The 127653-nt window shown below is 51.2% G+C and overlaps 4 protein-coding genes, 1 long non-coding RNA gene and 1 pseudogene across 29 annotated transcripts; 4 read left to right on the top strand and 2 right to left on the bottom strand.

Annotated features, from left to right (window-relative positions):
- Positions 1–17301: 17301 nt before the first annotated feature.
- On the bottom strand, positions 17302–32001 carry Syt3 (synaptotagmin 3). 9 transcript variants are annotated; one of them, XM_087639247.1, is made up of 12 exons: positions 31935–32001; positions 31502–31615; positions 31159–31302; positions 29909–30079; positions 25800–26328; positions 23948–24323; positions 23121–23339; positions 21067–21187; positions 20784–20955; positions 20560–20692; positions 17970–18037; positions 17302–17798 (listed from the first exon to the last, which is right to left on the bottom strand). In XM_087639247.1, the coding sequence occupies exons 4-11, from the start codon at positions 30057–30059 to the stop codon at positions 17972–17974; spliced, it is 1767 nt and encodes a 588-aa protein (XP_087495373.1). In that variant the 5' UTR covers positions 30060–30079; positions 31159–31302; positions 31502–31615; positions 31935–32001; the 3' UTR covers positions 17302–17798; positions 17970–17971.
- Positions 32002–40997: 8996 nt separating this feature from the next.
- C1h19orf81 (similar to human chromosome 19 open reading frame 81) lies at positions 40998–55532 on the top strand. 8 transcript variants are annotated; one of them, XM_087654539.1, is made up of 6 exons: positions 40998–41044; positions 41511–41712; positions 53057–53123; positions 53277–53397; positions 54408–54541; positions 55190–55528. In XM_087654539.1, exons 2-6 carry the CDS (start codon positions 41646–41648, stop codon positions 55383–55385), a joined length of 585 nt encoding a protein of 194 aa, XP_087510665.1. In that variant the 5' UTR covers positions 40998–41044; positions 41511–41645; the 3' UTR covers positions 55386–55528. The 8 variants fall into 8 exon arrangements, with proteins under 8 accessions (XP_087510665.1, XP_087510684.1, XP_087510687.1 ...); XM_087654558.1 differs by having other exon boundaries at positions 41016–41044; positions 41511–41720; XM_087654579.1 differs by lacking the exon at positions 40998–41044 and having other exon boundaries at positions 41279–41712; positions 53296–53397.
- On the bottom strand, positions 55477–105028 carry Shank1 (SH3 and multiple ankyrin repeat domains 1). Of its 10 annotated transcripts, XM_087593572.1 has the most exons (26): positions 104511–105028; positions 101815–102112; positions 101450–101653; positions 100967–101038; positions 98488–98596; positions 98120–98271; positions 95286–95453; positions 94790–94906; positions 89145–89222; positions 88837–88903; positions 88247–88577; positions 87304–87497; positions 82128–82241; positions 81909–81984; positions 81468–81494; positions 73298–73380; positions 72930–73054; positions 72285–72420; positions 71709–71789; positions 71131–71154; positions 70879–70947; positions 70410–70528; positions 64465–64561; positions 60854–63941; positions 59097–59177; positions 55477–58717 (listed from the first exon to the last, which is right to left on the bottom strand). In XM_087593572.1, exons 2-25 carry the CDS (start codon positions 102067–102069, stop codon positions 59132–59134), a joined length of 5832 nt encoding a protein of 1943 aa, XP_087449698.1. In that variant the 5' UTR covers positions 102070–102112; positions 104511–105028; the 3' UTR covers positions 55477–58717; positions 59097–59131. The 10 variants fall into 10 exon arrangements, with proteins under 10 accessions (XP_087449698.1, XP_087449709.1, XP_087449674.1 ...); XM_087593583.1 differs by lacking the exon at positions 71131–71154; NM_031751.4 differs by lacking the exon at positions 59097–59177 and having other exon boundaries at positions 57008–58717; positions 104511–104548.
- Positions 103243–106807, top strand: LOC147996796 (uncharacterized). The gene is made up of 3 exons (XR_015651381.1): positions 103243–103388; positions 105455–105684; positions 106629–106807. It is a non-coding gene; the product is annotated as an uncharacterized LOC147996796 (long non-coding RNA).
- A 1391-nt stretch (positions 106808–108198) lies between these two features.
- Positions 108199–111340, top strand: Clec11a (C-type lectin domain containing 11A). Its single transcript, NM_001012459.1, is given in 4 exon segments — positions 108199–108463; positions 108608–108809; positions 109045–109236; positions 110073–111340. Coding segments are annotated over 4 exon segments (987 nt in total). The 5' UTR covers positions 108199–108316; the 3' UTR covers positions 110519–111340.
- A 2442-nt stretch (positions 111341–113782) lies between these two features.
- Positions 113783–114632, top strand: Rpf1-ps1 (ribosome production factor 1, pseudogene 1; annotated as a pseudogene).
- The last annotated feature ends 13021 nt before the right edge of the window (positions 114633–127653 follow it).

Genomic DNA, 127653 nt, shown 5'->3' with positions numbered 1-127653 from the left:
ATAACCACCAAGCCTGACAGTACCCACAATGTCTTCTAGGAGCAGCCTCTAGAACACCCTCAACCCTCTGAGAGGAAGACAGTGTGAGGCAGGTTTCATACCACGGGCATCCACAATGCCTGACGGTCGGGCCATCAGTGGAGACAGACCCAGGGTGACTGGATGGGACGGAGAGATGAAATCAAGGTTTTATGGCTCTAGTGAGTGTGTTTAAAGGGCTCCAGGGTGGGGCAGAACTGGGTACAGGGGGGAGCCTCAGCTCATAGCGAGCTACAACAGTCAGAGGAAAGCCCTGGTCTCACACACATGCTTTTGGAAAATAGCAAAGAAAGAAACCATTTCAAAGCCATTTCACAGGGCAACAGATCCCAACTCCAGAACCTGACATCATTGAGAAAGGAAATTATAGACCGATATCCCTTGTGGGCACAGATGGAAACAATCCTTAATAAAATACTGGAGATCAGAACAGTAATACATGAAAAGGTTAAGAAATTGTGAGTGAGGGATTAGGCCAGGAGCGGTGTGTGTTTAACATTCAAAGAGCGATGGGAGCGAGTCAGCATGGAGCGCAGTGAAGGGGAGGCCCCGCAGGCGGCGTCTCAAGAACAGAGAAACCCACAAGCCTTCTTATCCAAGGGACATGCACAGGAAGTCCGAAGCCATCTGCAAAGCCAGATTCTAGAACAAACATGTAGATGAAAGGTCAATGGGGCATTTTAAACTGTAGTCAATGGAATTAATTATACTAGATGAAGATGAAGAAATTGAGTGCTGATGAAATAGTACCAAACAGAAAGAATGCACAGAAACAGCTTTAGTGGAGGGTACCGTGCTCACCGAGTGCCGCGTTGCCTAGGAGTAAGAAGAGACAGGATGCTTGCCGGTCAGAAGGTTCGGTGCCACCACCTGTGGGCTTGGCACAGCACCCACCAGAGCCTAGCTTGCTTCGTACAGAAGACACAGGTTCGGCCCAGCAGGTCTATGCAAGCCCAAAGGTTTTTAAAGAGCAAGGACATCCCGCAAAACAAAACTGGACAAGCTATTTGATTTCAAACTTAGCCGAAAGCTCTCAGAGCTTGGAGAGGGTGGCTTTGGTGTGAGGACAGATATTTCAGAGCAGAATAGAGGGCCTGTGTGTAGATCCGTATTTAAAATCAGTAATTTGTTCCAGAAAGGAGTCAAAGGATGGCTTGGTGAGTGTGGGTGTTGGCCGCCGGGCCTGATGACCTCTTAGATTCCAGGACCCCAAGTGGAAGGCAATAATAGCTGATGCCTATAGTTGTTCTCTGATCTCAAATACACACACACACACACACACACACACCATACACGCACACACACAGAACATACACACACACACCATACACACACATCATACACACACACATCATACACACATACAAACACATGCACACACCATACACACACACAGCATACACACACACACCATACACATACACACACCATACACACACACGCCATACACACATGCACACACACACACACAAACACACACACACATACAAACACACACACATACACCATACACACACATAGGCATACACATGTGTGCACACACACATACAAACACATACATGTGCATGCACACACATTTGTGCATACATACACACATGCACCACACACACATGCATACTCACACACACGCATACTCGCATACACATGCACGAACAAACATGCAAACTCATACACACACACACACATACACACACACAAACACACATATGATCCATGGGAGGGCAGCCTAGGGCAGGAGACACACGTATAGCTCACAGTTAACTCTAAGCCCTAGGTGAGAGTTTGCTCAAGGGGTCAGGTGTGAAACTCAAGCTATCAAGCTCAGAAAATAAGCATGGGAGATTCCACAGTGTAAGCAAAAAGGACAGAGTGTGGGGGCAATTCCTATACAAAAACCATGGTAAATGAAAATCCCAGACCCAGGCCTGAGGTCACCACATCTTCAACCCAAACGTGAGACACTAAGCATGCAGATCATGAAACAAACCTTGCATAGGGATCGCATGTGACTACCAAGAAACTACAAACAAGGTGCAGGACTCTAAGGAGGCATTTTCCAGAGAAGCTATAAATTGGTAACAGACACAGCAGTGAGAGAAGGGATGTGTTCAGTGCAGAGCCACTATGAGGGGGGTCAGGGGTGGGGGGAGAGGTGGGGTGAGGCAGGGGGTGGAGTGGGTGGGCAAGGCAGGGTTTGGGGGTGGGGCAGAGGTGGGGTTGGGGTGTAATGAGGTGTGATGGGGTGAGGTGGGATTGGAGAAGAGGTGGGGTTGGGTGGGGTGTGGTTGGGGTGAGGAACAGGTGGGGTTGGGGTAGGGTGGGGGAGAGGTAGTAGGGTGGATAGGGCAGGGGTGGGGCAGGACTAGGTATGTAGGAAAGCATATGCAACACCCCAGGAGCCATCAGTGCTGGTCTATGTGTGGTTTGACTCTGACACAGCTACAGCCTTCCACAAGAGGATGGCCAGCAAACTGTGGCACGTGGGTACAGGAGGACACAAGCCATAGATCATAACGGAGAGGTCAAAAGGACAAGCTGAATGAATGAATGAGAGGAATGAAGTCAACACTCTGAAGAGCTCCTGCAGACCAGCGACTAAAGACACGTGATCTGTCTGAAAACAGGCAAAACACCTATAAACTTTTCACAGAGAACACATGAGCAATTGATAAACACACAGAAGGGTGTGTCTGCTGAGGGCTGAGGACTACAGCACTCACCTCCTGTGCCTAAGCCCTTAGTTTGTTCCTGGCACCAAGAAAAAACAATCAATACATTAAAATGAAATTTTAAAAGGTTGTCTTAGGGTTTCCATTTTGTTTTGTTTTCTGGTTGGTATGATTTAATAACCTGACAAAAGCAACTTAATGGAGAAAAGGTTTCCTCAGCTCTCAATTTCAGGTTACAGTCCATAATTTCAGAGCAGTCAAGGTAGGAACTAGTGCTCAGTTCGCTGTCTCCACTCTTTTTTTTTTTTGGAGCTGGGGACCGAACCCAGGGCCTTGTGCTTGCTAGGCAAGTGCTCTACCACTGAGCTAAATCCCCAACCCTGCTGTCTCCACTCTTGTACATACAATCAAAGATGCTCCTGTGCAGGGAATGGTGCCGCCCACAGTGGGTGTGTTTTCTACTTCAATGAACATACCTAAGACAGTCTCCACAGTTGGTACACACATCAACTTGATCTACCAAGACAATCTCCACAGGCATACACACATCAGCTTGATCTAAACAGTCCCATGTTGTTGTTCCTGTCTCAGGTGGCTCTAGGTTGTGTCAAGGTGACAGAGGTCACCATTGCAAAGGTGTTCAGCATCACACATCCCAAGAAAACATAGACTGAACCACAATGAGAAAGCTACTCTCCAAGTCAGATGGACCAATGAAGAAGACAACAGCAGATGCTGTTGTGGATGTGGGAGGGTGGGAGTGCTTACGCAGGGGCTGTGGGAGTGTATGGAGGGGTGGGGCGAAGGGTTCCTGGAAGAGCTAAACATGGTCTACGTGTACACTTGGACCTGGATATTTCCCAGGACAGATGACAATACACATCTACACAGTCCACGTGAGGACTTGGGCAAAGGACAATAGGAACACACTTTTTAATGGTGCCATAGAACTGGGAACAGCCCAGGACTCCTCTAGAGCAGGCAACCCATGAGGTCTATTCATAGCATAGAACACTATTCATCAACAAAAAGAACTGTTGGTCTTAATATCTGTGTATACTGGTGTATGACAGACACCATGTGAAAGCATTTCAAATGTATACCAGTGTAACTTTAATTTTTTTCAAAGCCTGTTTTTAATGATGGTTCTTAAATGCTTTAACCTCCCTTCTAGCCCACCACCCACCACAGGTAGTGGAAAAGAAAGACCATGGGGGAAGTGGACCTGTTTAGAAATGGTTCTTTGGAGCAACTCCCATCTGCCTCGGCAGGAAATCAGCCGTTCAGTTCACAGGTCAGTAGCAGCGGCTGGACCCACCCACAAACACTGCACACACCAGCAGTCCAGTTCGGTAGAGTTGGGATAGCAGCAGGAACAGCGAGGCCGGAGGGACTCAGACCAGCAGGGCCTTTAGGAGCTGTGCCTGGAAGACGCTTCATGTGCTCGTTTTAGCAGACCATCCTCTCACCCGTGCCTGCTTCAGTGAAACGCTCCTTCGCGCGTTTGCCCCAGCAAAACAGCATCCGGTACAACTGACTGTCCAAAGAAACCTTAAGTTCCACTGCCCAGCAGAGACGAGATGGATGAGGAAACCTAGGGGCTCCATGAGTTCTCACTTCTGCGACCAAATACCTGATAAAGCAACTCAGGGACGGGTTTGTTTGGGCTCACAGGTCGGTGGGGGAGTCAGTTTTGCGGCAGGAGCATGGGGAAGCTGCTCCCACGGTGGAGAAGCAGAGAGGGGAGGAGGCTGGTGCTCAGCTGCCTTTCTGATTGTTATTTGGTCAGCCCGTGGGGTGCTGCGACTCCTGATAGGGTGGTTCTTCCCACTTCTACTAACCCCTAGAAACTCCCTCACAGATGTGGCCAGAGGTTTCTCCTAGGTGATTCCAACTCGTAGCTGATTGATAACGATAAGCCACAGTGTGTGCTGTGCTCAGGAGCGGCGGCTGAAGCCGTAAGAATGTCAGACAGCCACCGGCCATGGCACAGCAGATCTCAGACAGAGTCAGCGCAGAAGAGGCCGAATTGAGACTCAGGCTGCACTGAGGCCAGGATGGGTCTGGATGCACATGGGAGGGTTTCTGCTTCTTCATTTGCGCGCACACACAGACACACAGACACACAGACACACAGACACACAGACACACAGACACACAGACAGACACACACACACACACACTTCACTGAGAGCCGAGGAGACAGCTCCATTGTTAAAGTGCTAAACAAGCGAGCTGTCTTATGGGTGCTGGGACTTGAACCCTAGTCCTTTGGAAGAGCAGTCAGTGCTTTTAACCACTGAGCCATTACTCTAGCCCTGTTTGTTTTTCTCTGTGCAAATTATAACATTTTTTAAAGATTTATTTATTTATCATATGTATGAGTACATTGTAGCTGTCTTCAGACACACCAGAAGAGGGCATCAGATCCCATTACAGATGGTTGTGAGCCACCATGTGGTTGCTGGGAGTTGAACTCAGGACCTCTGGAAGAGCAGTCAGTGCTCTTAACCACTGAGCCATCTCTCCAGCCCAACATTTTTTAAAGGTGCATGAAATTTGTAGGAAAAATGAATGGACCTAGAAAGTAAAGAATTAAGTAAAGTGACCAGAAAGAGTGAATAGAAGGAAGGAAGGAAGGAAGAAGAAAAGAAAGAAAGAAGAAAAGAAAGAAGGAAGGAAATAAAGAAAGAAAGAAGGAAGGAAAGAAATAGGGGCTGGGGATTTAGCTCAGTGGTAGAGCGCTTACCTAGGAAGTGCAAGGCCCTGGGTTCGGTCCCCAGCTCCGAAAAAAAGAACCAAAAAAAAAAAAAAAAAAAAGGAAAGAAATAAAGAAGGAAAGAAAGAAAGAAAGTCAGCCAGCCTACACTGTCCCTCATTTGGGGTTTCTAGCCGTAGTGTAAGCAGGTGTAAGTGGGGGGAAAGCCTAACACAGAGAGTGACGCCAGGTGTCAGAGGAGGAGAGTGCAGGCGCTCCCTCCATGGCTGGCCACTCCCTCCATGGCTGGCCACTCCCTCCACAGCTGTTCATGCAACAAGGTAAGCCGTGTGTGACCAGTTCCTAAGCACATCTGCTGCATTAACACACTGAGAAAGGACGATGTGTTTCTGTTATATTTGATTTGAGGAATGGGGTTTTGTAATATAATTTTTTTCCTTTTTTGTTCCATTTAAAACAACATCAAATCCCTCTGTTATGGTTATTCCATATGTAAACTATATTGCCATATATAAAAGAAAGTACTTTAAAAAATTCTCTCATAATACAGCCTGACTTCAACCTCCAGTTAAAGTACTGTTTTTAAAATATATTCTTTACATAAAAATAGTTTACTTTTTCTGTTGTTATGGGTGGGGATAAACACCTGTTTATCAGAGGTGATAGGATCAGAAATGTGAGACCAGCCTGGGCTACCCGAGAGAGACCTGTCTAAAAAACAACAACAAAAAAAAAGTTTCCTTTTTAAGAGTGTGACCCATAGAGATGACAAAGCTACTAAAAGCACTTTGTTATTATTGTTGAGGACCTGGTTCAGTTCCCAGCATCCACATCCGACAGCTCACAATCGCCATAAACTCCAGTTCTGGGGAATCCCACGCCCTCTTCTGGCCTTCTTGAGAACTGCACCCATGTGTGCTCTCACATAGGTTTTTGAAAGAAGAGTGCAGAGTGTGTTGGTGGAAGTCTTTAATTCCAGCACTTTTCCTCAGCTGCTTGTCACCTTGATTGTGAGACAGGGTCTCTAACTGAACCTGGAGCTCACTGGCTAGGCTGGCCCACCCCAGGGGATTGGCCTGTCTGTGCTTCCTAGTGCTAAGCAGATGCACGCTGCCACAGCCAGTGTCTGCACCGGTGTCAGGGATCTGAATGCTGGTGAGGTGAGGCAAGCAAACTGCCGGCTGAACCATGTCTCCACTGAGCCTTAAGCACCGTTGTTGTGCTTACACTTATTATAAAGCCTTTCTACCTTTGTCCTGGGCCACCCAATGCATATACCTATGCTGGCACCTCCTTCAAAATGCCACTTTAACGCCATGCAATATACTCTGTCATGTGGCTAGCATGGACCAGATAATTAATTTGTCCCCTCTAGTTGGTAGTGCCAGTCATTTTGTTTTTGGCACACACACACACACATACACACACACACACACCAGTAGTGCTGGAATGATAATCTTCTGCACCACATTGAGTGCGTGTGTGTGTGTGTGTGTGTGTGTGTGTGTGTGTGTGTGTATGCATCTCCCAGATGTTGGGATTACAATCTCATACACTGCTTCTGGTGTTTGTGGTGTGTGTGTGTGTGTGTGTGTGTGTGTGTGTGTCTACATCTTTAAAAGTGCTACCATGCCTGGCTTGTCTCTTGGGTTCTGGGATTTGAACTTATGTCTCACTCTTGCAAGGTGAACCATCTCTTCCGCCCCCACTTTAGCTTCCTCGGGGAATTTCTGTTGCTGACCTGGTAACGCAATTAATGGGAAACTGCATGAAAGAAATAGCCAGAAAGACAGACAAAATTTTTCACAGAGCAGAGCCAGGAAGATCATTGTGGGTTTGAGGCCAATTTGGTCTACATAGTGATTTCTGGGCCAGCTAGGGCTATATAGTGAGACCCTGTCTCAGAAACAATGAAATCAGATCTGGGAGTCTGAAGCTGGTCCTCCCTTCCCTTCCAAGATCAGCTGTTGGGCTTCTAGGCAGGTCACCAACCTCTGGACAGGCATCTCTGGGACAGTGATGGCTACACCCACCTTCTTGTCTGCACACACCTGCCTCTGACCTTGCACAAGGCCTCTCCTCTTGTGTTTTCCCACCTCTGTTATTCTTCCCCTCTCTGGCTGGGTTATAGCTGAGAAGGATCGTGTATAGGGCTCTGACCTAGAACTCATTCTCTGAGCCCTTCCTGGTAACCAGGGAGGTGGTGTTGCTTTGGTCCTGGGTTGCTATGCGGGAAGAAGGTCATCTCCCTGTGTTCGGGGAGTCTGCACATACTCCATCAAATTGTGGGGAAATTCAGCCCATATTCCTCTTGTCAGACCTCAGTCCTGGGAGCAGGGCTGACTCATAGGATGAGAGGATGCTGTCTTGGAATTTATCCCATTTGAGTGCAAGGCTTTTGTGCACTGTAAACCCAGGGTACACACATCTCTGTTTATTGTAATTTGTCTGTAAGTCAACTGACGTTCTGGCCTGAGTAGAGGAACACAATGTGTGTGTGTGTGTGTGTGTGTGTGTGTGTGTGTGTGTGTGTGTGTGTGTGTGTGTGTGATACTAGGGACGGAACCCAGAGCCTCTCCCAGTTTAGGTGGGATTTCTTCTACTAGGCCACCTCCCTACTTTCAGTGGGAAATTCTAGGCAGAGACTGTACCACCGAGGGGAACACAAGCTCCTCACTGGGGGAACAGGCTCTCTTAACTGATGAGCCATCTCTCTTGCCCCAGACCCTGAACTCCCAGTCCTTTAAGTCTCCCTGAGCTTTAGTCTCTGGATGGCAGACCTGCACCACCTGGTGTGGGACATACTCAGCTGCCTGCCTGATGCAGCCATTCCTGAAGCTGGCCATTGCCTGGAGAGTTTTCAGTTACTTGAGCCGAAAAATATGCAATGCACTCTGCCTGACCTACAACAGTGAGCACTGGGGTCCTGCTGCTCACGGTGTGAGAGAAGGGGCCGCTGTTATGGAGCACACACACACACACACACACACACACACACTTGCACATGCACTCACACTTGTGTGCCCATGCTGTGCACTGCCTTCTTGGTTCCCAGCCCCGGGTGTCGTTTATGCATGTCCATGGAGACTGCACATGCACGATTTTAGAGGAAGGAAGAAAGTATTTATTTATGGTCAGTTACTTAGTGACAGGTATCAATATGTAGTCTAGACCGGCCTCTAACTTAGGATCTTCCTGCATCTGCCTCCTGAGTGCTGGGATGGCAGGTATGTGTCATGCCCCCAGTTCAACCAAGTGTTTCTACCTCTTTTCCTGACCCCAAGTTGACATACATGTCCCCGGGCAAACCTGAGCAGTCATGCTAACATCAGCATTGCTCAAATCGTTGGCAGGAAACCCCCAAGTGCCCAGATGTCCAGCAAAAGAAAGTGAAAAAACAAAACCAGACACAAGGGCTTTCTGGGATACCACTGCCACTTTTACAAGACATGGAACTGAGATCTTTAAATTCATCTGGGTGCATTTCTAAGACAAAGTGTAAAGCTAAAAACACAAGTTGCAGAACAGTGTGTAGGGTATGGGTGTGTTCACATTAAACATTCATAAACTGGCCCAAACAATAGTAGTCATTTACACTATAACATGAGGCGTTAGATAAATAGATATGGATATATATCCCATAACACACACAAGGACAATCCACTAATACTTGAACACATTCTACACACACACACACACCACACACACACACACACACACACATGCACATACACACATATATACACACACATACATACACACATATGCACACACATATGTATATATATATATCCTTCATGGTTCTCCCTCCCCACACATACGTCCAGCACACATACATAATTTAGAGACTAATGATTAGGAAAATACGCTTGCAGTCACTTGACAAAGCCTAAATGCAGGTAGCATCTCTACAAGTCATTTGAAGAATGGATGGTTTTTTCAAGTAGGGTCTTTCACGGAACCCAGAGATCAGCTCCTTTTGATAGCTAACTTGACCTCCCTCTCTGTGTCTCTGGAGTCTGGGATCACGGGCAGCTATCCAGCCTTCTTACCTCCCTGGTGGATTCTGGAGATCTAAAGTCTGATCCTCACACTTGTCCTGAGGGTACAGCCATTGCTTCCTCAGTTGAAGGTGAACTCTGCCTTGGGTAGGTACAGGGCCCTGGGCTTCATCTCCCATTCTCTAAGATGCTGTTGAAAATAAAAAGTCCAAATTGTCAAGTGTCGTATAGTGCCTTCAGGGTTTCTTCTTAGTTACACCAATGCATCTTGTGAGGCCTTCAGCACTCTTAAGGTAAAGGAAAACCTAGCCTGGCATTGTTCATTACTGAGCGTAGCCCTGGTCTGAATCACCAGCCAGCCATTATCAGCAACTTCAATTACTTCCTCCTCTCGACTTGGCTTAATTTTTCTCAAGCCACCCTAGTTGACATTCTCTGCTCATTTGTCCCCAGCAAGGTTGAAAGTGTCATGGCCACACCTGTTTTATTTCCTGCTCTCTCCAAAGTTCCCAGACTGTCTGACATGTCATTGCACAGAGAACATGTTTGTTGAATAAACCAATAAGAAAACACCCCCCTCCCGTGTTTCTGCACACCGCTGTGCGGAACTGAGGAGAAGACCAAGGGATCAGAAATACTGTCACAAATCTAGAAGCTGTGTGGAGAGTTTTCACATCACAACTGCAAATTAAGGTGACAACGTACCAAAGTGACTCAGAGAAGTGTCAGTTTTCCCTGGTCCTTAGTTCATCCAGGGATCAGCCATCAGGCTGAGGTGGGTCTTGTTGGGACCCCCACTTTGTTCTCCTGGGGTCTCTGTTCACTGCCCTGCTCTCTTTGCTTTTGTCTCTCACCCTTGCTTCATTTTGTTTCTGATTGTCCTCCTCTCTGTGACTCGACTCTTTGTGTCCATATCTTTTCTGGTGTGCCTGGGTCATGTTCTTTCCAATGATGTCTGCCCACACCCTTTCTCTCTTCTTTCTTCCTTCCTCTCCCCTCTTTGTCTCAACAACTCCTCTTCTTTTCCTTCTCCAAGCTCACGGCCCTCCCGGAAGGTCTTGCCCCACTCCTCAGCTAAGGTTTCCACTCTCCATCATCCCGTCTTTTCCCTGCTCACTCTCTTTGCCTCTGCCACTGCGGCACCATTTTTATCACGGCCACAGTCTCTATTTCTGTCCTCCACACCATTATCACCTCTGGCCTGTCTCCCCTGTCTCTGTGACTGCCACCTTCTCCTCTCTATCTGGTCCCCTTTATCTCCACCCCCTTTATCACTGTCTCCTTGGTCCGTCTGTCCTGTCAGTCTCTCTCTGTGACACTGCTGTTTATGGTGCTTGCGCTCTCTCAGACGCTATTCTTAGAGCTCTTACTCTCTATCTTGGCCTGGGAACCTTTGTCTCAGCCACCCCAGGTCTGGCGCTAACAGATCCTTTATGTTTCTTTCCTCTAACTCCTGTCTCAGCGCGGCCACCATCTGCTGGCCTCTGGAGTTTCCCAGATGCTATCATTGTCTCCCTGTCACCTCCTGCTTCTCCTTGGCTGTGGTTTCAGCTTTGGGTTCTTGTGAGCTCTGCATGTGGTAGGTCTGTGACCCTGAATAGCTGTTTCTTTCAGCCTGTGTCTTGCGGTCTCTCTGTACTTCTGTCCCCCAATGGGACCTTTGAAAGACCATCTGCTTTCCTGAGCCTTTTCTTTGGTGGTCTGCACATTCGGTGCCAAAACCAAAGCTGACAATAGTTAATTTGCTCTCATCTTTCTTTTGGCTTCTTTATGTTTCTTCTGACAATCCAAAAGGAGACTACTTGTTCAGGCTTCCCAAGAACTTCTGCTCCTGAGCTTTTTCTTAGAGTGCTACCAATCACCCGGGCAGTTGATCTAGCTGTCCCTATCTGGCCTCTCACCTCACTCCTCGTCTCACACACTTTCCCGCCTTTTGTCTCCAAGCACATGAGAGCATGGGCGCATGCGCAACAACCCTGTGTTTTCTGAGGGGAGGGGGAGGCTTGTTTCTACAAGCTGGCTTGGCAACTACTGACGTCACGGATAAGGACTCCTCTTATTGGCTACCTTTCACTAGGGAGGTGGCCATGCGTTGCCAAGTGCCAGGCACCAGCAGAGAACCCTAGAAACTCGTGTCGTCATGGCAACTATGGTTTCTCGCGACTCCTTCGCTATTTCCGCTAATCTGATTGGGCAACTCTTGCTTTCATGCCTGTTTCTGATTGGATGTCAAAGAATTTGGCTGCTTCCTTTCAGTACTTTTCCTCTCTCTAGGGAGCAGGGCAGTGTGGAGACCGAAAGTGACTTAGAGTCTCCTAGGGAGTGTGAGGAGTGTCGGCCATGACACCGGAATTCGGCCGGAGTCAGCTGACCGGGCTGGCTTTCTCACACGCAAGTTCCCACGCCTCTCCTCGGGTCAGAGGACACCACAGAACTCCTGACTCTTAAAACCTGGGTGACTGATGGCATCATCAGAGATCCGCTGGCGATTGGCACTCTTTCCTGGCTAGCACCCCAGAGGCTTTGCGGACTATCACCGGAAACAAGAAACCGTGTCTCCAGGAAGTCAGGAACCTGTTCTCAAGTCCTTAAACATGCAAAAGATGCCATTATTATTATCCTCTCTAATCATGTGACCAAATGTGCCCACTCAGAGTAGACACGTCAGCTAGGTCTAGACACCTGTCTTTGTTTTGCCTAACAGTTGTTATCTATGATTTTCTTTTCTATTAATAGATTTTTAAAAAATTACCAATTGTAAGGTTTTAGGGGAAAAAATCTAGTGAAAGTACAGAGAGTTTTATTCGCCTCTCAACACCCCCCCTGACTTCCGCTATTATTAATATCTTCACAGCAATATGAGACATTTGTTTCAACTGGTGAGACCACATTAACACAGTGTTGTGTTGGGTGATCTCAGCCAAAACTTGACAGGATCTAGAATCACCATGGAAATAAGACTCTAGCTATTCCTGTGAGGGATCATCTAGGTTAAGTGAGCCCCTGGATTTGCCCTGGAGGAATTATCCAGATTAGGTTCTGTGAGGTGAGAAGACCCACCCTAACTGTGGGCAGTACTCTCCCTTGAGCTGGAGTCCTCCGCTGAAGGAAAAGCAAGAATGGAGCTGAACAGTGGTCATTCTTCTTTCTGCTTCCTGGCTGTGAAGCAAAAACTGTGACTCACTGTTTCAACCAGCCACCACTATGGCTTCCCTGCCAGGATTTGTTGTATCCCAAATTGAGACAATGGACCCTTCCTTCCTTAAACTGCTTTGTCCCAGCAGTTTAAGGAGTAGCTAGTACATTTTTTTGTTGTTGTTGCCTCTGTGCCCTGGTCATCATGAACAGAGCTGTTACATTCTAATGGTTTTTTTTTTTTTTAAACTCTTCTTGGGTTAATGCCAAGAAGAAGGACTGAGGCTACGGATGCTAGGAATGCACTTAGTTCTTGTGAGAAAAAGGTCAAAGTAGCTTCAAAAACAGCTCTGTGGCTTGGCATTCCCACCCACAACAAAGGAACATTTGTGGCACTTGGTATCCTCACAAGCATTTGGTGATATTGATGTCTTAGATTTGGGACTATGGTGGTTTGAATGACAGTGGCCCGCCCCATAGGTCCATATATTTGCATGCTTTGTCCCCACTGTATTGCATAATACACTATGTGGGGGAGATTAGGAGGAGTGGCCTTGATGGAGGAGGTGTGTCACTGGGTTTGGCCTTTGAAGCCTCCCCCATACCTCCTGCCTGCTCCAGCAAATGCTCCATCGTCCTGTCTATCTGCCACCATGATAACAATAAACTAGCCCTCAAAAATGCTTTTGCTTTTTTTTTTTTTGCAAGCCCCCAATTAAATGCTTTCTTTTATAAGAGTTGCCTTGGGCATGTCATTCTCCTGGGTTTTATTGTTTTCATTTGCAATTTGCTGATGACATATAATATTGAACCTATTTCTATGTACTTAATATGTTTAACGTGTGTGTGTGTTGTGTGTGTGTCACAGCACACATGTGGAGGGCAGAGCTTGACATTGTGTGTCCTCCTCAATTGCCCTCTACCCTATTTTGTTTTGTTTTGTTTTTGAGACAGGGTCTCTCTAAATAGCCCTGGTTGGCCTCGAACTCCCAGATATCTGTCTGTCTCTGCCTCTGGAGTGCTGGAATTATAGGTATGTACCACTGCCCTGGCTTTACACCTTGGTTTTTTGTTTGTTTGTTTGTTTGTTTGTTTAGACAGGGTTTCTTACTGGAGCCTGACATTTCAGCTACACGGGCTGGCCAGTGAGCCTGTGGGATCTTCTTGCTTTCTCCCTCCCCAGCACTGTGAGGTTGCAGGTGCACTCGACTGGTGGCCTCTGAACTCGGGTTCTTATGGTTGAGCAGGTTGATTTAGTGCGCTGAGCTGTTTCCCCAGCCACAGTGATTTGTGATCTTGTTTGTCTACGTGATTGGACCCAGACACACCCAGGGAATTCCTAAAACACATCTTTGGGTGACTGAGGATGTCTACAGAAAAGATTAACTAAGGAGTGAAGATCTGCCCACAGTGTGTGTGGTTCTGTCGCTGTGAGCTGTGGGTCTGGATGGGGCATCGTAGGTACACAGGCACTCACTCTGCACTCCTGGCTTCCGGATATGAGCCACTTCGCCCTACCAAGATTGACTGAAACCTTTGTAACCGTGGAACCCACACAAACCCCCCTCCCCTTGATTGATCATGAATTTTGTCAATGGCAGCAAAAGTACCTGCGTGTCATCTTTAGTAGAAGTCGAGACCGTTCCTTCACTTGTACATTGAGTTATATAAGATTTTATTGTTCTGTTGTCTTTTGAGTCTGGTATCACTTAGCCCAGGCTGGCTTTAGAGATTCTATGTAGCTGAGGTTGGCCTTGCCCTCCTGTTCCCCTGGCCTCTGACGCCTGATTGCTGGAGCAACAGGTATGGGCTGGGTTGTCTGTGTTCCCTCTTACTGCCGAGGTTTCAGAGTTTTGTGCATATTTGGGGCAGTAATCCTTTAACTGCTTGCTGTGTTTTGCCAAGATTTCTTCACAATCTGCAACTCTTCAATTTTCTTTTTAAAATCACACTTATGTATGTGCCCACTGCTTGGTGTGCACGTGCCAGCACATGTGTGGAGGTCAGAGGGCAAGTTGTGAAAAAGTTGGTTCTCTTTTTCCACTAGGTGGGTCCTAGGGATCAAACTCACGTTACTGAGCTTGGCAGCGAGCGTCTTTACTGAGCCCTCTCTTAATCCTCCTGATTTCTAATTTTCTATTACTCACTTATTTAATGTATGCAAGTACTCCGTAGCCGTCTTCAGACACACCAGAAGAGGGCACAGGATTCCATTACAGATGGTCATGAGCCAACATGTGGTTGCTGGGAATTGAACTCAGGACCTCTGGAAGAGCAGTCAGTGCTCTTAACTGCTGAGCCATCCCTCCAGCCCCCATTAATTCCTGATGTTCCCACCGTCCTTCTTCATCCAAAATCCACACACTTTTGTGTGTGCACTCATGTGCATGCATGTGCACAAGCACATGCATATGGATGCAGTGCTCACAGAAGCCAGAAGAGGGCATAAGATCCCTTGGAGCTGGTGTTACAGGTAGTTGTGAGAAGTCTGACATAGATGTCGGAAACCAAATTCAAATCTCTGGGAGAGTAGCAAGCACTTTTAAACCCTGAGCCATTTCTCTAGTCCTGTAAGTTTGTTTGTTTTCAGACGATTTTAATGAGGTTTGGTGTGTGTGTGTGTGTGTGTGTGTGTGTGTGTGTGTGTGTGTGCTGGTTGTTTTGAGTCATGATCTCATGTACTCCAGGCTGGCTTCAACTTTTTATGTAGCCCAGACTGGCCTTAAATTCCTGTTCTTCTTGTCTCAGCCTCTCCCTGAGTGCTAGGATGCAGTGTGCACCACCACGTCCAACTCTGATTTTACAGTGATCCTTGTGCATGTGGGTTCCCAGCAACGTTATTCACAGAAGCCTAAGGGTGGGAGGAGATGCCTCTGTCAACAGATGACTGAGCGTCTCTGAGGATGTGGTGCAATATGGAGAGGTTGGCTAGCGTGCACGAAGCTCACAGAGCCCTGAGTCAAGTTTCCGGCAGCAGAAGTACAACACAGCAAAGTACTAGATGCCCAGGTGAGCAATGTCGTGTGTCTGCAGAAAAGGGGATACTGGCTCATCTCTCAGAATGAAGCTGGCCCAAGGATGCTAGCTCATGGCTATGATCTTAGCACTTGGGAGGCTGAGGCAGGAGAATTGAGTTCAAACTCAGCCTGTGAGAGAGAGGAGGGAAAGGGGAAGGGAGGAAGAGGAGGGGAGAGGAGAGGAAAGTATAGAGGAGGGGAAGGGAAAGGAAGAGAAGAGGGGAAGGGAGAAGAGAGGAGAGTTAGGGATCTCCAAATAAGATCATCTTGGTTTTAGACTGGTCCCCACATCCAGTAGCAGGTGATCTTGTAGCAGACAAGCCGAGAGGTTAGGGGTAGAGCTCAATAGGAGGGCTTGCCCAGCACGTAAGAAGCCCTGGGCTCCATTCCAACTTCACAAAACCCAGGGGTGGTGGTGCTCAATTGTCGCCCCAGCATTTAGAAGGTGGAAGCAGAAGGATCAGAAGTTCAAGGTCATCCTCAGCTACGTGATGTGTTCAAGCCAGCACGAGCTACGTGAAATCCTGTCTCAAACAAAACAAACTGAGGTGGGAGACAAGGGACTGTCCTGTGAGGACGCAGCTGGACTGGAGTGATGGGTGTTAGCTATGCAAAACCAGGCGTGCCCACCTCCATCAGCTACCAAACACATCTTGACTTCTGACTTCGGGTCCTGAAAGACAATTGCCTGTGTGCTCGGTCCACCATTTTGAAGTCCTAGCCATCAGACCAAAGGAGCAGCGGCTCTGTGGGTTTCTCTTTTGCACACTGGAAGACTTTGTGGAAATGCCGTCTATGTAAAGGAGTTGTGAATGAATTCCAAGGAGCCAACGGTGAGACCCACCCCTTCCCCTGCTGAGCACTTCTTGCGGAGACAATCCATCAAAGGCCCCTGTGTTCCTGACTGAAGAATTATAAATTCTAGATGCATTTGCCATAAGAACAAAAAGGGGATGAGGTCCCCAGAGTGTCTGGACTAATGATGAGGGGATGGGGAGAGTCCTACAGCAAGCTCGTCAGACTTGTCAAGTGATTGACTTAAGGTGGCCATTCAAAGCTGAAGCAGGATCAATCAGAGCCTTTGCCCAAATACGAGGGAACCCGAGAAAGCGTGGGCTCACTTCATTTTCTCAGAAATTGTCTTCTTTCAGGCCAGTTTTAGCAGGTCCTGGGTGAATCCCATTAATGTCCCCTCCCTTCTCCTCATTCTTCCTCTTGCTCATGCTTCCTTGCTGCTGAAAAGCCCCTCATGGAGGAGAACCCAAATTACAAGAGGTCACTTTCCCAGAATGCTTTGCAACCTGGAGTTAGTTACAGCTAGGTTTGTTTGGGCAGCTGCAGAACTTGTAGAATTCTTGAGAAGGACAAGATGGTTGCATAAGGGAGGCCTCTGTCCGAGGCGGCTGCTAGGATGACATTGCATAAGAACAGGCCACCCGGTGCTGTGGTAGAAGACAGCCTGTACCCAGGAGAGGAAGGCCAAGCCAGCCTCCAAGCTGCCCCATTACCTAGGATGATCTGTCTTTGGAAGGTTTTTTAGAAGCACATAAGAAATTTCTGTCACTTCGTCTAAGAGATGAAACAGTCGGGAAATCTGTTTTGATTTCCATCTGTAAATATCATTCAGAGGCTAAGGTTTGGAGAAATCACTTAGTGGCCTAGTCACACACCCTCTCATGCTCTAGCACACCTCCTGGTCCCAGGGAGACAGGAGCCCCGGGTGGAATGAGACTCACAGAGTGTGTTTATTTCTGGTGACGATAGCAGCGGCAGAGGGGGGGTCGGCCAGACGCAGATGGAGGGACAGAAAGGGTGGACGCTGGAGGGTGTGTCTGTTCAGGGGACATCAAGGATTGGTCTGTCGACATTCACAGTGAGGACACAGGCCAGAACAGCAAGACTTAGACGACAGCAAAGGGACAGACAGAGAGACAGACAGAGGGGTGGGGGCAGGGGTCCCCAGACATGCATGGCCCCCTGCCTCTAGGGGGAACTCTGGGGATAAGAAGACAGACAATGGAGGCCGAGAACCTCCCACCCTGAAACAGGGAGCTGGGCCTGCTGCCTCCTAGCCTCACGCCTCCAGGATAAGGAGGAACAGGTCCAGGCCGCCCCGCACCAGCAGCTCGGACATTATGGCTTCGAGATGAGTTCACAGTCCGGGCAGGAAGGGATGGGTCCTGAGGGCGCCTGGTCCAATCCCAGGCCTAGACCAGACCTAAAAGTTGAAGAGGAGAGACCTGAGAGGGTAGGATGTAACCACGTAGCTATATCAGCACCGTGGAGGGGGCCTAGTCCCCTCCCTCCGGCCCATTTCCCCCTCCCTCAGGCCCATTTCTCCCTCCCTCAGTCAGAGCTCAGAGGTGCACCTGCCTCCTCCAGGACTTACCCTCACTCTGAATTCTCTTTCTCTGACAATCCTTTGCCGCCCTTGGTAAAGCTGCTTAGAGTCTTCTCCTGGAGTTGGGGGTGAAAGAAAACAACCTCCTTACCGTGAGGGACGATTCTGTCCCATTCCTCTACATGCTGTCTTAGTTCCCGGGCGGGGGGCGGGGCGGGGGCGGGGGCGGGGCGGGGGCGGGGTTTGGGAAATGGTATCACCATCCATTCTACCAGCGGGGAAACAAAAGATAAATATCTAAAAACGCAAGTAGATAGGGTCACAGAAAGGGGCCATAAGGTGTGTCGGAGGCTCAGGAGGTCCTGGGGAGCCACAGAGCAGTCCGCAGGTTTTGGGCAGGGTCGGCTAGCTAGAGGCTGCCAAGCTGCCTTGGGCTGAAACCCCGCCCTCCAGCGAAGGTCTCCATCCTGCAGTGTCACCTAGTGGTGGCAGTGTGGCTCACTGGAAGTTTCCAGAGTAGAGTGAGTGAGCTCATTGAAACAGTGAATGAATGCCCAAGGGAACACAGCTTCTGTCCTCACAAAAGGGTCCCATCTCTCAGGATCTCAATTCTGAGCTCTGGGCCTAGCTGTTCAACCTGCTGGAAAAGGGGCTTGTGGATGTGTGTGGGGGGGTGCAAGTCTCAATGGAGAGTAGAATCGACTTGGGATTAGCCTCAGCCTCAGGGATAGGGTTAGCCTCAGACTCAGACTCCCTCATTCCATAGCCCAGTCTGACCTGGAACTCACTCTGTAATCCAGGCTGGCTTGAAACTCAAGGCAGCCTCCCTGTTTTGACCTCCTGAGAGGTCTTACAGGTGTGAGACACGAACCCAGCATATACACTGTTTAGGGTGACTTTTCCTTAGAACACCAAAGCAACAGAAAACTACCAAGAAACAAAGATCAAGGCACTGAAATCTACATCACTCTGAACAGAATTTACAGCAACTTTACTTTTCTCCACTTCTGTGAAAGCAAATTTGTCAATATTTTCAAAGTGGATGTCTTTGCAGAGAGAAAGCAGTCACCTCGACGTTTTCTGTGAACCCATGGATGAGTGTGTGTGTGTGTGCATGTGTGTGCTTGTGGTATATTCATGAGTGTTCTGTAGAGACATGGTGTGTACATGTGTAGCTTGTGCTTGGTGTATACACGTGTGGCTGTGCATGCGTGGACTGTATGTGTGATGTGTGTTTGTGTGTGCAGGTGTCCATACCTATGTGTATACATGCCTGTGCACAGACGGAGCCCAGAGCAGGATGTGGGTCCTCTGTTGCTACTCTCCCCCGACTGCCTTGAGACAGGGTCTCTGCCTGAATGGGAACCTTACCACTCCAGCTAGGCTGGCTGCAGGGGAGCTCCCTTCCCCTCAAGACTGTGGTCGGGGACGTGGCAGTCATGGGTGCTGGGGATTCAGACTCAGGTCCTCTTGCTTGCAGAGCAAAGGCTCCTACTCACTGTGCCATCTCCCCAGCCCCACTTTGTGTTTTGAGACCAAGTCTTTCAACAGGATCTGGGGCTCATCAATTAGGCTACGCTGTCTGGCCAGTGAGCCTCAGACTTTTTTCTGTCTCTTCTTCCTCGCTGCTGGGTTTTTAGGGTGTGACTCCAGACCTGATTTTTACCTTCATTCTAGGGCTTTAAACACAGTCCCCATGCGTGCACTGAAGGTACTTACTGACTAAGCTGTCTCTCCAGCCCCAAAAGGCAACCTTAAACAACTTTTGCATGGCTGAGAAGTGGAGGCACAGCTTCTAATACAAAAATGGCCACTTGTTCGGGCTGGAGAGGTTAAGGGTTAAGAGCACTGGCTGCTCTTCCAGAGAACCTAGATTCTGTCCCCAGCACCCACAGGGCAGCTCAGATCCATCTGTAAGTCTGATTCCAGGGGATCTGACACCCTGTTCTGGCTTCGGCAGGCATTGCACGCAAATGGTTTGCAGACACACAAGCAGGCAAAACACCCATACACATAAACTACATTCTTTTATAAAAGTGGCCACAGCTACCCGGTCTCCCCAACCTGTGCCCCACCTTGCCCACCTGAGCCTCCTTCTAAGCCCCTCACAATGCTCTGTCTTCCAGAATGTTCTCCCAGGGCCTGTATGGAAAGCCCTCTACCTCAAAAGCCTCAGACCACAGCCCCTAGGCAAGAAACCGACACACAGTGTTCTTTGCAAGGGATGCTACCCGGCGACATTTTGTTACGTCGTCTTTGGAGTCTGTTATTGTTGTGAGTGTTGTGGTGTTGCTGAGCTATGCCCAACTGCCTGCTATTTTCTTATTCATTCAAAAAAGAATACTTCTCTTCTTTACACCGCCATCTACTAATATTCACACCTTGCTCTGAGGGAGAGGGGGAAAACGGTTTATCACCCAGCTTGTTCCTATATTTTGTGTTTAGCGTCTGTGGGAAAGAGTAGCAGCTGGCCACTCCTAAACACTCGACAAACTAAACCCTCACAGTGGCCCTCGACTTAGCTGCCAGTCACAGGCTGGAGAATCGGTAAAGGAAACCGAATCGCTCTTAGCTCACGCGGCAGCCAGACAGCTTGGGCCCTCGGTGCCCGTGCAGGGCCGAGGTGGCCTCCACTCACCTCCACTAGCTGGTGCCAGTGCTCCACAGGCTTGCGAGGGTTAGCCAGCATCTCTGCCCAGTGTTCTCTGCCATGTGGGTCAGCGGCCTCTGGGCCCACGCGGCACACCCCGATCACTTCATTGTGGCCGATGCTGGGGATTGGGAAAGCGATTACCGGAAAGGTCGGGGGAGGTAGCCAGCCACCTCCAACCGCGCCTTGTCCCACCTCATGGGTGCTCTCACCAGTCATAGTCTACCACTGCGATACTGAGACCCACGTTCTCCACGCTCTCCGGAGCCACGTCGAACACCAGGGCCTCGTTGTATGTGGGGTTCAGCGTGTTCTTCTTAATGGAGGTCTTCCGTTTCTTCAGACGCCGCCCCTCGCTGATCAGAGAGGCCTTCACGTAGGGGTCTGTACAGAGAAGCCAGGGAACTGAGCAGATCCCTTCTTCCTCAGGCCCAGGGATCCAGGCCTCAGCCCTCCTCTCCCAGACCCTAATCTTCTTCAGCAACCCAGACACACCTGAGAAACCAGTGAGGTCCATTGCTTTGAGGTTAGAGGCTTTGATGATGGTCACGGTGAGGCGCCCGGCCGTGGGGAGGTAGCAGAGTGAGAAGTTGAGCTCCCCAAGATCTGCCTTTTCCTGCAGTGGGAACAGAGGACAGGCAGCGTGACCATCTTTCCCTGCAGCCCTCGCCATTCTACCTTCCCTGCGCCCCACTGCTAGGCTCCCGTGTACTGAACAGTCTGACTCTTGGCTAAGGCCCCATAGCTTCTCTACTACAGCTGTTCACCATCATCAGACTGTTTGTTCTGTAGAGAAGATGGTGGGGCCCAGAGACCAGGGAGAGGGAGAGAGAGAATTGGCAAGAGAGAGACAGAAACTGAGAGGAGAGGACAGAGATCAGAGAAAGAAAGAAATGGACAGAGATCAGAAAGAGACAGAAACCCAGAGAAACAGGTAGATGGGGTTAGGTGGGGGGATAGACAGGTAGAGTGGGGCACTGACCTGGTAGGCAGGAGAGACAAAGGCCAAAATAGAGAAATAGTCAGAGACTGAGGGAGAGACCTAGCGAGAAGGGGGAACAATCATGCCCGGTGTAAGTCATCAGAGTGCCAGGGCCCAGAGTTAGGGGCACACACGGGGCTTGAGGGCACACAGGAGCTTATGAGATAAGATCACAATGTTAGGGCTTTGAAGGGTCAGGGATGAAACCAGGCTGAGGGGGAAAGGTTTCATGAGCAGAGAGAACAGCATGTGCAAAGACCTTGACAGCAGTGAGCTGTGCCAGGGGCTGGAGGCCCCGGGGTGTGGGTCCCACAGGACTCTGGCCACTGCTTCCTTCTAGAGTGTCCCAGAACTGACAAGAGGCCTCCCTGGACGCTTTATCCTGTTCTTCGTGTGTCTCACGTGCTCTCCAGCAATCTTGCCATCCTCAAGTCATGTAGGCCAGGAGGCTCTGTGTGTGGCTCAGTCTGTCTCTTCTCTGTGGCCTCTAGCTGCCAACCCTGCCGCCTGTGACTGAGTGCCTGTTCCCACCTCAGCACTTGCTTCTCTCTGTCTCTTCTACCTTTCTCTCAGGGTCTCTGCTTTTCCACTCTGGTGGGGGAATGTATGAATGAAGGCTGAGTGAAGGCCTCAGGTGACAGAGGGCTGGGCAGAAGGAGACAGGACGGAGGCAGAGCAAAGCCCTTGCACGGGCACCTCAGGTGGCAGCTGGGTGAATGGGAGTTCCTAGGTCCTGGAGACTGAGGGACAAGCAGGTTTCTTACGGAAGAGCTCCAGGCAGCTGCTTCATCCAAATCCCTGACACAGGAGAAGACTGAGGCCCAGAACTGCCCTCTCCTGGATCCCCAAAACTAGTAGGAGCCACAGATACAAACTGGGTTGGGTATGAGGCCTGAGGACCCAAGGGCTCAGGACACTCAACCAGGCCTCAGCATGGCACTGGGACCACAAGGGAATGAGAGGTCCCTTGCCAGGGGCCATAAAAACCAGAGAGTCCAGGGTGTGGGCTCTTTGATCTGATGCTATGAGAAGTAGGAGGAACCCAATATATGAGATGTCTGAAGAGCCAGGTGGTAGGATTCCCAAGGAACCCCAAGAAGACAGAAGGAAAGGATATGGAAGGGTTTGAAGGGAGTGATTTGAAGAATTAGGACCTTCAGAGAGGGCCTGAGTGCCGGAAGTCTGGAAATGAATAAGGGGCTGCTGGGAGGGAAAGTTATGGAGAAGGAGTTGACTAGTGACACCTAGGCCAGAGGGCAAAAGTCACAGTGATGTAGTGTGAAGTCCTGAGGTACTGGGTGGGAGACAAGCTTGGGAGCCTAGGCTTCTGGCCTGATGGTAAGTAGTATTCCATAAAGCCGGAAAGGGCAGAGATCCCTTTGAGTCCCTCTATCATCCTAGCTTCTGTGGCTGCAATATTCCCTCAGAAGAATGCTTAGGCCACTCTGGGATGGGAAATGAGAATGTGGAAAGTCCCAGGTGAGGAGGGAGAGAGACAAGGGGACCTGAGGATGCAGAGAGAAGAACCAGCCGGTGCCAGGGCCCATTATGGGATGGAGCCACTGACCGAGCCACCCTCCAGGATGTCCCTCCAGAGTGGACGGTCAGGGGGCTGTTCAGCAAGCTCCAGCAGGTTGTCCAAAACCACCTGGCCGATGAGATCGTGCCTCGAGAATCTGTCGAAGTCATAGACACTGAAGTGCAGCTTGCGCTGCGCCAGCTCGGCCAAGGGTACCGAAAACTGAAACGTCTCGTTGAAGATAGGGTTCAGCGTCTTCCTGTGCACCTGTGGGGTGGAGGCAGAGACAGTTCTGATGCCCACTGGCTTTGTTCCCAGGATCAGTAGATCATGTGCCCCTATCTGCCCTGAGTGTCCAGATCCAGCCTCCTCCCTCACACCCACGGGACCTCCCAAGTCTCGTCTTTCAGACTCAGGATACAGATTTCAGCCCTATTTCCTCACAGCCACAGATCTATACTCTGCCCTCCTCCTGAAGACATGGAGGTCCTCCCTAGCTCTTCTCTTTCAGGCCCAGAGGTTCATACCACAGCCCTCCTCCATAACGCCCAACCTCCTCCAAATACCATTTTTCTCAGACCCAGTTTCAGGTCCCTGCCTTCCTCCTTCAGACCCAGGGATGAAGACTCCAGAACTCCTCTCCCAAACCCAGGAGTTCAGATCCCAGCCTCCTTCTCTTGACCCAGGGGTCTTCTCCAGATTCCTCCCTCAGACTCAGGATACAGACCTCAAGCCCCCTTCCCTCAGACCCAGGGCTCCTCCCCAGCCCCCTCTCTCAAACCTGGTAGAACACACACACACACACACACACACACACACACACACACACACACACACACACACACAGAGTGTGAAACCTGCCCCCTTGCCCTGACCTTGGTCTGGAACTTCTTTTTGCGATCAGGCAACAGGTAGATCTTGACGTAGGGGTCTGAGAACCCATTGGAGTCCTTTGCTGGGAGATCCAGGGCCTGAAGGATCCGCACCACGAGCTGGTCAGAGCCATAGAGGTACCGAAGGGCAAAACTGATGCGGCCACAGGGTGCCCCTGCCTCCCCAGAGCCCCCGCCGCTTCGCCGGCCACCAGGTCCAGTGCCCTGGTATAGCTCTGGCTTGATCTGACCGATGAGCTTGGCTTTCTCCTCTCCGCCTGGCAGGGGTAAGGGCAGTGCAGGTGGTCGCTCCTCACTGCTTGGGTCTGCTTGGGTGGTCAGGGTCTGCTGGGTGAGGGGCCGAGGCAGGGCTGGGTACCTGTGTGTCAGGGAAGACCAAAGTGAGGTTCAGATCCAAGTGGCATCTGATCCCATCTGATTCCCAGCCTTGATCTTGGATAAGATGCCTGTGCTTCCTGAGCCTCAATTTCCCCATTTGCAGCAGGAGTGTTATCTGCATTTCTGAACTAGCCCCAGACAGACCTCAAGGTCATCAGGACTCAAGTTGGTGGCCAGATGTCCTTTCCATCCTGATACCTCAAAGCCATCTTAGGCCCGGCCCCCATTTCCGTAGCTCATCACTAATGGCTGCTCTGGGCTCGGCCTGTCCTCTGCCTGCCTAGGCTACTGGCTGCATTTCTCCTTCTCTAGATGGCTCAAGAGTTGGCACCTCTCCTCCTTGGCTCACAGCCCCGCAGTGGCTCTCCAGTGCCCTCAGGACGCAGCCTTCCCACCTGCCACTTCTAGCCTTGATGGGTCTGGTGTCCGAAGCTTCACGTCCCAGGCTTTTCCCAGATTTTATCCCCTGCCTACATGCCTCCTGGCTTTCACACACACACACTTGGCCTCTTCTGCTCTTTCTCCTGCCTGAAACAATGTGGGCACCCCTTCTTAGCCTCCCCACCATACAAGTGTCCATCACGATACCTCCACCTCCAGGAAATTCTCAGCTTCCTCCAAGCCTTGGTAGTCTCCAGAGCTGCTTCCTGTCTCCTAGTGTGTACCCCTTGGACTGTCAGAGCCCTGAAGGTGGAGGCCTGGACACAGCATGTACCAGAGGCTGATCTACCAGACCCTAAGCTTACATGCACAGACAGAGGAAGACTGAGAACAGTCAGGTGACCAACAGGTCCAGGCTTCTAATTATAGCTTACACTGAATGGGACTGATAATTACCTAAACCTCAGAGACTAGTCCCCATCAAACCTAGGCTTTTTGTCAGCTATGCCAAACTTTGGCAGAACCACATCCTGGCATCTCATTGAGGGAAGGGTTCTACCCATCAGTCACATCTCCCCAACCCCTCCCTGGGGGATTCTAGACAGGGGCTCCCCCACTGAGCCATGCCCCCAGCCTTATTTTTAGTTTTTATTTTAAGACAGGGTTTCTTCACTAAGTTGCCTAGGCCAGCCTCAAAAATTAGATCTTCTTGTCTTAGCCTGCAAAATGGCTGGGATAGCAGGTATACTACCACACTAGCTTCTAACCCGAGATTCTTGTCTCCAGGCTACTTCTTCTTCTTTTTTTTTTTTTTTTTTGGTTCTTTTTTTCGGAGCTGGGGACCGAACCCAGGGCCTTGCGCTTCCTAGGCAAGCGCTCTACCACTGAGCTAAATCCCCAACCCCTCCCTTTCTCTTAAGTATAGGAGTCTAGGCCTTGGTCTCATCCTCCCTAGCTTCCAGGAGTCAGTATACCATTACCTGTCCTGACCCTGGTATCGGAAGAGCCACAGATAAGAACGAGACAGAGAAGCAGAGTGTCATAGTGAAGCCCCAAGCCCAATCCCCTTTCTCACCTGGTGGTGGGTGCTAGACTTGTGACCTGCTGATGAGACTGGGCACTGGGCAAGCCCCCACCACTGGGAGGCAGCAGGAGCAGCCCAGAGCCTGTTCCACCCTCAGAAGGCAGCTCAGGGGATGTCTGGCTTGGTTTGACCCCAGCAGCTACCACAGAGGCCACAGCAGCCTCTGGATATGAGTCCATGTCCAGGTAGGAAGGTTCTGGAGGCTCAGAGCCCCCAAGGCCACCTGGTTCCAGCAGTTCAGCAAATGGTGGATGGTGGGCTGGGTGTGCATGATGGTGCGGACCACCCAGCAGGGGATGGCCACCTAGGCTGGCTCCCAGATGGTGCCCACCACCTCCTACCAGGCCTGCCAGCCCAACCCCAGGGGCTAAGTCTTTGCGCAGGGGGCCACCACCCACTGCTGAGCCCCCTTTGTCCCTCCAGGGCACCCAGCACAACTTCCAGGACACGAAGAGAGAGACACCCAAGAGGACGATGCCACAGAACGTCACGATGACTGACAGCAGGCTCACGGAAATGTCTGGAAAGGGTGAAGAGAGAGATCGTGGGTCATGAGGGGTCAGGTCAGTGCTGCCTTGACTACTTTCTCAGAATGCCTGGGTTTGCGCTCTATGCTTCTGCTATGGTCACACTGTTATACAATGGCTGTTTTACAGAGCCTGTGGGGGTCACATTGTGTAGGTAGCAGGTCCTGAAGGCTGTCTTCAGGCTTTGTTCTCTCTAGCTCATGTTGTTTCTCTGTCATGGGGCATTTCTGAAGGACAAGACCTCTCAAAGCTTAGAGACGATCCAGGAAAAAAGTTGCTACCTGTCCTTGGGAATCCACCTTAACTTCTACGAGGTTTATGCTCTGCCTTTGGCACGTGGGATGAATCTACTCTGTTCTTTGTTGCAGTTGACAGCAATGAAGGCAAATGACAGGCAGAACACAGTAGCAAACATTTTGAGATGTGACAATATAACTGGCACCTCAGGGTTACCCCGGGAGATTGACAACATATTGGCCCCATTCAACAACAGGAAGTGGAGGTCCAGAGACACGAGATGATGAATGGGGACAGGGGTGAGACCTCAATCAGTAAAGTACTTGCTGCACAAGTATAAGATCCAAGTTTGGATTCCCAGCTCCTGCACAGAAAGGCTGGGCAGCGTAGCATGTGCTTGTAATCCCAGCACTGGGGAGGCAGAGTCACCTGGATCCTTGGGAGCTGACTGGCCAGTCAGCCTAGCTTACTTAGTGAACAGCGAGTCTGTTTCAAAAAACAAAGTGGACCAATATCATCTATGGTTGACCTCTGGCTTCTCTTGTGTGCAATGCACACGTGCACGGAACCTCCCTTCCCCCGCCATACACCACAGTTGCCACACTTAAAACCTATGTTCTTACTTTCACACATCATTACTTTTTGGTGAAGAGTGGCCCGAGAGAGACTTCCTTGTTCAGATAACCAGTCTCAGGACTGTGGTCACATGATATAACATGCTAACTGGTGCCTTCTGAATGTCAGTAACATGCTACCCTGTTTTGCTTCGAAAGCCCAGCACAGTCCATTTCTTACAACCAATGTTTTATGGCTCTTTCAGTAATTAGTACTGGGAGTGGGGTTTACGGTGTATGGCTCCTTTTCTATCAATACCAGGAGAAGGGTCTCTTGGATGTAACTCTCTAAGCTGTGAGAATTTATTTGGAGGAGACTCCTGGGATGGGAGTTAGAACAAGGATGAGCCCTTGCTGTTTGTATATGGAGAGATTGTTGGGCAGGGAGGTAACTCAGTCATTGCCAGTTGGCACATCTAACCATAATTGCTGTGTTCAGGGAACAGTCAGAAAGAAGGAAACACCTCGTAGTGCTAGATCACCTGGCGATGCAAAAGCAGGGTGTGACATTAATCCTCATGCTACCGTGTGACCTAAATGTGATATATATCTCATGTCCCTGCTGCGAAGACTGAGACTGTGGGAAAAGGGAAGTCTGGGGAATGTGTGCCAGGTGTTGTTGCAAGGACCCTGAGCTTTGTCCTGCCACCTCCCTCGGGGTGCTCCTGCCTATGTAGCCACCCTTCCTACAGAGAGCTCTAGATGCAACTGAAACCAGAGTTCAGGATTTTAGAAGCCTTTTGTACCTGGGAGAGACCAGCACATGGGAATCATGCAGCAAACTGGCTAGATGCTTCTAACATTGGCAGTACAAGATCCCCGTCCCAGAGAACTTCAAGCCTCTCCTGCTCCCCCATGCCTGTCTGCACAGCTTAAAGAGTGAAAAGCCAGGGCAGCTGTGTGCCTAGAGCAAAAGACACACTCTCTCCAAGCCTGACCAGCCCCTAGGTGTGAACCTGTTAGAACAGGCACATATCTGAGAGCTCCAAGCTCTTGAGATGTTTTCCCTGTTGCCCTGAGCCACGCTGAACAGTCATGGACAATGCTAAATTACACTGGGCCCAAAGTCTATCACTGGAAGAGCTAAGGAATAAGGTTGCCACACAGACAGTCCACATCATCTACTTGTGATGCTTCTTCTTCACTGTCAATTCTCCTAGATTTAAAACTACCTAGGAGCTAGGTGTGGGTGGCTCATGTCTGTCATTTGAGTGCCTATAGGCTAAGATAGGAGGGTTGCTGTGAGTTTACGGCCAATCTGGGCTACATAATGAGTCCCAGGCCAGTTTTGGTTACTGAGTGAGACCCTATATCAAAATGTAAAACATGGGGCTGGGGAGACAGCTCAGTCAGTAAAGTCCTGAAAGCAAAAGGAACTGAGTTTGATCTCCATAACCCACATAAAAATAGTCAGGCATGGCGGTGCACACGTGTAATCCCAGCCCCCACAGACACAGAGACAAGCAGATCTCTGGGCTCACCGGCCATGCAGCCAAGCTGACTTGATGAGTTTCAGGCCAATGAGAGACCCTGCCTCAAAAAATTGAAAGGCATGTGCCAGCAATTAAGGGTACTTGCTACTCTTGTGGAGGACCTGGATTTAATTCATAGCACCCACATGGTGGCTCACGACCATCTGTAACTCCAGTTCCAGGGGATCTGACAGTAGATATGTGGCGCACAGATATATATGCAGTCAAAATAGGTAGACACATGAAGTAAAAATAAATTAAAGAGTAGACAGCTCCTAAAGGGTTTTCTGACTGCCAAACACACTCGTGCACACATGCAGCACACGTCTGTAAGTGCAAGGGCATTTCCAGAGAGGACTCATGGAGAACCCACCCAATACAGCCAGCACTGCCCTATGACCTGGAAGCCCAAGTGCAATAAAATAGGAAAACCAGGTAGGAGCAGCATCCCCAGGATCTGTTTCCTGGTTGACCATGCTGTGAATGCCTTCTTCCTATGACAGAGCCACACCTCTGAACCCACGAGCTAAGTAAATCTTCCCTCCTTTGTTTCCATCATGAATTTGGCCACAGTAACGCAAAAGCTAGTGGATGGATCACATGCCCGAACTCCAACCAAAACGCTAAGCACTAAGGTTTGGGGGCGCTTCTCTGGTGGGTAATGAGGAGTCACATACCAGTATAATGGGAGAATTAAAGATGACCTGTGACCTCACTGGAAGGGAACACTGGACAGTCATACCTCCTGCTCCTGGACTCTGCCCCACAACCAACACCCCGCCTTTGACTGATTTACTCTGTAGCTTTTTGGTGTGATTAGTTCTTCTAGAGCTAGCCATTGTGGTTCATGTCTGTAATCCCAACAGCTGAGAGACTGAGGCAGGAGGGTTATTTCAAGTTTGAGACCAACCAGGCTTCCACAAAGCCTTATCTGATCCCCAACTTTCTCCTCAACTCAAAAAAAAAATCATGATTTCTGACGGGGATATTTCATGGCTGTAGTTAGGAAGGAGTAGGTCTATGGGACAAAACTCCAAGGTCGGGGGTTAGATGGACCAATAGAAGCAAACAAGCTATTTCTCCCCTTTCAGGGGTTCAGAGACAAAGCAGCAGCAAAACAGAGGCAAGGCTCTCAATGGGACTGTACAGGGGGTAGAAAGCTGAGCGGCTCAGCTCTGACCTTCCCAAGTCTTTGCTGTTGGGGAGTTGGGTAGAAGGCAGTGTCTAGTCGGGACAGCTGGGGTTCTGACCTGCATCCGGACCCCGGGGATATCCTCTGATTCGCAGTTCGTTGAACTCTTGACACCTGTCATTGGTATCAGCATCTCGGATCCGTGCACAGAGGTCTGAAACCAGGATGAGGGCCCGCCGACAGAGGTCATCTTCGTAGTCCCCAGACATAGTGGCCACGTGATCCTACACTTAAGAGTGGGGTGAGCAGAGACGCAGATGGGGACAGGAAAGGTGCAGCGAGAAGGAGGGAGGAGGTCTGGTAAGGGGGCAAAGGCCAGAGGGTGGTGGCTCAGGAGCCAGGATTAGAGGATTGAAGATGACAGATGTTATCGTCACTTCTTGGGGTCACCATCTAATGAGAGCAGTTAAGGAGCAAACAAATCAATGGAGCCACGCCAAAAGGCAGGGCACTCTCGGACTAAAGGAATGTGTCCCACGGGGGCACAGACTGAAAGTCAGGGCAGGTATTCTGAGACCCAAAGTGGGAGATTGGAGGCAGCCATCTATAGTGGGCAGGCAGACTGTGGCAGGTAAAAGCATTTTGGGCAGCTGGAACACCATTGGTGGGAGGCTTAGAGTGGAAGGCGGCTGGAGGGTCAGAGGAAGGAGAGTCAAGTGTGAGGCAGAAACCCCAAGTTGAGAGAAGGGGAGCTACGGGGACAGATGGAGATAGGACCCAGTGAAGTCCGCAGCCAGGGAAAGATAGACACAGAATGCGGAGTATAGAGGTTGAGGAAGGAGAGGCTGGGAGTAGCGTGCACTTCATTTTATCCAAGACATGGTGCACACACAGAGAGAAGTGAAACAAGGAAGGCAGGGGTGTGGGCAGAAATACAGAAATACCTTCCAAAGAAAGACAGGTAGGTCAGGAGAGAGAGAGAGAGAGAGAGAGAGAGAGAGAGAGAGAGAGAGAGAGAGAGAGAGAGAGAGAGAGAGAGAGAGAGAGAGAGAGAGAGAGAGAGAATATATATATGCCGAATTCCAGGTTGGACAACCAGACAATGGCTGGAGACCTCAGATACAAGGCAAAAGAAGAGAGTTGGGAACACAGACAGACAGACTCATGGTCTGGAAAAAAATTTTTAAAAAGGAGAACAGGAGAGAGAAGTGGAGGTGGGAGAGGAGGGAGTGACACAAGATTTGGGGCTCGACAAGAGACATGGGTGGGAAAGGGCCCCCCCTCCTCGGAAGGAAAGAAGGAGGGCCAGACAGTCAGGAGCAGAGGGGTTGCTGATGAAGACTGACATTCGGCCAGGGTCAGACTCACCTGTGCTTATCCCTGCCTTGTCTTGGGTGGCAGCCGAGGAGGCGGGGGGCGGTAGCCCATGGGGGTTGCAGGGTGGACGAGCCTAGCCGCTGCGGACCGGTCCCCACGCTTGCCAGGTGGCAAGAAGGGGGGCTGGTGACTGATCTAGGGACCCAAACCGGGAGGGGAAATTCAGCCCAAGCTTTGCATCTTGCCCCACTCGAAGTAGCTGCGCGACCCCAGATGACCCCGGTGAGGTCCAGCCGCCCCCTCCCACCTCCGTGCCCCCAGCAGCTAGTTAAAAGCTTAGGGACTACAACTCCCAACTGGTCTTGCTGCTAATGCTACTGCAGCTTTATCGTACCAACGCTGCAAGGGCTGCTGGGAGTTGAAGTCCTCAATGTATCCGGTCTGCAGAAGATGGGATTTTTCTTGGGGAGGGGTGCTGGAAGGGTTAAAATGTCAGGGTCCCAAGACGCTGCAGGAGAGGGGAACCGAGTCCAAGAGCTCAGAGGTCACATGGCTCTAATCACTTAGAGGTCATGAGATGGGTCACTAATCCCCATATTCTGGGGATGGGAGGGCGAGGGTGAAGTGCACCCAGGTGTATTGAAATCAAGATCCCCCTTTTTCCAGGGCCACGTGCCCCTCCCCTGGGGCGTCCAGCTGGCACTGCAGACTCAGCTCTCCAGCTCCAGATGCGCCCCTCTTTGCACCGACCTCCGCGCCCCCACTTGGGGCCGCCCCCTTGGGATGAGGCTGGGGCGGGGGCGGGGGAGGGGGAGGGGCGGACTCACCGGAGCCCCGGCTGCTGCAGCCCCGAGCGCGCGCGCGCCCGCCCGCCGGCTGCCGCGGTGCCCGCCTGGCTCCTCCCCACCCCTGTCGCAGCTACTCGGCTCCTCCCAACCCCTTTTCCCCCCTCCCCCGCCAGCCCATGCAACCCAGAAGCCAAAATCGGTATGGCCCTAGCGTGCACTTCCCTGGACTCTGGTTGCAGTTTCACCTCAGTGAGAGGCCACCTGAGGGATCTAGAAGGTTAGGATTCAGAGGTCCCAGGCCACACAAACTCCTTCCTCTAGGGAGCAAGCCCTCAGGGTTTACAGCTGAGCTGGCAGGAATGAAAGCTGGCCACAGTAGGTCTCAGGTTTTAGATAGAGCCACAGGCACTGGATTTGAATCCTGCTCTAATCCCCTTGAGACTCTTAGCATCCCAAATCTTGATGTCCAGCAAAATACAATGAATTATCTCCTAAGGGATGTAGCTGGAGAAACCAGTCAATGTGCGCCAAGCGCTGGCACCAAGTAGGTGCTTAATGACCACTTACGGGCGCGGAGCACCCAGTTTTTTTTACCATATTAATAGCAACTAATGAAAATTGCCTCTCACCACTACCAGTGTAATGAGTTAAGAGCTTTTGAAGATGTCTTCTCATGGAATCTTCTCTTTGGCATAAGGAAGAATGCAATCAAGTTGTTCCCATTTCACAGAACAATTGAGGCCCCTGGGGATTTAATTCCTCCCACAGGTCCTGATCCTCATAAAAGCAGCCCAGAGGGGTGGCTTGGAAGTCCCTGTCTCCCTCAATTGCTATTGTCCTCCCTTTTCCTCCAACCAGTTATCCAAAATAAACACACCCCCCAAGGCCTGATGGCAGAGGTCTCTCTTCCCAGGGGCTCTAGATGGTAAGGGAAGAAGACAGCAAGTTCCAGGTCTGCCTGGACTGCAGATGAGTTCAAGACCAGCCTCCGCAGACGAATGTGACGCTGTCCAAAAATCAATAGAGAGCTGGGGGTGCGGTGTGGCAGTACTGCCCCTGTCTAGAATCCTCCAGTGAGGATCTGGGGGCATTGCTAAGAAGTAGAGCCCTTGTCTAGTAGAATCTCCCAGTAAGGTGCTTGGGTTAGTACCCTAGTTAACCAGTGTTTGCGAGCATATCTGAGACCCTGGGTTCAAAGCAATCCTTTTAACTAAATTGCCCTCCTCATTGTAACCTATGCATGCATTTTTGCAGTCATTGTGTCGGAAGCCTCCAGAAAGGTTCCTGGCTCCATCCAGGGTCCCGTGCTTATGCTTCTAGCCTTGTCTCACAGGAGTCTGAGGAAGCACGCATAGGTGTCTGCCCACCAAAGGTGCGAAAGGACTTAGTGGCGAGTCAACTCCATCCTAGCCATGCAGCTCAGCCTGACCAGGCGGTGACACACAGAAATGTGCACACAGATGGACTTGCCAGCTTCACATGACACATCCTCAAAGAAACACTGAGTCTGAGGCAGCTCCGACACGGCGAGGCAGCTGCAGCAAGAACTAGCCATCTGTGCGACTCAGGAAAATGCATGTGTGTTAAATGCCAGCTTGGCACGCTGTATGACTTCTGCTGGGTAAGTTCCTAACTGCCTTAGTTTCCCTCTTTAAAAAGGAGGAAGACTTTTAAATTAACAAAGAAACAAAAACTTTGGACACTAGGTTTTACTATGAAGCCCAAACCAGATGAGAACTTGTAATCCTCCTGCCTCAGCTTTCTGAGTGCTAGTACTGCTGGTCTGTGCCTCTACACCCCCCAAAGGTGATGATAATCGGTACACATGTGTGCATGTATGTATGTGTGCATGTGTGCACATGTACTGTACAGGTGTCAGGGTGTCCTCTATCTTGCTTTTTGGCTGACCTGTGAGTTCCATCAATCCCTCTGCTTCTACCTCCCAGAGCTGAGATTAAAGTGGGCGCCCGCCACCACACCTGGCTTTTTATGTTGTTCTGGGGATCAGACTCATAGCATGTTTGCTCAGTAAGTGCTTTACTGACAAGAGTTTTCTCCTGGGACCTGAAATTGATAATTTAAAAAAAAAATCAGGTATTGCATCATTATTTCGAAGATTGAACTAAACTACCCTGGGTTCTGCCTGCCTAGAGTCACCCATGGCTCAGTAATAGAGCACCTGTCTCTTATTCCTCAGGTGAGGGGCTGGCGGTGGAATTCGGTGGTTAAGATGCTTTCTGTCAGCTAGTGTTTGGCGCTGTCAGTGCTCGTGCTTATACTTGTTCATTGAATCCTTACCTGCATCTGACAAGTGAAAGGAAGAGGGCCCTAGAAGGCAAGGATCCTACCCGCCTCCCGTAGAGGGGAAATGGCTGAGTTAACTTGAAAGTCACTTTAGGTCTTGCTGGGGTGACCTTGCTTTACATTGTTTGAAGGTATGCCTGGTATTTTCAGTTGTTAATTCTGTACAAAGAGCTAAGAGCTGGCAGGATTCCATATTGCCATTTCTATCCCACCACCAGTTTTCTATATGCAATGCTCATTATTCCTCACCCTCCCCAAAGAGGAGGCTCAGGCAGTCCTTGTGGCCTGAAGGCCACCCTGAGAGCCAATCAGGCGTTTTCTTGCTGCTGATTGGTTTAGGCTGAAATATGGTTTTTGTATAATAAAGAGCTGATGGTCAAACCTGGGTCAGGAAGTGAGGGGACAGGATTTCCAGAGAGAGAGAGAGAGAGAGAGAGAGAGAGAGAGAGAGAGAGAGAGAAGAAGAGGAGGAAGAGGAGGGAGAGGAGGAGGAGGAAGAGAACTTTGGAGAGTCAAGAGAGACAGAGGGCTGAAGACACTGAAGGAATCAGAAAGGAGAGAATGGAGCTGTAGGCAGGTAATGAGAACTCCTGTAGGGAGAGGTAGATGGTGGAAAAGTTAGGATAAGTTTAAGTGAGCTAGCGGAGAGACTGGCCCAACTAAAGGCCAACAGCTTTAAACTGTGTAGAGCTCTGTGTCTTACTTAAAGCACAGGCAGGTTCGCAGAAGCCCTGTGTTCGGTCTGAACCTGGCGCCTTGACTTTATGTGCATCTAGGATATTTGAGGGCCTTGGGTGTTGTTGCCACTGGGCGTGAAAAATGGAAACCAGGAAACAGAATATGCTGGCCATTCTACTTGATTTAATAAAAAAAAAAAAGGAAGTAATACAGTCCATCAATTCATCAATTCTCTCCAGGCAGAGAAGATGGCTTAGCGGGATAAGGAGCTTGCCACCAAGCCTGACGTTCTTGAGTTTGGTCCCTGGGACTCGCGTGGTGGAAGGGGATGGACACCTGAAGTGGAAATGTCTGGTTACTTTGGAAAGTCAGTTATAACAAATGATGCTTTGCTGGTGAACACAGGTGAAAGGATGCCTTGCTAAAGCAGACATATGGTGGAGGAGTATAAATATGACCCCACAGACAGTGGGAGTGAGAGCATCAGTTGTCTTGTGTCACCTCCCTAATCTTCACTAACAACACACATGCATCAGTTTGCCTTACATCGCATTGTTGCTGAGCTCTGCTGGCAGTGACACCTTAGACAGAAACTCCGAAAGCACTCCTGTGGCTCTTGCTGCTTCCGAGGCCCCAGGCCAGTTGGTGAGGCTTGAACTGCAGCTGCTGTTTCCTGCAGAGAGGACTGGACTACAGCAGCTGATTAGTATTTGGTGTTTGTTACCAGACTGAAGAGCTCATATCCTGACAAATATTGAACTCGCCCCCAAAGAACTATTTCTGGTTTTTTGTTTTTTGTTTTTGTTTTTTTGGGTTTTTTTTTGTTGTTGTTTTAAGATTTATTTATCAGACACACCAAAAGAGGGCATCGGATCTCATTACAGATGGTTATGAGCCACCATGTGGTTGCTGGGATTTGAACTCAGGACCTCTGGAAGAACAGTCAGTGCTCTTAACCACTGAGCCATCTCTCCTGCCCCAAAGAACTATTTCTAAACAGGTCCACTTCCCGTGTATTCTAATAACTTTTCCACTACCTCTGGTGGCTGGTGGGCTAGAGGGGAGGTTGAAGATTTATTAAAATAGGCTGCAAAAATTTATGTCTACAGTCACTCCCAAGCTATCCTCTGGTCTACATATGTGCGCCATGGCGTGCATGTGTCCACTCATACAGAAGATATGAGAAAATTTTTTCAAGTTTAAAAAGTTAGCCTCGAGAGCACTGATACAGAGACAGATGTGGACCATCTTGGGACTGTCCAGGCAAGTTTAGGGTGCTGAGAGCACTGGGGAAGATGTCAGGGAAGGCTTCTGAACTCATGAGCTTATATGGGGCATGGCAGGATCTAAGGTTGAAAGAGATTAAGGGAGGAGGGTGTATGGGTTTGAATGAGAATGGTTTCCATTGGACCATAAATTGAAGTTGGTCCCTCGTTAGTGGAATTGTTTGAGAAGAATTAGGAGGTGGCCTTGCTGGAGTGGGTGTGGCCTTGTTGGATGAGGTGTGTCTCTAAGGGTAAGCTTTGAGCTTTCTTTTTTTCTTTTTTAAGGGGTTTCCTAGGCACCCAGTGAGTTTCTTTCTTTTTATTTTATTTTAAAGATTTCTTTATAAGTACATTGTCGCTGTCTTCAGACACACCAGAAGAGGGCATCAGCTCTCATTACAGATGTCTGTGAGCCACCATGTGGTTGCTGGGATTTGAACTCAGGACCTCTGAAAGAACAATTAGTGCTCTTAACTTCTGAGCCATCTCTCCAGCCTGGCTTTGAGTTTTCAAAAGCCCACTTCAGGCTCAGGCTCTAGCTCTCTCTGCCAACGACTTGTAGGTAAGATGTTGCTCTCAGCCATTCGTCCAGCACCCTTCATGCTTGACTGCTGCCAGGCTCCCCATCATGATAGAGGTGGATTGGCCTTCTGAAACTGTAAGCAAAGCCAGGATTAAACAGTTTCTTTTAAAAGTTGCCTTGGACATAGTGTTTCACCATACCAACACAGTAGGAACTAAGACAGAGAGGAGACTTAGAGAAAGGGAGAATCTGAGGGAGACCTGTGTAGAAGGGGGCTGGGTTCAGTCAGTGGGATGGCCATCGGAAGCTGCTCTCTGTCATTCTCTGACGTTTTCGCTACCTTGGACAGTGCCTGACCCATCACGGGTACTCACCAAATCGAATGAATGAATGAATGAATGAGTGAATGAATGAATGGCCAAGGGGATAAAGAAGAAATGGGTGGATGGTGTGATGGTTTGAACGGGAATTTTCCCTTATAGGGTCGTGTGTTTGAACACTTGGTCCTTGGTGGTACTACTGTTCAGGGAGATTGCAGAATCTTTTGAAGGTAGAGCCTGGCTGTAGGAAGTGGGTTACTCACATGGGCTTTGAGTGTTCATGGTCTCCATCCACTTCCAGTTCCCTTTCTGCTTTCCGTTTGTGGTTAAAGATGTAATCTCTGAGCTTCCTGCTCTGGTTGCCTTCTGCCATGTTTCCTCAGCTGTTCAGAGCTTCCCCTCCAGAACCGAGAGCCCAGGTTAATTCTTCTACAGGTTGCTTTTGTCATGGCGTTTCATCGCAGCAGTAGAAAAGTAGCTAGTGTGGATGGAGGGATGGAGAGATGGATGCTACTTGGATGGCTGCCTAACTAAGGATAAAGGGGAGAGGGGAGGACCACTGGGTGAGGAAAAAGTTGGACAGAGGGTTGACGGATGGATGGTGGTGTTTATGAATAAGTAGTGGGAGAAGAGATAGGGTCATGGGCGAACAAATTGGACAAATCCCTTTGCACTCCTTCCCACAATTCCCTGAGGCATTCTCTCCACCTACCCATCCTGCTTGCCTAATGGGAATCCCACAGGATGCCGCTTAATCCCACCTGAAAAACCTGTGCTTGAGGTGGGCCAGGCTAGGTCCTGGGGTTCAAAGAGATGCTGTGCAGATTCATACCCATCTCTGCCTGGACACAGATATCCATCCTTCCCAGTGTTCAGTAGCTAGAGATAACCTCAAGAGAGAGGTCAGCCAGCTTGCCAGGGTTTGTGCAGAGGGAAGTAGGAAAGAAAACCCTCCAAAGAGAACTGCAGCCAGCACTGCTGCAGTTCTGACATCATCTGTGAAAATGGAGGAAAGTGCTGACTCGGGAATGTGGGTCCTGGGCTCGCGGCCAAGGGTTGCTGATGGCCTGACAGAGGTGGCAAAAGTAGCCGAGAGAAGTAACTGGCAGCTGGACAGAGGAAGCAGCCGGGCAGCAGGGGCAGAAAATTGAAGAAATGGAGACACAGAGCAATAGGGACGAAGAGAGGGAGGAAGAGAGAGGCGATACAGGACAGGGAGAGATGTTTCCGGGGAGATGCGCAGGACACACAGAAAGGGGTAGGGCCACACAGCACGGTAAAGATGCACAAAGTTGGGTGTGAAGTTTGGTGAGTCAAACTCAGAAAGAGCGGAACCAGGCTCAGGAGGCTCCTCCCCTCTCTGAGGAATCGTTGGCTGATGGTGATTGGTGGACGTTGACTGATGATGGTGATTGGTGGAGGGGAGCCATTTTTCTCCAGTATTATAGCTACCCGCAAGTTGCTTCACTGTGGTAAACAACCACACCCATTCTCATACGAGGAGGTCTAATTAAACTCAGTGGGTCAAAAAAGAGCTGGTGGCACAACCTTTAATCCCAGCACTCAGGAGGCAGAAGCAGGTGGATAACTGTGAGTTCGAGGCCAGCCTGCTCTACAGCAAGAGTTCCAGGACAGCCAGGGCTACACAGAGAAGTCCTCTCTCGAAAAACCAAAAACTGAAATAAAAGTAGGAGAGGGAAGGATGTTGGGAAAAAGAGCTCCAGAGGATTGGGAGAGAAATAAGAGGTGAATGGGAAAGGGCGACACTCGGAGGAAGCAAGAGACAGAAAGCTAAGGAGGTTCTGAGAGCCTGAGTATGATCAGAATACAATATTCACATATATGAGCTTGCCAAATAATAAATGAAACATATGTATGCACGTGTGTATATCTTATTTATTTATTTATTTATTTATTTATTTATTTATTTATTTATAAGAATTTAGGTTGGGTTACAGACAGAGAAAAAGAGAACTGAATTTGAAGGACTGATAGTTGTTCCGGAAACTTTTCTATTGCTGTGATAAAATGCTGTTATCAAAAGCAAAGGAAAGGGCTTATTTGGATTATACTTCCAAGGCACAGTCCATTACTGAGGGAAGCCAAGGTAGGAACCATGGATGGGAGTTGCTTTCTAGCTTGCTTGCAGACCCATGCTTCTGCTTGGCTATCATCTAAATTCCAGGCCTAGGGAATGTACCACAATGGGCTGGGTCTTACACCACCATTAACAATCCACAATGTGAGCTAGGCAGTTCCTCAAATAAGGCTTCTCTCAGATGACTCTTAGCCTTGTGGAGTTGACAGTTAAAGCTAACCAGGACAGAATAGTGTCACTGAGCCATTTCCACTGGCAAGAGATGAGAGACTGATCTCAGAGACATGAATGCAGTGGTTTGAATGAGATGTTTCCCATGGTTTTGGGCATTTAATACTTGATGCCTAGTTGTAGCATTTTGTGTGTGTGGGGGGAGTTTAAGTGTGGTCTTGCTGCAGGAAGTGTGTCTCTGGGGGCCAGGCTTTGAGAGTTAGAAGACTTGGGCCATCCCTAGTTTGCCCTCTGATCCCTGATAGCAGTTAAAATGTGAGCTTTCAGCATTTCGTTTCTGCTGCCACAATTCCCTGCCACCACTGAATCTTATCCCTCAGGAATTGTAAGGCCAAATGAATCTTTTCTTTCTAAGTTGCTGTGATAATGGTGTTTTATCATAACAACAGAAAGCGACTAAGACTGGTATTAGTTTCTCAGCCTTCCAGGCTGCCCTGTCTGGTCTGAGCCTGTATTCTCTTCTTCTACATACTATAGTCTCACAAGGATAGGAGGGGCAAGGTCCACTGGGCTGGGTTGCATTGTTAGACACAAGAGGTTCATTCATTCATTCATCCATTCATTCATTCATCCATTCATTCATTCATTCATTCAATGCATGTCTCTGGGTAGTAAAAGTGAGGGTTTAGGTGTTCCTGTGTCCATGGCAGTCAAAAATGCTCTGTCCTGCAGAGATGGAACTGGATAAGAAGGCTGAAGAGAGAAAGGGAAGGTTCAGGGAAGTAGCAGAGCAGTTGCATTGTGTACATAGGACTCGTGTTCAAACACCTGAACCACATGTATGCAGAGATTGGGAGACATACACATACCCAGGAGAAACATTGGAAGTCATGGTTACAGAAGACTGAATGAGACCACTGAAGTATATGGGCTTTTTAATTGGCCAGTAACAGCCAGGCAGAGCGGGGGCACAACTTTAATTCCAGCACTCAAGAGGCAGTCAAGCCAACTGTGTGCAGGCTAGCCTGGTCTACATATTAAAACCGGGTGGGGGGGTACATAGAGAGCACTGTGTTGAAAAACTAAAACCCAACCCCCTCCCCAAAACAACCAACCAAAACCAGTTAAACTGATCGAAGTTCAGGTTTCTCAATTTCTAACAAAAATTGAGAGCTTCAGGCCCAGCTGGATCCAGCCATGCTTGCTGCCTTCCCTCCACTGTCTGTGCCTTCAGGCAAGTTCTGTGTACTCAAGGTAACACAGAGGCCACGCCTACCCTTAGAGAATGAGACTCCTTAGCTGTGCACCCAAATCTGGATTGATTTGTAAACTTGGCTACGGAAGGAAGCCCCAATGGCAACATAATAAAGACCACCTGGGAAGGGAGAGTAGGGACTCCAAACTCAGATTGGGCGTGGTGACACATTCCTATCATTTCTGGCCCTGGTAAGCAAGGGCCTGCCTGGATGAGGGAGTGAGTTCAAGACCAGACTGGGATACATAGGCAGTTATTAAGAGGGAGATACAAGCTACAAAAAGGGAACCTTTGACTGCATAGACGAGACAGCTAAAGATTTTACGGCCTCCTCGCCTCACAGTTCCGTACTTTCAAAGGATAGTCTACCGGGCACCTGCTTGCATAAAGCCCCCCAAGACTGACACTCAGGAATAAGAGCCGCAGTCTTGCTCGCACTCGCGAAACCATGGTAACCAGACCCTGCCTACCGTCCCCTCCCCCCCTAAAGAACTCAATTTGTTTGTCTCCAGGAGCCTAGCCGGTGGAGCAGAGGGCAAGTGGGCTCAGAGAGGGGAAGATAGAAGGGCGGGCGGGACGGCGGGGGTGGAGGTAGTAGCAGCTATGGAAGAGAGACTGAGGAACGGGCCTGGAAGAAGGGGAACGGGAAGTAGGGAGGCTCAGAGAGGGTGACAAGATTGGGGAAGGACTGCAATGAGAAGGGGGCAATTCAGGGGCCTGGGGAGGTGCTGGGGAGGCTGATGGAGAAAAGGACCAGGGAGGTGGGGGAGAGGGTAGAGATTTATGGGAGAAATGTGGAGGACAACTGTAACAAGGCGTCGAGAGGGAGGCAGACAGAGAATTGGGAAGACCGGGGACAGGGTTTGTTCAGGAGGGATGAAGAAAAAGCGGCTATGAGACATAAAGGGATGGGGACGGAAGTAAGGATGCAGGAAAGCAGGAAATGGGGCGCACATCGAGTCCCGGAGGTTAGAGGAAGGCGCGTATCCTTGTGGTCTCAGCCTTCCAGTTCCGCGTTTGTCCCTCGTGGTGTCAAAGAGCAAGAAGCAAGAGTCCAGGGAAAGAGCTGGGGCGTGTGGCCCAGTGAGAGGACCTCGCCCCATCTTCCTGGACCTCCCCCGACCCGCCTCTCCAAGATGCAGCCAGAGGTGGAGCCTTTCAGCTCCCCCAACCCGGGCGCCTCCAGTTCGCACAGGGAGTCAGGTGAGCAGGTATGGGGGCCGGCGAACCGGCATTCTTACACAGTTGGTCCTCGAGCCTCGAACTACATTTCCCAGGAGCCCCTGCCTTTCTCTGGCTTGTACTCTGGGTACAGAACTGCATTGCCCTGGAGGGTTCTGTAAGTCTCCGGCCAGTGTGGTAAGCCCCAAAGTACATCTCTCAGAAGATGTTGCAGTTCCCACGCTCATACTCCGAGCTCATACTACTTTTCCCGAGAGGCTCCCTTGCCAATATTCTGGAATCAAAACTACATTTCCCAGAAGGCCTTGCAGATCTCTCGCAAAGACTCTGGACAACGAACTACATTTCTCAAGGGACTCTGCAGGTCCCTGGCCAGTATTCTGGATCCAGAACTACATTTCCTCCCTTCACCCTCTGCAGTTCCGTGGCAAATACCCTCGGTTTACAAAGAGTTTACCATAAAATGCTGCAGTGTCCCCTTCGCTAATATTTCTGGACCCAGAACTGTAGTTTCCATGAATCTCCTGGGTCTTAAGAACGCCTCTGAGTCTATATCCCCCTAGACGCCTTCATTCCTTAGTCTTGCTCAGTAGTTCAACATCGTCCTGTCCTCAGCCCCTGGTTCTTATTTTCAGATGGTACCACCACCAACCCAGATGCAGAACTAAACCTTAGGTGCCAATCTTCCACCCCAGCCCAACTCAGACACCGACCTCTCCCCCCCCACCCCATCCCCCTCCACCTGACCATCAATCCCTGTCTTACTGTCTTTGGGTCTTTTCTTCGTCTGTACTTTTATAGTTTCCCACAGGGGCCTTTACACCTGGGCTTAACCTGGATCCAGGGAGTCTTCCTATCCTAACATGCGGCTGGACTAGCTGTCTCTTGTTCGTGTCAGCCCCAGGCTTGCAGCCCTTCTTAGCACAGTAAACATCCCAAGAAGACTCGGCATGGCTATGTCTTGTAAGTGACAGAAATGAACTCTGTAAAAGTACAAACAGCATTGTTCTACACAAAATGCACAGAGAGATTAAATCTAGTGACACCACTAGGGACCCGGTTTCTCTCATCTCTCAGAGTTTTGATTTGAGATACATTTCCTTGGCATACCACATAAAACTTTGGTTTGCTTATCTCATGGTCACAAAGCACCTACTATAATCCCAACCATCATTCTCCAAAGTCTCCCTTTTTAGCGCCCCCTAGACGTCCTCTTCTACCATTTCAACTGCAAACACTTAACTGCCCACTTTGGTCTTCCTAGTAAGAGGAACAAGACGACCATATTATTCTGCTCAGGGGGATCCAGCTCTACCTGCACCCGAGGCCCATTTAACAAGAGGCTTTGCCACTGAGGCTCAAGCAGTCCTAGTTTTAAGATGTTTATCTGGTGGAGATGCTGAACCGGAGTTTAAGCCTAATAAATATTTTTGAGTACCTGGGGACAGAACTATAAACCTCAAGACCAGACCCATGTGATCGCCTAACTCCATCTAGACCCCCACCTCTAAAGGATCCCACAGTCTTCAAACAGTACCCCGACATGTTCAGACATGTGAGCCAGTAGGGACTTTTCACATCCAAACTGCAACATTTAGCAAATTCCTACAGTCTTTAAGTCTTACTTTAGAGTACTCTCCTCAGGGAAGCATTCTGTGATTGCCCTGGGGAAGAATTTCCTCTCTCCTTCTAAACTGGAAGTTCTCAGGGGCAGAGTGGATATCAGTCATTTGGCTAATACTCTTTTTGAGTTTGCTGGTGAAAGGGTGTTCCCCATCATCCTCCAAGATGCACGGGAAGCATAGAGGTGCTGTTAAAGAGTGAAATTCTTGCATCTAATCAATTAGTATTTACTATTTTTTTTTCAGTGTTTGGGATCAAACCTAAAGATTTGTGGTGTCAGACAGGGGCTCTACCATTGAGCCACGCCCTCAGTCCCTCACTTGGGGGATTCTAGGCAGAGGTTCTACCACTGAGCCACACTCCATCTTCTCACTGGGTACTGTGGTTTGAAAAGAAGCTCCTATATTTGAATGCTTGGTCACTAAGGAGTAGAACTTTTTGAAAGCATTAGTAGATGAGGCCTTGTTGAAGACTCTGTGTCTCTGGAGTTGGAATTTGAGGTTTCAAAAGCCCATGACAGCCTTACCCCTCTCTCTGCTTGTGGACCAGAATGTAGCTCTCAGAGACTGCCCCAGTGCTGTGTGTGCTGCCATGAGCCCTGGCATATTAATAGACTAAGCCTCTGAAAGTTTGAGCGAGGCCCCAGTTAAAGTGGCTGTGGTCATCTCTGGCATACCTTGACAGTCGTAGAATAGTGTGGTCATGGCGTACCCTCACAGCCATAGAACAGGGTGGTCATGGCATACCCTCACAGCCATAGGACAGGGTGGTCCTGGCATACCTTGACAGTCGTAGAATAGTGTGGTCATGGCGTACCCTCACAGCCATAGAACAGGGTGGTCATGGCATACCCTCACAGCTGTAGAACAGTGACGAAGACAGAAGCCAGTACTGGGAAGCAGGATATTGTTGTGACAGGCCCAACCATGCTATTTGTGGGTGGGATGTAGACTTTGGGATGCTGAATTTAGAAAAGCAGTTGAATGCTTGAAGTGGAGCTTAATGGGCCATCCTAGTAGGATCATTGGAAGATGATGCTGAGGGCCATTTGAACTGTGGGGGCCCAACACAAGTTTCAGAGGGAAGTAAATGGTCTAGAGACCATTTATGGTGGTTTGGATAATAACTGCCCTCATCGGCTCATATATTTGAGCACTTGCTCATCAAGGAATGTCAAGGAGTGGCACTACTTAGAAGGATTGGGAGGTGTGGCTTTATTGGGGTGGGTGTGGCCTTGTTGAAGGAAGGTGCTAGGGTTTTGAGGTTTCAGAAACATAAGCCAGTCCCAGAGGCGTTTTCTCATCCTGCAGATCCACAAGTAGAACTCTCAGCTCCTTCCCTAGCACATCTACCTGTGTGCCTTCATGCTCTCTGCCATGATAACAATGCACTGAATCTCTGTACTGGAAGCCAGCCCCAGTTAAATGCTTTCCTTTACAAGAGCTACCGTGATCATGGTGTCTCTTCACAGCAATAGAGCACTGTCGACTAAGACAACATTCTTATGTTATTTTGGCAAAGAATGTGGTGTCTTTTTGCCCTTGTCCCAAATATCTGCCTGAGACTAAATTGAAGAGTCTTTAGTTTAATAATGGCATTGAGATGCCAAGACAGTCTAGCATTGACAGTATAATGTGGTTATTAGTATCTCTCTGTCTGTCTGTCTGTCTGTCTATCTATCTATCTATCTATCTATCTATCTATCTATCTATCTATCATCTATCTATCTTATCAAGACAGGGTTTCTCTGTGTAGCCATGGCTGTCCTGGAACTCACTCTGTAGACCTGGCTGGCCTCAAACTCAGAGATCCTCCTGCCTCTGCCTCCTGAGTTCTGGGTTTAAAGACATTGAGGTCCACTGCACGGACTAGTGATCACTCTTATGCAGATATACAATGAAAAGGAGCAATCTGGACAAAGAAATACAAGATATTCTTGATGAAGGGGAAAGGAGCATCAGGAAGTGTAATGGAATTAAGTCCAATGCTCCAGGAGATGCAGTGTTTGAAGGACAGCCTGATGCTAAAGAGAATAAAGGGAGAGGGGACCTCAGGCAAGACCCCCCACCCAGCTAAGCTTCCAACTTGTGAAACAAAATTAAAGGAGAGCTTAAGTAGTGAAGGAAACCATCAATAACAGAAAGTCGGTGCAAACGTAACTGAGGTGGCCATGTTCTAGCCCCAGCAAGCAGCACAGCTTGGCACTTTGGGCCACATGGTTCTGGTTTTGGAGTCAAGGATACAAGGAAGGGTTGTGGAATCTTGCTCTTCAGCTAAGGAAAGCTGCTGACGTCAGGTGTGTGCAGGAGGGTCCTGCACGGAGGCTTCGAGAGGTCCCTGCACGAAGCTGTGAAGGTAAAGCCTGGGTTGTGCTAGGAACCTCAAGATGTTGGAAATGCCAGAGCTGTGAGATAGCTGCAGAGGAAAGCTGCCGACAGGGAGTGGAACCTGTTACCAGACTGTCTTACCCACCAGCTTCTGAATAATGACACAAAGACATATTTATTTGTGTAGTCTAGGCCTCATAGCTCCCAACTAGCTCATATAACTCATTTGATTTGTGTTTATTCTAATCTATGTTCTGTCACATGCCTGTTACCTCTTCTGCAGCCTTGGCAACTGTTCCTTCCTCAGTATCTGGCTAGTGGATTTCCTCACCTCTCAGTTCTTCCCATTACAACCGCCAACTTTTCCACCCATACCCCAGTTCCGTTCGCAAACAATGAACACTTGCGTAGGCCACGAGCTGGGCTGGTTCCCCAACTAACTCTCAACTTATTACCCCATTTATTCTAACCTGAGTTCAGCTGCACAGCTGGTTTCTTCTCAGTTTCCTACATCCGACTTCCCCAAAGTCTGGGGTAAATCTGTCTCTGACATCTTCCCAGAGTTCAAATCTCCCTCTTCTAGAACGCCCACCTTTTACTTCCTGCCTTAGCTCATTGGCCATCTTATTTTTATTGATGGGTGATGCTTCCACACAATTCACAGGAGGTTATCTCTACATCCCATAGTTCTTATTTCTGCCCAGAAGTCCCACCTTTTGTATACTGCCCAGCTATAGGCTGTCAGCTTCTTATTAAAGCCAATTAGAGAATTCCCTAGGTAGGTGAGAAAACACACCTTTACACAGCACAGTTAGCAAAGCTGAAAAGAACCGGACATCTGAAGAGTGCTTTGTAATCGGCATGAAGATGCAGAATTTGGAGTTTGTCCTTCTGGTTTTTTGTTTGTTTGTTTTAAGATTTATTTATTATGTATACAGCGTTCCACCTGCATGTATGCCTGCAGGCCAGAAGAGGGCCCCAGATCTCATTACAGATGGTTGTGAGCCACCATGTGGTTGCTGGGAATTGAACTCAGGACCTCTGGAAGAGCAGCCAGTGCTCTTAACCACTGAGCCATCTCTCCAGCCCTGCCCTTCTGGTTTTTGGTCTTGTTTTGGTCTGCTATTGCCTCACTATGCTCCCTTTCTTTCCTTTTGGACCAATAATGTATATAATAATGTGTTATGTATGTTAGAAGTATGCGATCTGCTTCCTTATTTTTATTCTCTGGGGGTCACAGTTAAGAGATTGCCATGAGTCCCAGAGAAGACTTTGGACTTGAACTTTTGAACATTTTGTTGAGATTGTATGGGCATGGGGACTTCTGAGGTTGGACTGAATGCATTTTTTTTTTTTTTTTGCATTATGATACGGCTATAAGCCTATGGCAGCCAGGGAGTGGAATGTTGACTCTGGCCACCAGGCCTGTCAGTTTGTGTACATGCGTGGTGCTGGGAACAGCTATGAAGGTGCTGTACCACGGAATAATACACGTTTACCAATTCAGTGCATGGCTATGGAGATTAGAAGTAACATCGGGGTTTCTAACATCCCCTTTCCTGAGAAATCATCCTGTTTTTCACAGACATCTCCGAGGTTGCCATGCCATATCGTCCAAGTGACCAAAAACACACTATTTCTTTCTACACTATCAGGATAGAAGTTCAGAGAGTTTTAATACGGAGAGTTACACCCTGTGGCAAGATTAAGAGAGTAGTTTGATGAACTCACTTCTCCTGGCAACAACGAGCTGCAATGTGAGTGCTAGTTTCCTGACTGTGTGTCACATGGGCATCCATTACATTTGGGGGCCACTAAACAGACCATAACGTGCAGACACAATCTCATTCTTACCAATGTTGACTTCATCTGTGTCTGTATTGGTAAGTGTGTGCGTGTGTGTGTGTGTGAGTATATGTGTGTGTGTTCGAGTATGTGTGTGTGAGTATATGTGTGTGTGTGCGAGTATGTGTATGTGTGAGTGTATGTGAGTGTATGAGTATGTGTGTGTATGTGTGCACGAATGTGTGTATGTATGTGAGTATGTGTGAGTGTATGTGAGTGTATGTATGTGTGAGTGTATGTGAGTATGTGTATGTGTGAGTGTGTGTATGCGTGAGTGTATGTGAGTGTGTGCAAGTGTGTGCATGTGTGGGAGTGTGTATGTACATGTGGGAGTGTGTGTGAGTGTGAGATTGTGTGGGTTAAGTGTGTGTGAGTGTATGTGTGAGTATATGTGAGAGTGTGTATATGTGTGTGTGAGTGTGTGAGAGAGTATATGTGTGTGTGTCTGTGTTGAGTGTGTGTGCGAGCATGCACTCGAGTGTGTATATGTGTGAGTGTGTGTGAGAGTGTATGTCAAAGTTGACATCAGGTGTCTTCTTCAGGCACAGGCCACTTTCTTTTCTGAGACAGGATCTCTCAATAGCCTGGAGCTCACAGATTCATTAGATTGGCTGACCAGGGATCTTCCTCCACCTCCCCAGCACTAGGATTATAGGCTTATACACTGATTATGTCCATCTTTTACATGAGTTCTGGGGACCACACTTAAGAATTCATGCCTGGGTAGTATCTTAGTTTGTTTCTGGTTGCAGTGACAAAATACCTTGACCCCCCCCCCAAAATTAAGGGACTAAGGGATTATTTGGTTCACAATTCCAGGTCTGTGACATCAGGGAAGTCAAGGTGTCTGGAACCTGAAACAGCTGGTCATATCACATGGGCTGGCGAGAGCAGAGAGCAGTGAATCCATCCATGAATGCTTGCTGGTGCTCTGCTTGCTGTCTCCTCCCTTGTTCATACACTCTAGATCCTGTGCACAGGGAATGGTGCTGCCCACAGTGGGTGCTTCCCACTTGAGTTAGCATACCCAATTCCCATAGCCGCACCCACAGAACAACCTGATCTGGACAGTTCCTCACTGACACTTTCTTTCAAGATGATTCTATATTGTGTGGACAATTAAAACCAACTGTGACCCAAGGCAAGCACACCACTTACTGAGCCACCTTATTAGCCCCATTCAAATTGCTGGGGCTTTTTAAGGACAGGCATCCCGCAGGCCAGTGACAGCTGACAAAATCCACGATTCTCCCAGGAGCTTCTCCGGTGTAGTGCATATTTGGATTCTTATGTCTAAGTCTGGGCATAGATCCCTGACTTATGTCCCAATCTATCTGCTTGGATTTTTGTTTGTTTTAATTTCCAGTTGGTTTGACAGAGTTGGGACTCAAGCAGGTCATGCAGCGGATGCATGTCCCCTGGGGCTTTCCCAGGTAACGCTCATCCTGGACCAGCTCTGCACTTGGCACTTTGCTGGGCTCTAGGACAAGAACACCGAGGCGTCAGCTGGAAAGATGGCTGTGTTTTTGCAGCCCTCGAAGAGGACCCAGGTTCAGTTTCTGTCACTCATGCTGACTGTGGCTCTCTACTGCCTGCAACAGCAGATCTAGCGCCCTCTTCCAGCTCCAGTATGTCAGCCGTGTGCACACACAAAATTAAAGGTAAAATAAAACTTAAGTGACTATGACAGGGGCTGGAGAGATGGCTCAGTGGGCGAGAGCACTGACAGCTCTCCCAGAGGTCCTGAGTTCAAATCCCAGCAACCACATGGTGGCTCCAACCATCTGTAATGAGATCTGATGCCCTCTTCTGGTGTCTGAAGACTGGGACAGTGTACTCACATACATGAAGTAAATCTTAAAAAAAAAAAAAAATGACAATGACAGCAAAACCTCGCTGCAACTGTGGCCTGGGGACAGCGATGCACATCTACCAACCAAGCACTCAGGAGGTTGAGGTAGGAGGATCACCGTGAGTTCAAGGCCATTAAAGGGTAGGAGATAGCTCAGTCGGCAGCCGAGGCCAAGTTAAACAAAACAAAACGGGCGGGAGAGGTGGCTCAGCAGCTCAGCAGCTCTCAAAGGGAGTATTTGCTCTCAGTACCCACCCCAGGCAGCCAGCAACCACTTGTTGTTTACTCCAGCTCCAGAAGATCTGGTGCCCTCTTCCGGCCCCTGCAGGCATTCACCTAGGTATGGGGCACACACACCCAGACACAACTAGAATTAAAAGCAAACCTTTCAAAAACAAAGCAGGCATGGTGGTACACAGTTGGAATCTCTCCACCGCACTGGCAGAAACCGGTAGATCCTGGGGCTCGCTGAACAGCGGCCAGACCAGTGGGCAATTCTGTCTCAAAACACAAAGTGAACAGCGCCTGAGGCTGACCTCTGACTTCCATACACACGTGCACACTCACAAAGACATGTACACACGCATGTAGCGGTGCTTTCTCGGAACCTCGGAGGTATAATGGTGGCACGGAGGTTTTTATAGACTTTAAAGCTTAGACCTCTAGCTAGGGCAGCCTCCTCTAAACCTGACTATCTCGGCCCCACCCGCCACACAGCTAGCTCTGTGCCTCTCCGCTCGTCTGCAGTTTCCCTGTTCCCCGTGTCCAGCGTATTTCTCTTCCCCCAGTGACCCCTCTCTCTGCCCAGAAGTTCCACCTCCACTTCCTGTCCAGCTATTGGCCTTCGACTCTTTATTACAACCAACCATTACAATTCTAGATTGCCTGTAGGCAGGTGAGGGCTGCACAATTGGGCAAATGGCCCTTACGCTGCTCAGACCTGTGGTGAGAACCCATTACAAAGTATGGTGGAATTAAGGTAGTTAATTAAGGTAAATATACCTGTATGGTACACTTGAGCAAAGCACAGTGTGTGTGTGTGGGGGGGGTGAGTATATGTGGTGTGTGTGTGTGTGTGTGTGTGTGTGTAGTTTGTGTGTGTGTGTGTAGTTTGTGTGTGTGTGGTGTGTGTGTATGTGTATGGTTTGTGTGGTGTGGTGTGTAGGTGTGGTGTGCGTGTATGTATGTGTGTGGTGTGTGTGTGTGTATGTGTGTGTGTGGTGTGTGTGTGTGTGTGGTGTGTGTGTGTGTGTGTGTGTGTGTGTGCGCATGTGCGCACGAGTGCACGAACATGAGAGAAATTCTGCAGTACTCTCTGGGAGAATGGTCAGCTCAGTGTGCAGAAACAATGTGGTGTTGCTTCAAGTGACAAAGTGGCATGCTTTGATGGGAGAGACATGTCCAGTAACAAGAATGTGCTGGCCCAGAATCCCCAGTAGGGGCTAGAGTCATGTCTCAGTGGTGGAGAACCTGCCCAGCCCTTTGAAAGGCCCCAGTTTTGATTCCCAGCACCATCACGAAGTGCTTGGCACATACTGGGAAACTTCTGCGTTTGGAGTATGGCAGAATGGGAAGATAAAAAAGAGGCAATAATAACACTGCAGATGGCGCCAATGGTCTGACTGGCTGCTTCTGTCCTGGTAATGCAGGCACAATGGCAGTTATTCCCAGTGGAGCTCACCCTGTTGCAAGAGCACTGGAAGTCCCCCGAAATTCCAGCAAAAGCACCGTGCCTTTAACCCAAAGGCCTGGAATCCGACATCATAGATTCGCCCTCTTCGTGCCCTTCCCGACCTCTTTGGAGGCAGAAATCGCCTGTGGGTCCCTAGCTCCTGATGTTGAACCACACCAAGGACTGATAGGGAAGGAACTTAAAGTGAGCGGCAGCGTCCTGGAGGTGCACTGGACCTCGGAAGATTCTCGCCTCCTCCGAATTTCCATCATGAACTTTCTTGACCAGCTTTCCCTAGTGGTGAACACCGTTCAGGTCTTTGGGCCCCCGTTTTCCTGTTAATCCTGGCTGGGGACCCAGGTCTGACCTTATCCCCATCGACTAAGCAGTACAAGTTTCCCTGGGGAAAAGATTCCAGAAAAAGTAGCTGCTTCAAAAATGTGGGGGCCTATGTTTTTTTTTTTCACGCACGTAGGGGCCATTTGGTCTGGTGCTTCAATGTTTGTTGCTGAAGAAAATAAAGCTATGCTGCTAATATGAAAAAAAAAAGAGGCAACAAGGCATGTGTTCTGTTAAAATGCAGATTAAAGTGGTGATGTGTGTGCCCCTTCAATCCCAGCAAGAGAGGCAGAGGCAGGTGGCTCTCTGAGTTCAAGGTCAGCCTAGTCCTCAGAGCGAGTTCCAGGACAGCCAGGGCTACAAAGGGCCTTGGAATGTCGCTGTCAAACGAGGTCCCCGCACCACACCCTGAAGAGCACAAGTCCACCAAGGAAGTCCGGTATTTCAAATGCAAGATGGAGCACCTGGGGCCTTTAAACACAGGATGCCGGTGTGAGATACAGCCCTCGGCACTGAGCCAGGTGGCGGGGTCTGTAACGTAATTCCTGTAGTTTATGTGTCTCACAGTTCTGTGTCTGGTCTCTGCTAAGACATAACTGCACAGTGCTTTCACCTCAGTGTCCCCCTCTAGTGGCCCTGTCTGGAGTTGATGTCAGGGGCAATTGTTAGGTCAGGAGGAACGTCCTACATCCTTGGGCTAACGGGGGCAACTCTTCTCTCTCCTGCCTCAAAACACAACAATATAAGGAGGCGGACATTAATTTGTGTCAAAGAGTGTGTCATGGGATGCTTGAACTCTGTAGGATAACTCATGGGCCTCAGATCCAAAATATCGTTGCTCAGCACATTCCAACATGGTTGAAGCTGGGTTACTCCATCCTCACTCCAGCCCATCTGAAGGAAGGAGCCAAACATCAAACACATTTGCCTTCTTCCCTCCCTCCGTCCCTCCGTCCCTCCTTCCCTCCCTTCCTTCTGACCTCCCTTTCCTCTCTCCTTCCGTTTTCCTCCTCTCCCCACTTCCCCTCCCTCCCCCTCCTCTCCCTTCACCTCTTCCTCCTCCCCACACTTTTCCTGTAAGGCACAGTCACTCTGTAGACCAGACTGCCTTTGAGCTTATGGCAAACACCCTGCCTCAGCCTTCCTAGTGCTTCGATGACAGGTGAGCACGATACCACAGCCAGTAGACAATCTTCTACGTAGATGACCCTAAAGTTGTAGTACTCTGGGCTTATACTTTTGGTGAGAACTTGGTCACCAGGCCCAAAGGAGCTGGTCAGGGAGGCTAGACACCCTTGTGCCTGTACAGCTCTCGGGCTGAAGTGAAGAGGGAGAAAGTAGGTCATGTGTGTCAATTACTAGCCAAGGGGAAAGAGAGGCCCATCGGCTAATGATAAGGTTGGCAAGAAGGGGGTCACATGTGAGGAACTTATCAGTCACGTTCCAACCAGCAGGCTGGAGTTTGGTGTTAATGGTGGTACAGAGTGTTGTTTTCTCTTGCTGGCTCCCTTCAGGCTGAGCCTAACCAGGAGACAGTCTCCGTGCCATAATGGAAGGGTGGCTTTTGTAGCTTCCAGATGGTATCTCAGGGACTGGCCTCTAAGATCTAACTTTCTGGAGTGGAGTTCACACGGCTGGGTGATTTTTGGAAAGAGTTATGGCCTCAAAGGGTTCTTGGCAGGTGACACTGGGTTCTTTTGTCACTAGGATCCCTCGACCTCGAGTCCGTAGAGGAGTCCGTGTATCGGAGCATGGGCAGGCCTGCCAAATCCTCGTGAGTACTCCCTGGCCCCATGACCTGTGACAGCTCCTGCAGAGGTGACAGCAGCAGCCCCTGACCTCAGAGTCCCTTTCCTTGCCTTGTCCCCTCTCTCCCACCCTCTTTCCTCTCTCCTTCCCTGTCTTTCCCTCTCTTCCACACACACAGAAAGCAGTACCTTCGGCAGGTCATCTCAGAATATGAGGCGCTGGATCGGGAGCTCCCATGTATCCGAAAGTTCTCAGAACCGCCCTCTGCCCAGCCCCTCTGCCTTTGCATGGAGACTTCGGTGAGTGGCCGTCAGCTCTCTGCATAGTTCAGGTGGTGAGAGGATCAGACCTGAGGTGGCTGGTATTCAGCTTAAGGACCAGGCATGGTATTTTTATTACTCTAGCACCAAAATCTGCAGGAGCAGGAGGTCATACTCATTACACAGTGAGTTTGAAGCTAGCCTGGGCTACCTGAGCTCCTATCTCAAACACAACAACAAACTTACACACACACACACACACATACACACACACACACCAGATCATGACTGCTCATGTTTGACATTAAGAGGCACCTACTGTATACTAGGCACAAGCCCTTAGGTGTCTATGTGACTTTACTCTTTCATGGGGAGGTTGCTGTCCTCATTTCTTGGGGACAAGTCCCCATTCCATCTCTCCTTTCCTTGATGCCTTTAAGGAAGGAACCCTAGTGTACCACCCAGTGTACCACCCTGGGTACAAGGCATCTCTTTCCAGTTCAGAAGCTAAGCAGGCCTGGTTAGTACATGGATGGGAGGAAGAGGCCTTCCAGACTCTCCTAAAGTCTAATAGGTGGAGGTCAGAGGACAACTCATTTCTCGCCTTCCACCTTTATGTGGGTTATAGGGATTGAACTCAAGTCACCAGGATTGCACAATGAGCACCTTTGCCCACTAAACCGGCGAGTCAGCCCACCGCTGGTGATTTTATATGCTCGGACAGCTGTTTCCCCCTTTGTCACTATGGCCATTGGTCAACACAACTCAACTTCTTCTGACCCTACTGATAACTGCACTCCCTTCACTTGAGATCACAGGTTCAAATAGAATCTTCCAGAACTGAAAGGCACTATCCATGGCTGGTCTCTGGGAAAGTTTCCCTGTACGTTGGAGAAATTTTGTAATCAGTCAGATGCCTTTACACCCGAGAGACATTTGTGGTCTCCTCTTTGGACAAGAGTATCATCACCTAGCGGGTCTGCAGGTGGAGTCTGGACCAGGCTCCAACCTGGGCGATAAGGGCTGAAGCTGTTTGCATCCCCATGCAGGAGGATTTCACGCACCTGGAGGTGCTGCAGGCTCTGGAGGCCGAGCTGCCCGGGGCCATGGAAAGTGGGCGCGTGAGCAGCATCCGCTACGAGAATATGAATGTCATCTGCGGCACCGCGGGCCGCAGGGACAGGTGAGCCCATGCATGGGAGTGGTCTAGGGTGAGAGGTTGAAGGACCTAACTGGGAGGGTTGTAGTCAGGGACTGTAATGCTCAGTAAATGGAGTTGGTGGGCGGAGTCAGAGTGAGGGCGGACGAGGGGAGGAGCCTAGCATCACCCCCCCCAAAAAAACAGGGTAGGGCGGAGCCTAGAGAAGGCTGGTGGGTGAGGTCAAAATGTGGAGAGGAGTGAAGGGTGGAGCTGAAAACAACTGAAAGACTTGAAGCCTAGAGTAAGTTGGAGAAGAGGCGGGTCCTAAAGTGAGAGGGTGAGGTCAAGATGAAAGGGAACAGTGAGTTCTGAGGCCCAGAATTACGCAGAGGGACGGGTCCTAGGTTGAGCGGCACTTTTGGCAAAATCAGAATGAAGATGGCACTGGAGGGCTGGCCTGGACTGAGTAGCATTTAGGGCGGAGTCAGAGTCAGGATGACATAGGGGAGGGCAGGTTCTATGCTGAATGGCATTTCTGGCCGAGTCTGAGAAGGACGTTAGCGAGGGCGGGACCTGATACATTCCCTGGTGAGGTGAAAGATCCGGCCGAAAAGACTGCAGTGATGCCCGCAAGCGAAGGTGGTCAGGGTGAATCTCAAAGACGTCTCTCCGTATTCGCTTCGCCTGCAGGTGGCTCATCACCGTCACAGACTTCCAGACGCGCTCGCGCCTGCTGCGCTCAGGGCTCAGCCTCCGAGGAGTCGCGTACCCACTTGTGCGCCACGACGATCTACTGCTGGGGGACTACCGTCTGCACCTGCGCCGCTCCCTGGTCCGACGGCGCATGCTCGAAGCCCTCGGGGCGGAGCCGGTCGAGGAAGATTGACGCACAGCGGGGGCGGGTCCCAGCCGCGCCCCGCCCCCAGGCCCGGCGAAACGAGAGGGCGTGGCCTCCCTAGGAAGGAGGCGGGGCCGGCTCGAGGGGGTGGATACTGTGAGTTTAATTATAAAGAATGACCTGATACAAAAGCCATTTCTCTCGGCAAAGTCGTGTTGGGCGTGGGGGGCGGGACGAACCTCCACTGTCATCTACCTCCTGGTTACAACCCATCCCTGCGATCTTGCAGGACGAGCCCAACTCCTTTCAAGTCCCCTCCCGCCCCCTTGGAAGACAGTTCTAGGGCTTTTATTTCAGGTTTCCCCCCCTTTTGGATTTGTGTGTTTTAGGTTTTTTTTTTTTTTGTTTAATTTTTATTTTGCTTCGTATATTTTTTCTTTTGCTATTGTTTCTCTTTTTGCTTGGTCTCTCCTTTCCACCCCGCTCCCCCATCCAGTCCCTCCCCCTTCCCTCTCCCCTCTCCTTCCACCCCCACCCCCACCCCCTACACCCTCCCCAACCCCGCGGCACCCATCCGGAATTAACAAGCCCTTGATAGATAGGCACCGCGCAGGCCCCCTGCGGACGGGGGGGCATCCGACCAGGGGGAGGGGGCGGGTAGGGGCCCAGCGCCACCTCCTCTCCAGCCCTCACCACCCCTCCCCCCTCCCGTGACCCTCCCACAAGATTCCCTGCATTTCCCTGACGTGGTGAGGGGAGGGGGCTGGCCCTCCCCTCGTGGACGGAGCGCCCCAGGGGCGCCTGGGGGCAGCTATAGGGAATGGGGTGCGGGGAAGGAGGGGAGCTCCCTTCTTTGGCAGCTGAACATAGGGGGGAACCTGAGGGCGATGCCTTTCCCCCCTTTTATCCACAGCAGGGGAGGGGGCTATCTAGGGGAGGAGAGGTGGCTTAAATTCCCAAGCCCCAGAAGCAGGGAGGGGGAACGTGCGGGGAGTGTGGAGCCATGCTGTAAGAATGGGGGCGTAATCTGGGAGAGAAGAAAGGGTTGGGGGAGGAGGGGGGATCTTCGTGCAAAATGGACAGACAGACAAATGGTCTAAGAATGACAGGACTGAGTGACAGCCTAGTGAGCTGGGAGCCAGCGTGCATGCGCAGGGTCTCCTCTCCCTAGGAAAAGCAGGAGGAGGTGAGCAAAGACCTGGGTGGGTGCAGAAAAAGAGAAGAGAGGACTGGCTAAGGGTGTGCAGAGAGAGGCAAATATGCAAACCAAAAAAAAAAAAAAAAAAAAAAAAGCCAGGCTCTGCAGGGCAACTGGGGAGTCATCTAGAAAGACCAGAAGAGCGCAGCAAGCACATTCCATACCTGAGCACCATCAAAAAAGAAAGAAGGAGGAAAAGGCTGGGGGTGGGGGCCAAGAATGGGCTGGGGAGGGTGAATGCACCAGAGGAAGTGTGCAAGGGGACACGGTTGAAAGCACGTGAGCAGAAGTAGCCCGACGTGGGTGGTGGCTCACGCCTTTTCTCCCCAGACGTGGGAGGCAGAGGCAATCTCGGAGTTCCAGGACAGCTAGGGTTACACAGAGAGACCCTTTCTCAGGAAACAAACCAAACCAAACCAAAACAGAAGCGAACAGGAGTGCAAAGGAGAAGGGTGGGGAGTCAGGAGAGAAGGAGTGAAACATTTGGAAGAGAGTTCAGGGCCACGAGTGTGGGAGGGGTGTGCTAAGTGTCAGAGAAAATAGAGAAGGCAGGGCACAGGAGTGCCACCATGAGAAGGAGAGTAACGGTATGGGGGTGGCAAGACCGGAAAGAGACCCCGTATGAAAATGGAGGTGTGTTCAGAGTGTGCAGAGAGAGCAGAGAGCAGGGGTGGCCAGGGACTACGGGAATGTGCCTGGGTCTGTGAGCAGGAGAGGGAAGGAAAGTCCCATGTGTGTCTGCAGCATGGGTCCAGGGTAGCTAGAGAAATAAAGGGTGCAATACCCTCCTCCCCCAGAAGCAAGTATGCAGAGAGCAAGCTAGCAAAGGTGGTGGCGCTTGAGGAAACAAAAGAAAACAAAACAAAAAACAAAAAACCGAATGCAGCGTGTTGGGAAGCTGAGAGGGCCTTACAGGCCGGAGGTGTGCAAGACAGCCAGGGGGCAAGCTTGTGCAAAAACTGCAGCCAGGGAGGGGAACAGGCGTGCAAGAGGCAGGGGGCTGGGCAGCTGAGTGAGCCAAGGAGAGTGGGAAGGCTGAGGGGCCTAGAGAGGTGAAAAGGGTTATTTGAGAGGCGCAAATGATGGAATCGGAGGGCACACCTTCCCAGGACCCCATCAGGTCAGGCTCTGGACTGACCCACTATGGCTCTGTCTGTTCCCCCACCCCTAGTCAGCCTTTTTCCCTCTTTCTTCAGTACCCCTTTGTCATTTTTTTCTAATCCCCCATCTACTCCACTTGCAGTCTTGTGTCAGCTGCCCACCTCTTGCGAGGTGCCATTGTCTGGCCTGCATCCGGTCCACCTGGGGACCTCAGTCAGGCTTGGGGAGACGGGGCAGGACACAGTTTTAGCAGAGTCCCTGGCCCCCTGAGGGGAGAGGGGGAATGATGGTCAGAGGGGTCAGAGGTCAGAGGTCAGCGGGCTCAAGGGTCCTATGGACGGGCTGGTCCGTCCAGGCCAGCCATCACCTCTCCAGGAAAAATTTGAGAGCCCGGTCAATGTTCATACGGTGGCCCACCCTGGTTACACCCAGGTCCACATAGTCCTCCTTGGTCAAGGCAGGCAGATGGGAGCCATCAATCTCGTGGTCCAGGAACTGGGCTCGGTGCTCCGACAAGCCCAGCCACTCTAGCCAATCGGCGACGTCAAACTTGGTCCAGAACCCTAGAGGCTTGGCGCCGAACGGCTTGTCCGGGGGCAGCGAGAGCAGGCGGGTGGGTGATAGGGAGCGAGAGGCCCCAGACAAGGCTCCTCCAAGACCCCCAGATATCCCGGGGTGTGGTGGCACAAAGACGGGAGCGAAGGGGTCAGTCGAGCCTCCCGCCCCTCCGGTTGGAGAGCTACGGATGTCGAAGAGGCCCGGGTAGATGGGTCCTGAAGGCAGGATGGGCAAAGAGGAAGGCCTGGGCGCTGGGCTGACCTTGTGATCCGAGGCAGGCAGCAGCGAGGGGCTGGGTGCCCGGCGGAGCAGCGGAGGCCGCATCTCAAATTCCACACCCTGCAGGTGTCTGGTGGAAGCTGAGGCAGATGAGGCTGAAGGGGATGTAGCTCCCGGGGCTGCAGCTGTTGAAGAGGAGACCCCAGACCCAGTGGGGAGTGGTGGCAGAGGGGGTTTAGGCCAGTTCTGAAAGATGCTGCTGCTGGGTTTGGAGAGGAGAGAGGTCTGGGAGTCTTCAGAGAGCCTGGAATGTGACAAGGGGTGTAGGGTGGGGGACAGGGGGAGGGAGAGGGTTTGGGAGGAAGTGTTGAGGGCAAGGGTGAAAAAGAGGCAGAAGTCATGATTCAGAGGGAGAGACACAAGGGTGGGGGCAGAGAGATTGAGAAGATGGGGAGGTGGTAAGGGAGGGTCAGATGAATGTCAGGGGAGAAGTGAAGGGCCAGAAGAAGGACAGGGAGAGGGTGATAGCCAAGAGAGATGGAAGAAAAAGAACCATTAAGTGATAGCAATAACACCCGTCACCACTTGCTGCTGCTCATGTGTGTCAGGCATTGTTCTAAAGGCTTTCTGAATCACATCTCAATTTAATCCCCACAAGAGCACAGAGAGCTTAAGAAACTTGCCTAAGGACACACAGCCGGGGAGTGGCAGAGCCCAGTTAGAAGTCACCAAAGTCTGAGCTCTTAACCACTATTCTATACTGCCTTTTTTTTTGTTTTTTGGTTTTTTTTTTTTTTGTTTGTTTTTTGTTTTGGTTATGGTCAGTTATAGCAGAGTGGAAGACAGGGAGACAGAAACAAACGTAACAACAACAAAAAGAGGGTGGGTTTTCAAGGGGGAGAGAGATGGAAGGGATGGGGACAGAGAACAGAGAGAGAGAGGTGAAGAGAGGGAGATGAAAGAGAGAAGAAACAAGGGGAGAAAAAGGTTCCCCTCATCCCTTGAGCTCCCTTCAGCGTGGCCACACCACAGGGCCTTTGAACTGGCTGTTCCCCTGTTCCCTTACACAGCCAGGTGACCTTATCCGAGATAACTGTAAACAGCCAATTCTTGGGTTATTTTGTGGGGATAGCCATAATTATTGCACCTACTGTCTAGCTTGAGGTGTTGCTCAGTGGTAGTGCTCCTGCCTAGAATGCCAGAGTTAGAGGGAACTGGCAGTATGGCTCAGTGATAGGGCCTCTGGCTATAATCCCCCCAGTGAGGGCCTAGGGGTGTTGTGCAGTGGTCCAGCCCCTGCTTGGAATCTTTGAGTGAGGGTCTAGGAATGTAGCAGCTGGACCTTAATACACATGGGTTATGGTGACCATGGAGCAAGATGGGCACTGATCTGTCCTGGTCTGTCAACTACGGCCTCTCTTTATCCATAAAGGCACACTACTGTGTTCATTGAATCTATGCATCCGAGGATTAAATGCAGCACCCTTCCATCCGCCCATGAACCATATGAGTGAATTGCTTCATATCTCCAAGGCCTGCTAAATCCACAGGGAACAGAATTACAGTGCATTCTGTAGATGGAGAGGAAGAATTTCAAACTCCCCTCACCGCATCTGAGTCAAAGAAGGGACTCCTTCCACGCTGCCACTGTTAGCTTGGATCATGGCTTCACAGAGAGCACAACTAAAAAGTGTTTGGGGGAACTTCAGCATAGACCCGTATCTTCCTATCTAGTGGGTGCTAGGTCCTCCAAAGTTGCCTGTCTCCTCCATCCTGTCGGGAGCACTGGCCCAATCCCTTTCTAGTAGGCTCTGTGTCCCCTCCTCCTGTGGGGTTGGGAGTCATCTACCTGCTGCCGTAAAGCGAGCGCCACACACACCTTCAGTTACTCCAATTTTGTTGCTGTTGTTAATATTTTGTAGCTAGGTTTGGTGGTATAGGTCTGTCATTCCAGTTACTGGGGAAGTTGAGGCAGGAGGATTAGAAGTCTAAACCCAACTTGGGCTACAAGACTCAAGGCCAGCCAAAGCAACTTTGTTAGGCCCTGATACCATACATAATAAGGCTGGGGGGGGGGGCGTGTAGCTCAGTGGTTGAACCCCTGCCTACAACTTCCCAGTAAAGGGGCTGGGGTGTGACTTCTGTGGCAGATCTCTGACTAGACTTCCCCATTGAGGAGGCCGTGACAGTGGCCCAGTGGTTGAGCACTAGCCCTGAAGTCCTAGGTTTGATCTCCAGGACCATCAAAAACAAAATAAACACATGTAGCCATTCATCTTGGGCCATGGGTTATGGTGACCATGGAGCTGAAAGTGTGCTTCTTAGGGGTCCGTTTCCTGCAAGACAGCCCAGTTTGTTTTCTGTAACTCCGAGGCTCTATGGGGGACCTTGGGCTCCAGCACTTGCCACAGCCACCCACCAGACATAGGCCCCTGCTCACCTCTGCCGCTGCAGGGAGGACGTCCTCTCTGGGATGTAACTGGCTCCTCCGTGGTGGCTGTCTGTGCTGCCCCCGCTGCCTCCCCGAGCCCAAGGCAGAGCTCCTCCTGCGGTAGAGGACCCACCAAACTGCTGGAGCTTGGAGCTGAGTTCGCTGATGATGCTGGCTTTGACCGTGGCCAAGGCAGAGGCCTGAGGCTGGGACAGGGGCCCTGGCAGGGGTGGTGGTGGTGGTCCCGGACCCTCCTCCCACGGTAATAGCTTCCGAGGCAGGGATGAGGCAGCGGGCAAAGGTACAGGCGGGACTTCTGGCTCAACTGCCACGGGACCCCCTGCCACACCTGCCGTTGAGGGTCCAGGGCAAGCACTCAAGGCCAGTAGCCCATCTGTTCCAGCTCCGGTCACAGAGACAGTGGGGCTGGTGGGGGTGACAGGATCTCGGAGTCCCCCACTGGGACCAGGTCTTAAATTTCCACTAGTCCCAAGCGCCCTGCCCCGGAGCTTAGAAGGAGTCATGAGCTGGGGAGGATATGGTGGGCCAGGAGTTCCACTGCCCCCGAAGGCCTGGCCATCCAGGTAGGCAACGTAGGTGTCCAGGAGCTCCGTCCCACTGGCCACCCCGGCCCCGCCCCCAGCCACGCCCCCTGTATTGCCTCCTCCTTCGGCGGACAAGCTGCTGAGTGTGGATGCGCTGCTGATGGTCTCCAGCGGGTGATCACTGCTACTCCGACTGTCCACCTCCTCAATTCCAGAATCTGTGCCAGGTGGAGGATCAGGGCCTGGCTGCGGTGCTGGGGGAGCTGGGGCTGCCGGGGCCGGCGGGCCTGGAGCTGGAGGATCCCCAGGAGCCGCGGGAGCCCCCTGGGTCAGTGTGGCCACTTCGCTGTCGTAAGAGGTCAGGCTGGATGCTGTGGAGTCCAAGGTGGGAGGGGCTGCGGCTACAGCGGGAGGTGGGGCTGCGGGTAGAGGGGTAGCCGGGGAGGGAGGGTCAGGTAGTGGGTGAGGAGGCCCGGGTGTGAGAGGCGACTCTGGCTTTTCGAAACTATTGGAAAACTCCAGGGGTGGAGGCAGCGGCTCCGCAAACAAGAACTCGCCGTCGTCCACATCCACCGAAGGGGCTGGCGGTGGCAGGACCAGTAGCGGAAGGCCGTTCTCCTCGTTGCCTCGTGGGGAGGTGGGAGAGGTTGGCAAGACTCTGCGAGGGCTGGGAGGCGGGACCCCAGGCCCATCTTCAGTAGAGGACCCTCTCGTGCCAGCTGGGGGAGGCCGGGCTTGGCAATTCTCAAGGAATCGCACGTGCAGCGGCAGCCGCTCCGGCTCCTCCGGGGCTGCTGTGCGCCAGGCCTTGCTCACCCCAGGATGGGGAGTTGGGGGCTCCGGCCCCAGCTGCAGCAGGAGCGGCCCGACCCCGGGAGCCGTCGGGGGCAGACGGTGCAGTAGGGAGCGGCGAGCTGCAGGTGGACTGGCGGTAAGGGCCTTCTCCTGACTCCCTAGGCCTGCCCGGTACCCCAGCTCCCGGCGCGCGGGGTCCCCCCAGAGGCGCAACACTGGCTCGTGACGCGCATGTGGCGAATGGGGTGAATGGGGCGAGTGGTGGTGAAGGGTAGGCGGTGGGGCGTCGTAGCGTGGTGATGGAGGTCTCGGGGGCGGCTGAGGGGTGCCCCCACCCTCCGAGGACTCCTTCAAGGCCCGCTCCCGGGCGGCCAAGGCCAACCCCAGCGGAGAGGCGGGATCCAAGGCTTTGCCGGTCAGCGGATGCACCAGGGGCCGCGGGGGGAGGAAGCTGGTGAAGGCGCTGCTGCTCCCGCTGCCCCCGTAGGCTCGGCTGCCCGCTGCGTAGGCCCCGTAGCCCCCACTGCTGCCCCCTGACTCCAGCCGGAGGTACGGCTCTGCGGAGAACATGCCTTCGTCAATGGATTTGGAATGGCGCAGCCGGGGACCCGGGGGCCCCCCCGGGCCCAGCCCGCTGTCGCCTCCATCCTCATCTCCTGCGTCGGTGGACAGGAACAGCGTGGACCGCCGCCGGGCTTCGTTCTGCCAGCCTCCCTCCCTCCGCGCCGCGCCTACTAGGGCTGCTCCAAACTGGCTAGTGAAATCCAGGGTGGCCGGGCCGCTGGGTGACGCGGGAGTGGGCACGGGCGACGGGGATGGCGGCACAGGGGACGTGGCAGGTGCAGGGCTAGGCGAGGATCCGCCGCCGCCCGCGCCATCGGGCTGGGTGGGGGGCTCAGCCTCTGTGCTGCTTCCCTGACTGCTGCGGCCGCTGCTACTGGTAGATGGGGCTTTGATGATGATGGTCGGGATAGGGATGGAATTTTTCTCCGACGGCCCGGCCGGAGGTGGTTCAGACCGAGGCAACGCCGGGGATGTTGGAGAGGACGCGGAAGGGATGCTGCCCTTTTGGGGCTCGCCTTCCACTTTGGTCTGCTTGACCAGTGGGCCCTTGCGACCGCGGCCGGAACGTGCTGGTACATACATAGCCGCACTGGCCGCCCTCGGGGGCAGTTGGAAGTAGCGCAGGGCGGGAGCCTGAGTAGGGCCGCTGCTGCCTCCGCTGCTACTGTGGTGGGAAGGTGATGGGGCCCCCGAGGTCGGGCTGGGTCCTCCACCTCGCCAGCCTCGAAGGCTGGGCTGGGGTCCCAGGGCCAATCGAGGTGGGGGATCGTCGGGGGAACCTCCTGTCTCCATCTCCGGTGGGTGAGGAGGATGTGCATGGTGATGGTGGGGCTGGGGAGGTGGCGCGTGATGATGGTGGTGATGAGGTGGATGGTGGTGGGCAGGGGGCAGGGCTGCGCTGTGATATAGGCTCTTTTCTCGGCCCCCACCACGGGTGTCAGGAGGAGATGGCCCATCGAAAGATGAAGGGGAGGAGGCGGGAAGGGGACCCCCAGAACTGGGGTTAAAGGGCCCTCCCCGAGGCGAGGGAGTGAGGCGGCCGGAGGAGGAGGGGGCCGGAGGTGTGCTATAGGGCGGCTCTGGTGGTGATGTAGTGGGTGGTGGGGGTATGTCCTCTGAACCGGGGACTGACAGGCTACGACTGAATTTCATGGCTGGGGGTGCTAGGTAGGGTCTGTCGTCTTCCGCAGCCCCTGTTGAGACACGCAAGACCAACGGAGGAATTACGGACTGACCCAGCCCCTTCTACATATAAGCTGTGTACGGACACTGCAATCAGCAGAGGCGCGAGAAATTCAGTGGAATTTCATCCTCCGGCCAGAAGGGGGCGCCGTTTCCTAATTATTCAAAGGTCTCAGTTCATGCTTATGGTGATTTGGAGTTTAAAGCATGCTTGAGAAAAAAAAAAAGGACTATCATTTTACACAGAGACGCCCAGGAAGCAGCTAACTTCTCCCTCAACAAGTATCTGCTTCCACTTACTACCCATCTGCTACCAACAATCCTTCTTCCGGACCCTAAAGACCCAGGTTTTCTAGATTAAGGTCACAAAGCTCAGAGACCACCCACCCAGTCTCGAAGGTGAGAAGCAAAGCTGGAATTCATCCAAACCCGACCTCACCTAACCAGGGCCATATGTGGTGCTACAACACATTTCCAAACCTCAAACCTAGACAGTCCTCTCTTGTGCTCCACATTCCTTTCTGGGAGACATACCGATAGATTTCTGCCGGAGCATAAGGCCGGGTCCAGGAGGCAGGAAAGAAGGCCGGTCATAACTTGGCTGGGAGCGGTGGTGAGGATCAAAGCTCGACTTCGGGGCAGCAGTTAGAGGGAGAGAGAAAAGAGAGCAAAGAGGAATCAGTCAGAGTTTTTTACACTCTGAAAGCTACTTTCTCCTCTGAGCTCTTTCATGGCAGAAAGGAGGCGTGGAGAAGCTAGAGAGCAACTGCTGGAGGAGTTCTCTAGGGAGGCAGTAGGGAGAGAGAAAGGGAAAGCAGGCGGCTGAGCCATCCCACTAAAGCAAGCACCACCTGCACTCATGGCCTGTACCCAGGTCCCACTGACACTCTTCTGGCCTGTGGAAGCAGCCACTTCTCTGGCTTTCTGTTGCTTCCTCTCTCCTTCACTCCTTTCTGGTCTCTTTTCCAGAATTGGTGGAATCTTTCAAAAAGAAATCAGGGCTGGGGCCATTGCTCAGTCAGTAACATGCTTTGCCACACACAGAAGCCTGAGGACCCCAGTTCTGATACCCAGCAGCCACAGCCCACATCAGACTTAAAGATGTTGTGTGTGTGTGTGTGTGTGTGTATGTATGCATGTGTATATGTGTGTATGTGTGTATATGTGTGTATGTGTGTGTATGTGTATGTGTGTGTGTGTGCACGTGTGCATCTCCACTCATAGAGCCCAGAAGAGGGCACCAGAGCTACAGCTGCAGATGTAGCAGGGGTGGGGGTGGGGAGTGAGGGGCTATATGGGGGAGGGAGTGGGCTATATGGGCCTGGAATTCAAACCCCCATCCTCATGGTGACACAACAAACCCTCTTAGCAATGGAATCATCTTTCTAGCCCCAGTTTCAACTCATTAAAGAAAAAAAAAAGTCTGGTCGCCCATCTATGGTTTATCCATTCATCATTTGTATCTGCCCACCATCCCATCTGTCTGTCTGATCCTGTGTCCATCATTCCATCTACCCATCCTTCCACCCATCTGCCTGACCGTCCACCCATTATTCCATCATCCGTCATTCTATCCGTCCATCATTCTGTCCATCAATCTCCCATGCACCATTCCATCTGTCTGACCACCTATTATTGCATCCGTCCACCATTCTATCCATCATCTTCTTCCAGTCACCACTCCATCTCTCTGTCATTCCGTCTACCCATCATTTTTTTTCCTGACCTTCCATCCATCCATCATACTGGTTGTGTTGGACTCCAGAGTGATGGTGACTCCATACAGGACAGGATGTGTGGACTATTCTAGAGGGCAGAGGTAGTCTGAGGAATTCAAGGCTTTCCTGGGTCTCCAGAACCCTGTCGCTGCATTGGCCTACCTGGCTCAGAACTGCCTGACCCTGTGTCTGTCTCATTCTTTCCACTAGGCATAGGACTGTCCCACAAGACATGAATGTCCTGGCTACATGAGAGGCAGGCTATTAGTACTTTAGAGGACAGAACATGGAGTCCAGTGTCATCCTGGAAGTGGAGAAGCTGAGGCAGGAGGATTACTATGAGTTCCAGACTAGCCTGGTCTACAAGTGAGTTCAGGAAAGTGCCAGCCTCAGAAAAACAACAAAGCATGCAAGAAAACAAAAAAGTCCAACCCTACAATGACAGATACACCATGGAGGGTGCTGTCCACGGGTCCCCAAATAACTCAGGGACAGTGTAAGTGTCTGTTATCCCATTGGAGCAGCAAAGAGTATGAGAGACTCAGGGAACAGGCTCCTCACAGGGATCAAGCTGATGGGGAAGGGTCTATGGTGATGGAGGAGGGACTGTGGTAATGGAGGAGGGGCCATGGTGATAGGGGAGGAGCTGTGGTGATGGAGGGGGGGCATGGTGATGGAGGAGGGGTCATGTGATAGGGGCATATTGGGAGGGGTCAAGTCGGCAGAAGAAGGAGGTGGTAAAAGGGAGGGGCGATTGTCACAGCAGAAAGCATTGTGTGAAAGAAGTTGTGTCAGAGTGCCTGGAACTGAATGAGAAAGGCTGAGGTAATAAAACTAACAGAGAAGACTCCTGGAGAGAAGAGCATGTTTTGAGGGGAGCCAGGCCTGAGGGGAGGACACTGTTTGCAGACTAAGGGAAAACACTCTGATTTAGAAAAACTCAGATCAAAAAACTGGGTAAGGGGTTGGGGAGATGGCTCAGTGGGTAAGTTCTGCAAGTATGAGGTTCTGAATTCAAATCCCCAGAACCTACATAAAAATCCAGGCCTGTCTGCCCATGCTTGTAATACTAGCATCGGGTGCATGTGTGAGCACTAGCATTGGGTGCATGTGTGAACACTAGCATTGGGTGCATGTGTGTGAGGGGAAGAGGTGGATCCCTAGCGCTTGACAGACAGCTAATTTAGACAAAACTGTGAACTGCGCTTCAGCGAGGTTCTGTTTCACAGGGACAATATAGTGGCGGAGGAAAACGCTTGTCCTGTTCTGGTTTCAGAATGTGTTACACTTGCATGCACACAGATACATGGTGCATACACATGTCATAAAACACATATGACATACAGACTACACACACACACACACACACACACACACACACACACACCACTACTCACGTATCATACGCATATCATACACATACCATTTGTTTCTGTTTTTGAGAGACTCCAACAAATAAGGTGTCCAATCGATACCAAAGGCTGTCCCCTGGTTTTCACAGGCACATGACCACGTGTGCATGTACACTCGAATACACATGAGCACATACATGTAAGAGATGGGCTGGAGGAGAACTGAGGCTGTCAGATGGCAGTTTGGGAACCATGCAGTTCAGAAGTGGATGTGAAGGGTCAGACTCCAAGGACAGTGCTGGGCTGAGATCAGAGGGCGCTGGCACAGGTGTGCACAGAAGACTGCCAGTTTGTCGAGAGCCCTATTCGACTGGAGCTGACCTCATTTGACCCTCCTGAGTGCTGCCAACTTCAACCAATTTTCCAGAGTAGGAAACATGCTGGAATGAGGTAGCATAGATCAAAACCACGTAGGGAGAGAAGCCAGGATTTGAATACACAGCCCAGTGCAAGATGTGTATGCCTTTGATTCCTATCCCTGCCTTCCTCATTTTCTCCACTCCTTTGTCCTAGATTCTTCCTGCCTCCCTCCTCTCTTCCCTCCATTCTTCATTCCTTTCTTTCTCTTTCCCTCCCTTTTCTGCCTCCTCTTTTTCTTTTTTTCATTTAAAAAATACTAATATTCTGTACTTGTGTGTCGGGATGGCACAGCTGATAACCAGCAACTGTAGACATTTCAGACATCTAGAGAAACCAAGGATGGGCAGGAAGGGAGGGCTGGGGTCTGCAGAGCACTCCACCAGCCAGAGAAGCGGCCTCTAGATTGGGAACTCCAGGCTGGAGTGTGTGCTGCGCGTGGCTTAGTAGAGAGTCAATGCCGAGGGAATAAATGACACCTCTGTCCTCACATCACACAGTGGGAAACTTAGCCCTTTCTGCCTAGAAGCTGTATCAGCTCTGCTAGTCTCAGTGAGATGGGTGTCTGCGTCAGCCACAGAAATCGTGGAGATTTCCCGACCCCCATCTCAGCAGCGCATGTCTACAAATAGTCCCCATATGCCTTGGGCACTGTGGCTAGAGCAGGCAGGTGCCACAACTCAGTCTCCCTGCATAACGTGCTGGCCAAAAGGCACTGACATTGCTGTAGCAATAAATGTCTTATTCTTTGGTTTTCTGAGATAGGGTCTCAGTCTAGGTTGGCCCTTGAAACTCGTGGAAATCCTCCTGCTTCACTCTCTATGTGCTTGGATTATAGGTGTGAGCCACTACTTCTGACTTCGAAATTCACTTAATAATTATTTTGAATGTTGGGGGTGTAGCCCTTACATCATTTACTTAACATCCACCAGTGAGGGGCCGGGGGCGTGGCTCAGTGGCAGAGCCCCTGCCTAGAATGCTTCAGTGAGGGGCTGTGTGTGTGTGTGTGTGTGCGTGTGTGCATGTGTGTGTGCGTGTGTGCATGTGTGTGCGTGTGTGCATGTGTGTGTGCGTGTGTGCATGTGTGTGTGCGTGTGTGCATGTGTGTGTGTGCGTGTGTGCATGTGTGTGTGTGCGTGTGTGCATGTGTGTGTGCATGTGCGTGTGTGTGTGTGTGCGCGCGCACACGCGCGTGGCTTAGTAGAAAGTCAATGCCTAGAATCCTCCAGATGTGTGGTTGAGTGATACAACTTCTGGCTTGGCCAGTGGTTCTCAATCTTTTTGATTCCATTCCTCACGTTGCAGTGACCCCCACACACCTATAAAATTATTTTTGTTGCTACTTCTTAGCTATAATTTTGTTACTGTTGTGAATTGCTATGGAAATATCATGGGACCCTTGTGAGAAGGGCTATGACCAAAATGTTGAGAACTGCTTAGAATCTCCTCAGTGGGGAGCAGGGATAGAGCCCCTGTCTAGAATCCCCCAGAGAGGGCCTGAGTTGTGTCACAGTGGTAAAATGCATGAGACCCTATATTTTGTGTGTTTCAGTGTGACTGGCTCTTGTCCACAACACAGCATTGCTCCTGCCCTTAATCTATGAGAGGAGGCTGAGATTCAGTAAGTTTTGAGAAACGTAGTTATCATAGTTAAGTATCTTATAGATAGATCTGAGAAAGCCCAAATTAATTTGTCAAACAGTTTCTGGGCTCCCCAGAAGCCAAGGTCTGACCCTGAGAGTAAATGCCCCTTGGCCACAAGGCTATAGTTGTGGCCTGAGGACAGAGCCTTAGCAGTCAGAGGGCAGCGGCTAAGGGAGATGCCAGGCAGGTGGGTCACCTCCAGAGGTGACAGCTGGTGGGCACACACAGTTCTGGTGTGGATGTGTTGGTATCAAGGACCAAACTCATATAAGACAGGAATGAGCTAATCTGTGTGGAACACAGTGTCAGAGAGATGTTGAATACTTGATACAGATTTCCCTATGGGAAAGGGCAGGTGGAAAGGACACACAGGCTATTGTTCAGTGTGTGTGTGTGTGTGTGTGTGTGTGTGTGTGTGTGTAGGTCAGAGGTCAGCATTACATGTCTTTTCCAATCACTTTCAACTGTATTTAAAGAAAAATTATGTGTATATCTGTGTATGGGGCTGTGCATGTGGACTTTGCTTTGCCCCCAGAGGGGAGAAAAGGAGATTCTTTGGAACTAGATTTATAGACAGTTGTCAGCAGCCCGATGTGGGTTCTGGGAACTGAAATCCAATCTTCTCCAAGAGCAGTACACGCTCTTAACCATTGAGCTGTGTCTCTGATCCAAGCATCAAGGTTTTAATAGCATCTAAGGTTTGTTGAGCATCTAGGATCATGCTGGGTGTGAATAACTCTGACAGCATTGTATTTCATGTGGAGGCAAGGTCTCCTTATGCAGCTTAGTCTGATCTCAAGTTCACGGCACCTTTCCTAGCTCAGCCTCCCAGGGTCTGGGATGAGAGTCACAAACCTTCATGACACATGTCTACAGCATCGTTTTGTCTTATGTGAGATCCTTAAGGTGGGAAGGAAAGAGGGGAAATGAGACTTAGCATGAGAAGCAAAGGTGTCAAGAATGGAGGGAGAGCCAGTGGTGGGGGCACACACCAATAATCCTAGCACTCTGGAGGCAGAGGCAGGCAGATCTGAGTTCAAGGCCAGCCTGGTCTATAGAGTGAGTTCCAGGACAGTCAGGAATACACAGAGAAACTCTGTCTTAAACAGAATGGAGGGATAAGATGAGGAAGGGGGGAGAGAGAGATAGAGATAGATAGAGAGAGGGGGGGAAGGGAGAGAGAGGGGGAGAGAGAGAGAGAGAGAGAGAGAGAGAGAGAGAGAGAGAGAGAGAGAGATCTTAGAATGGGGAGGAAGGAAGACTAGAGCTTAGAGATATAGAAGACATTTGGGGATCTTCCCATCAGCGCACAATCCCCTCAGTTTCCTTCCCACCCCTGGTCACCTACCTCAGTGGCAAAGAATCCTTTGGGTCGGTGCTTGCCCAGGGATGCCAGGCCACCAGGCCCAGGACTCTCACTTGCGCTGATGGTCTGCTGAGCAGCGGCCAAGATCTCATCCAGTTTGTCTGTGGGGAAGTGAGGATGGTCAGAGATGGTGAAAGTGAAAGTCTGCCTCACCGGAGACCTGGCTGCCTTGGGGTAAGATGCAGCATTCATGTGGTCCTATCTCTGTCTCTGTGTGGAGACAGAAGCCCGGCAGGCAGGGCCCAGGAATGACAAAGCACAGGAGAGTAGGTGGCACAGTGATGGTATGAAGTGCCCGGGGGTTCCGGGGCCCTGAGTGCTGAGCTCACGGGTCATTGAAGGGCACACGGGGGTGGGGGGAGGAGGAGGAGGGCAGAAATGCATGCAGCAGCCCCAGAGGCTCTAGATGGGGGGATTGGGGCATCAGGGAGCCATGCCGTTGGCTTCTTACTGAGTGCCATCTGATACACAGTCCTCTTTTTCTCCATGCTGGGCACTGCCGCGGGCTGTTGCTCGTATTCTGTGGGCAAAGGGGAGGGATGAAGCTCAAGGGTACCCCTGCAGAGGGCATGGCCAGCAGGTGTGGGCCAGCAGGTGTGGCCAGCGCGAGGTGGGGGCAGTGAGGGGCCGGGTCGAGGGAAGGGTAAATCCGCCGCTGGGGTTGGGAGACTGGGACCCTCCCGCCAGACCTGAACCCACTCACCAATTTTCTTCTTCCAGGGGGAGACTAGCCCGGGGGTAGACAGCAGAGGAGCCAAGAGTTAGGACATCAGGGGGACGTGAGGGATCCCCTCTTTGGAATACCCACCTCCCTAGGGACCCAGGGTGTGGAATAGTCAGTCACCTGCCCAACTGACCCCAGGTCAGGGGAAAATGAGACCCGCCCCAGGTCATGAGAATCTGCCTGCAAGGAGCAGCTAACCTTCCTCTGTTGGTTGAGGGGGGCCAGTAGAAGGAGAGGGAGGGGCCAGTAGAAAGAGGGGAGGGGCCAGTAGAAGGAGGGGAGGGGACAAAAGGAGAGAGGCCCCTGGTAGAAGGACACATACAGACCCCCAGAGACCCAGGACAGAGAAACAGAGATACAAGAGGGCAGAGAGGAGACTCTCAAAATCTTTCCAGTGACACACAGGCAGGCCACGGACTCTGGCCCAAGGACATGGGGGAGGGGCGGGACAGGAGGAGACAAGGACCCCTCGTGACTAACAACACTGACAAAGTCAAGGGTGGTCCAGCCCCTTGCCCCTGGCCGCCCCTGGCCCTCGGCCGGCCCCACAGGCTCACCCATTTCCTCCAGCTCTGAGGTCATAGACTTGGAACGCAGGGAGATGGCTGGGGGCGGGAGCCGCTTAGCCTGCTGGGATGCTGGAAAGGTGGGGTGGGTGGGAGGTGTCAGTGTTGCAGGGAGGAGACCCCTCGACACCCACTCCTTTCACTATGCTTCCAGAACTCTGAGAACAGCACCCCAGCATGCTGAGCCCTCTCTGCCTCAGTTTCTCCCCCAGAAAGGTTCTGAACAGGCAGGCCTTGAGGGGAAAGGGGGGCCTTGTGAGAGTTTGGGGGAGTAGCCCTAAGAGTCTTAATTTGGTGGCATTGGGATACCCAGGCCTGGCTCCACAGATGGCTGGAGACGCTCCTTTATTTTAAGGCCAAGTCTCCTGTAGCCTAGGCTAGCTCAAACTTACTAAGTAGCTCAGGATGACCTTGAGCTTCTGATCCTCCTGCCTCTACCCAGATGGTAAGATTGCAGGTGTGCACCAAGATGCCCTTTTCTGCAGTTCTGGGGATGGAACCCAGGCTCTGTGTGTGCTAGGCCAGTGCTCTACTGACTGAACTAAGGTCATAGCTGTGATGAAGTACCTTTCTTGTGGACAGCCTCGTCCATGTCTGGGTGTCTGGTCACCATCACCACCTTGACCATCAGTGTGTTGCCTCCCTGTCGGATCATGTTGACCACCTGGCGGTGGCCAACCTTCACTACATTCTGTCCATTCACCTGTGTCGTGAAGGAAGGATAGAATCCTTTTAGCTCTAGAGTCCCCGACAGTGACCTTCTACCCCACCCTCCCCCCTCCCTCTCCCCTCCATCCATTCGTGGTTCTCTGTAATCCCCACATCCCAAGACTGGGCTAGCCTGTGCACGCCCAGTCACCTCCACACCCTTCATGTCCTTGTATTGCATATGTAGGGGAGACAATTCTGCTATGCTTTTTAAAATGTTTATCTCTAGGTGCAGTTACACTGTGTAGCTCAGGCTGGCCTGAACTCACTAGGTCGCCCTAGCTGGTCTTGAACTAGTGGTGGCAGCAGTGGTCCTGGAATGACAGGTGTGGGCCACCGCTCCTAGCATGAGCACCTTTCATGGGTCTAGGGAGAGTTGCTGGACAGGTGTGGGTGATTCCACAGACTGAATGGGGTGAATGGGTGCCCAGAAGTGGCACACAGCTTGTGGACATAGGGGGTTATCACCAGGGGCCCCAGGAGGATAGTGTGGCCAGGGCTCACCTCGATGAGGAAGTCTCCCATCCGTAGTCCAGCCCGCCATGCCACGCCACCCTCGTCCACAGACTCGAGGTACTGCAGCGCCGGGAAGGCCGGGGTGGGGGTGAATTCCTCGATGGGGGTCTGCGCTGCAGACGGGGAGGAGCCGGCGGGGTCGGAGGGGAGGGGGTGGAGAGGCCGAGCAGGGGATGGGGCTCAGACCCAAGTCACAGAGGACTCACTGGAGCTGAGTGAGGGACCAGCACCCCAGGGTGGGGTAATGGGTGGGCTTAAGGGTGTGTGTGGGGTCCCTTCTCTTTTTCCATCCTCCCTATCCAGGCCCTGCTTCTTGGATCAGAGGCTCTCCCATCCCCTCCCTGGCCAGCACTCACCCTTGGCCCCCCGGAGCACGAACCCGAACCCCTCACTGTCCTTCTTCTGCAGTAAGACTGTCTTCTCCTTGATGATGTAATCACTGGCAGGAGGCAGGAGGGGGTGGGGGTGGAGAAGGGCTCATGAGGCACAGAGTTGGTGCTCCACCCCATCAGGAGCACCCCAGCCCCTGCTTAGAGACCATTCACTGCAGTTCCTCACCCCATCCAGTCTGTACTTATGCTCAAGACACCCCCTCAAAGCCTGGGGTGCTCTTGTTTCCACCCACTCTTTCCTCATTCATCCTTCCGTGAATCCATCCACCCATCCATTCAGCAGAGCTGTTACCGAGCCCACGGTGCACCAGGCATCCAGTGGGGTGGGCAGAAGAGGCTCTGAATTACCACAGCCCTGCTTGAGTCCTGGCTGGCAGTTTCTTGCCTGTGACCTTGAACCTATGACTTTAACCTTTTGTGCTTTGGCGTCCAAGCCTGTCATGGGGCAACCCCCTGCCTGTAGAGGAGGTCAGAACACTGCACACTACAATGCCTGTGTGTGGCATTGTACACGCAGGGCTTAGCAGCACAAAGCCCACCCCATGTCCCTAGGCCAAGGCGTTAAGTCAAGAGAGCAAACATACTACCCATCTCTTTCCTTTTCTACAGGAATACTCCAGAGGACCAAAGCCAACCAAAAGAATGTTTATACTACCCTGTCCAGGACGATGGCTGCTAGTTGTACATGACTATTTTTATCAACATTAATCAAGATTAAATTTAAAGTGTCAGTCCCCTTGGGTAAGATGGCCACACGATGTTCCTAACAATGGTGGTGACACAGAACATTCCTGTCACTTATAGAAAGTTCCGGTGGACTGTGCTGACGGTGGAGTCCCTTGATAAGTCACACATGCTGTCACACACCAATGACCAGCCCTGATGATGTGGGCCTGTCATCCCGGCTACTGGAGGGGGTTGCTGAGGGCGTTTGATCAAAAGTTCAAGAATGGCCTGAGCAACTTAGGGAGGTTCTATCTCAAAATAATGTGAAGAGAGAGCGAGGGATAGCTCAGCAGTAAAACTCTTGTCCAGAGACCCAGTGAGGGGTTGGGGGTTCAACTCAGTGCTAGAGCATCTGCCTGGAGCCCCCAAGAGAGGGGCTGGGTTGTGGATCCATGGTAGCACACCTGCCTAGCCAGCACTAAGGCCCTAGGCTCTATCTCTAGCACTGGGAAAAATAAGCACCAATCCCCCCCCCCCCCCGAATATGGCGTCAGTTCTAAAGTCATATATCTCACCAGCACATCTCAGTAGGACACAAACACAGAGGAAACTGATAAAACTCCAATCCTAGCACCCATTTCCGTGCTGTCTCAGGCTGGTTATAGCACAGCCTCAGCTCCTGGATCACCATTCTACCCCCTCAGCAAGCCACAGCCATTCCATGGTCCCTCCCAATATGGACAGGAATGCCTAAACTGCTCTGCCTCAAGCCAGTTCCTTCAGAATACCCCAGAACACTCAGTGTCACCAGGACCAAATTCACTGCAGCACCAGTCTCTGATAGCATCTAGAACCCAGGGCCAGTGCCATGCACTCTCTGTGTTGCAGCAATATTCAGACACTCCTCCCCCTACCAAATCCCAGTTAGATTGTATGGCTCCAAGCTACTCCAATAATATCCACACACTCCCCCAATTACCCACCCCCACGCTTTCAGCTAACAGCCCTCCACAAGTACTCCAGGATATTTCAGTGACACCTCCACACATCCCAATGTGCCCTGATCCTGACTTCCCTTCACTTTGATATTAGTGTATTCCCATCACACGCCCTCTGAGTACCTCCCAGCGCACGGGGATAACACCTAATTGTGTGCCTACTGTATTCTGGTGCTGCCTCCCCTCCATCAGTGTCTCTGTAAGCTCCTATGACCCACACAGTTTCCATGGCAAAAACCTATGCACCCTGTGTACAGCAGCGAGTGTTCCGCACAAGCCCAGGTGCTGCCTCCCTCCCTCCTCGTTGTACTCAATGAGTACCACATCATGCATGTACACAGAGGAATGCTCCAGCCTCTGCACTTATCCAGAGACCAATAATCCTGTCCACAGGTTTCCCCCTCCTATCCCACAGCCCTCCCCAGTTGCCCCCAGCAGTCTTTGCAGCTGAATGGAGCACATGTTGGGAAAAGACTGAAGGGCTGAAGAAATGAAGGGTGAGGGTAGATGGAAGGGGTGGGTCTAAGGAGGCTGGGGGGGAAGAATGAGGTGGAAGGTGAATGGACAGCCTGGGAGACTGGTAGGAGGTCAAGGCAGTTTGGCACTGACTGTGAATTCTGGGGTAGCCTCATCCTGACCACACTGTGACAAACTCTTATAAGCCTTTTGTCCTCACTACTCTGACACATTCTCCACATTCCCAAGAACCTTCCCAGGAGGCCACAGTGCCCTTCAGGCTCCCCCTTTGTACCCCACCAAGGCAAAGTCACTTTTAGTCATTTATGCCTGCCTACCACCCTTACCTTCCCCGTGTTCTGAAATCAATCTCTTCCTCCCTCCCTCTCCTTCTCTCCCTCCCTCCCTCCCTTCCCCCCCTCCAGCCCAGGCTGGTCTACTCATTACAATTCTCTTGATTCAGCCTCCCCAGTGTTGGGGTGATGGATGTGAGCCATCATCAAACCCTGCAATCTCTTCCAGCCCCAGCTCTACACACGAGCCTTCTCCCAAGTATCTTGCCCTCAGCTACAAGCAAGTCTCTTGTTCGGATGCTGAAGCCAAGTGCTTGCTTCTGGCATTGAAAACCCTTTGCAACACTCACTGGGTTATCTCCTTCCTCAGAGCCAGTCCAAGAAGAAGGCATAAATACCACTCATTCCCATTTTACAGGTAAGTAAGTCAGGCACAGAAAGATTAAGAAACTTCCCAGCGACACGGTATCATTTCGTGTTTGTTTTCCAGATAGGGTTCCCTGTGCAGCTCTGGCTGTCCTGGAACTCACCGTGTAGACAAGATTGGCCTCGAGCTCACAAAGATCTATCTGCCTTCCTCTGCCTCCCTATCTGTCAGTCTCCTGAATGCTGGAGTTCAAGGTGTGCACTGTTATGCTCGGCTGATAAGTAACATTCTTCAACACCCAAGAAAATATCTGGGTAACTAAAGGTACAACTCCTTCCACATCACAACACCCAAGTACCTCAGACACATGGTTTACCGCAGAGTTCAGCAGAGACCCCTGTGCCGGCTAGTCTTACATCAACTTGACAATAAGAGTTCTGTGGAAGGAGGGAGCCTGGCATCTCATAACTACCCATTGATGGGGAGGGCCCAGCCTATGACGGGGGACATCCCTGAGCTGAAGGTCCTGGATTCTATAAGAAAGAAGGACGAACAAGGTACATGAAGCAAGTCAGTAAGCAGCACCCCTCCATGGCCTCTGCATCAGCTCCTGCCTCCAGGATTCTTCTCTGCTTGAGTTCCTGTCCTGACTTCCTACAATGATGAACAGTGCTGGGGAAGTGTTAAGCTGAATAAACCCTTTTCTCCCCGACTTGCTTCTTGATCATGGTGTTTTGTTACAGCAATAGAAACCCTAGCTAAGACAACCCCTAACTGTCCCTCTAGCCTCTGGAGTTTACTGCCAGTCACACAAGGAACCCATCAAGATCCATGCAATGCCAACTACTCTTTGGGTCATTTAATACTTAAGTCCTTACAACACTCCTGGAAGGGACTGTGAGTGTTCCCATCTTTAATGCTAGGTTAACTGAGGCACAGAGCAAGGGCCTGTTCAAGATCTTATACCAGCTAGAATTGTCAAGACCAGAAGCTGATTGCTCCCTCCCCCAAATCACAGACCCCAGTAGCACCCCCCTTACCACAGGGCCCTCTCATATGGACCCCAGAATGCTGCAGAAGTATCTATTTCCATAACTCATATTGTGTATGCCCCTGCCAGATGTGGTACTCCCATCCCCAAATGTCCTACTTGCTCTCCTGTCTCTCGGCTTCCTGCCGATGCCTCAGTCCTTCCTCCCTGTGAGCCTCCTTCCTGTTTTATGTCTCACTGCACACCTTCCTTTTATTCCCATTTCTCCCAAAACTATCCCGTCAGTCAGCCAGTCTGAGGATGCCCTTAGGATATACCAGGAGACCACCTGGGCACTCAGTCATCCCTTCTTTTAAGTGACCTCTTCATATGTCTGCCACCTCCTCACCCCTGCCTGCCTTCTCTCCAAAATCCCTGGCCCTCATTCTCTTGTCTCCTGTACAGAGAAGCTCATAGTGTCCCCCAATAACACCCACGCTCCTTTCACACCGCCTGCCCACTACGGAAAGCTCTTTCTCCTTTGGGGATGAGAAGCTTGCCCTGCAGACCATGCTCGTTTTCCTAGCAGCCTCTTCCGCTCACATTCCTTGCATACACCAGGCTGAGGTGCCGGCTGGGTCCCCGCCCCCCAATCCTCTTCCTACTGCCTGTCTTCCATTCTCACCCCAGCACCTTTCTTGGCACCCAGAACCCGCAAACGCCATTACCCAACCCCTCTCCAGCACCCACGCGTCCCATTTCCCCTCTATCCAGCAACCCCCTTTGCACCACCACCCCCGCTCCCTCTGAGTCCACTCACAGCACCACCGTTCGCGGTGCGGACTACCTGCCCATGAGGAGCTGGCACCATGTCCTTCCCCAGGCCATCCCGCCGTGTCCCAGAGAAGGTCTCCAGGGCTTGCTGGTTCCCTCATGGAGACTGCGGCGCGACCGCTCCCCACCCCCACCCCAGGTCCCTCTTGCCCACTCAGGATGCCACAGCCTGGAGCCGGCTGCCATCCACAGTGCATTCTCCAGTCCTCGTTCCCTCCCTGTGTTCCCATCTCGGCGGGCCTCTCCGCGGCCTGCACAGGGCCCCCGCATGCAAGAAAGCCAGCCCCTGTCCCCATGCTGAGAACAGCACACAGGCAGGTGCCAGAGCCCCATGCAGAAGCTTGGCGAGGTTCAGCCCACGTGCCCCCATCCCCGCAGAGGGCAGAACCTCGGGGTCCAGGGTCGATCCTCCCCATGCACAGACTCCTGGGGAGGGCACGGAGCAGGGCACGCAGGGACAGAAACACAGAGCAAACTGGGGGGAGGGGGGAGGGGAGGGGAAGAGGGGGCAGGCCAGGCCTAGGAGGCTGGGTCTTGGGAAACACAGCCGCAGTCTCTGGGACAGATGCACTCTATCACACACGTGTGCGCGCACGCACACAGACACACACAGGCGCACATACACGCACAGTCCCCAGACAGCCTCGCTATGGCTCCAAATCACACAGAGACAGACACCCCCACGCAGGGACACACAGATGGACATAGGTGGGGGGTGGGCTGGGAGCCCACAGCCTCCCCATTTCTGTCTGTCTCTCACACCCGCAGGCGGTCATACGCACACACATCATTGACACACGCACAGCCGCACAGTGACACGCAGCGGAAAAAGAGGAGGGGAGGGAAGGCCGGGGGCGGGATGCCTGTGTGATGGAGGTGTGTGTGTGGGGGGACAGACTGTGAATGGGAGACAGGGGTATGAATGGGGGGACTTGCTGACTCTAGGAAGAGGGGCGGGGATGCGAAGGATTGGAGGGATAGGGGGCCTGGGGTATCTGTTTGGGGGCCCTGGGGAAGTACTCCTTAGGGTAGGGGAGTTAGGGGTGCCAGAAAGGGCAAGAGTGGGTTGCAGAGTATAGCTGTAGTGGGGTCCTTTCGTAGGGTTTCGAGGGGAGGCAAAAGTCTTGGTGAATAGCAGAGGAGGCCCTGGAGCAGGGTCTGAAGCACAGGAAGGAGGGAGGTGGAAGAGAACCGGGTTGCTGAGATGCTGAGAGAGGGTCTGGAAGAGCTCAGGCCTAGGGAAGGGAGGCTACGAGGAGGACACCGGACAGGTCTGGGGAGCCCTAAACGCACGGAGGGTCGTGCGGGGGACGAGCGGGCGGTGCGCCGTTACCTGTAAATGTACCAGACGCTGCGCCTCCGGGGCCCCAGCGCGGGCCAGCTGGAGGATAGCGCAGGGGGCGGTTGGGGCAGGGCGCCCCCGCCGGGGCCACCCCCGACCGCAGACAAAGCCATCGCCACCGCGGCCCCGGCCCCGGCCCGGGTCCCGATCCGGGCCGCCCCCGCCACCACCGCGGCCGCCGTCGCCGCCGCCGCCGCGTCCCCGCTCGGCTGAACCCCCGTGTCCGGGCCCCCAGGCCCCGCCTCATGCTGACCCGCGCCGGGAGGGGGGAGGGGCCGGGGGAGGGGGCGCGCACCCCCCCTCGGGAGGGCGGGCAGCCCCGGGGGGCTCACATGCCGCGGGGGGCGCGCGGGGGACAGCGCATGGCTGAGGCTCCAGCACCGCGGACAGCTCCAGAGGCGGCAGCGGCCCCGCGTTAACCCCTTGGCGTCCTGCGCCGGGCAGCCGGACGGAGGGGGGACGGGCGGGGGAGGGTAACGCGGGGGCCCCTTTGGCGGGAGGAGGGGGAGGGGCAAGGCTTGGGGAGGGGGAGGGAGTCACTTCCGGTCTGTCCCCCCCAATCCATACTCCCCCCTTTCCAGAGTCCTCTCCGCGCAGGTGCAGAGAGAGAGAGAGAGAGAGAGAGAGAGAGAGAGAGAGAGAGAGAGAGAGAGAGCGAGAGAGAGAGAGCCAGAGAGAGAGAGAGCCAGAGAGCGGGAGCGCGGGGAGAAGGACGCAGCGCCACACATCACATAAGATGGCACGCCATCGCGTGCGGGGACGCGCAGACAGACAGAACCACACTTTCAGGACAAGGGACACCCAAGGGTGAGAGAGGTAGACCCCTCCCCAAGAGATGGCAAATAGTCCACCCTCAGTGCAGACAGACACACAGCTCATCCCCAAAATAGTAGGGAAAGGCAGGGTGAAGGGGTGGGGTGGGGGGAACCAAGACATTCAACTGGGACCAAGAACACTGAAACAGAGTAGTGAGGGGACACATATACCACAACTCATTAGAGAGCAGTGGACCCCCACTGCACCCCCAAGGCAGAAGGAGTGCAGTGGCACATGGTGGCACACACTCTGGTGTAGGAACAGAGGCAAACAGGGCTCAGCTCCAGCTGAGATGCTAAGGACCAACAATAAGATGCAAGGTGTGAGCAGGCCAGCTAAGTCACTGCAGAGGGCCAGGTAGAGCGGAGGGAATAAGGTATGACTGAATGGGCTTGGGCATACCTCAGCCCTAGGAGAGTGGGGGTGGGGGGCGGAGAACAGAAATAGCAAGACAGGATAAGGAAAGGTGGATGGAGTCTGGGGTTGAAGAGACCTCTCCCCACTCAGTCTTTGGAGAGAATGATACCTCCCCAAGACCAGGCAGGCCCAGGTGAGCACCCCCAGAGAGAGGCTGACTTGGGGTAGAGGGAGTCTCCATACTCACCAGGGCCCAGAGCCAGAGACGTACCCCGTGAACAGGCACACGATGATTAGCCTCAGACCCTGGGGCACAGGGTGGCTGGCACCCAAGCCCCACCCTGTCAACAACCACCCATTCCTTTCTCCTCCCCCAACCCAGACCTTTCCCCCACTGGCCAGAACACAGACACAGGTTTGGATACATTTAATGGAGGGATACTGTGAACAGGGAGACCCTTCCCTGGATTGGGGTGGGATGGGGTGGCAGAGGAGGGTGTCATCTGTTAGACCTTGGATTATGATATTCCTTCCCAGAGCACAGCTCTGTGGCCCTGGATTCATCCCCTCCTCTGCCCTTCCCTCCCTCAGCACTCCAGGTTCTGAATTCCAGACCAATCATAGAAGAGAAGACATACGCACACTGGGGCCACCAAAGAACACACAGTGACACGGGGCGTGTAGAGAGATCTGTCACCTGTGCACGTGTGAGCAGACACATGGGCCTCTCTGGCAGTGCTTGCCCACAGTCAGAGAAGCGCACGTGTTGCAAAGCCAGCCACGCAGTCAACACCGACACAAATGCACCCATATGCACTGAGGGCTGCAGCACACAGCTTTCCTTAGGGTTATTTACGGTGATCCAACTGAGGGCCTTCTGCCCATACATGCACGTGGATGCGTCATGCACACTGGTATAGACACGTCCACACGCTGGGACTCCTCAACTCTGGTCATGCACACATACACCTTCTCATCCCCCATAGACAAGCATCCCATCCTGGCCCAATCCCCACCCTACCCCGCCCCTCTCACCTCCCTGAGTCAATCCCATCGATCAGACTTCAGAAGCAAGTCAGCCAGCAGCCAAGGAGGGGACAGGTGTCAGTGTGCCCCTCTCTCTGTCCCCACCCATGGGGTCCTGTGGGTTCCACCTGCCCCACCCCCCCGCTGGTATGACATACAGGGTGTACATATGTCCAACAGCATGAGACTGCACACAGACAGGGAAACAGGAAGGAGACCAGGGCTTCTAACTAGCCCCCACACAAGAACCCAGGGGCCCAGACACACCCAACCCACATTAGATGGTCTCAATGGCTGCCAGAGGCAGATTTGGGATTGGGCTGTTGCTACATTAATGGAATTCTGCCTCCTCTGGGCTTTCAAGTTGACCAAGATGAGAAACAGGCTTAAAGTGTGCAGTGTGAAGGGAGCTGGGAGAGGTGGGGCACCTAAGGGTGTGAGGACATTTACCTTGGGGCATCGAAGCTGTCGTAAGAGCCCACTGTGTAATGCCTGAAGAGTCTCTTTGCCTTGTCACTTCGGCTTTCTGCAGGGACATAAAGCCTTGGTCCCTCACTTTGTAAACAGCAAGCTCAAGCCTACTCCCAGACCTCTGCACCCCACTCCGTCGGGCGGGCGGCAGGAGGGATGGGAAGATTGCAGGGTGCGATGGAGAAGGCTCCTTGTTACCTTGTCTTCCCTCCTGGGAACGGTTTGCCACCTCTTCTAGGCAGTCAGAAGGGAACCAGCCAACTCGACCTTTGACCTGGCCTTCCCAGAAGCCTCCTTCCCCGATGCTGAGCACTGGATGGGACAGTGGGAACAGAGAAATGTTTTGAGTTGTCTTTTTTCTTTTCCTTTTCTTTTTCCTCTCTTCCCCCCACCTCCTCCTCTTTTTTTTCTCCCTCCTCCCCTGCCCCACTACACTTTTGAGACACGTTCTCCTGTATTCTAGGTTGGCTTTAAATTCACTTAAAGTTGACCATGACCTTGCACTTTGCACCCACATTCTTTCACCTCATTAGTGCTGGGCTGACAGTATGCACCCCAGAGCCAGTTTTGCAGTGCTGGGGATCGAACCCAGGGCTTTGTGTGTGTTAGCTAAGCCCTTTGACAGCTGAACTCTAGGCCCCTCTTGAGGTTTCTAGGCTTCTCTTTTGCTCCCAACACACTTGGTGCACACTGTCCTGTTATCCCAACACCCAAAGATATCCTTAAGATATGTTTGAAGTACGAGCACTGAGTCTTCTTCCAGGGGACCTGGATTCGATTCCCAGTAAACACATGGCAGCTCACAGCTATCTGCGGCTCCAGCTCCAGGGGCTAACAATGGTGCATAGACACACACAGGCCAAAGGTTCATACACGCAACATTGAAAAAAAAAAAAAAACAACAACTCAAAAAGAAACAACTGGTACAGGATTTGTGTATGTGATTTCAAGGCTAGCCTAGGCCATATCACAAAACCCTCTCAAAACTCAAAACAAAACCTTAGGATTGGAGGTGGTGAGATGACTTGGTGGGTAAGAATGCTTATAACACAGTGGGTAGAATGCTGACTGTACCACCCTAAGGACCAGAGTTTGGATGCCAGCAGCTACGCTCAAAGGAAAACTGGGAGTGGCCACGCACAACTTCAGCACTGCTGTTGGGAAACAGGAGCATCACCGGGGTTTGCTCCATCCAGGCCCAGTGAGAGATCTTGTCTTAAGGGAATAAGTCGAAGAGTGATACGGCAGGACACCCAGAGCCCTCTGAATATGTGCACCTGTACAGAAGTGTGCGTATATCACACTCAAAACTCCAAACAAAACTGTTGTGGTGGTACACACCTATACCCCCAGGTATGGAGGCAGGGGGATGATGACTTTAACATCATTCTCAGGACTTGAGAGTTCAAAGCCTGTCTGGGCTACAAGAGATGCTGCCTCAAGCAAAAAAAGGGAAGGTCTGAGAAATGGGGGAGACCATGATGGGGAGCCAAGTTGGGACACTTTTGCATGTGAACTTCCTTAATATAAGAGGAGCATATCAGGTAGATTCTGGGCTCTGTGGCATGATCCTCCCTTGGTCCTTGTCCCTTCTGGTTACCACTCACAACCTAGTGGAGGTTTCCTTAAGTCCCCAAAGCCCCATGGCTCGGGTGACTGCTCTAGAGATAGCTGTGTCCACTCCTACCCTTGCTACTCCCTCAAGTCTCCGCCTGGCTCCTCCCCCACTCTGCCCCTGTGGCCATAAGGATGCTAACAGCAACAGACACACTGTCTTTTCTGTATCTCCAGTATTCCCCAGCTGTTTCTGGGCACAAACGCTGAAGGCAAGCTGGGGCTGGCAGCACAGGCCTGTCATCCTAGCTTCTCAAGAGGCTGAGGCAGAAGGATTGAAAATTTAAGAGGTGCCTGGATTGCAGAGTGAGGTCAAAGCCAATCTTTGTGACTTAGTGAGACGCTGTCTCAGAAAGAAAAAGTGAAAGAAGGGCTAGGACTGTAGCTCAGTGGTAGAGCCCCTGCCTAGAATCCCTCAGTAAGGAGGATTGGCCCTGAGAACACCAAAGACTGACTTCTAGTTTCTACATGCATAAGCATACACTGCATATATAATTACACACACACACCACACACACATACACACACACACACACATACACACACAAAGATGCGAGGACCACACTGAAAAGTCTCCACCATAGCTCAGATAACACAGAAGTCGCCATGAGGCTCCTCGACACTTCTCCCTGCATACCTTCCCCTGAAGATATGGGGTAATGACACAAGCGAAAGCCCCATGTCACAGATGAGACATAGAGCATCCAGGGATCTGGGCTCTCAGTTGGTTCTATCATGCCTGACTGCTTGAGCTTGAGATCAATCATTTGCTCATGAAAAACCTACTAAGCGCTGATCAAGTGTCAAGTACCAGGACAGACACATTTGGACACAACCCATGTGGTTCCTGCCCTAGAAGAGCTTCCAGTCTAGCAGCCCTTAGAAGAACACCTATAGTGATCAAGGGGACAGAAGAGGCTGGGCAGCACATGCCTTTAATCCTGACATTCCAGAGGCTGATACAGGAGGATTGCTATAAGTCTAAAATCAACCTTGTCTATACAGTGAGTCCTCAGTTAACTACATAGCAAGATACCTTGTCTCAAACAAATAGGGAGGTGGGGCTTGGAGAGATGGCTCAGAGGTTAAGAGCACTGGCTGCCCTTGTAAAGGACCCAGGTTCTATTCTCAGCATCCACATGGTGGCTCACGACCATCAGTGACTTCAATCCCAGCATATCTGGTGCGCTCTTTTGACTTCCATAGCATTGGGCATACACATGGTACACACACATTCATGTAGACAAAGCATGCATACATATAAACTAAAACTATTATTTAAAAAATAATGGAGGTGGACGTGAAGGCAGCGCAGCTGTGACATCTCTCACCCCATTGACTTCCAGGGTTGATTTGGACGATCTGGCTGGCTTGGCTGGTTAGGCAGATGTCCCTTTCCTTCCTCACTACTCTATGTGCATCCCTCTTGAAGTGTGCACTCAGTCTAGGAGAATGGCCTTCCCGCACAGAGGAGAGCCATTCTTCAGTCAAGGGTATGTGAATATTTGAAAGCCCCTGCTAGAGCCTCCAAACAAGCTCTCAGAAATGGAAGGAGGGCCAGAGAGACGGCTCAGTAGTTAGGAACATTTGTGCACAATCATTAGGACCAGAGTTCAGGACTGAGCAGGCATGTAACAAGCTGGGTGTCCTATATATGCCTATAGTCCCAGTTCCAAGATGGGTGGAGTCAGTGGGGCTCTCTGCCTCAAAGAAATAGGCAGACAGTGGTCTCCACATTCACCCAGGCATAGGCACCATACATATTCACACACACACACATACACACACACACACACACACACACAAATGCATGCATGCACACACACATATACAAACAAAAAATAAAATCCCCACCATTTTAATGAGGGAATGGACAGAAAATGGTGTTTGGAGAAAGGCCAGATGACAGTACGTGAACTGAATGGACAAGACATCCAGATATCCCTATAACCTGAAGCACTCTAGTAGCTGAGGATACAAAGAGACCATGGAAGAGTTTTCTACATAAATGTACAGAATGTTTGAAACCAAAACATGCTAGTTCATCTATACCATCCTGGCACTCAGGGGGCTACAGCAAGAAGACTGTTGCCAGTTTAGGCGAGTCTTGGCTACAGAGTGAGTTCAAGGCCATGCTGGGCTATAATGTGAGACCCTACCTCAAGACTGATATGTACACAGATTGCTAAATATACAAATAAGTAGATAGATATATAATGGATTGATAGGTATATAATGTAGATAAATCTAACATAGATTGTAGGATCGATTAAAAGATACATGAGACATACAGACGTGATAGATAACAGATACACACACAACATGCACACATACACACACATACACATACATACACACATACACACATACACATACATATACACATACACACACATACACACAGACACACACACGCACACACATACATACACACATGCACGCACACATATACACATATGCACACACACATGCATACACACACACACACACACACACACACACACACACACACACACACACACCATCGACCTTCCTATCCTTGCCTTCTATGGGAACATAGACAACTGAGCCCCGCAAAAGATCCAAGTTGCCAGATGAGGGCCTCTAAAATCCGTGGAGGTCTTCCTCATATCTATGTCCTCTGGACGAACCCTCCTTGTTTGTCCAGTCATCTCTGGTCTGTCTCTGAGTACTTCTGAGGAAGAAGGCTGGCTCTCAGGCAGTATCCAAAGCCTGAGCCCAAGAGACTTGGTGACTTTCATGATTCTCTCTAGAGTCTCATTCTAAAGACAGTGAAGCTGGGGTTCAGAGAAGCTGGCTTCTAGAACTCTTTCCTCTAAGTGGGGGTGGGGGTGAAGCTTCGAGCACAGACAATCTGCTGCTCAACTACTGTACTGCAGAGCTCCTGGGTGGACTGGAATCTGGCAGAACCTATCCGGTTTGCTCTGGATATTACTGCCTTCAGCGTGGACCTCCAAGGCACCCATTTACCCAGGAACACATACTGCCCATGCTTTGAAGGCTGCAGGTCATGTGCTACGGTCACTGTCCTCCAGGGAGAAGGCCAGGCATTGTCACTTGTCATTCCAGTAGCTAGGAGGTAGAGGCAGGACAACCAGAAAGAAGCACAAGGTGAACTTGCAATAATCAGTGAGTTTGAGAAGAGCTTGGGCAACATGAGACCATGCCTCAAAAGGAAAAGCTCCAAGAGCTGAGAAAATGGGCCAGGAGATGAAAGGCCTGCTCTGCAAGCACAAGGACTTGAATTTGGATCCCCAGAATCCATATAAAAGGCCAGGTGTGGCTGTGAGAGTCTGTAACTCCAGCACAGGGAAGCAGAGAAAGGTGGGTTCTTGGAGCTTGCTAGGTAGCTTGGTTGAGTTAATGAACTCCAGGTTTATCAAGAGGCCCTCCCTCAAAAACAAAAACAAACAAACAAACAAAAAAAAAAAAACAAAAAAAAGGGAGGGTGACTGAGGATGTCAACCTCTGGCCTCCCCATACACACTACACACATGCACAAACAGCAGCATACACGTGCCCACACACATTCAAGCACTCATGCGCACATGTGACAATCCATCCTCTAATGCTTAGCTCCCTCTTCCTCTTGACATTGTACCATATGCTGCCTCCCTCTTCTCCAAGCCAAGAGGGACCTCTCAGGGTTCTTTAAAGTCCCCAGAGTGCATAGGACACCAAGGAGGTCTTTGAGCTTCCCTCCCCCTCCCCCTGTCCCAACCCGGTCCCACTCTGTCACCTTTGATCTTTTCGCCTTTACTCAGAGAGATCTCCCCCTCGCCTTGCGCCTGGTATGACTTCACCGCCATGAAGGAGCGTCCAGGTACCGCTGAATAGAGCTTCCTACGTCTGCCTCTGCTACCCAGGGAGCCCCCAGGGCCCCCTGAGCCCCCAGTTCCCCCAGCCGGCCCATCTCGGGGTGTCCCGCTGGAGCTGCATACACAGAAGTTGTGAGAGGCAGGGGAGAGTGGAGGGACAAGGCACTTCTGGAGGGACAAGGGTCCTTGGATGGAAGGAAGGCAGAGTGTCAGGGTGGGGACAGGGATTGAGTGTTTTCCAAGCTCTGGTGTCCTTGGGAGACCAGATGCACCCCCCATTCCCGTTTTAAGGCTCCCAGCTCCACCCCTCCCACGGTCTGCAAGTGCAGCCTGATTCAGCTTCCTGATGCTGCGCTGATACACGCCCCAGCTCAGGAGCCTTCAGTGACTCCTAGCTTCCTCCTGGGGCAGGTCCAGAGGCCACAGCCAACTGTTCCCAGCCTTCTCCCCTTCTTGGGACCTGGGACAGGCCTCCCTCTCTTCCTGACATCCTTACTGCAGAACAGCCCCTTCTCCTGTCCTCTCAGCTTCCAGTTTCCCTTCCCTGGACTCGTGCACAGCCTTGTACATTACTTCCAAAGTCCACGCCCATCCCAAGTCCCTATTCCTGCTCTTTCCTCTCTCTCTCTCTCTCCCTGCTATCCGTCTGTGCCCTTAGCTTGCAGCTTTTTTCTTCTAGTATTCTATCTCACTCACGCCAGGAGTGAGGCCAGGTACCCCCTAACGCCTTTATTTTGCTCATGAGACAATTACAGCTGCAGGTAGGTATAGGATCCACCACTCTTGGGACGGAAAGTGGGCTGGCTGTGTAGGGGCTAGAATGGCTGGTTTGGGGGGCGGGGAGCGGGACGTAGTCCTGCCTACCTGGGTCGGCCTCGAGGTTGTCTCTTGGCATCTTCAGGATGTCTCCCCCGGGATGGGGAGCGTGCCCGGGCACCTCGGGGGCTGCTGGCACTTCTGAGGGTCCCACTACTGAGCTTGGTGCTGGGGGCCGAGGGCTGTGACTGGCCCTGGGGTCCTGAGGTAGGGCCAGGGGTCCCAGAGGATGAGGCCCCTGGGGCCGAAAACACCATCCAATCAGGCAGCGCCATGCTCGTGTCGCTGTTAGCCCGCAGCAGCGCTGGGGGTACAGTCAGCCCTGCGCCTGGGGGTCCCCGACGCCGGGCTGCATACTTGGGGGACTCCTGGAAGGGTACTGAGAGCGAACAGTAGTGGTCAGGGGCAGGCAGGTAGGATGAGGAAACAGAGACAGGTGGGGACCATGAGGGCCAGCGGTGGTGGGAGAGAAAGAAAGGTAGAGATGAGACAGTGAGGGTGGTGACCCGCTGAGTTATTCCCCCACAACTCCTCAGACATCTGTGTCCCATCCTGACACCCTTCAATCAGGTCACCAACTCTGTAATCCCCAATAGGAGGCCCCAGTTTCTCCCTTCCCCCAACTTCTTTTCACTCACCCACATCCTGTTCCCGATGGTTACGAATCAGTTCCCCCAGCTCAAAATTCCCAGCAATCACAGCCACCTGTAGGGGGTGAGGGGTGCCAGGAGGATGCTCAGGAGAGAGCAAGGATGGGAAACATCTTGAATTCCTGTAACCCAGCCTTCCACTCAACCCGCCATCCACACCACTGACTCGACTGATCCTCTCCCTTCTCCCAGAGCTTGTCTCCTTGCAGCGTTCCTCACAGCCAGTGCTTTGGGCCCCTGGTCCTCTGTGTTCCTCTCCTAGTTCCTGCACTGCCAATTAACCCAGAACCACAGACCTGGAAGGGTGTCTGTCCGTTGTTATTTTTCACATCCTTGTTTGCTCCGCGATAAAGGAGGATCCTGGCACAGGTCTCCTGAGAGTGACAGCCGGTGGTCCAGGAGGAAGGGAAAATTAATAGTAAGTCAGCCTGAGTAACAGCTGTGATGCTGGGGTCTTCAGAAATGCTCTGACCTAAAGCAGCACTACCTGGGACTGCAGCCCCTCAACGATAGAGCTCACTCTTTAAATGTGGCTGGTCGGAGGAGAGATGGACTATGTGTATAAAACACACTGGGAAGCTAGGCCTGGTGGTTCCCATCTGCCATCCTGGTTTACTTCAGAGCCTGAGGCAGGAGGATTGCAAGGTTCAGGCCAGTGTGGGCGACTTAGCAAAATGCTGTCTCAAGATAAAAAGTGAGCTTACGATGTAGTCCAGTTGCAGGCCTCTGCCTAGAGTTCCCCAGTGAGGGGCTGGGGAAATGGCTCAGTGTAGGGTGCCTGCCTAACACATGCAAGTTCTGGGTCCAACAAAATGTATAAATAAATACAGAGTTTCAAGGACTTAGGGTGCAAAAATAATAGTAATTTATGTTGATTTCATATTGCAGTGATAATATTTGTAGAAATATCAGGTTATATCAAATCTGCTGCAGACACAAATGTTGCCTGCTTCTTTCCCCTTACTGATGACTGCTGCATTGAAGAGAGGCAGCTAACCTTTTTCCAAGGGACAGTTTGGGGCAGGAGAGGTCTGAGCTGGGGTTGAGGATACTGTTCTCCCTGCCCTGTGAGGTGCTGAGTATCTCTCCTCTCTACCATCAGATTCCAGAAGTTGTCTCCTGCTAAGGTGGTTGGGCTCCAGATGAGGCTGAGCATCCTTGCAGGCAAAGCACCTCTGAGTTCTTTAAGGGCTTCTTGCTTGTGTGTCAGGTGCCAAGCTTCAGAAGGGAGCTCACCAAGTGAGTCTCCCGGCAGAAATCACTGTGGTTATCTCACAGAAGAGGAAACAAGCTCTCTGCACTGTTCAAGGTCATGTGGCTCGTGAAGGATTGACCTCAGATTCCATTCCAGGTCTGTATTTGTGCATGCGTGTCTGTGTGTGGAAACAGTGTGTATGATGTGTGTATGTGCTTCTGTGAGTGACGATGCCCACATGGAGGTCAGGAGACAATGCTCTTTTCCACCTTGCTTGAGACAACGTCCCTTGTTTGATGCTACCTATGTCAGGCAAGTTGGTCCGTGAGTTTTGAGGGGGGAGTTCTTTGTCTCTGCTTGCCATCTCCCTATAGGAGACGTGGGATCACATACTCATGCTGCCACATCTGTTTTTTCATGAGTTCTTGAGATTTGAACTTAGGTCCTCATGCTTGCATGCAAGTGCTTTTAAGCTCTGGACCGTCATCCCCAGTGCCCTAGGTCTGTCTTAATTGCACTCTCTGCCAGACCTAGAAGGGATAGTACACACAATATAAAGGGTGGGGGGCCAGGTGGGAGATAATGGGGGGACATACACATCCCTATCTGTCACCTAGCACTACCCATCACTCTCTGAGCTAAACTAGGTTTCTGAAATGACCCAAGGCCTCACCCAAACAACCCACTTGGCTAGCCCACTTCAATCTCAACACCTATCACATTCCCTTGCTCCAACCATGCTGGCTACTTCCTCCCATCACAGGCAGGCCTGTCTGCCTGAGACAGGGTCCTGGGATAGCCTGGACTCACTGGGCAATCCATGCTGGCCTCAAATGCGTGGCGATCTGCTTGCTCAGCCTGAGCGCTGACAGGAATTCGTTCACATAGCCTTATCTCTCTCTGACTTTCTTGCATGGATAAGTGTGTTCTCTAAGCCAATATTAACCCATTTCCTTCAGAACACTGTGTGCCAACACATTCCATATCCTATGTTACCTGCTCTCTTCCATGGTAGGTCACATAGAGGCATGGGTGCACAACACCAACCTCATCCAGCAGTGCCCAGCCTATAGGGTTTGCCCAGGAACACTTACTCAATGGCATCTGGCCTTTGTCTTGGCCTGAATGAACCTACATTGGCCTGCAGTTCCACTCTGGCTCCCTTGAACGTGAATTTTGAAGTGCCTCTTTATTACACCTTCTACATATACAAGAGTATACTTGCCCTCAATTCAGGTCTATTCTACAGGATGGGATCGAAAGGCCACATTGGTGCCTAAACCCTTGCAGCCAGTTACTGGAGCAAGCAGGGTGTGAACCTGGCCTTCAGATCCCAGTGTTTGTCTGTCTAGGTCCGACTGCTAACATCACTTGCTGGATAACAAAGCAAGTCCTGTTTGTGTGCCGTGTGTAAGCATGTGCAACCACACGCATGTACCACTTTATATTCCCAGCTGCCACATATGTATGTTTTTACATGCTTTCATGCCCCCGACAGTCCACCTCGAGAGGCATGGGGCTATAGTATGGTTCTCAAGCTCCCTAGTGTCTGACCAAGTTTAAATGTCCTAGTCTTAGTGAGGCGCTCCCTCCACTGTGCACCTGGAGAATCGCGTGTTTATTTACAAACTAGCACTGATATCTTGGGGTATTTGTTTTAACATCCACCAGGCTGAGAGCTTCCTTCACCTCCCTTGGGGTCAGCACCGTCTCTGATTAATCTCCTATCTTTAGTACCAAGCACATAGTAGGTGATCGAGAAATACATTTAGAAGAGATGAAGAAGGGAGATGTGGAGCTCTCAATCAATATTCACTTGCCCAAGCCACTTAATTGTCCATTCATTTGTTGAGTCATTCAATCTGTCAAAAACAGCAGCCACCTGTCAAGAGTTCTGAGCCCAGCACTGTGCATAGTTCTGCTGGAGATCCATCCACAGCTCCGTCACTCATTCAGTCTGTCATGCACTCATTCATCTGCTTACTGCTGGTTGGAGCTCGGGACAGAGCAGTCTGTGAGATTCTCTCCCCACTCTTGAGAGAGAAACACAGTCTAGGACTGGACCGCCAGGGGCTACATGTACATACCGAAGGGCTAAGGGGACAGGCAGTGAAGGGTGGAGCTCAGACCTGGGCCAGATAGGCGTATGAATGGAGAAACAGTATATAAATAGATAGAAGGATGGGTTCAGGGATGGATGCATAGATGTAAAAGAATTGCCATGTTCTGGGAGGTTGGGATAGAACCAGAATCTACCAGATTCTGTTCCACTGGGAGGTTTATAACCTAGAGAATCTGAGGATGGACAGATGGATGGATGGATGGATGGGTAGGTGGACGGGTATATGACTAGATGGATGGACAGATGGATGGACAGATGGATGGGTGGATGGATAGATAAATAGATGGGTAGGTGGACTGGTATATGACTAGATGGATGGACAGATGGATGGATGTATTAATGGATGGATGGACCAGTCAATGTGTAGATTAATGGATGGATGGATTGATTGGTGGTGGAGAGGAGGACAGATGAGTGGAAGGGTAGAGAAATGGGTGAGTGGGTGTGTGGATGAATAGATAGATGCATTGGTAATGGATGAATGGGTGACTGGATGAATGAGAGGTGGCTAGGTGGTGAGTGGGTGGATGGATGAATGGATGGGCGACTGCGTAGGTGGGTGAGTGTGTGGACCAATGGGTAGGTAGGTGGTGAATGGGTATATTGATGTGCCCACGGGCAGCTGGATGTCTAGAATGAACAGAGACGGGGATAGAAGTGGACGATGAACCCATATTTGCTAATCATCTTCTGGATCCAGTAGCAAGCAAAGTGTTCACCTGTTTGACCTTTTATATGAGGGATATTCATGACTGACCCATTTCACAGATGACAGAGGCTAGTGGGGAAAAACTGAAGAAGGCAAGACAACACGCTCGTCTGGCTCTCTCTGGGGAATAGTGGCTGCTGTATAATTCTCTGCACTCAGTTTTCCCTGCCCAGATGAATGCCCGCCTTCTGACCGCATCCTGGCAATTGACACTGATGATGATGCTAATAATAACAATTATTATCACGGCTGTCTTCTAGGGATGAATACTTAATGTACGAGACCACTCATCCCTTTCAATCAGCTGACATGGCTCCCATTTCCGGGAGGACAAAGCCTCAGATGGTGGTGGAAGGCACTAGTTCAGGTTCTTCCTGGGTGTGCGGGTGTGCGGAGCTGGGGCTCTCTCTCTCTCTCTCTCTCTCTCTCTCTCTCTCTCTCTCTCTCTCTCTCTCTCTCTCTCTCTCTCTGTCAAGCACCTGCCTCGAGTCAGAGGTCCTGGCACAGAGGAGCGGTAGAGAAAGCAGCAGTGAGCGGGAAGGAAATGCCAGCACCATGTTGCTGGGTTTGAGGAACACCAGTCCTCCCTTGGCGCTGAGCATCCTGCTCGCTGCCACAAGGCGGCAATTGGATGCCCGCCACATCCCCAGCACTGGGAGTTCTCAGGAGGCAGAAGGGGCTAGGGCTGTTTTGGAAGACTTCCTGGAGGAAGAGGGGGGAGCAAATCAGCAGCATCCCAGCAGGTGCCGTCCTCCCTACCCCGAAGTCCCCCAAGCAGCTCTTCAAGGGCAAGAATCTTGGGGTGGGGAGCTATAGCTCCAAAGGGCCTGGCTCACCTGGGGTCTCTTGGTACCCGGGTGGCAAAGGACTATCAGCTCCTGCTGGCAGCAGATCCACCTGGTGAGACCTTTGTCTCCTTGTTACAGCCCATCTCTTCCCAGAATTCCCCGAGAGGGACCCTCCCCACAACATTGAATTGCTTATCCCCAGGCTGCACTGTGCTCACAGCTCTGTCCCCTGCAAAGACTTAATGTGCCTGGCCTCTTGTCTTGTACATAGCTTGTGCTCCCTTCCTGGAGCACTCTTTCCCACTCATCTGCCTCTGCTGTCCTGACATCTTCAGAAGCCCACCTCCACTCAAGTCCAGACACGGCTCTCCAGGGAGCACAACCCTCCATAACTTTACTGGACACAAAGGATTAGAGCAGAAGCTCAGTATAAAGCTTGGAGCCAGACACAGGGAAAAGCTCATTAAATACGATGGGCAGATGGGTGGGTGATGACTGGAGAGATGATGGGTGGATGGGTAGATGGATGGATGGATGGATTGGTAGATGGAGAAATGAGTGATGGGTGGGCAGATGGGTGGATGGATGGGTGGAAGATGGGTGGGTGGGTGGGTAGATAGAGAGACGGATAAGTGAGTGCATAGGTAGATGGATGTTGATTGGATGATGGATGTGTGAGTAGGTAGGTGGATGGATGGATGGATACGTAGATAGGTTTGTAGATGGGTGGGTGGATAGATGATAGATAAGTGGATGGATGGGCAGATGAGTTTGTAGATGTACTGATGAATGGGTGGGTGGGCAGATGAATGGATAAGTGAGTGGATGAGTGGATGGGCAGATGGAGGAATACATGAGTGGATAGCAAGAAAGGTAGATGGACGGATAAATGATGGATGAGTAGAAATGGTGAATGAACAAAGGTTGCAAGAGGTAAGATGTTTGAATGGAGGGATTTTTTTTTTTTTGGTTCTTTTTTTCGGAGCTGGGGACCGAACCCAGGGTCTTGCGCTTCCCAGGCAAGCGCTCTACCACTGAGCTAAATCCCCAACCCCTGAATGGAGGGATCTTGAACTGGTGTGAAGCATGTGCCTTTAAAGGGGCAGGTAGATAGTTCTTGGGCTGACCTTGTTGTAGAGAGCACAGATGTGCAGGGCCGTGTTTCCTGAGGCATTCTGGGCTCCAGGCTCAGCCCCATAGAAGAGCAGGTGTTCCAGGTGCTGAGAGTGCCCTCGTTGGCAGGCCTGAGGGTACAGGGAGTGCATGGGCCTGGTTAGACCTCATCTGAATCCAAGGCCCTCTTCCTTGAGGTCAGGAATCTCTGCATCCACATTCCCTTCTATTTTTTGGTTCCCATAGAGACCTATGATGTTAGCTTCCTGACTCTAAGCATTCAGTTACTCCACTGTATAAATACCCCAGGCTAGCCCTTCAGGTGAATCAAGCAACCAGCCTCTTCCATTTATCTATATTCCTGGAGCTCTTTCCACCTTTTCTTCTTTGAGTAAATTTCCTTCTTCTCTCTGTAAGAAAATCTGCCATCTCTTTTATATTCCAGCCCCTTGGATACTCAAAGTCCAGGTACACAAGCTCTCCCCAGGACTTGGGACTGAATCTGGATACCTGGTGGATTTCCTGCCAGCCGTTCTCATCTGCAATGCCCAGCTGGGCCCTGTTGTACAGAAGTAGCTCACAACAGCGGGGGTCTCCCCCAACCATAGCTGTGTGGAACAGGGGGGTCAGCCCTCGTCGATCCTTGTAGTTGGGGGAGCCCCCAAGGTCCAGAAGTGCCTAAGGAGGGACAGACAACTCAGGAAGGAAGGAAGGATAGGTGGTAGCCTTAGTTTCAAGGGGCTGGTAGGGAGGTAAGACTTGAATGACATATACAGGCTCTTATCTGTCTCATTTCTGCTCCAATTTGTGTGTGTATGTGTGTATGTGTGTGTGTGTGTGTGTGTGTGTGTGTGTATGCTTGCACACTCACGAATGTGCTCCCATGTGTATGCTAGCACATAGAGAAGGCCAGGAACCAATGCTAATAGTCTTCTTCAATTGCTCTCCAATTTATTTTTTGAGATGGAGTCTCTCATTGAGCCTAGAGCTCGCTCACCAATCCAGATGGAATAGCTGGCTAGTGAGGTCCAGGGATCCTCCTGCCTCTACCTCCCTGGCACTGAGATCACAGGCACAGGCCACCACACTCTGTTTTTCTGCTTGGGTGCTGGAGATTGAACTCAAGTTGTCATGCTTGTACAGACGCCACTGATGGCACCATTGCTCCGGCCCCTCTGAGAGTCCATAGACTCTGAGCCAGGCTTTGTCTCAATCTGCACTAGTCCTAGCCTTTAAGAACGATGAGAAGACAAGGCAGATGGTGTCGCACGACCCTCTCTCTCTGACATACAGCTCAACCTTTTCCTAGTGAGTGACTTTTGATGAGCCACTGGAGGGTGTCCACAACCATAGGCTTCTTAATTCATGGCACGGTTGTAGGGAAGACAAACAGAAGGATGGGGGTCTACATGATAAGAATGTCCCTGATCAAGTGTAGGGGCACTAGACAGACGCCCAGAGAAGGAAGCCTGGGAAGGACAAGCATGAGGCGAACCAATATTGAACCGGCCTCCTGAGGGTAGAAGTTGTAGGGGAAAGAGAAGGGTGCAGAAGAGGGAGCAGTTTAAGCTTGTATAAGAACAAGTGTGGCAGTTGTCCTTGTGCAGACAGCCCATAGCAGCCATGAGCAGTAGGACACTACAATGAACTGTCCCCAGTGGTGTCATCCAACACAGTGGCCACAGGGGGGCGATAAGTACCTGGCTGGCTGGTGCATCCAAGAAAATGTGATTTTAATTTTATTCCGTTTTAATTAATTTAAAACTAAACGGCCTGTTGTGACCAGTGATTAAGGGACTTGATAGCAAAGATCTGAAACCACATAGACAGACAGACAGACAGACAGACAGACAGACAGACAGACACACACACACACACAGAATATCCATTTATTCTGGGTATAAACAGCAATTGCTCATGCCAAGTGTTTGTGAAAAGAGGGGTCAGTGAACCGGGGCATCTGTGAATATGGCTGTGCCTCAGTCTTTGGAAGCAGCCTATCCTGACCTATGCCTAAAGAGGGATCAGTTGACCTGGTAGAGGCAGAAGAAAAAGAATATTTTAAGGTAAGACTGCTTGCGGGGACTGGGGGATGGACAGCTCAGTTAGTAACGTGTTTGCCATGTAAACATGAAGGCCCGAGTATGATCTCAATAATCCATGTAAAAAAGTGCAATCTCAACACCGGTGAGACAGTGGCAGGTGTATCTCGGGGGCTTGCTGGCCAGTCAGACTAGCCTAACCGGGAGCCCTGAGTACCAGTGAAAGCCCCATCTGGAGAAATACGGTGGCTAGTTCCTGAGGCCTGGTGGCTGGGGTTATCCTTTGGCTGCCACACTTGCACATGCCTGCTCATAGGTTACATGCACATGTACTTGTATGTACACACACACACACATGCACACACACACACTGCACACTAATTTGTTCTGGGCATTTTGTGGGAAAAGAGGGTTAATTTGTTTGGGAAAGCACATTTTGTTTCTTTGTCGAGAGAGTCTCATGCCGCCCTGTTAGCCTCAGATTCTCTCTCTGTCTCTCTCTGTCTCTCTCTGTCTCTCTCTGTCTCTCTCTGTCTCTCTCTCTGTCTCTCTCTGTCTCTCTCTCTCTCTCTGTGTGTGTGTGTGTGTGTGTGTGTGTGTGTGTGTATGCGCTCAGATCTTGGCTATCAAGACCTTACACTCCTCACCCTCCTTTCTCTACCTCCCCAGTGCTGAGACACCAGGCTTGTGCCTCCACACCCAGTTTTTGGAAGGTGGGCTTTGCATCTTAGGTGCGAGAGGGGTCTGGATTTGTCTGTGAGAGAATGTGTGTGTTGGGAGGTGAAGTGCTGGGCTAGGAAGGATGAAGGGAGGGGCAGATTCAGGATGTGTTTGGAGACGGTCTCCAAGCAGCAGGAACTCATTTTTGTGTTTTAAGACCCTTAAGGGTAGGTACTTAGGGAAGGCAGAGGTAGGGTGTGCATTGGCTGGGCAGAGGGAAGGGACATTCTGAGTGCTCAGGGAGGAAGAGTCAGCGGAGGGGGATTCTACCTGCCTCAGTCACAACCAACTTCTAGACTAAGCTGGAGTATCTGGAAGACCGACAATGGGAATTGTATATTTGTCAGTGCGTGGAAACAGACTTTGTGGTGGGGACAGAGAGGGACTGTTTGGGTGGGAGCAATGAGATAGGATACCATGTAACCTAGGCAGTCTTGAACCCCTGAATGCTGGGATTACAGGTGTCTACAACAGACCTGACTAAAGGGGGATTCTTTTGAGCAGAAAGGAAGAGAGTAGGGTTGGAGAAATAAAAGGGAAAGGAGAAGGGGCCCCAGTGTCTGGGGACTACAGCAGCCTCACCGTGAGTGCCAGGCAGTGCCTAGCACATGCAGCTTTGTGCAGCGCTGTCATGCCATCCCGGGCCCTGAAGTCTATGTGCGCCCCGCCCAGGCACAGCGTCCGAATCACCTCTACTGAGCCTTCAGTCTGGGCCGCCAGGGTCAAAGGTGTCTCTGAAGGGCAAGAGAAGACCTTCAGAGGTGGGCCTTTTGCCTCCACTTCCAGTGCTTTTGGCCTTCACCTTTAGACTCTACCCCTGGCCTTCCAGCTCAGCCCCCAACAACCTTTGGTCTCTCAGTCTCACCTTCTGAGGTTGAGGTGGTGTCCCCAGCCTCTCTACCCAATGCTGCTCCTCATCCCAGTCCTTCATGGCCCATACCCCTTCCTACCTCCTGAATCTGAGTCGTGGTAATTGGGGTCCAGCCCCTTGTCCAGCAGCCTCGCCACCTTGTCAGACGTCCCGAGCTGCACATATTCAAGGAACTTCTTCAACCCCGTCTAAATCATGTATAAAGAAAGACAGGGGTGTCAGGAAGATCAGGGAGACTGAGCGAAGAAAGCCGCAGTCAGAGCCAGCAATATCCAGGGGAAATACACAGCCAAGCCTTTGCAAAGGCAAAAAGGAAGTCTGGTGTGGTGGGGGCACGTCATTCGTCTCAACGCTCGGCATGGAGACAGGAGCATACCTGGGCTCAGAGTCTTTCGAGACTGTGTCTTAAAAGTAATGTCCTAAAGTAGAATGTAGCATGTTCATGTCATGGTTCACATGTGGAGGTCAACAAGCTAAGTAGAAGAGAGGTTTGAATGAAAAAGACCCCCAAAGGCTCACAGGGAATGGCATTACTGGAGTAGGTGTGGCCTTGTTGGAGGAAGTGTGTCCCTGGGGGTGTGAGGTCTCAGTACTCAAGCCAGGCTCAGCGGCTTACTCTCTCTTCCTGATGTCTGATGCAGATCTGGAACTCTCATGTCTGCCTGTGCTATGCTTCTTGCCATGATGAAAAGGGACTAAACCTCTGAAACTGGAGGCCAGCCATTATAAGATTATTTGTTCTTTATAAGAGTTGCCGTGGTCATGGTGTCTCTTCACGGCAATAAAATCTCTAAGAGAAAAGGAAACTATAAACTGTGTTGAAATCCATACTGATGACAGGTATTCTTTTTTTTTTTTTTCTTCTTTTTTTCGGAGCTGGGGACCGAACCCAGGGCCTTGCGCTTGCTAGGCAAGCGCTCTGCCACTGAGCTAAATCCCCAACCCCGATGACAGGTATTCTTAAAGGGATGTATACTTAATGTTACTGTTTTGATACACAATCTACAAGAAAGTAATTAAAACACCATGGTCTGGGGGTGGTGAGATGGCTCAGTGGTAAAGGTACTTGTGGCCAAACCTCCTGCTAACCTGAATTTGATTTTCCAGAACACCCATAGAGAAGGAGAAAACTGAGCTCTAGAAATTATCCTTTGACCTCCGCATGTGAGACATGACATGAGCATTCAACCCTAACCCTGCCACCAGACACATTCAGTGAGAAAGGAATAGACGTAATTTAAAAAAGATATTTATGGGGCTAGAGAGATCTCTTAAACTGTTAAGAGTGCTTACAGAGTTCAGTTCCCAGCACCCACCAATGGCAGGTTAATGCCAGCTTCTGGGCATCTAACAGCTGGGCATGCCAGCTTCTTTGGGTGTCTGCATTCACATGTACATAGCCCCCCCCCCCCATGTACGCATACACGCACGCACACAATTAAAAATAAATGTTAGAAAAAGATGCAGTGGAATTTTTGTGCTGTTTTTGCGGTGTGACTCAGTTCACACCTGTCACATTGTACAAAGGAGCTGTACATGGCCACTGGCTCCCAAAGTGGGTGACACAGGTAGAGAGGAGAAGGCATGGAGTGGGAAAGATCAGGGTGGATGGTGTGGGAGGGAGAAGCGGGGGGGGGGAACAGATTAGGGAATTTCTTTCCATTAAATGTCAAGAATTACTTCCCTCTGGCCAGAGGAGCCTCCTAATTTCCTCCATGCTCCTAGAGGGCCAGGGCAGACACAGGAGAGATATTACCCAAGGTCAGGAGGGAAAGGACCAAACAGAATAAATGTGGCTGAGAAAAAAGGTCAGAGCCTGTGGAGATACAGGCATAGGACTGGGGAACTGTGGATGTCCATGAAATACTACCCAGGTAGGAAATTGGCTGATGCAGGGGAAAAAAAAAAAAGACCCTAAGTGCTCCTGAGCAGAGAAGGCAAGAGTTCAAAGAACAGATTGGAGGGCTAGGAGTAAAGCCTTGTTATGGAAGGATGGAGCCCCAAGTTTGATTCCCCAGAAACCACATAAGAGAGCCAGGGGTGGTTGTGTGCACTTGTAAACCCAGTGCCTGAGAGTTGGCAACACACATTTCTCCAGGGCTTCCTGGTCAGCTAGTCTGACTTGGGTGGTAAGCCAGTAAAAGACTATTAAACATAAGGTGAGGCCAGTGAGACAGCTCACCAGGCAAAGGTACTTGTCACCAAGCCTGAACATGAGTTCCATCCTCAGGATCCCTATGGTGGAAAGAGAATAATGGCTTCCCTAAGTCATCCTCTGACCTCCACATGTGCACGTCCACTCACTCCGGCACCACCAGCACCACCCATACACACACCAGGCACAGATGCCATCTGAGGCAGGTGAGGCCACAGAGGGAAGTGGGAAGGGGTTATGATGGAGACGAATGGGTGTCTCCAAACAGGATGCACCCTCAAAGTTAAATGGGGGACTTGGTGTAGCCGAGGGGTTGGCAGAGGGAATGGTTGCTGGGGAGAGACTGGGAAAGAAGGTGATGAACAGGGCGCTCTGGGCACAGGGGGCAGCAGGGTACTCTCACCTTCGTGTGCAGTTTGGCCAGCTGTTTCTCATCCAGGTTGGTCTGTTTGTAGACTCGGGTCTTGTAGCGGAACTGAGGCCAGGGATAGGATATGCGGGGACACAGACTTATCAGACTCTTGGTTGGGGAGCAATTTCTGACACTGCTCTTATCCTCCCAGAATGAGTTCAGGCTTAGCATGGAAATGGCTGTAGTTCGGGTGACCTTTCCAAGTATACCAGGTCATCAAGGTCTACGGCACTATAGCCCCTACCTTGTAAGTATAAGCATGGACCCCACCACCACCAATTACACGAATGTTCTAGAATGACTGTAGTTGGGATTCCCTCATTTGATGGCATAAGGAGCTTAGGGAGAGGAAGGAACACCATCTGAGGCAACTCAGCTGGCGATTTGGACTCTGGGTAGTCTTGGGGAGCCCACTGTGGGGTTCTTTTGGACTTGGAGTGGATGTGTTTCAGGGCATGACTTCTGTGGCCTCACCTCCAGGTAGGGTACCCCTTTCTCAAAGGACTGAGGGTACTCTCTTAGAAGCCTCTCTTCCTCCAGGAAGTTGGCATCCCGGCCTGAGGTGGCTGGCTGGAACAGTCCATAGTTTAGCACATCCTGTAGACTCTCGCTCAGGGCACAGAGTACTTGCTGTTTGGCTGTCCAGATGGTAGCATCCGGGTTGAAGCGTAGGCATTTCTGGTGGGAGATAGGATGGTCAGGGCTAGGTTGGGTCAAGGATCCAAGGGTCAAGGGTAGGTTGGAAAAGGAGTAAGATTGCAGCTAGATCTGGGATTGAGGGTGGGGAAAGACTTGGCCAATGTGTCTGTCTGTCCGCTGGCAAGTGAGTAGCCACTCACCGTCTGGTGCAAGTCAGGGATGCCAATCCTGAAAACCATCATGCTGAAGTGGGCGTCGTCAGGGACAGACATGGAGCGTCCCTGGAGGCCTCGGGTAGAGGCCAGGTTACCAGGTGCTCCGCTGCCCCGGCCCCGAGTACCCTGGGGGCCTCTTCCTGGTCCGTCTGGGGAGCTGTCCGATTCTGAGCCCCCCTCGGGACACTCGCTGGCACTGTGGCGTTCCTCGTCCTCGCTTGTCGCGGGGCTGTGGGTCATCGTGGGGCCACGGGGCGACGGGGGACAGCAGCATCACAGGCAGCTGGGCAAAGCAAGAGTGACCCTCACTGTAAAGTCACTCAGAGGCCACCAGTTCCACTCAGTAGACAGACACAGGGGCAGCCTGTTCCCTTTGCTCTGGGAGGTGAGGGAAACTAGACATGCCCTCAGCCCTCTGCACAGACAAGTTTGCACCACCTCTGCAGCCTTCTTGGCACCTTTCTCCTCCCTGTCCTTGGCCCTGCTTGCAGCCCCCATCCCCCTGCGCTCCACTTTGTGGCTGACCCAGTGTGTCCTAGAAATCACAGAATCACCGCGGGAGCTAGTGGCCCACTTTGTCAAGCTACAAAAAAAAAAAAAAAAAAAAAATGAAGCTAAAATTAGCTAAGGACAGACAGGTGGACCAATCCACCCCGGCATCCTGCCCTCCTGGCCAGAGCCTGGCCCCTTCACCCCAGGGAGGTGGAGACTGACTTTAATAGTAAAGATGAGATGGAGGTGTAAGTTTTGAGCCTGGGGCAGCAGGAGGTGCCCGAGAGCTGGTGATTTCACTGAAGTGTGGCTGACCACATGTTTAGAGGGCTGCTGTGGGGAATGAGCTGTCCCTGTAGGGGATGGAGGGACACGAGTGGGGGTGGATGAACAGAAAAGAGAAGTTCCCCTGAGCTGTGCCCAAGGGAACGATGAGAGGTTACTGGGGCGTGTGAAGAGGATGTGTGGGTGGATTGGGAGGCTGGCCCTGGCTCTGGCTGGAAGGTCCAGGTGACAAGCTGTGGTGGCCTGGGTGGGTGTGGGCAGTTGCAGGTGACCTGTGGGTGTTTCAGGAATGGCACAGCAGGGTGGGTGGGCTGGCACTGCTTGGTACTGGCGGCTTCACCGAGGAGAACTTGGATTGGGTGGGGTGTCTGGGGAGGAGGCTAAGAAGTGAGCTGCAACAATATGGGGTACCAGGAGATGTGGAGGGTCGTCCCTCTCAAAGTGGCCTACTGAGGGGTGGCACCTTTCCAAATGTGGTCCTCTTCTCTCTTGTTTGCCACCCCCCACTCCCCACTCTAGAACCGGAAAGCAGAATGTCTGGTCTGGTCCCTCCCACCCCACACCAGGCCCGGCTCCTGCACCGTTGCCATGGAGATGGGAAGCAGTGGAGGGTACTGCTGACTTTGGGGGAGTGGGGATGGGCTGGGGAGGGAGGGTTGGGGAAGGAAAGACGAAATGTTTAAGGAAGAGAGTTCCAAGAACTGTAGGCGAGCAGGCGTCTAAACGCGGGCTGAGGAACCCTCCCCCTCGCGGGGACCGAGCTCTGAAGCACCCCATCCCAGGTACCCTGCCTTGTTGCTCAACCCGCTGGGCTTGGGAGGAGACCCGGGCCTCCTGCTCTGTCTGCGGACCGCCCTACACAACCTCCCGCCTGGCAGTGTGACCTCAGCCACTCCCCCTCGGCTGACCCTGGCTGACATCCCTTCTGCAGCTACAGCTCTGCAGGGATGGGGTGGCAGGTGGGATAAAAGGTCAGCAAAGGCCGGGTCCCCCATAGCGCGGGCTCCACTGCCCCAACACCCAGGACAACTCGGGGCCCCTCCCCCTCCGGCCTCGAGGGAGGGAGCGGGCACACTCCGCCGGGGCGGCATGAATCAAAAGCTCGGCGGCTAAGAATAGCTGGCACGCAGCTGGTACCGAGACGGGCTGAGGAATCGGCGAGGGGGGGTGGCGAAGGGGAGAGAGGGGGTGCCCTGAGAGGCTGCGGGGGGACAGGGGACGGCTGGCGTGGCCAGGAGCCGGGCACCGGGAGAATGAATGGAGGTGGAGGAAGGCGGGAGCAGGGAGGTTGGTGAAAGAATAGCCCTGGGTCGGGAGAGGGAGCTGGGACTGGGGGCGGGAGCAGAGGGGGCGCGCCGGCCTGCGGAGAAGGAACCCGAGGCGCGATGGGCACGCGAGGCGCGGGTGGGAAGGAACTATAGACGCCTGGAAGGGGCGCCAGGTCCAGTCGTCGTGGGAGACTCTGGCCCAGACCCTGGGTTAGAGTGGTTGGGGACAAGGGTGACCTAGGGGAGGGGCCCAGGTGTGCTGGGGTGGGCGAGGCGGGGGAGTGGCCGAGCCCGGCTGGAAGGCGGGGACCATGACCCAGTCGTGGCCCCGGAGAGCCTCGGAGACCAGTACGGCTTAGGGGGCGCAGCACGTGGGGGATGGGGCACACCCTCCTAGCAAGGATACGATCTGGGACGGGGCACTCGGGACCGGGTCGCAACCCAATTTGATGTTACCCGTAGGGGCCACGTTACCTTCCACACCCTCACCCCCCAGACACACACCCTAAATGTACACCCAGGCCGGAGCCGGCGCCAGGCCAAGGACATCCGGGGCGCCTCCGCCCTCTCCCGCAACCCCAGTTCTTGCAATTGCACCCTACCCCAGAACCTCCCAGTAGTGCCCCATGCCCTTACCTGCCTGGCGGGGCTGCTGAGTCCCGGTCGGCGGCGCCCGCGGCCCCTCCCCCCTCCCCCCACCCCCCACCCCCCCCGAATACGGGGGACCCTCAGGCCATGCCCCACCGCCCCGGAGGGCGAGCGGGCCCGGGAGGGGGCGGGCGAGGGCCGGGGGGAGGGCGGGGGGGCCGCGGACCTCACCCCCCCCGCGGGCCGGGCCCGGCCATCCGCAGCGCGCCCCCCTTTCTGCCGCGCCCGTGAGCCCCTCCTTGCCCGCCCCGGGGCTGGGGTCCGGCCGGGCTACGGGCGCCGCGGCTCCCTCCTGCTCTGCCTCCTCCTCCTCCTCTGCCAGGGGCCGCCGCGCCGCCGCCTGCTCCTGCTCGGCGCCTCCACTGCCACCCGGCTCGCTCTCTCGCACTCGCTGTCTCTCCCTCACCCGGTCTCTCTCTCTCTCTCTCTCTCTCTCTCTCTCTCTCTCTCTCTCTCTCTTGCTCTCCTCTCTCTCCCTCCCTCCCCTCCCTCCGCCCTCTCCCCTCCCTCCGGGAGCCCGCAGAGAGATATCGCCCCTCCCTGAGCCCCCAAACCTCGCCCATTCTCCCCCCCAAACGCGGCTCCACCCCCTCCCCTCGCCCTCCTCCACCCTTCATCTCCACTGCCCCATCCCCAAACCCAGACTCCACCCCTGCTTACCCCCATGTACCCAAACGAGATCCTGCTCGTCCTAGGGGAGCCCCTCCTCCAAATTGCTCCCCACCCTTTCTACACATGGTGGGGTGCTATTTGTATTTGTAGTGTCTGTATATTCCCAGAATCGACAGATTCTGGTCCTGTACCCCCAAATATGTGTACCTTCACCCCTCCACATACACATACCCTGCCCCCCCACACACACATGCACACAACTTTTCATATAAGCCCACATACATGGAAGTACCTAAGCACATACTCCTTCTTCCAAGCAGGTCCTGCAAACCAAGCATACCCACAGTGCCTGCCCAGTATACCTGACCAGAGGCACACACCCGGCTTCATGCACAATGTCACACCCCTGTGGCACGGCACACTGACAGCACCCTGCAAGATTTACCTACGGCACACTCCAATTGCAGGCTTAGATCTGCCCACCAGAAGCACGGGTAGACAGACGTGTGTGGTGTCCCAGCCAGCTCACCCACTCCACTGTCCATCATAGGTGTGTATGCCTGTTTGACTGTTGTACACCCTGCCCACAGCACCCCCTCCCCCAGTTATCCTTGAGTATATGCTAGGTGCCAGGATCGGGGACTTCTTTGCTGTCAGAGCACACAGAAAGGCTAAGTAATTTGGCCCAGTTCACCCAGTTATAAAGAGGTTGTATCAAGGGTGAAGAACGCAGAGGGTGTCTCCATCTTCTCCCCAGTCCTGCTACGGTCTCTCAAAGAGCATACCTGAAGATGTATGCCCTTATGTATCCTGTATCGCCTCCAATTTCACATACATGGGCATGCAAAGCTAACTGTCTGCAGGTAGTTAGCCCTCTCCTACCCTGTACATTCATAGAGGAAGGCAGATTCATTCAGTTCCTTTCAGTCCTCTTCAACCATGGCTTCCACTTTGTCCAGCAGCGTCCCTAGGGCCACCAGGGAATACCAGCTCCTACAGAGGGTAGTTCTAGGTAGTTTCTGGGTTTGTTTCCAGCTGCGGGCTCTCTGGGATAATCTGAAGTTGGTACCCAGCTCAGAGAGGCCCTCATCTTGAGGCACCCACCCAGGTGCTGAGCAGCTGTGCCCATGGAGAACAGCTGCTGGTGTTGGTACAAGCAGTGAGTGGCCATAAAGCATTCTACAGTTTACAAGGCCTTTCTGCATTGTATGGAGATCTCCAGCTTCTGATGAGAGACCTCTGTGCTACAGATGAGCATCTGGGAGGCTCCAAGGGAGTCAGTTGGCTGCCCAAGGTCACTCTGCCCTCTGTGTACTAGACTTCCTTGAAAACTGGTGTGTTCCTTTACAAGGCCCCTCATGGGGCTCTCGGCAGCTGAGGGCAGATGTGAGGTACCTGCTTGGGGCCAGAGGCCTTGGCTACATGATGCCACACCCGTGACCTCCATAAGGCTGCCATGTCTTCTCTCTGAGCTTCTTTGCTTTGTCCTTGCAGAGCCTGGGTCCCCAGATCTCTGGTACATGAATTGGCAGGACCTGCCAGGCTAAAGCTAGAACAGCTCTGCAGGACTCATGAGCCTGGCATGGCATGGGTATGGCCTGGCGTTGGGACCTTCCCCTGCCTTCAGCACCTGGCAGACACCGTGAGAACTCCGGGGCAACCTAAACACAAAGGTCTGATTTTAAGGCCTTTTACCAAGTTATTTTAACATTGGTCTTATTCATCAGCTTAACTGAGCACCTACTGGGTGCTAGGAAGCCCTGCTTTGATTTGGGGATTCAGAAACAGCCCCAAATCCATGCCTTGGCTTGTAAGAGACAGAGGTAAATAAACAAGACCATACTGGTTGAATCATACCTAGAAGAAAAGGGGGCATTTTGAGAAAGCATCTCATGGTGGCCAGAGCTGAGGTTTCAGCAATGAGAAAGAGCTGAGGGAAGAGTCTTCAGAGGGAGGAACAGGCTAGGAAGGACACAGCAAAGATGAAGGGTGAGGGGAGATGGGGTGAGATTGCAGAAAAATGGTTTTCTCTCAGGCCCCAGCAGGCTGTACTGAGGACCGAGGCCGGGGTTTGGCTTCTCTCCTGCTTCTGATGGGAAGGTGAGGAGGCAGGGGCGTGGGGAGTAATGTGATCTGATTTATGGTTTGGAAGGATTGCTCTGGCTGCGGCAGGCAAGCAGCCCAGATTGGAGGGGCTTTGTAGAAGGAGGGAGAGCAAGGGGAGGCCACTGCAGTGGTCCAGGCTGGGATGAGGCAGCTTGCAGAGGGTTCTCTGCTCACAGCCCAGTGCTTGGTTAGTACACATCCTGGAGATACCTGCTCTGACTGTCAACCCCTTCTCCTCCCTTGATGGGGGAGCCACTGGGCCCACTCCCATCCTCTCCCACCCTCTCCCACCCCAGCATCAGCCTGCTCAGGGCCTGGCCTGCAGGAGAATCTTGGAGTTACACCTTTCAAGCTGCACACATGCATACTGTTCACACATATCCCCACACGCAGGCACACACAAGGGCTGCTAAGGCTAGGATAGGCCATCTGGGTGGGGGTTGGGAGAGCCCCCCCCAGAGTCTGAGAATGGTAGAAAAATTCCCTTCATTAGGCTGTGTGGTCACTGGTGACCACAGGATAATGACAACCTTTGCATACTCTGCAGTGTGCCCCCTCCTCGGGAATGGCCACGACAGAGAGAAGTGAACAGTCAAAAGCCAGGCATCCTGTCATAGGCTGCTTTTGTTCTGAGAAGGTTCCTGGACCAAGGCCGAGGGCCACCTGTACCAAGGATGCCCTGGAGAACTTTCTTCATCTTCCCTTTATCCATCTGAGTGCTTGTACTTGCAAAAGGGAGGAAAGAAGGCAGAAGCAGAGGTCTGGAAAGTGGCAAGGGGTGGGTGTGGGGAGACCCAAGGCGGGATCCGGCTTTGGAACGTTGGAGGTTTCCGGCCACAGAGGCAGAGCCTCCTGGAAGCCAAGAGGGGCGGGGAGATACACGAAGAGAAGCTGAGGAGACCAAAAATTGAGACAGAGCAGATCAGGACGGGAGGCAGAAGAGAAAGCCTGGCAGAGAGAAGGTTCAAGGGGCTAGTGATCTGCCCACCAGACTGGGACACTTGCTAGTTCTATACCCCAACCCTACCCCAGGCTTTCTGATCTCTACTAGTCTGGGCGCTGGGAAGTCCAGCTGGATGCAGGCAGCCTGGCTCTTGGGGGCCCTACTGGTCCCTCACCTTTTGAGTTTTGGCCATGGAGCCCGAGGTCATGGGAAGGAATGGGAAGGAGTCTGGGGAGGTGCCCTGGAGGAGGAGCGAGATCGGGAGTCACTGATGTTGAAGGTGAGTGTTGGAGGGGCACTGTGGGCTCAGGATGAAGTGTTCAGATGGGCAAAGAAAAGTAATGGGGCTTAGATGGGACAGTGGGTTCAGAAAAGAGCCGAGAGGGTAGGTGGGAAGGAGGCTGACATGCATTCTCTGCCCCAGAATCTCCAGGAGGCCCTAGGGCTGCCCACTGGGGTGGGAAATAAGGATAATCTTGCTGAAAACTCTGAAGGCAAAGAGGTCTGGGAGGCCACGGAGACTCAAGGGGAAGAAGAGGAAGAGGAAACCACCACAACACCTTCTTCTAGCCCCACTCCTTTCCCCAGCCCTTCTCCTACATCAGAGGACACAGTCACTTACATCCGTGAGTATCCAGAAGCCAGGGTGGCTTCTCTGTCAATCACTGACCCAACTAGAGGCCAGACACATCAGGGGGCCCCAAGGTCTCAAGACCTCAAACGACTGAACCTCATCGACATGGTTCACACATCCCACAGATCGCCTCATCCATCCCACTCTTGGGAGTCTGAGGGCCATGCCCTCCCATATCCCTAGAGCCCTTGATTGTGCCTCCAGTTGCGAATTCTGTCTTTTAACAGTGGGCCGCTTGGCCAGCCTCGATGCAGGCCTACACCAATTGCACATCCGTCTGCATGTTTTGGACACCCGTGTGGTTGAGCTGACCCAGGGGCTGCGGCGGCTGCGGGATGCCGCGAGTGACACCCGCGACTCAGTGCAAGCTCTGAAGGAGGTACAGGTCCGTTCTGAGCAGGAGCACGGCCGCTTGGAGGGTGAGTCTCAGTGGCACCAAGAGGGTCTAAGTGGGAGAAAGGGAACCAGGGTGGTCTGAAGACCTGGGGACCACAGGTATCAAGATACCAGAGGGTCCACACACAATTGGGTTGTGTTGGCATATCTAGAGCTAGATTGTGAGGTGGATGAGACATTCCTTGCTCCAACCTGTGCCACACCCTGAAAGCCCCACCCACAGTCTGGCACCGCCTACGCCCTGGTCACGCCCCCCGAAGGCCCTTGCTCCACCTCATTTAGACACTACTGCTCTAACAAGGCTCCCCGTGGCCCCACCCTTTTCAACCCACAAAAAGCATTGGCTCTGCCCCTAACAGCCTGGCCAGGCCTTACTGGTCACTTAAGTTCTAATCCCTCCTACTATCCACGCCCTCTCTGTCCTCAGCGCTTTGGCTCCTCCTGATGGTTTTCGACCCCAGGAGAGCTGGTCTCCTTTTAACCACGCCTCCAAGTACTTCTGTCTTCGCTTCACTGGTCACAGAGGTTCCAACTTTGCCTCCGCCCTTTTTCAGCCCCCAATGCTATAACAACGCCCCCTGCAGTCCTGACTCGGCTTCATTGGTCTCCCGGCCTCAGCACTTTGGCTCCGCCCCCAGTAAGCCTGCCTCCACCTCATTGGTCATCCTTCAAATAACTCCTTCACCTGGCCCCGCCCTCTATCTTTGGCAAGGCTCGACTACTCAGGCTCCTCCCTCTACCTACCGGCCCCGCCCTCTCCCGCCTACTTGGTTCCACCTCATTGATCACCTAAAGGCCTAGCTTTGGCCTCGCCCCCTCCTACCCGCAACGTTCTGACTCCGCCTCACTCTACACACAGGCTGCCTGAAGGGCCTGCGCCTAGGCCACAAATGCTTCCTGCTCTCGCGAGACTTCGAGACACAGGCGGCGGCGCAAGCGCGGTGTAAGGCGCGAGGTGGGAGTTTAGCGCAGCCTGCGGACCGCCAGCAAATGGATGCTCTAAGCCGGTACTTACGAGCTGCTCTTGCCCCCTACAACTGGCCAGTGTGGCTGGGAGTGCACGACCGGCGCTCGGAGGGGCTCTACCTTTTCGAGAACGGCCAGCGCGTGTCATTCTTCGCCTGGCACCGCGCACTCAGCCCGGAGTCCGGCGCCCAGCCTAGTGCGGCATCCCATCCACTTAGCCCGGATCAGCCCAATGGCGGCATCCTGGAGAACTGCGTGGCCCAGGCCTCAGACGACGGCTCCTGGTGGGACCATGACTGTGAGCGGCGCCTCTACTTCGTCTGCGAGTTCCCTTTCTAGAGAGCAGGTCTCTGCCGCGGAGCTCTAGCGCACATTCTGCACCGTACACCGCGCACCCTACTGTTAGGGGTCTGGGGTCGCTCAGAGATTAAGCAAGACCATGGATACATTTTAATAAGAAGAGGCTTTTAATTTTAGATACTGGCACCCAGACTGATTGGGGCCAAGGTCTACACCTGAGATCGCTTCCAAGATGCAAGCCCTAGCTATTATCAGCCCAGAGCTTATAAAGGCAAATCCCACAAGATTGCATGTAGCCTGATGACATGGAGGCAGGGGCTTAAATTTTAACATATATGTCTTGTAGTTGTCCTAGTCATCCTTTGAGCAGAGGAAGCAAGATTGATTACAAAAGCAGAGATAGCAGTTAGTCGTACAACTAAATTTGCTAGAACAGCAAATTTTACAAGACCAATCAATTTCAAAATAGTCTTCAATATCTGGGAGAAAGGGGAAGTGGACTGCTAGTGTACAGCCTGCACAAGCTAGGAGCTTTCGTCTTAGAGCCATATTTGCTTTGGTCTCTCAAGCGTAGTGAGTCTAAACTTCTAAATGTAATGTTGAATACCTACGGTGTACATTCTGCACCCTGTACCCTACACTGCGCCCTACATCCCACTCTGTACACCTTTCATTCTACAACCTACATAGTGCAACCTGCACCTTGAACCCTCCTTGGGCCAGAAGTGCCACCAATCCTGGCTGGTCCCCCACCCCCACCCTGAGAGATAGCCTGTACAACTTCTCCATGTCCCCCCACCTGTCTTTGAAACTTCAAGGTCCCAACTAGGCCCGGTGCCAATAAATCCTTTTAAAATATAATTTGAGGGGCCGTGGGGTCAATTGACCTTTATCTTGCCTGGGGGAGGGGGGGAGTTAGGAAGTACCAGAACCTGACTTTGGGTAATTGTGTTTTTAAAATACAGAATGTCAGAGAGCACATGTGCATAGGAACATGCGGTTGTGCACACTTGTGCACAGATGCCTGGCGTATTCATGCACCTATATAGGTGCCAACATCCCTAGCCTGCTTCCTCAGGGGGCCTTTAGGACCTGAGCCCTGTCATCATTTCAGACATGGGCCTTGGCCCTGAGCAGAGGCCAAGGAAGCATGAAGGTGCGTTCTAGGTCTTGTTTTCTCAGACCTGTTTTCCCGTTGGGGGAGGCAGGAGGGGGCCGCAGTAATACTCCATCAAGCCCATTCCAGAGAGGAGAGACACCCACCACACTCAGAACCTCCCAAGTATGTGAGGACTTTCCTTATGGGAACCCTGAGGTTCCCTCAGTTATTTCCTGCCTGAGAAGACAAGTCAGTCTTCCATCTCTGAGCCCAGGTCTCCTAGTCTGATAGCTGGGGCAGCCTCTCCCATTTTGCATGTCTCTTTGGTGCAGCCTTGTAACCTGAACATCAGAAATGTGGAAGTGGCTGAACATGTACCACCAACCATCCCTGCCCAGACCTTACCACTTCATGCTTTATCTTCTGATAGGATTACTCCTAACCCTGGGCCAGCCTGACTCTCAGCACTGCATGTAGGTGACAGTGTTGTGTGACTTTTTATGGGCTGATGTGATTAGAGGTCTGTTCACACCAGATAGGGCACCAAAGACAGTCTGAAGAAATGATCACACCCAAATCTAGCTGCATCCCTGGAAGACCCTCATCCCATGTCCCCATGTTACAATCTGCAGGCTGCTTTAGCTCTAGTGAAGCGGCTCCCTTCTCTTTGTAATTGTTTACTGATGGATGACCTGGGGGTAGGGGTTGTGAATTTGTAACTTTGAACTTTCTGCTTTCTTATGACCCTCCCTCCTTCCTCCAGGGAGGAATTAAAAAAAAATGATGTGTTTGCCTGCATGTGTGTGTATTCAACATGTGTGTGTCTAGTGCCCAAGGAGGTCAGGGGAGGGCAGATACCATAGAACTTGAGTTACAGATAACTGTGAATCACCATGCAGACGCTGGGGATCATTCTGCGTCCTCTGTAAGAGCAATGAGTGATCTTCAGTACTGAGCTGACTCTCCACCCCCCCATGAAGCAATATTATAGTCAGAAGGAAATAGTCACACAGCAGAGAGGGTTCTCTTGTGTGAGGATTAGCTTCGCAACATGGGTAGTAGTTGTATCATTGCCAGAATAAGACACCACATAGAAACTCCTTGAGGGAGGAGGGGTTTTGGTTCACTATGGTAGGGAAGGCATGGTGGTGGGAGCAGCCTAAACCAGGCAAACCTCGATAACAAGGTGCTGGCTTTCATACCTGGGAAGCTTGGTGAATAGCTTAGACCAGAAGTGGCATTGTGTGGTCCTCCTCAAAAGCCAGCTCTGGTGACCCACCTCCACCAAGCATGCCTCCTTTCTTGAAAATTCGAGAACCCTCAGAAAAGACACACCACCGAGGGCCTGAATGTTCATACACATGAGCCTGCAGGGTATGGGGGCATAATTCATGGCCACATTCTAAGGAGCCTAAAGAAGACATCATCATGAGCCTGGGAATGGGTATGTGATCCTGACTGTCCTTGTGTTTTCTGCTGGTGTCCCTCTCCCAGCCATGGCCCCTTAAATGTCACCTTTGGAAACACTGTTGAATGGAGGATCTATGCCAGTTATCTCCAGAAGAGACTCATTCTCAGTCCTAGGGCTCCAGAAAAGTACAAAATAACAGGAGTCAGTTGGGCCTGGTGGTACACACCCTTAATTTCAGAACAGCAGAGGCAGAGACAGGAGCATCTCAGTGATTTCAAGGCCAGCCTGGTCTACAAATGGAGTTCCAGGGCTACACAGAGACCCGGTCTCAACAAACAAACAAACAAAAAATAAATAAATAAATTAATTAAAAATGTATTTTAAAAGCTGTTTTCTTAAGCGGTTTCTATGAGTGGCAACACTTTTCAGGACTCAGGTCATTAGTTCTGATGGCATAGTCCCATGTGATCAACTTGACATACTTTAGAGTCCCCTGGGAAGAGCATCTTAATGAGGGGGCTGCAGAGATAGCTTAATGGTTAAGAGCACTCGTTGCTCTTGCAGAGGATCAAAGTTCAATTCCAAGCATCTGCCTGGTGGCTCACAGCCATCTGCAACACCAGCTCTAGGGAATCCAATAGGCACGTGTGCAGTGCACATATCTGCAGACAAAATATTCCTATACATAAAATAAAGTGAATAGAAACAACATGGCAAATGCCAGGGAGAAGAGGTGGTGGCAGCAGCTACAAGTGAGGCTTGAAGGAGAAAACCACTGCTGAAGAGCCTCAAGGGGCCACGTTCTCAAGTAATGCGGCTGCAGACGGCAGGCTGCCTTCCTTCTGGGCTTCACGATAACCGCGGAGACACTTGATGTTCACGTGGTGGGAACAGCAGAAGAAAAAGTTGACAGCTAAGAAAAAACTTTTAAAAAGGGAGACAGAGGAGCTCTTGGTGATAAGGCTCCACGAAAGCCTGTCCCCAAGACCACTGGCAAATCTACGAAGAAACCAGTAGACTCTAATGGCAAAGAGGTGGCTTATGATGAATTTGTTTCTTCAACAGACCTCTCCTAAGATTCTCATCGCAAGGTCAGATAGACCTCATGGGAGAACAGTCCGACTCTGTGAGCAGTTCTCGACACTTACAACCACTCTGAAAAAATCAACCCACACTCCATTGTAAGAGATTTCACAAACCTGATTGCTATTAATGGAGATCATAAAACCCCAAATAAACTTATTTTGAGTCACTTGCTGAATGGTCCAACTACTCATTTAAAATAAGTAGTATTTGTCTTCGTAAAGAAACTAAGGAATGAGGCCAAGACAAGTCTGAATAACTTTACAGCGCAGCGAGGTCATTCCATAGATAGATGTGTGGTTGCTTCTCTCTTTCCCTGTAATCCTCACTTTATTGGAAGGCAGGTTGCCACATTCCACAGTCAGTGGGATTACATCATGAGGTTTCACAGACACATATTCAAGAGTGAAAAGAAAGTGGGAATTCAGGGATCGGGACTAGGTTTAACCTTAAAATTATGATCTCTTCAGAAGAGAGCCTTTGATTCTAAAAATGGAGAGTGTGAATGGGTCCATAAACCATGGGAAATGAACACAAGCCAAAGAAAATTCCATTTATAAAGTACTGGGGGAGAAGTATTGAATTTTGCTGGACAGGCCTGTTTTGAAAAACTTGGTAATTTAACAGAACACCCTTTTCAAAATGTAATTAATTAATTTTATAAATCTTATAGTTGAATAAATGACCCAAGTGCTATGAGTTTCCGCTCCATGTAGTAAATAAAAATAAACATAATTTGGTTAAGGGGTCTAAAAGGCTGAAAATTTGCTGCCATTTTGGATTAGTTGTAGATATATTCATTGGGATGAAGATTCAAACTAACATTCTAGTTTGGACTCCCAAAGAACTTGCAGTATTGCTGGTAAGCTAGTGCATAGCCTTGATTGAATAAACCAGTCTTGGAAGCCAGGTTATCAGGACTTGAAACAAAATAACAAGTCACTGAAGTTAACCTTTCTTCCTGGTTTGCTTTCACCTTTCTACCTAATTACCCTCTACTGTGCTACTTCATTTCGGCACTGTCTTGAGTTCCTAAGTTCTTGATTCTTCTGATGGAACGCTTTATTTCCAGCCTGAAGCAGTTGTCTCCTTTGGTACAACTAACTGCTAATACCACTATGAAGGATTTAATTTGGAATCTAATGTCTGGGTGAGCCTAAAGGGCAATGTCAAATGGTCTGTATCTCTTTCTGCCTATTTATGTATGTATGTATGTATGTATGTATGTATGTATGTATGTATTTATTTATTTTTGGTTTTCTTGAGACAGAATTTTCTCTGTGTAACAGAGCCCTGTCTGTCCTGGACTCACAGCCTCTGCCTCCCATGAGCTGGGATTAAAGGCATGCACCACCACACCTGACTCTGCCTTACTTACTAAACAGGGTCTTTCATTAAAACTGGAGCTCACCTTTTTAACCCATGCTGGTGGCCACAACACCATCTCCCTCACACACAGCTATGCACAGTTATGACAGGGATCTGAATTCAGATCACAAGTGCATAGCAAGTACTCTTATCCACCGAGCCATCTTCCCACACTTAGTTGGACTATCTGAAGATGTTCCTGTAACTAACTGAAGGATAGAACCTGGACGTTTCTCAATCTTTGAACAAAGATTTGCAATTGTTCTGTAAGTTCCTAGAAGCCTTGCCAATATAAGGCATTGAGTCTGGAAAGCTGATGTTGAAAAGGTTAATATTCAACACATTTCTTACCTATAACAAGGCCAAAAATTTGTATGCTGTTTTCTTGTATGCTACAGTATATATAAACTAGTTAAGCCTTGTGAGACAAAAACCCGTGAATATCAGAGGTAGATGTTAAGAACCAACAAATAGAAGATTGTGTATTATGGCACATGCTACAGGGAAGCTTTTCTACCGACTTCATATTTAGTTCTCTTTCATAGTTACCGGTTCATGAAAAGCGGCTTGAGAAACCAGATGGGAGAAAAACCAATAAAGCATCAAACAGGTAACCATTGGTAGAGGTTGGTTGTAGGCGCCACAGTAGAAAGAGAAGCTTACCAAGATGCTAAGCCTTCATTTTCCCAAGGAGCAGAAGGGTTCAGACTTCTTGGAAAAAAGACTGACTCTGACTTTTGTTCAATCATTACACAAAGTTAATTGGGGCTGGGAAAGGTCCCAACTACCAAAGTTATCTCACCCTTGCTGCCCATGAGAGCAGACAGCCCACATAAATTTCAGTCCCTTTCGACCATGGCTATCCATAATCAAAAGAACTCTTTAAGTTTTCCAGGAGTGTCTTAGCTACAAGCTCTCACATAGTACCAAGTGCAGACTTTCCAAGGAGACAGCATTTCTTCAAGGTTCAGTCTTAAAACAATTTTGTCAGCCTCTACTGGTTAATCCAAACACAGCAAAGGTTCTGCAGAAACGTTTCACTGAAAGCCAGACACAAAGGCTTCACCTTACATATCATTACAGTTAACTGAAAAATTTTTGTAAAGAAATTTTACAAACCATGGTTGCTCTGGCAAAGAATCACCTTCAAAGACCCTCAAGGTCTGTGTGATCTGGCTGGATCGCACAGTACACACCTTTAATCCCTCTGGCTGGAATAGAGACATGCCTTTAGTACACACTTTTCATCCCAAACAATGTAGGTAAGTAAAGTTGTTTGTAGAAGAAAGCAGTCATGTTCGAAAGTGACCTCTAGGGCTGGGGATTTAGCTCAGTGGTAGAGCGCTTACCTAGGAAGCGCAAGGCCCTGGGTTCGATCCCCAGCTCCGAAAAAAAAAAAAAAAGAACCGAAAGTGACCTCTAATTGAGGGCCAGACAAAGTGATGAATCAGAGAAAGATTTGACAGAACAAGTCAAAGATAGGATATGCCCAACTCTTACAAGAAAGGATAGGAAAGGGAGGTGACTTAAAAGAGCAGCACAGGGAGAGAGAGGGAATTCTGTTGAGTTGAGTTGAGTGGAGTTCAGTTCAGTTCTGTGTACTCAGTGCAATTCAGTTTGTGGAATTCAGGGGTAGTTTTGCCAAGCAGTGCAATTCAGAGAGAAGCTGAGAGAAGCCAGTTTGAATCAGTCAGCTTGGAGAGGAGTTTGAGCCATAATAGTTGTGTTGACCAGTCACAGTTAAGAAAGAACTGGAAGGGGTGAGCTTATTCAATGGTAAGCCTTTGAGACAATTATATCTGGTGAATAAAAGTTAGTTTTACTACATTTTTATTGGGGAGCTAGCCCATGAAAAGAGGTCTCTTGCCAGGGGTTGCAGGGCCCAGTTGGGAGACCAATATGACCACAAGACCTGTGCCATGCAACCCAGGCAGGGAGCTAGCCTGAGAGGACCACCAGTCTGGTACAGCACAGAGGGCAGATTGTGCCCAAGATGACCCCTGCCCCATGCTATAACGCACTAACAGGGCATAGCACTCCCTATGCAAGACCACTCCTAAGGTGACCCCAGCACCCAGAGACTTAGGTGCCACTAAGAGAAACATGTAAGTGCTAGAGAAATGGAAGAGAGAGAGAGAGAGAGAGAGAGAGAGAGAGAGAGAGAGAGGAAGACGGAGGAGGAGGAGGAGGATGTGGGCACAATAAAGAGAGGCAGAATTGGAGGATAGTGAGGGACAACCTCATGTGAGTAGCCGTAGATGCCATCTATGACTATGGTGGGATCCTAGCCAGTGCTGCCACTGAGGGCCATGTCTGAGTTCATGACCTAACAGCAGAGGAGCAGGAGGTCTGTTACCACCAAAGACCAGGTGGACATCCCTGGTCTGGGCTGCTGCCTGGTGCCATATTAATAACTGAGGACTGTGCACAACTGGCCACCCCTCACCCAGGCATCATGGGGGAGCTGGCCCTGAGGGCACAAGAGCCAGAGAACTGACCCCACCCCTCACTAGTGCAGTGCTCAGGAGAGGGGCCCTGCACAGCCCCCAGGAAGCACAGTAGATCTGGCTCTGATTGCAGGAGTTTGAGAGTGAGCTGGCCCCAAGGGTGTGAGCATGGGAGAACTGGCCCTGCCACTCATCTCCTGTTTGGTGGCATGGGTGAAGGAGGGATCCCTTCCTCTGCCCTGCCCCACACTACTTGTGGCAGGAGGGAGAGCTGGCTCTGGGATCATGAGAACAGGAGAGCTCGTGTTCCTCACTGGCTGAAGCACTTGGGAGAGTAGGCCCTGCACCTTGCCTGGGCAGCACAGTAGAGCTGACCCTAGGGTTGGGGTCACAGGTGAGCTAGCTCAGAGGGTAAGAGCATGGGAGAGCTGGCCTTGCAACTTGTCTGCCGTGCACTGGTTCACATGAGGGAGAGATGCCCTCCTCCTCCTCCTCTGACTTGTCCCTCACTTCCTACAGCAGACTGGAAACTGTCCCTGTCCCTCACCAACTGCAACACTCAGAACAGCAGGCCCTACACCTCATCTGGGTAGCACAGTAGAGCTAGGCCTCATGGATGGGTGCAGATGAGACGCCCAGAGGGCATGAGAGTGAGGGAGCTGACTCTGCCCCTTGCTGGCCACAGCATTCGATGACCTAAGCAGGTCAGGGCTGAAGAGCTTCCTCCAGTGGTGTGGGTACAAGAGAACTGGTAGGCTGACCAGCTCAGATACCTCTCACAGGGCTTTGAGTGGGTCCACCCCAACATCTACCCCATTGATGAACTGCTGGAGCAGGTGAAGGGGCTGGTCCTATAGATCTAAAACTACAGACTCTCAGAGAGAGCAAGGACAGCAGGATATCCGAGAGGAGCCCCAGTGAGGTTCCAGTACTGATAGTGTAGCAGAAGCCAGAGGCCTCAATCCAGACCAATGGCTCCTTGCAATGAGCATTTGCAAGTCAAGAAGTGTGGACAAAAGGGTATACTGTGGGGCACACCGTGATACACCAGCTTCCAAAGAGGGCGATACAAGGAGATATGGAGATGAGTGGGATTAGAGTGTATGATGTGAAATTTACAAGGAACCAATAAAAAGATAAAAAGAAGACTAGCAAGTGGTGGTAGCACACACACACACACACCCTTAGTCCCAGCACTGGGGGGGAGGGGGGGGCAGAGGCAGTGGATCTGTGAGTTCAAGGCCAGTCCTGGTCTATAGAGCAAGTTCCAAGACAGCCAGAGCTACACAGAGAAACCGACTTGAAAAACAAAAACAAATAAAAACACAAAGAGGTAAGTCTTTAAAAAAAAAAAAAAAAGATAGAGTCTCAATGAACTTTTGTTTAGATGGCCCCTGGGCATCTCTGTGGGGGATACTCTGGATTAGATTAACTGAGGTTGGAGAACCCTCCCCAAATGTGGGCAGCGCCATTTCGTGGGCTGTGCTCTGGACCGAATGAAAGGAGAGAGCTGAGCACTGTGCGCTGCCCCTCTGCTCTCTGCTCCTAACTGGATGTGACAAGGCAGCTGCTTCACCGATCCTGCTGCCTTGACTTCCTGCAGTGATGGCCGTGAGCTGGTATTGTGAGCGAAATCAACCCTTTCTCCCTTGTTGCTTTTGTTCCGGTATTTTATCACAGCAACAGGAATGAAACCAGACAGCCAGTTACAGAAGCTGAGGCAGGAGGATCACAAGCTTCTTCAGCCTTCTTCCCACCCAGAAGAGTTAAGGATCCTGCTTTGTTTTGTTTCGAGAAATCTACACATCAAGCAGCCCTCTGTCCCTCTGTCCCTCCCATCCTGGCCTTCTTGTGTATATATGTGTGCAGAGTCATGAGGGAGAGAAGGTGTGTGTGCGTTGTGGTATTAGTGTGAAGGCCAGATGACAACCTTGAGATGTCAGGTCCAAAGGAAACTCCATTTCCCCAAATTCCAAGAGGCAGAAGGGACAGTTCCTGCTACACATTTCAGAGTCCTGGTTAGTTCTCCACCCACTCCGTACCCTAGACTCCCTCCAGCTCCCCATTCACCTATACCCCTGCTCTTTTTGACTACCACACTCTTTTAATCTTCATCTCTTGGTACCTGTCCGTCCCCAATCTGTCTGCTCTGACTTCTTTCACAGCCAGGTCCAGCCTGCTTTGGTCTCTTCCAGATGCCTCTGGCTGTTCTCTCTTATCTGTTAGGTCACAAACCTGGGACAAATGGTTGAATTAACATATCAGAGGAGACCTTGACTGCCAGGCTCTCCCTGCATCCCTCCCTCAGTACTTCCTGTTACAGGGTCCTCCTGGCTTGCATACTCCACCCTGACCTTAAACTTCTCCAGCCCTGGGACTGGGCTGCCCTTCCTAAAGCTGGTTGTCCCTATATGATTCAATCATTTTGGTTATCTGCTGTACCCATTTTCCCTGCTTTCTCCTCTCCCTTAATCCCCTCTCTTCACATGGCACAGCTCAATCTGGTCATATCCACTGGGGACTCTCACAGATGTGTCTGCCTCTGGCTGTGCCCTCCCACATTTCTTTTTTCTTTTTAAAGATTTATTTATTTATTTATTTATTTAATGTATGCAAGTACACAGTCACTGTCTTCATTCACACCAGAAGTGGGCATCAGATCCCATTACAGATGGTTTTGAGCCATTATGTGGTTTCTGGGAATTGAACTTAAGTCCTCTGGAAGAGCAGTCAGTGCTCTTAACTGCTGAGCCATCTCTCCAGCCTGGTCTCCCACGTTTCTATAAGAAACCTTCTACTCCACCGTATCCAGGAATCCAGGAGCAGTCTTGTCTCCTTTCCTTAACCTAACAGTATCTACAATAACAACCTGGGCCTTAACCATACTATGGAATGGTCATATCAGCAGTTTATACAGGGTGCCAGCCTTTGCCTTCCACCTTGTTTGGGGCAGCTCACTTGTTACCACAGCACTCACCAGACTGGCTGGTGAGGTTCTAGGCATTCTCTTGTGTCTATGTTTCTTCTCCCTCAAGGACCCCTGGGACTACAGACGCATTCTACTGGGTCCAGATTTTATATGGATTCTGGGGATCTGACCTCAGGTCCTCATGTTTGGATGACAAGTACTTTACCCACTGAGCCATCTCTTCAAGTTCTTAAGCTCTCAATGCTCTGTCCACTTAGGCAGGGCCAGGATTTCACTGTGCATTTCTACCCCAACTCCCTTTGAGATTTCAGAACCAATCTCCACACACAACTCTCATCACCTAAGCAGGGGAAAACTGATTTTGAAGTCACAGGCATCAACTGGCTCAAGAGAAACCATGAGTGAAGGTACTTATGAGTCACTATGTTGGGGACCGAGGTGAGTTGAGTGTCAGATGCTTAGCTTCCTTCTGGTCCCCTCAGACACCTCTCCTGGACACGTACTGTTCTCTACATCAGGATGACTGTCTAGCGTTTGTCTCCCTGTTCCTACCACCATACAAGCATGAGAACAGGACTAAGGGCATGGAAAAAGTTCTGAATTGTGAAGCAGAGGGCTTGGCAGAGGGGTGGGCTTTATAGAGTTTGTGGAGCATGGGCAGTGAGCGACTGGAAAATACAGAGTGCAAGCATTGCTTGGCCAGTAACTCTGAGTTCTGAGGGTGGAGATTTCCAATCCCAGGATCAGGGATAGGCCAGGAGCAGGGTAATTTTCTCCTGGCCTGTTATCCTACATTCTTCCCTTTTTGTTAATCTACTATTGATAACCGATCCAGGGTTAGGAAAGAGGGCAGTGTTATTGTTAAGCCACTCCTTTGGTGTTGGGGGAAGGATTGAGGATCTCGGGGCAAGCTAGATCTTTACCATTGGGTCATAATCATGGATGGTAGGCCTCTGGTTCTATAGCCAGGGCTGATGATCCTATAATAAAAGCTGATTAAAGATCTGGTTAGAAATCTTTTGAATTTGTTGTTAAAGTAATCTAGACAATTAGCTTATAATACAGGGTGCAGTGAGTAGGATTTTTTTTTTTCCGGGGCTGGGGACTGAACCCAGGACCTTGAGCTTCCTAGGTAAGCGCTCTACCACTGAGCCAAATCCCCAACCCCCTAGTAGGATTTTTAAAAAGGAGGGGAAAGGGGGTATTAAGGAAGTCAATGTTCACTTTCATATTGGATTGTCCACGACCCACTGGCCAATAGCACTGAGCTGTTCTTTATGCTTTCGGAGATCTATCTGGATTTGTCAGATCCTGTCTTTTACTATACCCAGATTGGTTGACACATCAGCAACATTTCTCCCTGGGGAAGAGGCAGGAAACCATCCTTCCGTGCTGTCCGTAGATCTCATCCTTGCCTATTTTGTAGCATTACAGTGGCCAGCGAGTGAGTCTGTTTGGTCCTGGCGGGTGAGGATGATCTGAGCCACCCACTGGAGGTCTTGGATGAACTGTGAGGAGAATCAATGTAGATTGTAAGGAAAGCTGTTTAAGTGGTGGTGCTACTTATACCCAGGACTGTGAGAGGGCAGGATTTGAAAGACTCATTTATCACACGGTGCTACTATAAATTCCATGATGGGAACTAGCAAGAACTCTTCGCCGGGTACCACACCCCGAGTTTTGGAGAGGGGAACAACAGGGCACAAGTCCCAGACCACCCAGAGGGTAGATAACTGTAAATCTGAGTGCCACAGAGTGTGGAGGCATTGCGGGCATCTGGGCAGAGAGGCTGGGTGGTAGTGCTAAGGGGTGGGGTATTATCACACTCTGAGGCATCCACGGCGCCCACAGTGTGTCTCTGAGGAGTTAAAGCAGTCTGCAATACTGAAGAGAGAGATGCGGGAGAGGTGAGAGGCAGTAGTGATATTTGACTCAGAGTCATTGACAGGGGTAATATAGGGAGAGTTGATGGATGAAACCACGAATGGCGCTGTGAGCTTGATCTGGGAGGAATGCATGGCCAGCGTTCTCAGAACGAGCCAGGCAGAGCATTGGTTAGCATCTGGTAGGTGGACGGTAGCATCAGTTAAGGTCTGAAACAAGAGAGTGACCATGAGGAGAACGAGGTGGGCTCGATAGCATCAAGACAGGAGACATTAGGGAGGTGAGAGCCTTGATGAATGCTGGCTCACATCTCCAATTGTTCTGTACCTAGATGTGGGAAGAATGGGGTTGTATTTTGATCATGCCTGCTGCGTTTGTGTACCTGCTGAGCAGGTCACAGTACAGTTTGCCAGTGACATGCTCCTCTCATCTGGTATCCCATGGGTCTTGAAAGAATCCCTCCTGTATGTAAAATTGAGATGGCGGGGTGGTTAGATCGGTCCAGACCCGTCATAGTATTTACAGGACCAATATGGGCAACCTCTGTAAGTTTCTGGCCACTTCTTACACTAACCTGTGGTGGCTTGAATATGCTTGACTTACATACTAAGTGTTGCTGTTAGGAGGAGGAGTGGGGCCTTGTTGGAGGAAGTGTGTCCCTTTTGGGGTGGCCTTGAAGCTCAGTCTTCTCCTGAATGCTTTCAGACCAAGATGTAGAACTGTTGGCTCCTTCTCCAGCATCATGTCTCCCTGGATGCTGCCATGCTTCCTGCCATGATGATAATGGACCTCTGACACTGTACGCCAGCCCCCAATTAAATGCTGTCCTTTATAAGAGTTGCCTTGGTCATGGTGTCTCTTCACAGCAGTGGAAACCCTGAGACAGAAGTTGGTACCAGGGACTGGGGTATTGCTGTGGTATGCCTGGTGTGCCTGAGTGTTTGGAGGAATATGGATTTGGGGTCTTTGGATTTGGGAAGCAGTGGACTGCTTTAAGTGGGTCTTAATGGACCTTTTACTTATGGAAGACATTGGTACTCAGGGTGATTTGAACTGTGCAGACCTGGCTCATTAAGTTTCAGAGAAGAATTTCAGTATGTGGCCTAGAGACTGTTCTTGTGAGATTTTGGTGAAGAATGTGGTTACTTTTTGCTCTTCTCTGAAGAGTCTACTGGAGGCTAAGGTAAAGAAGAGATTTTGATTAATTACATTGACAAAGGAAGTCTCAGAAAAGCCCAGCATACACTTTATCCTCTGGTTTACTCTCATGGAGAATGTTTTGGTCAAGTACAGCATGCTTAGAAAGGAAAAAATATAAAATGTATATTTCAAGTAATAAAAGGGCACCAGGAAGTGCAATGGAGCTAAATCCTGTGATCAAGGAGATAAACAGATTAAGGGAATGGTGACTTTGGGGCAAGATCCCACTAGGCTAAGTTTATTGTTTATACATTGACCATTGGACAAGGAATAGTTGTATTGTGTTAGGTGTTACTGTTATTTGGTTATTGTTTCCATTTGGACTTTTAATCTGGAATGAACTACAATCTAGAAATGGAGGACACAGGCTTTTGACCCACATATTGAGCTCAGCTCCAGGCATGATGGTATACAACTTCAGTCCCAGTATTCAGGAGAGAGGGCCATGCAGATCTCTGAATTCAGTGTCAATCCACAGAGCAAGTTCCAGGGACAGCCAAGTTTAAGCAGTGAAGGAGTTGGAAAGCAGAAAGTTGGCGATAATGTAATAGAACGAGGGGGCCATGTTCCAGCTTCAGTAAACAGCAGAATTCACCAGCTTTGGCCATGTGGCTCTGGCTTTAAAGAACAGAAGGGACGACTGGGAAAACTAATGCTGGTCAGTTGGAGCTCAGAAATTAGTGATGATTAAGAAGAGACCAGCATCTCTGAGGTGAAATCTTCTGGGAAGTGTTTTCCGAGAGCAGAAAGAAGTTGTATTTCAGAAATAGCTCAGATGGTACCTTGTGCTGCAGCTGGACTTGGTAATATGAAGGAATCACCCAGGTGGTACTGGTTTTGAAGGCATGAAGGTGTCATGGTGGGGCTGGAGAGATGTCTCAGAGGTGAAGAGCACTGTCTGCTCTTCCAGAGGTCCTGAGTTCAATTCCCAGCAACCACATGGTGGCTTACAACCATCTGTAATGGGATCTGTCCTTTTCTGGCCTGCAGGCATACATACAGGCAGAAAGCTATATGATGTATACATAATAAATAAATATTCTAAAAAAAAGAAGGGGTCATGGAGAGCAGCTGAGGCTTGGCACCGTGAGAGGCCATGGAAGGCCATTGGTGAAGGTGCAGTCTCAGCAGCAGTAGATGGCCCAGGACTGAAGGGGTCATGCAAAGATGTTGAGGCTTGGCACCATGAAGGGAAACTATGAGAGGTTATTGGTGAAGCCTAGTTGCTGTGGAAGACCTCGGCAAATTGGAGATGTCAGTACCGTGGAATGATCACCAAGAACAGCAGCAGCAGTACAGTGGAGTTAACCAGAGCCTAGAGGGCTAAACTTAGAGGGCAGAGCTGGAGAAGTGACCCAAGCCCTTTCGGAGGAGCCCAGAAGATCATGTGTGGATCCCAGATATTGGAACAAGAAGGTGTAAGGTTGAAGTTGCCATGGATACCCCCAAGATGTTAGAGATGTCAAAGCTGTGGAATACCTGCTGAGGAAAGCTACTAACAGGAAGTGGAACCAGCATGAGAGCAAAGCTTGTTGCTGTTGAATGCCAGATCTGCCAACTGCAGTCAACAAGGATAAAAAGAGTTGGAGATCTGAAGAGCACGTTGACACTGGACATGGAGATGTGGAGTTTGCCTAGCTGGTCTTTGGTCTTGCTTTGGTCCAATATTTCCTCACTACAATGTTTTACAATGGTAATGTATCTCTTGGGCTGTCCCCGCCAGCGGGGACCCAGTTATTCAGGGTCCCGAAGAGGCTTTCTACCTGTGGGCCAAAATGGGGGTGAAGAGAAGAAGGAGACCAAGCAAAAGTTCTGTTGTCAAGGTCTCGTTTATTGGGATGAACATTGCAGCTTTTAAGGCTTTCAGGTAGGGGGAGTGACCTTTGTGAAATATGAAGGAGGGGGAGATGAGGGTATAGGCAGTGATAGCTGGAGGCAAAGAAGTCAGGCGATGAGGTCAGGTGGTGGAGACACTGGGTGTTGACTGAGGAGATAACTGGTATCTGCTCGAGCTGAGGCATCCCTTGAATGTTATACTCCTGTGCCGTAAATTCATGGGAGAGGCTTTATCCAACAATCTTAAGATTTATGGCAGTCATCTTCGGGGTGAGTCTCTGTGGCCAAACAGCCCAGAGTCACTTTGAACCATGCAGTCAAAAAGCGGCTAGGCCCAAATCCAATATGGCTCCGTGCATCTCCCCCATTTTTCTTTAAAAAAAAAAAAAACCATTAGGTGGAAGTAGTGGTCTGAGAGAGATCAGACATGCCTCACAGAGTGCCCAGCTCGGCCATGGCAAGCCACTCTTGCAGTTAGGACTGCACCCCAATGGCTAGGAATGAACTTATGCTGTAACACACCGTTCTGGGCTATACGTGTGTGTTATTGGGGGAGAAACTGGGCAGAGGAGCATTTGACCGGCCCGCACGTTTAAACGGGGTGTAGCCACCTCTGTCTTAGGATCGACCTCTCAAACCCCAGCCTTATCTGTCATAGGATCACCTTGTCGCCCCCAAGGTTCCTGTCTTAGATTGGTCAAGGGTCAGAGGAAGTTGCCCGTCCCTGAGGATAGCTACATCAGGTCATCTTCTCATTCCTCTCACTTGAGCCCAGGGGCGAAAGAGCAAGGGCCAGATGGCATTAATATAAGAGATTGTGGAAATTGAGCCTCTCCCGATAAGTTGTAGGCACCTCATCTGGTTCTCCTCAGCTGTTATGGCCATACCACCAAGGGCCTAGTCAAGCCTCTCCTGTAATAAAATTTAGAATTCCCAATTGTTAGCAACTACTCCAGAAAGTTCACCCACTGTGCTTGCCTAACAATAGATTGGGGGAGGGTAACTCCAGACACTGCAGACACAATGGCTGCAGCAGTAATGGCTGCTACAATAGCAGTGAAAATGCCAAGGTCTTTCCCAGGACAGTTCAGGATCGGTCATTCTTCTCTGGAACAACCAGCAGGCAATGGAACCATGTCTGAGATCTGCAAAACCAGGGCAGAGTTCCCCAGTCCACAGCAGCTTCCAGCAAGCAACAGTGCACAGAGGGTCGGAGCGCAGGCTGTGGTGGGACGGGACACAATGACTGCAGCAACGCCAGAATTTCTGTGATGACAAAAGATGAGTGGGAATCCTCCATATTCCTCCAAGGACACAGGAATGACTCCAGGGACCCGAACCAGGAGAGCTGAATCTTCATGCTCCCAGGATCAGCAAGTCTCACCAGCCACTCGGGCAGCTGGCACACTCCTGTAGCATCCTGTAGAAAAAACACAAAGATTCCCTCTTCCCCATATAAAATATCTGAACAGGATCATGCCAATATGTGGATCTTTCTATTTCACCTAGGCAGAAGTATGCCTAGCTGTAGGGTGCCATAAACTCAGAGTGTTCCTTGGCATCCAAATTTTAAAATTGAAATAAAAGGAGCATATTTTAGCATACAGGGATAACTCCCCTTTTTATTTATTAAAATATTGTTAAAATATTATTTATTAAGATAAGTCCTTAAGGATTAAATTGAGGACACTGAGCACTTGTATTTATAAATTTACTTTTATACCAAATTATTGTCTCCAGCATTACTGTTTTGGATATATAAAGAATGAGATTTTTTGACTAACTGTTTCTATATAAGGCCTATAATCTGCCTGGTATCATTGTCCTCCCTTGTTAAGGGGTCTAGGCAATCCAGTTTGAGTTCTTAAATGGCCTATAAAGGAACAGTACTTAGTGCTCTTAACCACTGAGCCATCT

Source organism: Rattus norvegicus, chromosome 1 (genome assembly GCF_021556685.1).
Source record: "Rattus norvegicus strain SHRSP/BbbUtx chromosome 1, alternate assembly SHRSP_T2T, whole genome shotgun sequence".
Taxonomy (NCBI): domain Eukaryota; kingdom Metazoa; phylum Chordata; class Mammalia; order Rodentia; family Muridae; genus Rattus; species Rattus norvegicus.
The sequence above is the reverse complement of the archived record's forward strand: the minus strand, read 5'-3'. Positions and strand labels throughout refer to the sequence as shown.

Bases quoted from the DNA above. Each gene is read 5' to 3' on its own strand.
- Shank1 (NM_031751.4), bottom strand. From the start codon at position 102,069: ATGACCCACAGCCCCGCGACAAGCGAGGACGAGGAACGCCACAGTGCC. The intron at 73,055-73,297 runs GTGAGTGCTGGC...CCCCGTCTGCAG, and splicing joins CGTGCTCCGGGGGGCCAAGG to CGCAGACCCCCATCGAGGAA. The intron at 70,948-71,130 runs GTGAGTGGGTTC...CTTTGCCCACAG, and splicing joins CCCCTGGAAGAAGAAAATTG to AATACGAGCAACAGCCCGCG.
- Syt3 (XM_087639247.1), bottom strand. From the start codon at position 30,059: ATGTCTGGGGACTACGAAGATGACCTCTGTCGGCGGGCCCTCATCCTG. The intron at 24,324-25,799 runs GTGAGAAAGGGG...CCTGACACACAG, and splicing joins AGTCTAGCACCCACCACCAG to GTACCCAGCCCTGCCTCGGC. The intron at 18,038-20,559 runs GTGAGTGGAGGC...CCCCAACTCCAG, and splicing joins ACTGGCACCAGCTAGTGGAG to GAGAAGACTCTAAGCAGCTT.
- C1h19orf81 (XM_087654532.1), top strand. From the start codon at position 41,250: ATGGAGAAAAGGACCAGGGAGGTGGGGGAGAGGGTAGAGATTTATGGG. The intron at 41,713-50,987 runs GTGAGCAGGTAT...CTGGTAATGCAG, and splicing joins CAGTTCGCACAGGGAGTCAG to GCACAATGGCAGTTATTCCC.